The sequence below is a fragment of the Nilaparvata lugens genome, chromosome 3, assembly GCF_014356525.2.
Source record: "Nilaparvata lugens isolate BPH chromosome 3, ASM1435652v1, whole genome shotgun sequence".
In the NCBI taxonomy this organism is placed as follows: domain Eukaryota; kingdom Metazoa; phylum Arthropoda; class Insecta; order Hemiptera; family Delphacidae; genus Nilaparvata; species Nilaparvata lugens.
Genome location: NC_052506.1, coordinates 51,196,739 through 51,340,917, shown reverse-complemented (window position 1 = coordinate 51,340,917; position 144,179 = coordinate 51,196,739). Strand labels below are relative to the sequence as shown.

Genomic DNA, 144,179 nt, shown 5'->3' with positions numbered 1-144,179 from the left:
ACTTGTAAAGTAAATGTTAGCAAATAGATAGTTGGTGATAAACAAATGAAAAAATTGCAAAATTTTTGAATTTATTATTTTAATTGAGTCATAAATTATAATGAACCTTGTCTCTGCAACCAAAATTCAGTTTACATATTTCAAAAAGTCAGAAATAGAGTTACAGTAGGTCTTTTCGATTTTCACTTCTACAAAAGTCTCTACAAAAATATTATACAAACCATAAAAATAATATGGTGCTTGGAGCAACTTGAAAGTTTTAAAATTATTTTCAGTTGAAATATTTATTGTTGCATAAATTTCTACATATAAAATGACAAATGGATAACAGGTTACTATGGATGAAAGCAGCTCTAGAGGTGAAGAAAATTTTATATTGAACTACAGTATTTCTCTTGACTTTCCAATGCTGAAATTGAAATGTAGAAATACAAATGTAGAAATTACAATGTAGAAATTACATTTTCTACTCATTATTATCAATCCATGGACGATTCAATTTTCATGGGAAATGTTCTTAAAATCATTCAAACTGATAAAATGTAATAGTCATGTGAGACTAATCTCTGAACTATACTAAATCAATACTTTATAACTAGTAGTTCTGTGAACAGTAGACCTCACACAGTTTTCTCATCCACAACTATCTTATGTCACCTGTTCTAGTTGATTCAGTTGAATCACAATTCACAGTTGAATAATAATTTACTCTTAAAAACTGTTATTTGTTTTCTCCAAGATCAAAAACTCACTTATGTTAATAAACTCAGTTCACTTTTGAATTTGTCTCCCATAATTTATCCAGTTCCGTGATAATCTTTCCATCTGTTAATAATATTTCTCAACTATTTTAAATTAATTTTTTTCAATCAAGAATATTATAATTTCTTCAGCATTATTTAGTTCATTCAATCATTTTTTTATTTTATTTTCAATTACCTTTTAAATTTGTTTTTCAAATGTGAGAATATTGATACTGATGGGCACGCATCATAAAAAATATTGAAACCCTACCTTATAGAAATAGACATGACCAGACATCTGTGTAGTGTGTAATGCATTCAATGAATAATCCACTTGTCAGCTGATTGATTATGAATAATTCTATAGCCTGATTGATCCTATCTTCAAAGAAAATAGTGATATCATTATATATAGTGATATCAGAGTATGGAGGAATTCCTTTTCTTTTCATATTATCCTTAAAATGCAAAATTTCAAAAAAACTTTTGTATACATCAACGCACAGTTGAAAAATGAATATTCCTGCCAAATTTCATCGAATTCTATCAATGCGTTTGACCAATCGCGTTACATACAGACAGACAAAAGAAAATAAAAGTTAAAACATAGACCTCACTACGTTCGGAAAAAAAACTATACTACAATCTATACTAAACATTATATATGCATCAAAATGCTTTCAATGCACTCTTATAAGGTTATACCATGGGGTTTGCTGTTATTTAGATCGGGTTGAATCATCAGGAATTTGAAAAAAGGTTACATGATAATAATGCTAAGCTAATTACATATTCTACTCATTATCAATCCATGGACGATTCAATTTCCATGGGAAATGTTCTTAACATCATTCAAACTAATAAAATGTAATAGTGATATGAGACTGATCTCTGAACTATACTAAATCAATACTTTATAAAAAAAACTGTACACTACAATCTATACTAAACATTATATATGCCTCAAAATTCTCAGTTTAGCCTGAGCAGTTTTTTTAACTTCACTTGAGACCCACTTGCACTGTTTGTGCACAAGTACTCTGAACAGGTGCTGTAGAATGAATTTTCCCCGTTCGGCACATTGTGGGCAAGTGAGTGATTCAACTGATACAACTTTTTTTGTTTCATTGATCAGTTTTTTCAAAACGTTTCTTTTGTGAGCTATTTTTTTAAATATTCTTTTGAAAACTTTCAATGCCTGCTCGACTACTGACATAATTCTCACTGAAGGAGCTACCAATCCACTCATCTCAGTAACATTGATGTTTGAAAATGTTCTGTTCAATATCAGCAGTTCCTTTTTGTTAGTGAGTTGGGTCTCACTGTTGCACATTATTTCATGGCAGTCACTACATTTGAATTTTCTTCTGTAGCTCTGAACGATGTAACCTGCAAAATATGCAGCAGAGCATTGTTCCAGAGTGACTACATTAAAATCATCCGATGTCAATGTGGGTTCCTCTTCATTCTCTTCTGCCTCTGATGAAACTGACGATGTGTCAGAGGTCTGCATCATTGGAACTTTCTCCTCTTCCCATTCTTCACCCAAATCTAGGAGGATATCTTGATCAGGGTTATATGAAGTGGTTTTGGGAGGCTCCAATAATTGTTGAATGGTGAGAATTCTCATTGTTGCTCGGAGCATCCTGACAGATGGATTTCTATTCCACCCACCTCTTTGCCTCACTGCAGAAAAAAAATTCTCAAGAGGGTCCTGATTGAGTCTTGCAGTGAGTAGATATTGACAGTTCTCAGTTGATAGCAATTCGCTATATGCATTGAAGTTCAATAGAAAACCATCAAAGCAAGGAGGTCTTGGGACAGTTGCATCTTTTTTCTTCAGTCTCGTGAATATCTCTTTTGATTTTGTGAATATCTCCGAAATGTGCATATTGTTTCTATCCAGTGCACATGCATCTGGATTTTTTGAATACTTTGTCCTGCTATTCATAGCATCAAAAGTTGCGTTCATCTGACTCAGGAACTTGGCTGTTGATAAAGCTGAGCTGCTCCTTAATTGCCCAGTACCATGGACAGTCTTCAAAGCAGCTGCTGTTGTGTGACTGAATATCTGTACAGCAAGTGGCACAGACATCTTTTGAAAAGGGTCAGGCCAAATGTGTGCAGGTGTTAGTTGTGGGGCTGCTCTTGTACTCCCACTCTGGCTATCAATTTTAAAGAGCTCTCTCACATCACGAAATGAAATAATCTCATCTCTAATTGAAAAATCATGACTCATGAGATTATTTCTCAAAGATTTCACAAGATGAGGTGCATCAAAAAAAGCCACAATTTTGTGACCACGATTTGTTAGGAAGAAGGGGGTTTCAATAGTGATGCCTAATGTCTTATAAGCTCTCACATTGGTTGTAGACTGATCACAAACCGTTGCACGCACATCCAGGCCAGCATCTATCAAATTGTTGATACAGTCATTAATAATGATTTTTGTCTGATTTCCCATAAGTCCTTTCTTGGAAACAAAATAACCAATGGGTAGTTTCCACTGATAATATAGACCCCTCACCATGAAAACAGTGGCTTCTTTGGCCAGTTCCTTGTCACGGCCAAGGTTGCCAATATCTTCATATCCTTCAATAAGATCGTAGGTGGTTGAATATTCAAGGCACTGCTTGATTGCCATTTCATCAAACAATAAAACACATGACTTTTCCATTGGATTCATACTTTGTACTTTCACTTTAATTTTTTCAAACAATGTTTTGTTGAACCCTGTCTGGAAACATTTCTTTGTTGACAACCATTGCCTAATGGTTCTTTCAGCTGGCAGGATAAATAGGTTGCGCAAATACCGATATGCTGATGGAGAACGAAGGTACAGGGAAGCTGAAAATTTCTTCTCTTTCTTGGTCCAAGGCATTCTCCTTTGATGACTCTGCATTTTGAAGAATAAGGCAGCTTCTTCAGATTTAAATTTCATACCAAAATTTTCATGTGACACTGATAACTGATGTCGAAGTCTGGAGATTTTTGCTCTTTTGGTTGCCAAATTCCTAGTCTGTGATTTGATTCTCTTCAAAAGTTTCTGTTTGACAGGAGATTGAAATAAACACTTTTTCGCCCTTGTGAGTGATGGTCTCTCAGGAGAAGCACTAGAAATCCATTCAGATGTTGGTACCTTCTCCACACTGAAAGTAGCTGATGTAGTGTCAATTGGAGATGAACATTGGTGTACAATAGATGGTGATTCTTCCACTATCGGTGATAAAAATTCTATATTCGACTTGGCTGAATATTTTCTGGGTGACTCTGAAGTTCGTTTGACTCGAGGAGATGGAGAATGATACAAGGTGCTTGCTGATGTGGATGCAGATGTAGATGCTAATGTGGAAGTTGATGTAGATGCTATTGTAGATGTTGCTGAGAATGACACTTCTTCATTATCTGGTGGGTGATACTGGATTGGAAGAGCAGAGTGCATGAGTCGACCACTTGGGAGGATATCATGTGCATGGAAGTGATCTTCACAAAGCATGTTTTTCCTCAGAGAAGAAGGTGATAAGCCAATCAGACTGGGATTTCCTGGAACATAAAGTTTGATATTGTACCTAAGTTCTATATTTTTAATATGCTCTTATGTAAACAGATTATATTGTAACAATACACTGTATTAGTACACCGTGAAAATGTTTAAAATGATAGTCATGGTCTCAAATGAACAAAAGTAAAATCTATATCTCCAGTCGCAATGTTATCCAGTCGACAAAAAAAGATAATGACTAACGGTAAATCAGATAAGGCAGATATCAGGTACAGCAATTGTTAGCCATAATATAAAAATTACGCCAACATTTGACCATATATATTTTCTGCATTGAAGAGGTAAGTGGATAATGATGATTCAATTATTGTTCACACCTGTATTTGAATTTCTATTATCTATGATATTTCCACTCTCTTATCACATCTGACATAAAGGATTGGTGAAAATTATGGAAAAAGCTTTATATTCTTTTTATAAGGAAAATTCTATGATAGGTCTGATTGGAGATCCCATTTTAATTAAAATGTAACTAATTCTCTTCATAGTCCGGGCGCAAATGTCATTCTGTGGTCATTTTTGGGTAACAGCCGTGGAAGATGTCTTAATTTCTTCGTTAGATCTAGCATAAAAAGGATTGTGATGATGATAAGTCGAAATCACAAGCAAACACCTCGAAAACAAGATGGCCGCCAAAATTTTCAGGGTTTTGCTATATCGCTTTTATTTCAATAACCGTTCAAGAAATTCAACCGTTTTTTTAGACGAAAATATTTTTAAAATCTTACTCTACAATTTTTGTTTCATAAAATTTTCCTCTAAAACGCATATTTTTTAGTTAGGCTACAACCTTCAAAAACCAAAAAAAATTTTTTCCTAAATGTTTTCAAATTTCATTCCATTATAACTTTTATTGTATAAGAGATACAGAGAAATTTTAAATCATACATAAAATTTAGAGCATTTTTAGAACATTTCAAGTACTGTTTGCAGCGGAAAACACGCTTTTTCCACCAAATGCCAATCCCAACAATTAGAAAAACGGTGTAACTCATAACTCCTTGAAGTTACAGACTTGGGAATGGTATCAATCTCTTTGTTTTGATGTGTAGAAAGAGATTATCCATGATGGCAATCTCAAAAATGCTTGCCATCATAAAAAACAAGATGGCGGCAAAAAATGTAGATTTTCATGAAATCGTCTGCAATTCTAATAATGTCGAGGATATCGGATCAATTCAGCCATCTCAAAGCTCCAAAATAATCATACTACAATATCCGAAAGTCTTATCCAATTCCAACAACTTTTACTAGGTGAATATAACTTCAAACTCTTGAAATGAGATTTTTAGCTGCCATTTAATTGCGCCATGGTTTTCTAATTATTGGGATTGGCATTTGGTGTAAAAAACCTGTTTTCCGCTGCAAGCAGTACTTTTCTATCTTTTTCCGATTACACTTCAGCCGTGGAATATGGACTTACAGCCTCCAACCAGATATCATTTTAAAGCTTTCGAAATATTCTAAAACACTGTACTAATAACACTAGTGTATGTCTACTGCGAATACATTTAAGGGTGGAAAGTGAAATATTGTCCCCGAAAAATGTATGTTTCAAGTTTTTTAAGTTGAATAAATCATGAAAAGAGTGGTCGAAATGAGACAATTCATTCGAACATCATAAATGATAAACACTTAATTCTAAACACTTTAGTGATAAAACCAATCTGACATTTCTTACAATAATTGAATAGCAAGTGATATAAAAATGTATCTTGAATTTTCCAATGATGTCGAATATTTTCGTTGTTTCCAACATCAATATTCTTATTCAGCTTGTTGTAACAAAGAGATTGAGACCATTTGCAAGTCTCTATCTTGAAGTAGTCATGAAAAATCGATTTTATAGTTCTAGCTTGTTACCTCATGCATATATGAAAAAACGCACCAGATATCATGTAGGGTTTTGGAGGTTGTAACTAAAAAATATGCGTTTATAGGAAAATTTTATGAAACAAAAATTGTAGAGTAAGATTTTAAAAATATTTTCGTCTAAAAAAACGGTTGAATTTCTTGAACGGTTATTGAAATAAAAGCGATATAGTAAAACCCTGAAAATTTTGGCGGCCATCTTGTTTTCGAGGTGTTTGCTTGTGATTTTGACTTATCATCATCACGATCCTCATAATGTAGACCTAATGAAGAAATTGAGGCATCTTCCACGGCTGTTACCCAAAAATGACCACGGAGTGCCTTATTCATGACATTTGCTCCCGGACTATCATTTGTATCATTAAATGTGAATAACTTTGATACTGTTGGATATTTATATGGTGCTTGCAATTCATATTGTAGTATTGATTGTTTGAATGCATAAGAGAAGTGTAGAACCAATTTCTGCATACAAAATTTCCTAAATACAGTATGGCCCAAAAACATCAATTTTCTGTTAATTTTCCAGTTTTCAGCTATTTCTACCAAAACCAGTCATTGGGCAGAAAAATTCGCCCTCACCTTTTTTGTAGATGATTGAATTCTTAATAAAATGCAATAATTTGAAATTCTTTATCTTCAATGAATACTAGGTTACAATTTTTTTTAAATGAGTAAAATTTTAAGAAAAATCAATTTTGACGAATTTCAGTATTTAGTCAACTAATATCTTCCGATTGTCAGAATTTGAATGTATAATTCAAAATCCTGCGCTGTATCACATAGAATTCCAGGTACACCTGATAAGAATGCTCCATGTATTTTGAAAAAATTATGTATCATGAGTCAAATTCGTTTAAGAAATGAAAATTTATTGTTGAGTATACTCCAACCCATATTTCCAAACATAAGAAAATGGTCCATTTTTATAGTGCCTATTCAAAGCTGCGTATCTTGTGGAATGCTTCCAATAAAATCTCTAAATCTTGAAAAGATGTAAAAAAGTTTCTCCTCTTCTCACTCCAATGAACAATTCTTTGGTTTCAATACCATTCGAAAGTTACAGCCAATTAAAAAAAAGCAATTTTAGTTATTCATTTTTTCGTGATTTTACTGTTAATCAAGAGTCTCTCAAACGAGTCGGATACAATATAATAGAAACGTCTGAGAAGAAGTGGAAGAAGAAGAAGAAGAAGAAGAAGAAGAAGAAGAAGAAGAAGAAGAAGAAGAAGAAGAAAAAGAAAAAGAAGAAGAAGAAGAAAAATGAAAATGAAACGAAACTTTCATCCAAAATGAAACGAAACTTTAAAAGTAGGGATGTCACAATAATTCAATTGAAAATAAATGATAAAAAAAGTTTTAACATCATCTTACCTGCTCTTGTGATCCAAGCATCGCTGTTTTCTTTGGGAAATCTGTGCATTTTGATTCCTCTATTCTTGAATCGGCTTTTGGTACAGTTTTTATATGAACAACGAGTATTTGGCATGATAACTAACTATGAATTATTCACAATCTAACTATATTATATTAAAAACTTAATATTAAATTTAAAAGTTAATCATTTAAAAAATGTTGAACCTTCATTTTAGTTTCAATCACTGATACATCAAACAATCAATTCAATCTTTATACAGAGACCTCATTCACTCACGAAACCTTTCCACTTTGAAGAACGACTGAGAAATGCTCTCACAGAATTCTTTTCCGTTTTTGAAAGTCACGTTTGCAGGCAGATTTTGGCCGAGGGTGGAAATTATGAATAGAAATACTTCACGGTCATTTCCATTCTCTGTGTTGATTCACCCTCCTCTGGCCAAAAACAAAATAATGGACTGGGAGTGTCTTGAAACGTGTGTAGCTAGTTTTACTAGAGGGAATTATAAAGTTGGTTTCATTTTAATTCTCAGCTAGTTCTACTAGGGGGAATTATAAAGTTGGTACCTCCATGAAGATCCAAGAAATTAGAATTATAGATTTGATGAAAAATGTACAATCCTCTGCCATTATTATGTGGTTAAGTGGTAGAGTGGACATTAATGTCCTAATTTCGTCACGTAATCAAATAAAAAAGTTATTCTATTACTATCCACATAACAAAACAAGATTTGCAAAAATAATAAATTGCAAATTTTATAAAGAAACAGCACTAAAATATAATTAATTCCATGCTACTTTGCAGCTTACACAGAAGTTACAATTTAATATAATTCTTGACTGTAAATTGAGAATAGAACAGGATAAAGGATTGATTACAAAGATTAACTGGATGTGATTAGACACCTAATAATAGTATATTATAATTATGGTCGCACTACAATATGTGGCCTTCTTTCCACCAAACTTTGTAATCAATACATTTTTCATAACCACGTACAACTCATTAAAATTAACAATGCTATGTAAATAAGATTCGTGAAAGAGAACGAGTGACTACTCTCTCTGATCCTGTCAGTGTCAGATCGTGTCTGATCGAGAGTGACTGTCTGACTATCGATAGTATCATTCCTTAATAGCCCCTTCAGTTGAACGCTGTCCAACTACACTTGGACAGTTGCCAAGCACAATAAATTTATATATTATTATGAATAGGGAGCAAGAATAACCAAACGCCTTTTGTTTTTAAGACTGTGATGAGTCAATACGGCAACACTGTAAATCATATATCTATGTATCGAGCGCATATATTCATCAGTTGGTTGTGGAACCGATTCAAGCGACTCTGGTTGCAAACGGTGGAACTATGCCATTGCCAGGGACTGATATCGGTTTCTGAGAACGGTTCAGCACAAAGCCCGCAGTTTACTGAATTTTGAAATTCGCGCTCTTCACTTTCGGACAAATGTTGCATCGGAATTTCACGTTTCATATCCTCATACAAAATTTCGCCAAGATCTGTAATTTCCTGAAGAAATTTCTCCATGATTTTTTCGTCTAAACTACTCGATCTATGGAGTACAGGCCGTATGCAATTTCTCCGTTTACATCTATAACAACGAAACAATACCCGCAAGGAATATGCCGCACCGTTTTCTTTGTGTAACTACGAGTAACTTCATCAGAATCGGAATCATCATCATCATCATTATCAATATTCACAACGTATGTTTCTAAATCCACGTAAATGGTGTACTTTTTCTTCAACGTCGCGCCTAGTTTCTTGAATTTAATTGTCTCTCCGCGTTTAGGATATGAAACGCACTGAGATTCAAACTTGGAACAAAGTTCCATATGTTTCAACAAATTTGCTTTACCATCACAATTTTTAGTTTTGTTTGATATGAACCGGTGGAAACAAAAATTACAAACATGTACTTGACTGTGGGATCTTGAAAGGTGGGAGAGAAGATGAGATAGCCCGTTTTTCCCGTTCGCGGTATTTACTAAACAATAATGAGTTTTTCCTGCATCGCCTTTTAACATTAAAAGATTAATTTGGTGTTTACGAGTGCGGAAGATGCTTGTACGGTAGGGGAAAAACTTTTTGTTGTCATACGCGATGACGTGAATTGCAATGTCCGGATTGAGTATTTCGAATTTCTTAATATCGCGTGTCGTCACCGGGAAATTTACACCTCGCATATTAAGTGTGTGAGCAAACTTGCTCAAATACTTTACAGTCAAGTCCGAGTTCCTTGGCTTCTGATGGAAATACGCGAGCACTGACCATAAAAAGCATTTTTCGTCAGAGAGATTTTTGACATTTATAATACATTTTTTGTTTTTCAAAAACTGGGGTGTTTGAATGAAACTGGATGTGTATATAGGATTAAATTTAATCATGTTCACATCCAGTGATTCAATTTTCTTTAGCACCCATCCACTCCCATGTCTTAAGAAATTTTCGAAAGACATGAGGATTTTTCTCACAGCTAACATGAAATGCTCATTAAAATCTTCATAGTTCTCAAGCACGTTTAGCGCTATGTTGGAGTAACTATGTAGATTTATTAGAGATGAAACAGACTCATCAACCTTGTCATCCAGCACCACTAATTTATACAATAAAACGTTTAAAACTATGTACCACTTTACATTTCCATCATACCGTGCCGCATGCTCCCTAATTATCTCGAAAACTCGAGTTTTCGACCTCTCAAGCACATTCTCAATGTCAATATCCTCGTCATCGAGGGTGATGCGATGGCGGACTGCGCTTGAATTGATGCCACGAAGTCTGCGTTCCCTCGACATGATACTGAAAAAACAAAAGAATAATGATCAGGATGGCATAGGCAATAGTGTGTGTGTGTGTAAAGGAGTACAATTCACAATCAGTTGTGAATTAGCATTCACGATGTTATCACAAGGACAGATAATGTTGCATGAAAGATTGAGATTATTAACATTTGATAAAAGATGGTTGAAATCTTCTCCGCATTTGTCCGCAGAAAACATGGCGAAAGAGGGATTTATATTCTCATCTGCACCAGACATTGTGCGATGTGTATTTTGTTCAATTTATTTGGGAAAATGGGAAGAAAGTGACATACCAGCAATAGAACATGCAAGGTACAGCCCGAACTGTAGAAGGAAAGGAAATATAACAATTGAAGAGGAGAATTACGATAATAATATTCTACGAGAATATGAAGAAAGATATTCAACTTTTAATTGTGTAGAAGATTCATCCGTTCAAGGAGAGTATTTTGAAAAGCATCATCATCTACATTGTGACTTTTGTAAATCATTATCCAATAAAGCAGAGTATTTTGCGAGAAATGGTTATTTCTTACATAAAAATCCATTCTATCTGCAATGTGTCTATTGCAAATATATTATCGAAAATCCATTTGAAAAAGTAATACATTTACCGTTTTGTTTATATGAAGAGTGTGAGAAAGAAGAGCGGGGCTTGGATGTTCCGGATATACCGTATCGTAAAGATGAAGTAAAATCACATGCATGCAGTATATTGTAGAAGGTTTTTCCTCCTCTGAGGACAAGAACTGTCCTCGGAGGAGCTCTGAGGACAAGAACTGTCCTCGGAGGAGAAAAACTGTGCTCGGAGGAGAAAAACTGTCCTCGGAGCACAATTTTCCTCCTCAGAGGATAAAATCGAAGTAAAAATGTACTTACATGTACTGGTTGATGCTGCGTGAATCTCCTCGAGTGTAGAGGTGTAGATAGCGGCCTATGGTACAGGTGTAGATAGCGGGCTATGGTATGATTGATTCCTCTCAGGTGTAGATACCGCCTTTGACTCCTTTCAGATTGATTCCTCTCAGGTGTGTTAGCTCCTCGACTCGGTTCAGGTATCGTCTCAACTCAGGTAGCTCCTCGCCTATGATTTTCTCGATGCAGGTAAGTTTCCCTCACGAGAGCACAACTGCTTATGAGACCGAGTTGAGAGGTGAGAAAATGCTGTGAAAACAATGAAATATTTAATAACTGTAACCAAATATATAAGTAGAGTACTATAAAGTACAATAAATTATCGCTAGAGTGTGCTTTTCATAATAATAATAATAAGCTAGAGCAAGGTAATCTGTTAGTAGTGATCTTGTCTTTGCTGATACAACATCAAGCTACTGTACTGAGATGGATAATGTGTTTGGTGTGGCATCAGTAGAGTCTGAGTTAAAGTCTTCAGATTTGTGCGTTCAATTCATTATAGATAGACATTTTAATCAATTAAGTGAATACCATTCTGTTCCTTTAGAAAAAATGAGATATCAATATAAATTAAGTGAACTCTTGGACATGCACCTAGATATATTGCAGCGATTAGCAGAAAAAGGATGGACAAATCTACAATATTTAACTTTTGTGAGAGATTATGAAAAATTAGGAGTTTGGCATAGTGATAACTATAATCATATTCTTGTTTGTGATTTATATGGTACATCATATGATAAATTCTGGGGGAATGGCGATATCCCAGGCTCATGGAAATGTGAGTGTGCAATCCTTACACAGTCTATCAATAGAATTAAGAAGGTTATAATAGAAAACAATGCTCATTTAACAAAAGAACAATTAAATGAACTTATCTGGAATTTTTATGAGATTCTTCAGATGAGACAGGCTTAGAACAAGATTGATAGCATATTATGTTTAATTTCAGATTGGAGATGGATTCAATTTCATTTGATAAGAACTATTTTTCGAATAAAATCGATGAAAAATATAGATGTTGTTATTTCGAACTTATTGACAAACAATATTAGAATTGAATAATTTCGGAAAAGAAGGACTAACGTTTGAGGAATATTTAACATTTATAAAACCTGGTAAAAGTGAAGAACAGAAGTCAGAACATATAAGCGTATGTTATATTATAAATAAGAATATAGTTGATAGACATCGAAGATGTGAATTAAATGAAATGCATCAACTTTGCTACTGGTTGGTTAAATATTAAAATGCGTTATCTCATTGATGATAGAAAACACTGACAAGATAAGATTCATGTTTGAAAAATGAGGTCCTCTTACTTCCATGTTGAAGGATCTAACATGGAGAACAATATTGTCCTCGGAGAAGAGGAAAATTTAAGTAAAAATGAACTTACATGTGTTGATTTGACGAAATGAAATAATCGGATATGCTTCTCTCAGCTCCTCGACTCGGTTCAGCTAGTACGTGTAGACAAGTGCACTCAATCACTCTCCACTATGCAAGCTGCATTGAGTGATAAGAAATTAAAATGTGTTTTTATAGCTTGATGTATGCACGCACAAGCTGACATCACTCGGTCACTCACTCAGTCAAGGCCGGGCAACGCCCCCCCCGACCTTCACAAGGCCGGCTGCCTTCCTTGTTGATAATAGCAAAAAGGAAAGTGGGCGTCGTAGCACGCGATGTACTAAGGCATAGCTGCCGAGGAGGATGATGGATTCACTTAAACTGGCAGTAGCATACGACCGATCAAAGGGGAGAACGGCATGATTTCTCTCCTTTACTCGCCATTCGTAATGCAGAGATTGCTGCGTGGAGAGAAGCATAAATGGTTTCACTAGTACAGTATATGAATGACGGATTAAAAAGGAACTCACGACTGATTTCTCTTTCACATGGCTTTTGCAATAGAGGAAAAGCGGCAACGTGCCAGGGGGCCCGAGTTGGGTGCAAGCCAGTCTGCTGCTTGTGTGAGAGAGAGAGAGTCATTTGGTTCTAATCGTCGAACTGATAAGACGAGAAAATGACTGCTTATATTTTTGACTGCACAAGTTTTAATGAATTCTCAATTGATGCAGACCAGCAAGTCAATTGGGGATTTGACCATTTTCCTTTCGATTGGTTTAGAGTAACAAATGTAACATTTCCCGATAATCGTGAAATTCCCTTGAAATTATAGATATTGATAGTGAGGGGACTTTAAGGAAATTATCAAATTGCCAAATGAGTATTCTCTAGTGCTAAACAAGCATAAGCTTAAAAGTTTTCTTTCTCGCTCGTGGGAACTAAATGTCAGTGGAAATAGAATTTTCCTAAGAGAACTGTACCGATATTGATGATGATGATGATGATTTGTCCACACCAAGTGATATAGGTCTGAGGATATCTATAGCCATTTTTGGAATGCTTGTTCATACTAAATTTACTATAGATATTCTCGGAGAACACACTTACCAAAAAAGTAACGCCTGCGGTTTGTACAGCACATAGAAAATTTCAATATAAATTTGTGAAATTTTTCTTAACTGTCGGGTGGAAAGCAAACCAATTGTATTAATTTGCAATCAATTTAATTTTACAGTATAAAGATGTAACAGATTCACTCAGTATAAAGATGTAGAAATATGGATTCACTTTAACTGGCAGTATAGGAAGGCGGGATTAAAAAGGAACTCACTACTGATTTCTCTTTCACATGGCTTTCGTAATAGAGGAAAAGCAGTAGATATGGTGCGAGTAAGCGAGAATAGGAGATAACGCATGGGGCCATCTGTTTTTTGCATAAAAAAGCCCGTCTGATCTCCCAATTTATAGCTATCAGCATACCTAATATGAGATAGTATAAGTCCATGGTAAGCAGTTAACAGTAGTTTTTTATCATTCAGCCTAGCAAGCTGTCGCAGGACAAATACCCCAGATGATATCTTATTACATATCCTCTCAATGTAAGGATGCCATGTTAATTTCCTGTCCAATAAAATTCCCAAGAATGCTACTTTCTCTTCTTGGTTTAATCATTTTCCTCTACAACACATTTATTTCTCTATCCTCTACTGAATTATATTTACTTTTGAATTGTAGGAATTGACATTTCTTACTATTATTGTTAATTGCCTTTGCTTCAAGAATTGGACAATTGACTGTACTCCAGTAAAAGCATTTATTTCTAGACTATCTAATAAATAATTGTTAAAAGTAAGCGATGTGTCATCAGCAAACAACAGAGCTCTGTGATCTTTTAACTCTTTTGGTAATTGGTTCACATACATCAGAAACAGTAAGGGACCCAGAATTGCCTTGAGGTACTCCAGCCTGGACCTCCAGTTTTGAGATTTAATTTTTACTATTTCATTCCCATCCACCTTGGAAAGCTCAACACACTGGTTTCTACCTATGAGATATGATTCAAACCATTTTAGTTATATACCATTTACACCTACAGTTTTTAGTATTTCCAATAATATTCTATGGTTCACACAATCAAAAGCTTTGGATAAATCAAGAAATATTGCGGCTGCCTTCTCACCTGAATTTATTATATATTAGTCTTTCAACAAGGGATACTATTGCAGTCTTAGTAGATTCCCTTTCTGGAACCCATGCTGTTCATCACATATGAAATTAATTTCTCCAGGTGCATCATAACCTATTTAAAACTACTCTTTCAAAAATTTTATTTATCACATTTAGAATACTAATGGGTCTATAATTTTCAACTCTTTCAGAATCACCGCTCTTGAAAATTGGCAAAATTTTTCCTTGTTTCAGATCATCAGGGAAAATACCCTGCTCTAGTGAAGTATTAAGGAGATGCATAAAGGGTCCAGTAGTTCATTTTCACATTCTTTTAAAATTTTGCTTGAGACCCCATCCAATCCTACTGTTTTTTTGTTATTCAAATTTTTTATTATTCTTGACAACTCATCTCTTGATAATGGATGAAATTTAAATACCTTTTCAATTGGCTCAGCATTTAATGTAGTTGTATTATAAGTATTAGTGTTCAGTGACTTTTGGAGATTATATGCAACCTGTTGATAATATTTATTGAAAAAGTTACAAATGTCTATACTATCATCCATATAATTTCCATGTTCATCGATTATCCTAGGGACATTAGTAACTGTATCTTTTTGAGCTGCTCTCCTATTTCTATTAATTACCTCCCAAACAGCAGAGTTAAAATTGGTACTAGTTGTTAATATTTCAGCTGTTTTCTTACACTTAGCTTTCCTCACTTCTTTTGCATAGTTTTTCTTTAGACATTTGTATTTGACCTCACTCGGAACATCCCTCACTAATTTAAATTCCTCATAAGCTTCCCTAACAATATTTCTTTGAGTAAGAATATCTTCAGTTATCCATTCATCTACTTTGTTTAATTTACTTTTTACTTTGACTTTTTTATCGGACAGCATACACTAATGTGAAATCTTAGAGTATCAATGAATTGCTTATATTTGTAATTTAGGTTACAACTGTTATAAACACTACTCCAATTTTCTTGAAGCAGTCCTGCTTCAAACAATTTATATTTCCTAGCTCATATTGCTGAATTTCTTTCACAAAAGTTTTTTTTCTGCTTGGATTCTGGCCCTGCAACTTAACATCTAAAATTTGATAGTTATGATCTGATAGATCTGAGCTACCTAACCTGACATTACACCTTCTATATTTGTGAGGATATTATCAATAATTGTCTGTGAAGTTCGAGTTACTTGTATATTCATGGACCTTAATTTCTAAATTATTCATATTAATAATATCTCTAATATCCTCTGTCATTTTATCCTGCCTGGCAAAATCAGTATTGAAATCTCCTACTACTATAAATTTGTGAAACGAGCGGTTGTAATTTCCAAAAGTGTATAGAGCAGCTCACAAAATTTTTGCCAGTCTCCATTTGGTGACCTATAGATACCTAACACTGCTACCTCGAATCGATCATCAATTTTAACCTTAGTCCTGTCACCTCTAAATCCATCTCAACAGAAAATCTCTTAACAAAATCCAGTTCATAAGTTTGGGTATGTTTAGCATTGCTAGTGAATATACATACACCACCACTTCTATGAGCTATTCTACAAAATTCTGATCTCAGTGAATAGCCTGGAATCTAACTGATTTATTTCCTTTATTTTTAAGCCATGCTCTGTGAAAATAACAATGTCAGGATCCTCCTGTTTAAGAAATACTTCTAATCTGTCAATTTTGTTGCGAAGATACTGAATATTTTGATGATAAATACTAAAAACCTTACCATCTTGTGCTACTCTATCTCTAGCATTTGTAGCTATTTCCCTTTCCTGTTTTGAGCCAATTTACTAAAAAATCGTTATTTGTTTTTTTGACTGTTTTTAAACCAGAGGATTGCAAACGGCTTTCAATCAGCTCTGCCAATCTATTACAAAAGATTACTTTGCCAGATCGATTTAGATGCAACCCATGATTAGTGAAGTTATGTCTTTTCAGCCTTTCATTTAGAAAACAAATCCCCAGTTGTTTAGAATTCTTATTTTAGGCTGTTGATTGTATTATGGATTGATTTGTTTGTCGATTGATTGCTTCATTTAATTCTGGCTATCAAACCTATTAGGAATAGTATTTATTATTAAGTTTGTTTTTTTGCTGAGTGGCACAATTTCCTTGATTTTTTCTGTTACTTGAGGAAGATGATTCAAGTTAGGTTCATTTATATTATTGAGCCACCCAGTACAATTAGATAGTCATTTTCATCAAAGTCTTTAGCTTGTTCCCTAGCTGACTCTACAACTGCATTAATTGATGCACTTGGCTTGAAAAAACATTGGACATCAAATTTATTTTTTAATCTTTTATCAAGGAGATCACTGCAATCACGTCCATGACTGGACGTCAGTAGCAGAACTCTCCCTTTCCTATCTTTATTCCCTCAGCTATATTTTTGGTTGCTGTCTTCAAAACCTCACTGTACGTTTTATTTCAACCATTTTCAGAGCATTTCCCATCATTTAGGTTAGATTCTATTTTTTTGCATTTGGACGGAGGTTCTATCATACATTTAGTATTATCAAATTTAGATTTTAGTTTCTTTATTTCCTCCGACATTAGACTACATTGATTTTTTAGATTTAGTATTTCTTTTTTATGGTCTTCATCTGTAATTTTATAATCAGTTCCAAAGATTAATTTCTTCTACATCCCTAACCTTTCTTCCTCAGACGTTTTTAGAGGTACTTCTAATTGGTTTTTTAAATTAGTGTGGCTACTTTGTAGTTGAGCAACTTTTTCGGCTAAAGTAGTTAGAAGAACTGGGGTTTTTGGTTTTGGCGTTTTTGAATTTTGGTTTTGGGAACGCGTAAGTACTCCCGCTATGTTAGAGGTAGGTAGAGGTAGGTAGAGCAGTTTATAAAAGAACACAAGTCGAGATATTTCATCTGTAGAACAGCTGTTTTAACGACTTTTATAAAAATCATCGAATTTCAAAATTTACACAAAGGAAAAAGTACTCTGAAAACAATTATATATACACATATACAAAAGTCTTATCGTAGTTTCAAATATGAGCAAGGAAAGTTGTGTGAGTGTACCACACCAGATTTTGCGCTTTGGCTTGCATGTAGAAACCACAAAATTATATATACATAATATATATTATATATATATATATATATATATATAAATTAAAACAGGAGACATAAGACATAAATAGATTGAAAACACTTAAAAACCTACATTAGAAATGGGGGAAATTTTAGGAAACTGAGTTTCCTTCCTCAACCGAGCAGTGAGTGGGTACAGCTTGAAATCAAATGGTCGTGACCACAGAGTATGCACGGAGAGTCAATTGTAGCAGCAGAGACCACAGATTACGCAGTGCAGACGGATGGAGAGAAAAAGGGTACTGATTCAGGGGACATTATGAGGTATTTAGGGGGCAGTTGCAAATAGGATAGTCAAGTCAAGGACTTTGACTTTGAAGCATTGGTCAAAGTTCTTGTTGTGCTCAGGGCCATGGGTAGGGATGGGTAGGGAAGTATAATTTTTAAAGGAAGCCCTGTGATTCCTTTTGTGTGTGATCTGGAGGTTTAGGGCAGTGGTGGTTTCACCTATGTAGAAGGCAGGACAGAAGTTGCAGGGAAGGAGGTAGATGCAACTTTGGAGATGTAATTACTGGATTGTTGGATTTGGTGGGTGTAGTTGGTGATAGGACTGGTAAAGGAGATGGAAGAATCAGTGATAGGACAGGTTTTACAGCGGAGGCGTTTGCAAGGTAGGGTACCAGGTGGAGTTGGGATTTCATCAGAGGTGAGTGATTTGTTTTTACTGAAAATTTTCTTGAGGTTGGGAGGTTGCTTATAAATGAGGGTGGGTGGTTGCTGGAAAAGGTGTTTGGTAGAGGGATTGGAGAAGACAACATGGAACAGATCTTTAAGGACAGGTTTGAGGTTTTCAATTCCAGGGAAGTAGGTGGTACAGTGCTTTGGAGTTTGTGGGATTTGGGAATTTTTTGGAATTGGATTAGTGTCAGTTTTGGAGGAGATTTATTTCTGTAACAACTGTTCAGGATAGTTACATTTCAGGAGGGATTGGTGGAGTTTTTTGAGGTACTGGTCAAGATGGTGGGGATCACTGCAATTTTTTTGGCCTCGGATTGAGAGGGAACGTGGGAGGGATCTTTTGATGTGGTAGGGATGGCAACTCTCAAAGTGTAGGAATGTTGAGTGTGGGTGGATTTGGTGAAAGTATGGTGGATAAGGTATTGGAGTTGGAAAGGATTACATTGACATCTAGGAAGTTGATGGAGGATTCAGAAATATTCCAGGTGAATATAGTTTCAAATATGTTGTCGCCAATCGTCATTACGTTATTCCCTAAATTATTCTCATTTAGAATGAGGCTTACAGTTCAATGAGCAAGGAAAGTTGTGTGACTGTACCACACCAGATTTTTATGGTGAATTACTGTGCTATAGTGAGGTCCAGGTTATAATGGCAGTGTAGGAAGATAGAAGAAAAGGGTTGCCAGATCTCAGCCTTGCCACCCAAACAGTTGATACTGGTATATCTCTGATAAATTTAACTGTTCATTATTGCTGAAAAAAGTTAATCATATTTTATTTGTCAAGAAAATATATTTTTTAAAGATGTAATAATAAATTTTCATGATTGAGATGAAATATTTGTCAATTATTTGAATTTCTACATTGTTGATAAACGATGTGGCAACATCGCAAAGCGTGAAAGAGCCATCTGCTTTGTTGAATGATAGACAAGGATAGCAACACCATAGCAAATCACACACTGCCATTATAACGTGGACCTCACTGTAGTATATTATTTACTACAATGAAAAAGTATTCTAAATGATTGGGAAGAAAATTAAAGCGGCTATTAGTTTTTTTCTCCATAAAATCTGATCAATGCATTTCAAAGACAGTTCAAATGAACTTTATTTAGCCATACATGTAGATGATGGAATTTTGATGAGCAAGGAAGAAACTAAAATGAATAATCTATTGGAAAAATTAATGAAAAATTTTGAAATGACAGTAAATGAGAATCCAGCTAGTTATTTAGGTTTGGAAATAAGACAAAACAAAGAAGTCATTTTTGTAACACAGACAAGCTATTCTAAGAATTTCTTAAAAACTTTTGATGGATTTTTGATCCATTTTATAGACCTATGTTTTCGAAATTGTCGGCCTAGCGGCTACCGAAGAACAGAAAGATGATCATGATTCAAGATATTGAGATTATGATATGAATATGATTCATCATATTGAGATAATATGATTTAGCATCTAAAGTTACCAGCTGTAATAAACACGTCACCCTATGATAAATTGTGTAGGCTACTGGTATTACACTGGTAATTTGAAGTTGAAGTGTCGTTGATTGGTACCAGCTGTAGATAATGGTTCCTTAGAAGACCTATACAAATAATTATTATCACTCCTCTATCATTGAGTAACCGGAAAATGTTGGAAAAAAAATATACACCTCATGGAAGAGAGTTGTTCATATTGCATCCATTAATGGCAGAATAATTCACAATTTTTTTTAAATTTATCTTAGCTTTATTCATCCTAAAATGAAAGATGGAAAGAATATGTATTCCTGGTGATCCATCGTACATCACATGTTTCATGGACCATCTATTGACAATCAACAACTATGAAAACATTGAATTCATCTTTGAAACATGATTTATCAGTTTCTATTTTTTAATTCAACACTTTACTGTAGATATTACTACCAATTGATTGAGAAGAATATGTTTTGGGAATAATGAATGCTGCATGACTAAGCACATAGGAAGTTCGTATTCAGATGTAAATGAAAATATTGATTGTCAGATAAATTTCATGATTCACCAAATAAAGTAAAGTGTGACATGAGATACATTGACTTTTTGGCGGTACGAGGTTCGCCAGGTAAGCTAGTTGTAAATAAAGCTCTATTATTAATAGTCAACACTGAAAAAAGACAGGATCAATCACCAGGAGTACTATAAATTCTATGAAGGACCAGTAAGCCATTAATTTTGAGTAGTTCAATCACTTCCATTATGGACACTGGCTACATTATGGACAATCAATACCTATGAAATTTATTAGCTACAAAATAAAAAACTTTGATTGAAGTGACCCTGAATACTATACAATATGAATAACCATTTAGATCAAATATAAGAAATTACTCACATCTCTCATCAACTCGTACTTTTTGTTCACAAAATATTAACATAAAAATATAAGTTATATTGAATGAACTCACGGCTAGTACTCAAGTTTGTCTGTTTCTTGCCGTGCTACAAGTAAATGTAGGTTTATGTTTGACATCTCGTTTTTGTAATCTTGTTGTCTATTAAGAAATTTTCCAATGCAATTTTTGTTTGCAATAAAATTTGAATTTGAAAAAAGAATTATCAACCAACTCCTAACCAAAGAAAATGTCTGTGCTCTGTTCTAATTGGAATGTATGAGACTCCATATACAGCTGATAGAACAAACCGAACTGGCCAAGCATACAACAATGGAACAAGCATGTGGCAAGCTCGTGCTTTTGATCCACAGAAAATTAAATTTGATCAGCTGATTGATAAATTATTTTAAGCTTTCCAATGATTACAACATATTTTAGAGTATCATGTGTCAATTATCTCAGTTCCATATGGCATTCACCTTACCATGTTCATAACCTTACTGAATAGTATCCTTTTTCATCCTTTGAAACCCTTAGAGGCAAAATATCTCAAAATCCATTCTTAGTATGCATCTAGCATGTTTGAAAAATATTTGTGCAGAGTTTTATTTATTTATTTATTTATAAGGTTAGCAAAAAAATGCAAGAATCGGAAAAGAAAAAACAGGCTATTGCCTAAAACTTCTTCATTTCCTAATTTAGTTTTAAATTGTCCAAATATTATAGGTTATGTCCATTCAATTTTCTACAACAAATCACAATCTAAAATATAAATTAGAATAAAACAAACAATTTTAAATTTGGATGGATTAATAATAAAAGTTTCTTAAAAACATGAAACAAACTATGAATTCACAAAATAAAGAATAAAAACACTTAATTTTGAGCTCGAAAATATCACATTCACCATAGCTATATAACAGCTGTAAATTAGTTTTAAGTCTGTAGGCCAATTAGTTTGAGCTGTAGTGTGATTTTACATGAAAATTTTCAAAAAATGCCCTCTCCTGGACCTCTCTCTGCTCCTGGTTGGAGTTTTTCTGCATAGATATAATTTTTTTTTGTAGCTGAACAAAAAAGTTCCTCATGACTTTGCTGTGCAATGAGCGGTTGAAAAGTACAACATTTTTGGGGGCCCCTAGCTCCCTCAGGGGGGAAAATTTCTGAAAATCCTTTCTTAGTGGATGTTTTGAGGCTATCATAAACAATTGTGCAAAATTTCAAGTTTGAAGGCTCAGTAGTTTGGGCTATGGTGTGATTTCAGTCTGTCGGGGCTTAGACTTTTATAGATATAGAGATTTATCAATTAGCTTCAAATTTCTAAGACGTTCTCTTTGAACCTTTTCACAGGTCAAGTTCCTTGGACAACGAAATTGACTCACTACTTCGTCCTTTTTCAAGATATAAAAATAACATTGAAATATTGCATAATAAATTTTTTTTGTGATTTAGTGTGCTGAAGAATTCATTGCATGCAATTACTACTGACAGTTTTTCCATTTATTGATTCATAAACATCAGCTTTATATGCCTTTATTCCTAAATCTGCATTCTTTACCCATAATATGGGATTGATGGCATCAAAAACATAAAATACAATACACAAAACAAAAACATACATAAGGCATGTTTAGCAAGACAGCATTTCCGACAAATCATCACTCATATATCCACTAACACTGTAGTACGCCTTGCTTTTCAAGTGTTTGGATACAACTCTCTCGAATGCTCTTAAATCTGACTGTTCCACTCCTGTGGGCAGCCTATTGAAGTATGGCAATACCGAACTCCTGAAGCACACCTGTGATCTCTGAAGGCATACTCTGGGAATATCAATCAGCTCTCGATGTCTGGTGTTATGCTCATGCACATCAGTCCAAGTCAACATGTACTGCTGGTTCTTCTTGATATACATCAGACAGAGAAGTAGGAAGTGGCAGATCACTGCTAGAATACCAAGTCTAACAGAAAGGGGCTTGCAGTGTGCACGAGCTTTTTTGCACGAGCATTTTTGCAGCTTCAGTATGTCCACAACCTTCGCTGAATGACTCCACATGAGTAGGCCATAGGAAACGTAACAGTGGGAGAGCGTGTGATACACCATGACTAAATAGGCCTCAGTCACATGACCCCTCAGCTTCAGCAGCAGAAAACAAATTCTGGACAGTCTCGTGGTTACATGCTGAATATGGCTTGCTCAGTTGAGTTTATTGTCCAGAACAAAACCCAGCAGCTTGACAGGGTCTTGATCACCAGGAAGGTTTCTTGACAAGCTGCAGATGACATGCTGGGTCTTGTTTGAATTCAACTGGAATCGGTTTGCCAGGAACCATGAAGTTGAAGACTGCAGATGTTCAGCTGACATCTCCAACACCTGCTGAAGGTCACAGCCAGATGACATCAATGATCCACAAACAAGAGCGTTGAACCATCACTGTTGAGGTCGTTTATCATAATTATAAATAGGATCGGTCCCAGGATTGATCCCTGAGGTACACCGTGGCTCACAGGGAGTGGACAGGAAGAAGCTCCACCCAGAGACACCACCTGCTGCCTTCCAGCTAGATAGGACTCCAGAATGGATAGTGCTGAGTCCACTACATCATAGTAGTGCAGTTTCTCAATCAGGATACAATGGTCAACACAATCGAAGGCTCTGTTCAGGTCACACAAGGTCAGCTCCAGAGACTCTCCATTCTCAAACACCTGTCCAATACGTTCAGCCACTCTATTTACTGCATCCACATTAGACCTCCCTCTTCAAAAACCGAACTGCATACTCGAGAGAAGGTTTTGTCTTTCAAAGAAGTTCTCAAGCTGGGGCTTGATGACTGCTTCAACCACCTCCCCAAACACTGGAGTCACTGGAATTGGCCTGAAGCTGTGGTCCCCCTTTTTGTAGACAGGAACGGGTTTTGAGGTCTTCAGGGAATCTGGAAAAACACCAGTTCTCAGGCAGTTGTTGACAGCTGCTGCCAGGGGATCTGAAATAGAATCAATCACCTCCCGAAGCATATAAGCAGACATGCTGTAGATATTAGGACTCCTGGATGGTTTGAAAGACCGGATTATCCTCCTATTATCTTCTCAATTATTGGAGTGACTGGACAGAAGACAGAAAGACGAGCGTGCATGGGTGGTACTCGTGCAGCCAGAAGCTCAACTGGATCCTCAGAAACAACAGGCAATGCACTCACTATGTCTTTCACTGACTATATAAAGAAACTGTTGAAAGAGTCAGGACTTGCAAAGTCAAGTTGTCTCCTCGGCATTGATCTATGTGAGTTTATCACATCCCATGCAGCCTTGCAACAATTTGGTGCACTCTCAATTTTAGATGCTGTTACCAACTTTCTAGCTTGTTCAATACTTTTTTTGTAGATGGATTTGGCTCAATGGTATCTTTCTCTGTCATTGTCATTGCCATGCTCACATCTATCTTTAGGGCAAGCATGATTCCCTTAAGTCTGGCAAGATCATCAGTGTACCACTCAAGATGACTTTTCACATGGCCTGGGGTTTTTTTGGTCCTTGATTGCAATGTGGCTTGACAATTTCCGGAAGAAAGTTGTTAAACTTCTCCCGGAAATACTGGAAAAATGTTCCAAACAGGTCATTTGTGTCATGGAGCACAGCCTCCCAGGGGTGCTGGCCAGTGCATATCTAAAAAGGGTCAGAGCAGCATCATGTATAGGTATTTTTTTCTGAAATTATAGTTGGCATGCCAAGAAGGTGGTACATCATTCACCACAGAAGAGCTGCAATTTTGGAAAGCTGTTACCAGGGCAGAGTGGTCATCACCATGAAGCTCAATCACTTGAGTGCTGCAAATGCCTGGCTGAAAGCTCACAGCAACATTATCCAAGCAGGCTGCTCCCCTGGTGGGCTCGGTACAAGTGATGTAAAGGCCATAACTTCTCATAAGATCCATAACATATCTTGCTTTTGTGTCATCACCAATAAAATTCAGATTAAAGTCCCCAGCTATTACAATCCTATAGTTGGATTGTCTATTCAATAAAACAAGCAAACATTCAAATAAGTCACAGAAACTGTCGAAGTTACCACTAGGAGAGTGATACAATGAAACACATATAATATGGTAAGCAGGCACTATCACAGCCACTACTTCCAAGTCAAGTTCTTTACACAGTGCAGACACATCAATCACTGTAAAATCAATATTTTTCTGAATGTAAAGAGCATAGCCCCCACATCTGGTCACAGTTCTACAAAAAATCGATGCAAGTGTAAGGTCAGAGATATGTGAGTAAAAATCTGCCTCACCCACAGTCAGAAAATGTTCACAAACACATAATATGTCAAGCTCATATTTTTAAACAAACATTGAAAGTGGACCCTGCTTGGATCTAACACTCTGGGCATTCCAGTGACCAAGAGCAAGGACAATCTTGTCAACACTATTGTCAGATTCAAAATTTACACTCTCTGTGATCTTTGTCTCCCTAAAAAAACACGAGAGTTCTTCACAACTTGCTTATTTGAGACAAAAAATCTACGTATCAGAGCACCAGAAATCAGCATTTAGCAGTCTCACTATAAATTCAACAGGCACCTCAATCTTGAATGATTTGTAATTATCAAATTTAGTACGAAGTTATACACACTCTATTTGTTTAATATTCCTATCACTCAGAAATTTCTTCACTGTATCACATGATTCAGAACATTCAATTCTAGAAAAAATATATATATAGCTGAGGCTATTCGGAAGCTATCACACAGACAGTCCTTGATGGGCTGATACATGATCTCAATAACTGATACAGGTTAAGATATCAATGTGCGATTTTCGCTATTCATTTTCTCTTGGAACTCTGTATCGAAATCATGTTTCACATGACCACTCCTTCCTTTCAAATAGGATCCCTAATAAAACCACTGTCAAATTATTCTTGCAAGAGAAATATTTAGCTGTTTCCATGATTTTCATCAACTCTGTATAATTGAAAGTTTCATGTCTCAAATATTACAATGAAACAGTTCATAAGCGAGCTCTCCAACCCAGGGGGTCATTAGTTTACACTTATTTTACACCATCATTGGAACACCTGTCTACTTCTTATTCAAGCAGTTACATTTTTCCAATTCTGATTTATTCAGATAAGATACGCTTAGAAGTGTTTTAATTTTTTTTTCTTAAATAAAGTTACATTGTATAAGAATACTTTACCTATATCCTATGAATTCTATCAATTCAATTCCAGTATTTTTATTGCTATTTTTGTAATCAATAAAATAATATACAATTTCAACTCTTGTTCTATTTTAGGTTCTCTTCACATTAGATACAGCCCAACAGCTGTTATAACAGCAAAAGAAAAACATGTACAATATGATTGGCATTCAGCCGATTTTCACTACAGCTAGGTACTATTACGATATAAATACTGTATGAGTGTATGTGGTTGCCTATATTACTAGTTTATGAAAGGCCTATATCAGTATCAGTAATGTTAAAAATTAGAAGTAACAAGGATTGTTAATCTGATTTGATGAATAAGGGGACTTCTGAGTTTTGAACACCAAGTTTTGAGTGACCAATGCAAGCACTTCTTTGCTCGCCTTGGTGTACTGACCGTCATCAGCCATTAGCCTAATACATACTCCTGTGCTTGGTGTTTGTCAAGAGGATACTGCATACTCTGGCTGTTCGGAGTAACATTCACTACCATAACAACAGGCACCATGCACTGTTGAATGTCCACAGGAGACGCCTCCACTATTTGCACGCCAGTTATAGGACTTCTGCTCTGCGTGTGTAGCAGTTGCATGAGGCCGCCTTCAAGATAACCGTCAGAAAGTTCCTGTGTGGCAAGACATAGGGTACTCACCTCATACTTCCATCCTTCGTCATAACCAGGATTTGGATTGACTGGATCTGTAGTGCAGTTGACTTGGTCATTGTCGTAGGGGTTGACGTAGTTACGTCAAAATATAGCATACCTTTACTTAATCAAAATGTTATTAGAAGTTGTTGCTGTTTGATCATTGTCATCTTAATAGTTGTTTTTATGTTAGTTTCATGGCACCATCAATCCTACAAGTGTGGGTAATAAATGAAGCAGAAGGAATTAACAGCTACTGACACTGTACTAAAGGATGTTTTTCAGTCACATTCAGTACCTACGTCAGTTTGATATGACGTCCAGTACATGTCAGAGAAATCCTTCTGCTCTAGATACAGTCACTTCATGTGATAAAGCTGGGCTAGATGCACACTGCTAGTGCCAGCCAATATTTGAGCTTGGGTATCAATACATTTGGCCTGTACTCTACTGGATATCAGGAAAACATCTACATATTAAAGAAGAAAAGAATTGCATTACTAATCTCGAGTAAGGCAGTAAAGGAAAACTTGTATCTACCCCGTTACAAGTGAAATATAGTTCAACTGTCATGAATAGGATGTTCTGACACGATTCTGTCATGTTTGTTCGTGCCTTCCTATATCCTGTAGGATTTTATTAGGATAGCCTGTAATTAATAAGCATTGTAAACCATGTTTTAATTAATTAATTAGTATGCTTATTTGACACAATATATCAAGAGAGGACAAGGCTATTGATTATTGTGTTGAATATTAACGATAATACTTTTTCTCAAAATATCATAACAAATGAAATATAGGTAATTTAAAGTACGTAATTAAAACTTGCAGGAACACTTGGACAAGCAGTTAGAAGCTCTGTCAGCCAGAAAAAGCTATCTCGAAACAAAGATTAGAGGTATCACAAAAGCTCTTCCGAATCTTCAGATAGTTCACTCGGATTCTGAACAATTATCTGAAATGATATCATTCACTTGTACTTTGGCTGAAAATGTCAGTGCCAAAGTTCGTCAGCTGGATGTCGCTAGAGTAAGTTCCTGAGTAAGCAAATTTTTGTGGTGTAATGAACTACATAAGAATACATTTTATTCAACTTTTATTAAAATTCAGTTCACACAGCTTACATAATTCTTTTCAGAATTAAATTCTCTACTATTTTTATTGCGAAAAATTATCTGTTTAATGGTCATTAAAGAAAGTTATTGGGCATCAAACGTAGAAGTCTGTGTTTTTCTACTTTTGCATATTTCAACTTTTTCATCAAAAACTACTCACACTACAGCTTCCAGACTAGTTTTATTGAATTTTTCAATATATTTTTACATATGAATCCAGCGTAAGTTTCTCAAAAACTAGTCCCCAAACAATTCAGCATCGGTGTATTTCACCAGAGGAACTGAATTCCGGGCGAAAACTTTAACTCTGTATAGCTCGCTAATGAAGCGTTTATGGATATATGTTTATTAAAAATTTTTTCTTATTTCTACCTCTTCTATCACGTATTAAATTATTTTACCATAATTAAGAATCACCCTTTATAAATAGAACTAATAACTTCCTCTACTGCAAACATCACCCAAAGAACTAAATAGCAGAACGAAATTTGATGAATGAAACTGTCGAATAATTGCGCCCAGACCGGGAATCGAACCCGGTACCTCTCCCTTGCCGGGGGAGCGGCTTTACCTTTTGGACAGTTTCATTCATCAAATTTTTATCCGCTATTCAGTTATTTGGGCAATATTTGCAGTAGCAGAAGTCCTTAGTTCTACTTATATAGCATAATTGGATATTTGAAATAGGTGTTATTGTTATAATAATGTTCCAGCAGTTGGTTGAACTGCAATTTCCAATAAAATCTTCCATAAATTATTATTTAACTGACATTTGAGTCCATGTATTGAACCATTAATACATTTCTAATTATCCTATTTTTCTAATATTGTTTTGTAATGTTTGGTTTTAAGGAAATAAATTAATGGTGTATTTATTGAATTAGAGTCGGGTGTCAGAATGCCAGCAACGCGTGCATGACCTTCTCGATGTGCAGCTGTGCAGTGACGGAGTGCAGACTGCTCTGTCCAGCGACGATTATGAGAAAGCGGCTGCCCACGTCCATCGCTTCCTCACCATGGACCAGAGTCTATTGCAACAGACTGCCGATGATGTACAACAAGGTTTCATAAACATTCTTATAAATATTCCTTCTCTACTTTGATCATTGTAATAAATGCACTCCAATTCTGTATTATGTTATCAATTCATTAAGAAAATTCAAATTAAATTTATTGTTTATATTACTTGTAATATCAACAGAACAGCTAATTCGGCTATATACAATCATGAAAATCATCAGTTTAAGAATAGCGGTTTTCTCAAGTCATAGTAATTAAACTGCTACTGTGTTATTTATGTTCTGGATAATTCTGATTTGCATAAAGTTGCGTACAGACTTACGCTCTGCTCCGCAAACGAACGTTACACGAGCAGATCGCAAGATGATCGCAGGTCGCGCAAGAAAAGAACGCGAACAGAGCGCGAGCTTGGAAAGTTTGTGGGGCGAACCAAGCAATAGCTGCGCATGCGCGGTCAATGTTTTTGTTGGATCAGTGAAGTTGAGATATCTGTGTTAAAATATTAAATTACCAACATTCATAATTAATTATTAAATTATAAAAATGGAATAATATAACATTTTCATTCAAAATTGATCCATCTAGAAAAAACTCATCTCAGTTATCTAGGAGATTTAAGAGTTACTTTTTAATTCTGGCGGATGTTCAAATGTTGAAAACTATTAGAAAGGTACGGTGTAAGGGCTTATTTATTACTTAGTGAGTCAGTTTTTCTTAATTCAATGCAATGTTTTGTTTTTAGTTTATAATAAATTCCGTGAATACCTGTCAATAACCATTGAATTATCCATACAATAATTTCTTTCAATTACTTTGTTTTACGTTTATATATATATTTTTTTTAGATTGTTCTGCGGTCACTAACTCGTTGTCTTTACTCCAAGAGGCAGCCGGCCAATTGAGAGACATTGTCACCATCAAGTTCACTGAAGCAGTCCGTAAATCAGATGCGGCTTCAGTTGAACGATTTTTCAAAATTTTCCCTCTCATCAATATGCATGATTATGGATTGGAAAAGTATTCAGCGTATCTTGCAGCTAAGGTGAGATGATACCGAAGCTCAAAATAGTGATTTATTACTTAATTAGTGGATCCATATGAAAGTTTCACATGTGCTGAGTGGATATTTTAGGTTAGATCATCAATATTGCCCCTACCTTTTGATCGTGATTGTACATCGAAATACAACTCTCTCCGAATTAAATGGGATCTATGAATAATGTGAGGGCTTTTCAAACTCTGTTTCCGTAGCCATTCAGATGAAACCATTTATCAGAGTTGAAAACGATTAAACACCCGTACCCGAACGCTATTAAAAATTATACATGAAAACCATTGACTGTAACAAAGTCTTTTTCTCCTGATCAGGTTCTTGAAGCTCTAAAGCTCTTGGAACTTTGTATCGGAGGACCTTCCAGCTTTTTTACATGCTACGCATCTCACTAAAGGTAATTTGCTGCCAACACAAACTTTGCCACCCACAATTAATCTAAATTTCTCGCCGCAATATGATTTGAAAATTAGAGTTGCGTAGTAATTGGATACTCGATATTATCTTCTATGGGTCTATATCACTAAAATTTGTTGAAATTTTCTTTGTTAACGAATCGAATGTGAAGGCTCTTCTGAAATATTCAATCCTTCAGATATAATAATATTAATCAGTGTATTTGTAAATTCTCATTTTCATTCATTATTTTCGTTCATACTTTTTCAGTTGGATGAAGCATCAGCGAAAAGTATGAAGTCGACTCTGGAAACGCCTTCCAATGATAAGCGTGCCTGTGTTGTATTCGCTGATATGCTGACAGTTCTATTCGAAACAATTGCACGTTTGTTCGAGATTCATCAACCTCTCATAGAAACATATTATGGTAAATGATCTTATCAGTTTTTTTCATTTTTGTCATAGATTTTTGTTTTGTTTTGAACTACTTAGTTTGGATTCGATTCATACTTTCAAATAATTCATTCATTCATTTTATTTATACAATAATACATAATAGAAATGATAGGGAGAGAAAAAATAAGGTAACCTTGTGCTATTCCACTCTCAAATTTAGATAACACATAGTCCGAAATAGGTTAAATCTCGTAGTTCTTCAATTCACAAAATGTTCAGTCCTCAAGTATTTTCACAAAGTAGATTTTCGAATTTAGATGCTTCAAAACTAAACATAGAAGAAATATTTCACATTATTATAACTAAAATAGGAAATATTCACATATTAAAAATATAATTTTGAAGAATTACCGGAAAACAAACTTAATTGTTCCCTTAATCTAATTTTTCTTCCATTCAAACTTTCAAAGTAACTCATCTATCAAAGAACTTACTAGCCTACAACCTTTTCATAAACGGAAATTGCCAGAAGAATTATCTTATAGAGATTCAATACAAATTTGAACTAATCTCAGTTATATTAGATATTAATTAGAGTATCATTATAATTGTGAAAATGCAGAGTGATTCGCATTGAATGTCCTAATTTCAAGTGATTATATTTATTTTTAAAACCGGTGCACACAAATCAATTTTACATCAAGTTACTCACAGAAGCATAACATTCATGATGCTGTTTTATGAGTGTTCTATGTGCCATCCTTTTGAGACTCGGATATCTCAAAAAAGTAGGGTCTGAAAGCATGCATGCTCAAGAAAGTAGGGTTTGTGGAAAAGCACAAAAAACGTTCATTATGGCGAATCTCATTCTTAGCGATGAGGCGACGCTTCATTTAAGCGGTCAAGTCAATCGACATAATTTTCGTATATGGGGAACCGAAAACCCTCATCAAACAGTGGATCATGAACGAGATTCGCCCAAGTTAACTTTTTTTGTGAATTCTCGCAAACTGTGGTGTATGGACCCTAAGTTTTAGTAGATGTCGTCCGAGCCTTAAAAGAAGGATCGAACCTCATACACCATCATAAACTTGATACTTCTGTAAGTAATTTGATATAGAATTGGTTTTTGTGCACACTTTTTTTAAATAAATATAATTGATTGAAGTGGGATATTAAAAGTGGACAGAAGGAGTGGTCGAAATTTTATGCTATAATGTTTCAGGTTTTTTCAATATTGAAGAGTTTATTTTGTTTTACCGTTTCCAAACTTTTAATTAGAAATTGAATTCCTAGCAACTTTTTGTAAGTGGATAATCGTGGATGTGGACACATGTTTGTTGCACATAACTTGAATTCCCACAATTTATTCGACCAAATTTAGGGAATGAAGCTGTTTATGACTAACGACTACGTTTTCTCTTCTATAATGCGAGTTAATGCTTTATTAAATTTAGTCCTAATTAGTAACGAATAGTTAGTGCAAGGTAAAGGAATGAATAAATTGGGAATATATTTTTTGTTATGTGTTTTCACAGGCCCAGGACGTCTACTCAAAGTGTCTTCAATCATCCAACAAGAATGTGATAAGCAAAGCAAATTAATCTTGAACGAATTCAACAAGCAGAGGTCAATGGATAGAAAAATTGCATTGATCAACGAAGTTGAAAGACTCGGAAATTCCAGCAGTTCCAATGCATTGAATGCAAACAGACTTGATCCGAAAGACATTGATCTTCTTCTCAGCGAAATATCAATTATGCACTCACGTTATCAGCTTTATGTGAGATTTCTCCAACGTCGCATTTCTGTAAGAATTTTCTCAAATCGTTGATTGTTGAAACTACGAGATTAAATCGATATCTCTCACAGAATTTAAATATTGCTTGTCGACTGTTCTCAATGTATTGCAGGGGAGAAATAAGTTTACTCAGGCAGTTGCAAGAATTCGAAAAATAAAAGCCGTTTGATCGTGAAAGATTCAGTACACTTATTCATGTCCGTTGCTTACAGCATTTTTAAAAGTTAGGGACATGTTAAATAATAGTGAATTGTAATATAATTGCTATTACAATGAAGCGTTGCAGTTGAAAACTTTGAGCGATTGAAAGTTGAAAGCAATTAAATTTTTTTAGCAGTTTTGAAATACTTGTTAAGCTCGGGACACACATAACCGCACCGAGCCCGTGCCGAGGTACGGCCGAGCTACGTCCGCGACACGGTGATGATGGTAGGAGAACACACATATCCGTGCGACAGCCGAGCGGCAGCAGTGTCTCAGTTCTGTAGTGCTAATGTGGTCTGATTTCTGAATGTGTTAAACTATTGTTAATAATATAACACTATTAAAGCTTGTTACATCCAATTCAAATTTATATCTTTCAATTTCTGTAGACACAGAAGATGAGAATCATAGTGTTGGAATATATTATTTCGGTGCATAACAATACGACAAACAGTCATGTATCGTAAGTATATATCAGCAATAAAATTGTTATCTTCTGCCTTATGTATCTAAACGTAATTAGTTTTAAATTCAAAATTCAAGACACAGTCATTCTTATTTCACAGTCAAACTCCTTATTTTATACTTTTGCTGTTTATTTTATCATTTATTTATATTATGTCTATTATACCTTTGGCTTAACTTATTATTTGGTTATACTTTTACTTTTGGTTTAACTTGTTTTTCCGTTCAACCATATTTCTCATAACTTTGATCGTACAAAATTGGAAAATTCCGTATCTCTTCAATCAGTTTTTCACTCTCCATTTTACACGAGGCCGCACCGTCTCCGTCAAAAAGTAAACTGAACTAGACGGTGACGGCGCGGGCACGGCTCGGGCAACGTGTTTGTTGGTGACGGTGCTGACGCGGTGCGGTAGTATGTGTCCCCACACAGAGCTCGGGCTCGGTGCGGATATGTGTGTCCCGGCCATTATACCTTTTAAATACGTTTTTTTTTTGTAATAATTTTACTCCATAAAATAATAAATTTGACTTCTCTCCAAAGTACGAAGGAATTATCAGTATAATAGAGTACCTACTCATCTACCTCTCATTACTTTAAAAATTACACTTTAATGCGTTGATGACTCCTTAAATATACTAGATTGTTTTTTTCTCATACATTTTCATATGTTTGTGTCTACAGAATGATTTAGAAATTGGCATAAAAGATACCGCTAGCCGAGCCGTGCATCTGAGTGATATGGAAGCTCTTATACAGAACAGTGATTTGTGTCGAAGAATGCAAACGCTTCTCGGTCATTATCTATTATTGGAACGTTACTACATGGAAAATAGTGTCATAAAGGCTGTTTCAATCGATACAATTGACAAAGGATCTCAAACTTCAAGCATGGTTGATGATGTTTTTTTCATTGTGAGGAAATGTATAAGGTTAGGATACTGGCTTTGATCAACTATGATAATACTATAGTGAGGTCCACGTTATAATGGCAGTGTTTGATTAGCAATGGTATTGCTATCCTTGTCAATCATTCAACAAAGCGGATAGCGCTATCTCTCTCGCTTTGCTCTGTTGCCAGATCGGATTTTAACAATATATTTAATCAACAGAATTTTTCATCTTAATTATGAAAATTCATTATGGAATTATTAAAAAATATGATTCCTTGCTTAATAAAATATAATTGATTAATTTAAACGAGAATGAACAATTAATATTGCATATTAATCCTGTATCAGCTACCGTCAAGAAGGCATTGACAAGACAGTGAGGATCGGCAAATGTTATTCTCCTATCTTTCTCCTCTGCCATTCTAACGTGGACCTCACTACAGCTAACCAAACTATTATCATCTTAGTTCTTCAACATACTTCAAGCTATAGGGTTGCAACTGAAATCTTAATATTAGACAAACGTATAATATGCAAAAATTTTTTGTTTATTAACATTATCGTTTGTTTAAGTTATATCACATTTTCTTAGAACATTTATTACTTCAAATACTAGATACCTACCACGTTATTATTTCCCATGTCAGAAGTAGTTCATGTTGTGACTACCAGTAAGTGAAAGAAAGGTGTGCTAGAGTGGAAGCTACTTCTATATTAAAAATGAACTATTTTATTAATTCTTTATTCATTTATACAATAAGTACATTATCAAAATTTTTAAATGCCACTGTATGACAAATTGGTTGAAATGAACAAGCTGAAGACTGTTTGTCCAACTTGTCCAATGTCCAACTTAAATACACTAGAGCCTAAGTGAAGTTACTTTGTCTCCAATCTTTATTGTAAGTCCGTCCAAGAAGTATCCGGTTTTTGTTCTATCTGTGGAACAGAAATTTAAAAGCTCAAACAGGTTTCCTAGACTTAATTCGATCTTTACAAAATGCCATGAACATATTCAAGTATCATTCATAAGTTTCAGCGAAAATATATTCTCTTTTCAAAAACGGCCGTAAAAGTCTTTCAATTTCAAAATTCAATCCGAGAAACTGAGAAGACATTTTTTAGAATGATTTTTCCTTTTTTAATATCTTACAAAATTCAGGCGAATGCTAAAAAATAGAAATTATTGTCATGAAGATTTGTATTGATACTAATTTAAAAAGGAAACACACGACACAGATAGATTAAAAACACCTTTCAACTTTCTTGACTGCGTAGTGAGTGTATATTAATAAATTAAGCTTTAATATAATAAAGATGCAACTTATCAACTTTGCAATCTATCGTACATTCCTTCAAAAGATAATATCAAAAATATTTATTTTGAATATGCAATTAAAAATATTTAGTGTAGAGTTAATTTAAAAATGATTAATTTTGGCAGGAGAGCTGGTACAAGTGGAAGTATTGACGGCGTGTGTGCAGTGATCAACAATGCGTGTGGGGCACTTGAAACAGAGATGTGTTCAGCGCTTAGAAATCAATTGAAACTCGGTTTTCCGTCCGGCTACCTGGATCTCACCCAAGCCTACAACGTGATGCTCCAAGGTAGACTACAAACATCCGATTCCGAACAAGCAAGAAACACATTTTTGGTGAGCATCAACTCAATCAACTACAACTTAGTCAGTTGAAGTTCCTTTTCTATTGTTTAAGTCTACCACATGTGTCAATCAAGTTCAAATTATAAAATTTTTCAAAATTCGATAAAACCCAATGAAATCTGTGCAGGAAGCTCTGAATGATGTTCAATTCATAAATACATTTAAACTTAGTCCAGTTGAACTCACTGTACTACTTCTCCTTTGTTACAAGCTTTTCACAGTGGTAATGAAATTTAAGCTCTATAAGTAATTAGAATCTTCAAAATTTGATTAAATATAATGACAGCTGTGCAACAAGTCCTGAATAATGTTTAATTCATAAATTAATTTTTGAATAATCTAATGTTTTATTGTACTACCTAGTTTAAATTCTCATTTTCCAAGCATTTAACAAGGATGGCACAATTATTGTTCGTTTGTGATGCACACAAGATGCAATCACGCAAGTAGGAACAGCTGTGTTCGATATGAATTTCTCGATGGCTTTTATTGCTGACTAGCAGGTAACCCGTGCTTCGCAAGGGTCTATTTTAAAACTTGACGTAATGAAATCCAGAAGAATTTAAAATAGGCCTATAAGAATCCTCGGTTGATTAAGAATTTATAAGCAGCATTTCAAGTAAATCAGTCCAGTAGTTCAGAACTGATGATGCGTCAAACATAATTTTCCTATAGTACTTTACACCTGTATACGTGTATAATCCAGTTCTTTAATATAATAAAATTTTTTAATTCCGACCATATGATTTGGTGATTTTTTATGAAATCGTATGTACTATTAATGAAGTTTGAACATTAATTCTGAAAAATCTAGAAGGAAAATTGAAATTTGGGCTTCCAGGTGCACGAGATTGATATTCTTAGAATCTATGTTCAAAATTAGGAGATCTAAATCATTCCCGTTTTTCCGGTATGCAATCCACAATTTGACATGTTTTGATGCGAACAAACGAACACACGAACAAACACAACCCTACTCTCTCTTATTATATAGATGTGCCCACATAATTTTTTGTCTGTACATGGAAAGTGAGTGGATGGGTTAATAAGATGATTATCCATGCATGCTCGATTCGAACTTCAGGTTTAATAGAACTTGTGTTTCGATTCAGTTTAAGTTCAAGTTTGATAAGCTTAATGTACTATACAAATTAATTTGAACAATTATTATCATCATCACTAAAAATAATGTTATTTGATCATCGTTCTACATCAAGCATACGGTTCTCACATCACTAAACATAAGATTCATTGATAATAATTTTGTTGCAATTAGGCTTTTTTATTTGCTTGTGGCGAAACTCCAAACCGTAGAAACCATATTTAAATTTTAAATATCTCAATAATTTCTGGTCATAAAGCTTCAACGATTTTCACACATATTTTTGAACTTCAAACCTGATCAGTCATCTAGTTTCAGTTCATTGGAAATACAAAACACATATTATCAATTTTTATTGAATATATCTAGCACCAAATCACCTTCTCTAAGCTGAGGCATCACGTCACCACAGTGAAATGTGTTTGCAGATCTACCTGAACAACGCTGACGTGTGCTCTGAGTGTGTGACCACGCTGTGCCGCAGCCTCAGCCACGAGCTGCCCTGCTCAAGTGAGCACGAGCGCGCCAAGCTGGATAGCTGTCTGGGGGGGCTGAGTGTGGTCACCGCCGCCCTAGGCGCCATCGTCGACTACGGCCTGCAGCAGCTGCAGGTGTCCGCCATCAAGCCCCGCATCGGGCCCTGGGTCGACACCTTCTTCACGCTCTCGCACAATCTCACTCAGGTAAGCTGCATTCATCAACACAATTACATCATCTATAATCTATAATATTAATAAAAATCGAGCCTCAAATTTTGACATTCAATAACTTTTTATGTGTGCACCAAATTTGATGATTTTTTTAGTTTTTTGTTTTATGTTCAGAACCAGGTTAATGGCCTAGCAAATTTATAATCCGAATTCAGGGCTCTTCCAACGGTCCTTCAAAGTTTACTTCCTAGTATTAACCGAGCAATTTCTGTATATGGTTATCTGGTTATGTATGTCTAACGGATCTCGAAAACGGCTCTAACGATTTTCACGAAATTTGAAACATAGTAGGTTTATGATATAAAAATTCGATTGCACTAGGCCTCATCCCCGGGAAAACTCGCTGAAGGACATGAAAAGGATAATAATTATTCATCCTTAGAAAAACAGATGATAATTTCGTCGTCTATCGATAACAGGAGATGTGAGTGCCTGTGTGGAAGAGAGACAGAATTATGTTCAGCTGTTCAACTATTTGCAATCAATCAGCTTATTCACGAGAACTAGAAGTAATCTAGAAATTTTAATCGATTTGATCAAAATAATCTGGTTTGTTGACATGACATGGTATATCATTCTAAATAAGAGTATATCATAATTTTCAAAGTTAATTATTATTTTACAGTTTTAAGTGATTAGAGTGTTATTTTGTTATTTATTTTGGTTTGTAAACACTCAAAACTTTTCTGTTTTTAAATGTTTGGACTGAAAATTGAACCTGAATTCAAGTTTATGGAACATAAACTACTTTTTGGAATATTATTTTATAGTATATAAATCAAAATTCGGGGAAGAAACTGTTTTTGGCTGTGCCTGTTAGTCCTTCTCCAATCATTTTAAAGAATTATTGTGTTCTGTTTATCAATAAGTAAATAACGAGCGAAGCTCGGTGACCCGATATTTGTAATCCTTAAGGTGCGTACAGACTTTCGCTCTGCTCCGCAACCGAACGTCACTCCGGCAGAGCGGTTGATGATCGACCGGGGAGCAAGAGTGGTTCGACCGGAGAACGCGAGAAGATCTAACATCTTCCGTAACGTTCATGATGGGTGCGGGGGCGGAGCGACTGTGGTTCGATGGAGGAACGAGGGTGGTAAGAGGGCGGAGCGTGCTCGGTGCGGGTTGGAGGCGCGTTTATGTGTACGCAGCTTTATGAGAGAAAATTTGTGAGCTGGCCACACACAGAAATAAAAATCAGCTGTTATAATCATTGCGTCATCCAACAGCCGTCGGTAGATAGTACTGTAGACAAGAGTGTGTGCTGCTCCATAAATTTTATTCTAAACGCCCCAACTAAAAATAAAATGACTGTTCTATGTGTAACCATCCAGCAGTGCGGCCTCAGGTTAAAGACATTGCTTTGTTTCGAATAATTGTGCTGTCTTCGGTGTTTAGAATTAATTGATTTTTAGTAAATTATTTTTTTTGGTGTTGGATATTTATCTATATAACTGGAATCCATTAAAATGAATAATTGGAATAATATGAATAATAGCATCTAAAGTTACTAGTACTAGCTGTACAGTAAGCTAAATCAAGCTAAACATTAGTGTTTTCATCATAAATATCGGGGCACCGAGCTTCGCTCGTTATTCATTTATTGATAAACAGAACAAAATTGGGGAAGGACTTGGGCCCGCCGCAAAGTAGACCCACGCTAATCCACGAAAAGCAACCCACGCCGTGGGATGTTTTATGAACCATTGCTATATAATTATTCATGATAAATCAGCTGACAAGTGAATTATTCATTGCATGTATTAAACAGATGTGTGGAGAAGCCTAGCAATGGTTTACAAAACATCCCACGGCGTGGGTTGCTTTTCGTTGATTAGCGTGGGTCTACTTTGCGGCGGGCCCAAGAGGCACAGCCCAAAACAGTTTCTTCCCAGAATTTTAATTTATACACTATAAATAGTCCAAAAACGCGAAAAGTAAATGCGTGTGTGGGAGAGAGGCAGAATTATTTTCAGCTGTTGAATCAATCAGCTTATCTCTCTAGAAATATTATTTAGAAATTTTAATCGACTCAATCAAAATAATCATATTTGTTGACATGACATGGTATATCATTCTAAATTAGAATATATCATAATTTTCAAAGTTAATCATTATTTTACAGTTTTAAGTGATTAGTGAGTGTTATTTTGTTATTCAATTTGGTTTGCAAACAATCTAAATTAGAACTTTTCTGTTTTCAAATGTTTCGACTGAAAATTGGTCCTGAATTTGAGAGTATGGAACATAACATATTTTTTGAACTATTTATAGTGTATGAATAAAAATTCGGGGAGGAAACAGCTATGGGCTGTGCCTGTTAGTCCTTCCCCAATCATTTTAAAGAATTGTGTATTGTTTATCAATAAATGAATAACGAGCGAAGCTCGGTGCCCCGATACTAATAATTGATTGGAGTAAATGAAACCGTTTGGTTATTTTTGATAGCAATGTAGAAATATTTATTATAATATTAATATTAAATCTATCATAAAAAATGTTACTAAACAAATAATTTGGTTGGCAGAAGGTAACATCTCCGAAAGGCCAGTTACTTATTCAAATATCAGTTACTCCTCAGTTACATGCATTAGTTACAGTTATCACATATTTTAGTTAATATCGGGGGACCGAACTTCGCTCTGGAGTACAAAAGCATACAAATTCTATAACGAGAGAGGAAATTATAATATATATAGTTTATAGAATGATAAACTCTGTTTGTTACAATATTTGTTAATTTACTATTCTAATACATCTAGTATTCTACATACAAATAGCATCTAGTTACTATTTTGGACTTTTTAGAGTAAAAATTTAGCTCAGCATTCGCAACTATATGATGAAGTTTTCACTTGAGAATTACTTCTAATTCTACTATCCAAAAAAGGAATGTTATTCATACACTATGAACACTGAAAATGGTCATTGCCAATACTATGTCTCATCACTTTATAAACAAAATACCACACATGCAAAGGCCAACCAGCAGCTGTGTGCATATGCTAAAAAATGTACCATCCTGACCGTACGCATCGATGAATCAGTTTTACACATTCAGAGCTCGACCGACCGTCAGTGCGTATGCACCATCCTGACTATACATCAGTTTTTCTGACTCAAAAAATGGACGCCTTTACAGATTGTTTAATTGCAGCTTATTATCTTCGTAAACGAAAGATTAAAAGACGTAGATATCAAGTTCACCGATGGTCGCCCAAAGAGCATTTCAAACGGAATTTAGTACCATTATATACATCATTGCTTGGGGTGAAGATACATTTTTCAACTACCTCAGAATCTCCATCCGAAATTTTGATGAGTTATTTCGAGATTGTATCACCATTGGGAATACTTGCAGTCACGTAAGCTACGGATCATAAATGTAGATAATATTAATAATATATGATTTTTTCAATTAAAAATTTAGAAATGATTAAAGAAATGTATAGAAAAACTCTGAATTCAAATATGACACTATTAATTGAATTCATTCATTATGCTATTCAATCAGCTGATTGTCGGGCAGAGGTGTCAGCACATTGGTTATGTTGCGATCAGGCTACTGATCAGTACAGCTCTGAAAGCTTCTATTTGTTTCAATAGCGCGTCAGTCGACCGATGGAACGGATGCGCACGAACTCGACCGATGGTATTCGTACGCTGTATAAAATGCATGGTCCTGACCGTGCACATGCGCGTGCCGTCAGTCCTGCTCTGTACGGATACATGGAATATCTATGGAAAAGACAAGCGCGACTGACGTACGCACTGACGGTCGGTCGAACTCTGTAACCGGCCTTAGTGTTGAAGAATTAAAATGAAATTTAACTATTTGATGAATTTGGAAACATCACGAAAATATGTTTCTATTTTCAATATGATTATTATTTTTGATTAATTATAATTAATTTTACCTTTCAAACCCTCAAGGTTTCTTCATCGTTTAGGTCGTGTTTATATTTTACAGTTTGGCTTTACGTCAGCTTGTGAATTTCGGGGATGAGATATCTTGATTTTCCACAGACGCTCACTCATTTTCATACACAAAAACGACGAAAATCTCAGCAGTTTTTTCAAGGATGAATTATCCTTTAAATGTCGTTCAGCAAGTTTTCCTAGTGCAATCGAATTTTTATATCATAAACCTACTATGTTCCAAATTTCGAGAGATTCGATAGAGCCATTTTTGAGATCCAGTCACATACAGATATATAAACATGTAAACATAAAAACATAAACATATAAACAGAAATTGCTCGTTTAATAGTATAGGATAAAGCTGCGTTTACACTAAATTTATTAGCAAAATGTTTATTTCTCCGTCCTTATAGATTCTATTAGATTGAACGTAACTTATCATACACATGATGAACATATTTGTTTGTCAAGTTCCGTTCAATCTAATAGAATCTATAAGGACAGAAAAATAAACATTTTGTTTATAACTTTGATGTAAACGCAGCTTTAGTCACATATATTCAGTTACTTATTGAGACTTATTATTGATCGATCTTTTTCAATATTTAATTTACCGAGGATGGTTATAGGCCTATTTTCAATTCTTCAAGATTTTAGTTGGTCAAGTTTTTATTTGGACCCTTGCGGAGCACGAGTTACCTGCAAGATTTTAATAAAAGTTGGTATTTGAAGTTATTACTGATAAATTAATCAATGGTGTACCATTGATTTCTATCGAAACTCTCAATTCTAATTCCGACATCAGGGTTAATCGTTTCATCGTCACTCACCAATTATTTAAAAAGTTTGTGAAGCAATAAATTTTCCAGCTATTTTCCAAGGTTACGCATTCGATTTTTTTATCCTATACTATTAAACGAGCAATTTCTGTTTAAATGTTTATAATTATGTTTGTATGTCACCGGATCTCGAAAACGGCTCTAACGATTCTCACGAAATTCAGAATGTAGTAGGTTTATAATATTTTGTTTATTTTTTTTATTCAACGATACATTGCTATCTAGTCTAGGGACTAATGAGCAACTTTTTTTGTCCTATAGTACTAATAAATACTTCATACAAGAGAATCCTCCGTAGGGTCTCATATTCAAATTTTTAGGACTACAAATTCCCACAAAATCTACTATGATTATTACATAATAACAACGGAGAGGACATCAGGCGCTACTCAGAGCTTCAGTATAATGAAGAACAAACTTCATGTTCTGTGGAAACCATAACAGATGGATTTCAATGCTGGGAGATTTCATTATTTTGGCGGCTCGATTGGATGGCAGCTGGATGAATTAATATCCAGTGACTCTATTAGTAGTATTCTACTACCGTATCAATTATAGTTGGACACACGCATACAATTCTACTATTTGCGAGCTGAGCTGCGAGAGATTTCTTCGACAGTTGAGAGATGGCTCGACTTCAACCAGAAATATGGATACCTTACGATTGTCATCATATCTTTAGTACATGGTGGCTGGAGGCCTGAAGGAGCTGAATCAACTATGATGGTCAAGTCGGACATTAGCGGACGCATCTCAAGTTCCATACACCACACATCACATCGGAGGAATGCAGAGGACGTCACATACAAGGACGTCTACTAGTAGCTTACATCGACGAGGACATCAGAGGATTATCTACATAATTGAGAACTACTTTACCCTATCGTTATTCCAGAACCCCTAAAAGTAGCATTATCGAGTCAATCAAGCGCACGTCAGTTTCCGAAGTATATTATTATGTTTAATACTTTTTTTTTAAATTTTTGTTCCCCTCTTGACTACAGACTCAGGGACGAGTCTTTCAGCGGGATGGGTGATGTGTCACCTGGTCATATGGGACATTATATGAATCATATATTTATCTCATATTGATCAGGATTTTAGAGTTTTTTTAATTAAAAGTTCAATGAACAGTATTTTTGTCTTTGAACAATCTTTGTCATCGGCAGAAAGATTGTTTATTTTATTTGTCAATATTAACGTAGCTTCTTTTTGTTTCTAATAACAAACGTGCCGCCTGCGCGACAGATAAAAATATGTACTTGAAATGGCTTTTATGTTTGGCATTGACGGAGTTTATATTAATACCCAAAATTTAGCTTTTGGGGCAGAGCTCGTTCGTTAGGACTGTGAGTAAAGTCCGGCTGATCCAGTGAAGAAGGCTAGATTTCGTTTCGTTTTATAATACAGTCACAGATCGGGCCGTTTAAAAATAATTGTATTGTTAAGGGAGACGGGTTCTGAACCTAGTCATTGGTTCAGTTAATTTTTTTTCTTTTAAAATGATAACTGTAAAGTCGCGATTAAACCAGTGGATGCCAAAGGGGGAAGCCATACTCAAAAGGTAGGTGACTACTGGATAAGATCATTGTTCTTAATTTTCATAACCACAAAGATTGAATCATCGTAAGCAGCAGCGAGTTGTTTTCCCATTAAATTCAATTTTAATATTGGTTTGAATTATATATTATATATATATATATATATATATATATATATAATATATATATATATTGTAACATATTAATCTGGGTAGATAAAAAGCCCTAACAGAAACAGTAATAGGTCTGAAATAAAGTAACTGGCTAATATCGCCAAATAGATAATAACTAAGATTAGATAGCATCAGCTTGTTCTGGCTAAATGGTACAAGAACCTAAAAAGGATTTGAAGGAAGTTTATTGCTCATAAATAGATTATTATATAAAATATTTGAAGATTGAGGTTATGTACATGTATTCACGGATCGGTGACCTAGAGATCGATCAAACCGAGGAACGTAGAATCTGACCAAAACCCCTTGGCAGAGCTTTATTGCAATCAGATGGTGTGCAATATGAAAAAACACCTGTCCACGTGGCTAATTATTAGGTAGCATGGAATTAATATTAATGTATAGAATATTAACTAGCATGCAAAGAGCATAAATAAAAAACCAAATAAAAATAATTTAATGTATTCAGGAAATAAGAGTTACCAGGCGCATGAATACCGAATAAAATTTGCATGCACCAATAGTAAAACGGCAGTTAATAGGCGGCAACTGTAGGCCAGTTCAAAAATATTTCTATATATTTATATAAATGTACTAGATTTTGTGTTAAAATTTGTGTAATCTATGTTATCGATATGGCTCGAATGCAAAGAAATTATTAATCATATAATCTAAGCAATATTTTGGCATTTTTTGTAAGATCTATTTGAACCTAATGGCGGAGGACTAAGATATTTAAATTTTATGCTAATTTGAAAGTCGGAAAGAGGATCTGTAAAACTTGAGAAAGAAGAACCAGCACTCGCCAGCCAAATGCCACCATAAGAGGACCCCAAATATTTTAGAGCGAAGTACCTTACTAATGATTTTGTAAAAGTTAAAGTTAAAGTAAATTATTAAATTTCTTAAAAGACTTCGTGATGCTATTGTGAAGCAGAAGTCATTTTCATTTTTAATTAAATTTATAACCCCTTGGAGGAGACGATTCCGGCTACCATATTCCCGGACCACATGGAGTTGGATCGACATCGGCGGCTTACAAGAAGATTTTCGACACGTGAGTGATTAAATTTGAATTAGTGATGGGCGCCCTAGTGCTTCGAATTAATCTGATGATCAAAGCTAGCTCGCCGAAAGGGTTTTATTATAAATTGAGAAATTAATAAGAGTAATACTTGCGCAAGTAAAATTAGTATTAAAGGTATTTATTTGAAAGAAAAATATAGATCAATATTTTAGAAATTTCTATTAAATCAAAGAAGTACAAAATCTAGGCTATTAAAACATATGCATATAATATTTAATTTTTTGCAATACAATTTGCGATAATTTATTATAGTTCTAATTCACTAGATGAATGGCTCTACCTATTCCGTCAGGTGCCGAATCTTGCACCCTGAGATAAAAATATATATTCGATACAAATAAATCTACTAAGTACTAGAGATTTTAATATATATATATATTTGGATTATTAGTGGCTAATTTATCAAGCTGATCTTAGAGCACATATTTTTTGATTGAATTATCCAAGTCGACAAGTATTAGCAAGCGCATATCGCAGCTACATGCAACAGAATGCATATGATTTTAAGATAAAGGCACATGGTAATGATTCGTGCCATAAATCTAGAATATAAAGTTTAGCCTGTGATATTTTATTGATTTCAATTATTGTTCTATTTTTATATTATATTTTTTTTTATCGCTCTTTATATATTTTTTGCCTCGATTGATCTTTGCATTATTTGTGTAATATATGTATGAAACTTTCATGGTGTGCAATTTATTTTTTATTCCTCAACACTATAGTATAAGTATCATTTATATATATATTTATTATTTATTGAATTACAAGAGTTATAGGAGAAGCCCATATCTAGGCCTATCAAGATTTTTTAAGACTGAATACTATTAGAAAACCACGACCTAATTATATCAAATCTCATGCTTTACCGACTGATGCCAAGCAGGAGGCTAATCGTTATTTAAATATAAAGAATAACGTGACATAAAGATATGCCGTACCAACGTGGGACTGATGATGAGAGCCAAGCTCATCGAATAATTATTTGAAATTAAGTCAATAACCATATTGAAAATTATAGATAACTTATACGAGTTGTGAGGAAAACTGGCGAAGGAAATTTGTATTACTTTTTGGGGAAACAATAGCTTTAAATAGAGAGAAATTATATGTTTTAAAGAAAATTTTATATTATTAGTACTGTGAAAAATACATGTTTATAGAGAGAGATTATATTTTATAAGCCTAAACTGCTATTACTTTCTAGTCAAAAATATATTAGGTGTTTAAGCCGGTTGGAAAATAAGTCGCAGCCTGTAAACTAGCCAAGAATAAATCAACAAAACATTGGGGGCGCTAGAGCATTATAAAAAACTTAAGTATAAATACCTTGTTGTAAGAGTATCCAAACACTTTACACATCACTGTTCACTGTAAGTCCCGGTTTGTGTCTCTTTTTTAAGCATTTTCGCTTATCATTTTTATCACTGTTTAATTAGCATTTATCATATTTGACATAATGAATCACACTCCCGCAAACTCTGAAGTTTCATATATGTACGGCGGTTGCACAGATCCCACTTTGTCGACTCCAAGCACATCAAACCCCACCACGGTAGATGCCAATACGCCACGAGAAAGGGAACCAGGAAGCGTCGGGTCGATAGTCTTCGATCCACCAGGTCTGCAACCTCTATCATCCACTCGAATCGACGCCGCTGACACACCATTGAATCAACGGATAGTAGAGATCAACTTTGAAGGGGGCGAGGAGCAGCCTGCAGAACCCGCATCGCCGGAGGCCGAGTCACACCTGAGCAAACAAAGTATATTTTCAATCACAGAGTTAGATCCGCTTCAAAAGGTAATAATGGAACAAACTAGCAGTACTTTCAATATTATGTTACAAAAAACAATGGATAATATGATGCAGGAGATTAAAAAAGAGATTGCTACAGTAAAAGAGGAAAATAAACAAACAGTGGAACAGGGCATGAAAGAGACCGCAGGCGCTATAAAATCAGTAGAACAACGGTTGGATAATATTGAAACTAAAGTAGAGAATCATAGGGAAGAATTAAAAGCAATGATAACCCTACAAAAAGAAAGTCAGGATAAAGTTACGGCAGGATTATCGGAAAGGTTGGATACGGTTACATGTGAACTCAATGAAAGGATAGATAACCTAACCACACAAATCACTACACCCATTCAGGATATAACCAATAACATTAAGGCCGATTGCCACCAAGAAATCCACAAACAAATTACCGTTGCCAATCAAAACTTAACAACTACAGTTGACAAAAATATTAACAGTATTAAAGAAATACAAAACAAACAGATTAATATGTCCACAAAAATGAACCAACTGCAAGGTAGCATCAATCAAAATACTGAAACCTGTAAAGCTTTAAACGGAACTCTACTAATTCAAAAATCCACTCTGACTCAATTAAATCAAGAAATAAACGCAAATAAAATTACACATAATAGTCAATGGCAGATAACACAGGAAAAAATAATAGCATTGGAAAATCATATTCAACAACAACCTCAAGGGATTCAAACAGACAACCTCAACGTACATAGTATATTACAAGGACTAGGAAAATTTGATAATACTGATCGCCATTTGCAACCTCAACCATTCATTGATCAGATAAAATTAGTACAAACTCTTGCACCTACCTCTTGGAATTTTTGGCGTCTTCGTTTGACTAATTTATTGATTGGCGAACCCCTGATGTTCTTTCGGAGTAGAGCCCATGAATTTACATCATTGGATGAGTTTGTCGCTGTCTTCCTGGAACAGTATTGGAGCAGAAGTAAACAGTTGGACGTGCTAGCGGACATTATATCATGCGATTTCAACCCTAACTTAGACGGTGCATGTACCACTTTCGTCACTGCCCTACAGTTTAAAAATTCTCAATTGAGCGAGCCCATTAATGAATCGGCATTAGCAAGTATTATTTTAAAGAAGCTACCGTATCAAGTTAGAATGGCACTCGCCACACAACCCATTACTGATTGTAAGCAGCTGATAAATCATTTATATGGCATACAGTCTGCAATGGCAATATCAAACCACCGCTCAGACCAGAGATACGCACCAAATCAACATAATTCAAAATTTAATCAGCATAACAGCCAAAATTATGAACCGGTATCATATGATCGCTACCGATCTGCTCCTCAATTTGAACGCCGCTATGAGCACAGGCAAAATGGTAACTGGAATAATGAAAAATTTCAAAATCGCACAACCAACCACTATGCCCAGCAGAGCAATCGTAAGAATCACTATGATGGCCGTGATCGATTAAACTCACATAATAATCACACACAAAACAATTACAACAGAAATTATAAACCGCCACCTCAACAAGTAAGTACAAATTATACATTAGCACATGCAATAGGATTGAATCAACAAAAAACCCGGAACCCAGCACCCAACGACCCGCCACCAGATATACAGAAAACTACAGCTAATAAACCAGGACTATATGATACCCCCGATATAACAAGCATAAACTCAAATGAAACAAACCAAGAAAAGCAGGATATTTCAACGTCATACACCACATTCAGAAATGATTTATCGGAGACTTTGTTACAAGAAACACAAGATAACCCACCACCAGACACACAGGAGCCCATACAAGACAGCCTATCACAAAAAACCGCCGCCCAACATGCAATTAAAACCAGCCGCAAGCATCAGCCTCTATTAAGTTTCCTGTTCCCCACCGAAGAGCAACCTGCCACCGAAGAGTCACTGCTAAAAATAAACAGCCGCCAGGAGGAGACCGCCACCATACTACCTGTTTCGACCACCACCATGCATCTGCACACAGAGCCTACACCCGCGCATCATATCACCACACGGCGAACCAAGGACCCCATGGAAGAACGAGAGGACAGCATACAGGATAGAAAGAGAAACATGCACCGCAAGGCCCGGAGACGGAAGCGCCCGAGGACACCCGACCGACATCAGGACGAGGAGGACGACATTCGGGAGAAGAGCATGCACCGCAAGGCCCGGAGGCGGAAGAAACGGAGGAACCGCGCGCGCCGATGGAGGCCGCACGCACGGTTCAAACGCCCGAGGAGGATACCGGACCGGGACCAGGTTGGAGAACAGACCACCGACGGCGTGCATCCGCGGCACATACGTTTTAAAAACTATGATCGACGATGTGACCGGCAAAATGGAAGTAATAATTGGAACAAAACCGGAGCTGCTTACGAAACTACTATGGATTCATGTTGGAATAAAAACGGAACTGATAGGAAAACTATGATTGATTCGTGCATGGGCAACATAAAAGTGGACTACTTGTGGAGATTAATTAAGGATAAACGGTGTTTGAGAAGAATGGAAGAAATAAAAAGTAATATAAAGAAAATGGAAGTACCTGACTATTATATGATGAGAGATAATACTATTAAAGAGATGATAAATGTTTTGTTATGGTGTTTAATATTTGTTATGATGGCTGTGATAATATTGAAAAGTGATGCTATAATTAAGACCGTGTTATTGTTGAAAGAATTTATTAGTGTTGATTGGAAGTGTTATATTATTGAATTGTTTATTATGATGATGAAGCCTAATAATGAATTTAAGTGGGTAGTATTGAAAGAAAATAAATGGAAGACTTTGGATCAATTAAAAGAAACAATTATTAAAGGAACAAGGAGTTATTTGAAGAAAGAGTACACCAGATACAAGGGCTTTAAATTCATGAAGATAAATTATCAATTAGGACAGCCTCACCAACGAATAGCAGATAACCCAACCAGCCTACAGTATAGCTACAAGAAGAAAGCCCAAAGATACGGGAAAAATCACAACAATTCTACATGAAATATCGTCAGAATTTGAAATAAATATGATAAGAAATCAAGGAAAACATTATCATCAAACCGATTACTAACCTTCCTTAATAAATTTAATCTTGGCATAGGACCGCGTGGCAACAATCCAATGTTTTAATTCCTTCCAGCCGTTAGAAGCCTGCAATAAGAAAAAGAATAATTTTTAAATGTGTAATTAAATTAGCTACATCCACTAAAAAAGGACACAATCGGGGATAGTATGTTTAAAAATTGTAAATTACCTTTAAAGAGAAAAAAATGCAGCAGTTAGGTTAATAATTATGAAAGTCGACAGCAAATTCTGATGTAACATGTAGCCGTATGAAATGTAGAACAGCGACCAGCTGAGCAAAGCCACCTAAATCAAATATGTGACGTCTGTTGAACATATGTTTATAAAAAGAAATACTGTACCCAAAAAGTTATTTATTATTGTTATTTATTATATTTATTAATGTCGGTATATTTATTTATATGTTTTATATTTATTACTTTTAATTATGCCACGTTTGTTACCTGAAAAGACTTAAAGTGAATACCAGCTACCAAAACCAAAGAGCCATTAGCAAAAGAAAGTATTGTACCTGATGTATAGAAAATTATTTATATTAAGACCTAAGAAATACTATAAGATATAAGCCCAGAAGTTTTGTGAATCGAAATTATTGTCTAAAAGGAATCATTTATGAGAATTATGAAATGTGTGTAGTTAGGTTGGCGGCCCTGCAAGCGGCGAATTTAAAAATTACTATGTTTTAAGTGTTGTCAGGAGGAGTACGTTTAGAAGTTTATATTTATGATATTTTATGTGTGTTGAGGAGGAGAATTTGTTATTGTATTTGATAAAGGTATAAAGGAGATGCAGCAAATATGTCTGCGAACTGTGATAGAAGTATGAGAGTATAATTTATAAATAAAGTATAGTGTATATCGATGTATTGAAGGGTGGGTTTTCATTAAAAACATTGTGATTCTCAAATATTTTGAATTCAAACCCAGGGGCGCGTGTAACATATTAAATCTGGGTAGATAAAAAGCCCTAACAGAAACAGTAATAGGTCTGAAATAAAGTAACTGGCTAATATCGCCAAATAGATAATAACTAAGATTAGATAGCATCAGCTTGTTCTGGCTAAATGGTACAAGAACCTAAAAAGGATTTGAAGGAAGTTTATTGCTCATAAATAGATTATTATATAAAATATTTGAAGATTGAGGTTATGTACATGTATTCACGGATCGGTGACCTAGAGATCGATCAAACCGAGGAACGTAGAATCTGACCAAAACCCCTTGGCAGAGCTTTATTGCAATCAGATGGTGTGCAATATGAAAAAACACCTGTCCACGTGGCTAATTATTAGGTAGCATGGAATTAATATTAATGTATAGAATATTAACTAGCATGCAAAGAGCATAAATAAAAAACCAAATAAAAATAATTTAATGTATTCAGGAAATAAGAGTTACCAGGCGCATGAATACCGAATAAAATTTGCATGCACCAATAGTAAAACGGCAGTTAATAGGCGGCAACTGTAGGCCAGTTCAAAAATATTTCTATATATTTATATAAATGTACTAGATTTTGTGTTAAAATTTGTGTAATCTATGTTATCGATATGGCTCGAATGCAAAGAAATTATTAATCATATAATCTAAGCAATATTTTGGCATTTTTTGTAAGATCTATTTGAACCTAAATGGCGGAGGACCAAGATATTTAAATTTTATGCTAATTTGAAAGTCGGAAAGAGGATCTGTAAAACTTGAGAAAGAAGAACCAGCACTCGCCAGCCAAATGCCACCATAAGAGGACCCCAAATATTTTAGAGCGTAGTACCTTACTAATGATTTTGTAAAAGTTAAAGTAAATTATTAAATTTCTTAAAAGACTTCGTGATGCTATTGTGAAGCAGAAGTCATTTTCATTTTTAATTAAATTTATAACCCCTTGGAGGAGACGATTCCGGCTACCATATTCCCGGACCACATGGAGTTGGATCGACATCGGCGGCTTACAAGAAGATTTTCGACACGTGAGTGATTAAATTTGAATTAGTGATGGGCGCCCTAGTGCTTCGAATTAATCTGATGATCAAAGCTAGCTCGCCGAAAGGGTTTTATTATAAATTGAGAAATTAATAAGAGTAATACTTGCGCAAGTAAAATTAGTATTAAAGGTATTTATTTGAAAGAAAAATATAGATCAATATTTTAGAAATTTCTATTAAATCAAAGAAGTACGAAATCTAGGCTATTAAAACATATGCATATGATATTTAATTTTTTTGCAATACAATTTGCGATAATTTATTATAGCTCTAATTCACTAGATGAATGGCTCTACTTATTCCGTCAGGTGCCGAATCTTGCACCCTGAGATAAAAATATATATTCGATACAAATAAATCTACTAAGTACTAGAGATTTTAATATATATATATATTTGGATTATTAGTGGCTAATTTATCAAGCTGATCTTAAAGCACATATTTTTAATTGAATTGTCCAAGTCGACAAGTATTAGCAAGTGCATATCGCAGCTACATGCAAAAGAATGCATATGATTTCAAGATAAAGGCACATGGTAATGATTCGTGCCATAAATCTAGAATATAAAGTTTAGCCTGTGATATTTTACTGATTTCAATTATTGTTCTATTTTTATATTATATTTTTTTTTATCGCTCTTTATATATTTTTTGCCTCGACTGATCTTTGCATTATTTGTTTAATATATGTATGAACGTTCATGGTGTGCAATTTATTTTTTATTCCTCAACACTATAGTATAAGTATCATATTTATATATATATTTATTATTTATTGAATTACAAGAGTTATAGGAGAAGCCCATATCTAGGCCTATCAAGATTTTTTAAGACTGAATACTATTAGAAAACCACGACCTAATTATATAATTATATCAAATCTCATGCTTTACCGACTGATGCCAAGCAGGAGGCTAATCGTTATTTAAAATAATAATAACGTGACAATATATATATATATATATATATATATATTATATTATATATATATATATATATATATATATTATATATATATATATATTATATATATATATATATATTATATTCACCCTTTTGGAATAGAGAAAAATTAATATTTATCATTTTCAACCATGTAAACCGAAAGATACCAATTAAATAAAGTTCTAGTATTTCTGTTCTCTTCTCTTATCATAGTTCTTCCCCCCCCCCTTACATAATTGGTGAAGACACATCTTGCTTACAAATATAAATTTAAGATGTCTGTGAATTGCTTCGGAAGTATTTTCTTCAACTTATTGATTAGTCCTTCCTGCCAGACTCTATCAAAAGCTTGACTCACATCCAGAAATGCTGCAGAACAAACTTTTTCTCTTCCAACGACCTTTCTGTTATATTTACAATCCTGTGTACCTGATCAATTGTTGAATGTTTTTTTCCTGAAGCCAAATTGATGATCTGGTATCAATTTTTTCCTTTCAATAATCGGAGTCAGCCTATTCAACAATATTCTTTCAAAAAGTTTTGACATTACTGGAAGCAAAGATATTGGCCGGTATGATGAGATGTTGTGGGGCTCTTTTCCAGGTTTTGGGATCATTACCACCTCAGCTACCTTCCACATGCAAGGAACATATTTGAGTCTAAAAGCGGCGTTTATAATATTAGTTAATTTCACTATAGCTTTCCTTGGTAAATTCTTCAATACTACTCCTGTTATTGAATCAAATCCTGGTGCTTTTTTGTATTTAATTTGTTTATTTCTTTCACTTCTTCATCCAGTGTAACATGTCTAACTCTTCGCTCTCCTGAATAAAATCTTCTTCAATTTCTAGCTCATCATGATTGTGTGGTTGAAATGTGTTTACCAGATGATCAGCAAATGCTTGAATTTTTTCTGTATTGCTTCTAGCCCATGAGCCATCCTGTTTCCTAATTAGTGGTGCATGCTGAATGGGTTTTTTCAATTTCCTGGCTGCCTTCCAGAGAGATTAATCGGTGCTTTCATCTCCTGTTAGATTTCCCAGATAATGATTCATTCTTAATTTTTTGGATTTCTCTTCTGAGCTGTTGAGTTAAATGATTAAGTTGCTTTTTATCTTGTGAAGTTCGTTTGTTACCATTTTTTCCTAGCTCTCCTTTTTTCAGCTATCATTTCCTTCACTTCTGTTGGGTAGCTATTTCCTACAGTTCTTCTTCTTAGTTGTGGGGTGTTCGACCAGGCTGCCTGTTGGACGTCAATGACAAATTTTTCCAGTTCTCCATCAAACTGTTCCATGCTTCTCAATGGTACATCAAGGATTATTTTTTCTTCCAGCATCTGTTGAAATCCTTCCCAGTCTGTACGGGTATTAACAAGTGCTGGCCGTTCATTTTGTTTTTGTATTATAGTTTCAATTAGCTTTAGAAGAATTGGAGAATGGTCAGAATCAAGGTCGAAACTTTCCTCAATACTCAAGAAGTTGAAACTCACATTTTTAATTAAGAAGAAATCTATTAGGTCTGGAATTTTTTGCATATCTGAGGGCCAGTATGTTGGTTTTCCGGTAGAAATGGCCTCACAACTGTACTCCATAATAGCCTAATATAAAATTAAAAAATTATTCATTCATTATCAATTATTATATTAATATATAATATAAAAATTTGATTGTACTAGGTCTCATCCCTGGGAAAACACGTTGAGGGACATTATTATTCATCCTTGGAAAAACAGCTGATAATTTCGTCGTCTGTTGATGATGGAAGTGAGTGAGCGAGTGCATGTGTGTGGGACTGAGACAAAATTATGACTCAGCTGCTGAACTTTTATAATCATTCAATCAGTCACTTAGTGCCGGTTGCACAAAAGACGGTTAAATTTTAATCCTGCTTAATTCCAGAAGAACCAATCAGAGAAGTCATCTTTATGAAATGGTCTTCTCTGATTTGGCTCACGTGATATTAATTAAGATTAAAGTTTAACCGGCTTTTGTGCAACCGGGCCTTTGTGAGAGAAATTTTTGCATTTCTCTGGGAATTAATTTCAATCCACTGTGATTAGATAGAACATTTCTGTATGAACTATTATATTATATTATATTCTTTCGTAATAATTTTTTATGCTTTTGTACTCCAGAGCGAAGCTCGGTCTACCGATATTAAGAGTAAAATCCCCTGCATGATTTAAGTATGTGAAAGGTGTGATCTGGGGAGTACATGTGTTTTATGAAAAAAGGTAGCATAAATTAAATTACACGTCGATTTATGATATGCGTGATCAATTAATTTGTCAGTTATAATTATTCTATTGTACACGCACATGAAAGAGTAGAGTGCTGAACTGATTATTTGGTCAATAAAAGATAATAGGATGGTCTGGATTTGAGGATTGTTAGTATGGGTTATAGATTTTGAGGTGTGCATCCAGCTAAAGTTTGTCATGAGATGCATCAACTATTTGGCGGTACGAAGTTCGCCGGGCCAGCTAGTATAGATATAACTACGTATTGCCGATATTTAGTCAAATTAAACAATAATTGCAAATCCATAAATATATTTTATAGTTTTATGAATGTCTATGTTGTCAAGATTTTTCCAATCATCAAAATTCCAATAAAATTTTTGTTCTATTTCCAGGAAGAATTTTCGAATTATGAAGCAAATGAACCGTTTGTAAGGAATTTGATAGCAAATCTGAACATGCTGCTCCTGGAATTCGAAAAAGTTCTCACTAGCTCGAATTATGATGCGTTGATTGCAATTCTGGTGTCTGAAGTGACAACTCAAATGGAAAAAGTCATCATGAAGTCTGAATTCAACCGGGTGAGTAGTTCAATACGGTTTTTGAAAAATAGTTCTCTCAGATATATATACTTATATTAAGCTAAATGACTCACCAATTTGTCAACTATCTCATAAACTTAGTACTTTCTCCACGTAATTTTGCCTTACAAAAAGATTTGTTTTATGATTTATTACCATTTATGCATTTAAATGCTAGATAATTTTATTCCTATTCATCACAACAAAAAATTATTATTATTATTCATTAATTAGCATTTGAATTTGAACAAATGTAACTTCCAATTTATTTCCATCTGTATAAAAAAATAACTGTCACCCTCATAATGAAGTAATTGAATGCATTAATAAATTATCATTCATATTCTTGATTGGTGATATTGTTCAACTATATCTTGAACTTGAATTAACCTCTTAGCTGGGCTTCCAATTATAAACAATTCGTATTCAAGCTACTACCACTCAAGAAAACTTGTATTGATTATTTGCTACAGTGACATGCTAGAAAGGAAGAATAACTTCCTGTCAAATAACCTATTATACGAGTATTAATATTGGAAAATTTAAAATTGGCTTACACATGATGACCGTGTGCAATTAACATGCTGCTGTAAACTGCTAATATAAACTGATCTTATTCTCAATCAGTTCATTAAAACTACTGTTCCTGAAGTAACAGACCCAATCACTATTTAAACCTTAGTTTATACTAAATTTGGTTCGAAATGCATTTTATTGCCTTCATCCTTAGTCACTAAACGTGGTCCAACTTGAGTCTCTTATCTAAAAGTCACTAAACTCGACTTTCAACTTCTAGTAATTCATCCATTGAATAAATGAATTATTGTTTTTGAATAGAACTGAATGTCTGTACTGAAATTTCACATCGATATTACTAAATTTTTAATTATTACAAATCAAAATCAAAATAATGTTTGAGTTAGTAGCTTCCAGTTTACTACAAATTGATATTAAAATTGTAATATTCTTTGAGAAAATAGTATCTCGAAGTACTTTGATGTATAAGTGGTTGTGGCAATTCAAAGTAGTAGTATTTTTCAGTGGTAAATTTTAATAGGTCAGTTGTCTTTTTATTGCACTTGGCTTTGATTCACCAATGACCAAAAACAATGAATTGAATATCAGTCATTCACTCATTGGTGGTTTTTGTTTGTGTTTTCAGCTAGGTGGTCTTGCCCTGGACAAAGAAGTGCGCTCACTAGTGACATACCTGAGCAACGCCACTTCTTGGTCTGTTCGAGACAAGTTCGCGCGACTCACTCAGATTGCAACCGTGCTCAATTTGGAAAAAGTGTCTGAAATTTCTGATTATTGGGGACAAGACTCCACGTCGATTCCATGGAGGTTGACTCCTGGAGAAGTGAGAAAGATAATGACTTTGAGGTGATTATTAATAAATTATTGTTATTCAACTGGAAAGTACAATCATTTCTGTTGTGAAGGAAGAAATAATTTCTGTTGTGTATAGCGAATTAGAAATACACACATCGATTTGTTAAACCTATCAAGAGATAAATGCCATAAACCAATATAAGAGGTTTATTATTCCATCAATTTCCTTAAATTTAGAGCAACTTTCCAAAACAGAGGATACTTGTTATTCAGTAATTGAAAAGAGCAAAGTCTATATATTTATATCCTTCAATTTTTCCAGTGTTTTGGAACTAAAAAAACTGTAGATCCATTAATCTTTTATCATCTTTCACCCATTATGCAATAATTGCATAACAAAAATTATTTTGAAACTTCTCTAGACATCTTTCCCAGCTCATTAGGAATCATATTTTACATTCATTGTGAATAATTATTTTACATTCAGCTTTTGATCAACAGTGTATGAGATCAAAAATTTATCCCATACGACTAGTGCAATTCATTTCAATCGTATATTCAAATCATTTCAATCGATGAATAATTCAAATAAAATAGATTATACCTTTGTTTTTTCAGGACTGATTTTCGGAATGAAGAAATTAGAAGATTGAAATTTTGAATTTCTAGAAAATCTGGATTTCTGCGCAACTGACATGATGTGAGGAATTGATAGAGCGTCATGAATAACTACTGTGTGAAAGTGAGACAACACTGAATGTATTATTACACTGTATTACACTGAACGCTATTAGTGAATTAGTGTATACGGGTTCAATTATATTGAAATAGTATCTCAGTATCTTAATTAGAATTTGCATTATAATTATTACTTACTCCATCTACTTTTTCTTCTCAAGTCTATCACAATGTAAATAAGTTGACTTGATTTGTTAATATTTTTTGAAATATAATTTCAAACTTGTTAGAAATATAAAATAAATTAGTATATAAATTATAATGTTGTTGCATTTTAAATGGTTACAGTAACTTGAATCAACCTCTTTCTCCTCTAATCGTTTGTGTTCTACATTATCATGATTGATACGTAAACTAATCTATGCAAATTTATCGTTAGCACTAGAATTATTGTTATCTGTACAATGGTGTCTTATGACAAAACCTTAGAATTTGTAGAAACAACTTAGTGAAAGCCACACCAATTATTGTGTCTTATTAAAATATGTAAAGTGACAGTAAGATTTCTGATATTTAACAATGATTGAAAATATTCTTGTATTATATTGAATTCACTCCATAAAAATGTGGACATATTTGTAGCTATCCAAAGAAATTAGCCTACCTACTTTATTTGGAAATATTTAGATTCATGCTATCAAGTTTCAATTCAAAATTAGCTGACATGCTATGTTACAAACCTGAAATTAATGGAGTTTCATCAGGAATCACAGCAGGATTTCAAAGACAAATCACAGAACTAAAGATATTCTATGATATTATGACGAACAATACGATGTATGGGCTACAACTGTACTACCAATACAAGTCAACAGTCAACGAGTTTAAAGAAATCACCCTGAAGACGTAAAAGAACGTCACATAGAACAGAAATATTTGGGTTTTAAGAAGAGGAAAGAATAATGAAGCCTATTCGTCCATAATACCTGTATTTATAAAAAAACAAATAATAAAGACAGAGAAGCCTTTTTATTATCTTCATATTCAATACTCGATAATCCGATGTATTTAAGTTAGCTCAAATTCTGAAAATTACAATCATCAAATACGTTTCCAAATGTACCTTTAAAATGTGTACCCTACTCTATTCATTGTCTACTGTATAAAATGCAGACTGGTTACAAAATCATGACAATTCAGCCATAATGCTCTTTTTGTTGATCTAAAAATTATGATAGTTAATCTTGAAAATGATTAATTCTATCTTCTATGAATTTTGGACGTTTTCTGCATGCTATAATAATTGTGGATGAAACACTTTCTATTTTTATTAATTGTAGCCTTGGCCTATCAGTCTTTATCAAGTTGATTAATTGGTGAGGTACGGTGAGTACTTCTCATGAGTTTGGTTTTTATTGAATGAGCGTTAGCGAGTTCTCACTTTTGACTTTCTGAGGCCAAAGTCGTTGTCCGTCAGTAACTTCAGAAAGAATTGATCAATCAACTTCAAATATTGAACACGTATCCTTCAAACCTTTTTACTAGTCGAGTTTTTTTGACAACAAAATTGACTCACTCAAGGACTTCGTCCTTTTTCTGGATATAACAAATAACATTGAAAGTGCATACGAAAAAAATGTTGTGATTTATCATTTAGTCAGCTGAAGAATTCATTGCATGCAATTTCAACAGTTTTTCCATTCATAACATCAGATGAGGTTATTTGGAAGCTATCACACAGACAGACCTCAATGCGCTGACACATCATGATTTCAGCAGCTGGTTAATATACAACATAATTATTCACAACTTTTACATCAACAAACTGATTGATAATAATGCGGCTTCCACCATTCATTTTTCTCTTGGAACTCTGCATTGAAATAATGTATCACATGAACCCCTTCTCATTAGAAAAAAAATGAATTTGAATTCATAGGGACAAATATGTTGAAGCGACCGAGTAATTTTTAGTTTCAAATAGTATCCATTATTCTTGTAAAATAAATATTTAGCTGTTTCCATAATTTCAACCAACTCTGTATACGGTAATTAAAAGTTGTAGGTTTTAAAGATTACAATACAACAGTCTTGAGCGTGTTCTCCAACCCAGGGGTTACGGTAACTAGTTAAAAGTTAAAATAATGTTTTATTTTATTACGAGATAAACTATGGTCGGCTCTTAACAGGATCCGAACTCAGCATGGAAGATGTGCCTATGCGTTGCACAAGTGGGGAAAGGCTCCAACACATTTTTGTGAGTGTGCGCTGTGCAAACCATAAGACCCGTCATTTAGAAGAGTGTGAGATGTAGAAGAGTGCACAAGAACAGCTTATGAGGGCAGGCTGGATGACTTCCTGGTAGCTACACCAGATGCAGTGGCATATTTAAATCAACTAGATAATATATGTTTATAACTTTAATTTTTTTTTCAAATTTGCGTCTAACCTTTTTTTTAATCTTGTGACTAAGATGACTTCATTGTTTATATGTGACTTGTGTTAGATAACATAAAGATTTGTGTCGTAGGGCCATACGCTAAATAAAAAATAAATTATTATGAGAATATTACCTATAAAAATAATTCTATTGCATAATCACGTGTACTACAAAATATGGAGACTAAATTCAATAAATTTAAGCTAGATTACTAATATGATTGTCTCAATGGTAGAATGGATAAGTAGTGTACCGTGGGTAGGTAGGTAGGTAGGTAGGTAGGTTATGAAATGCTAGTAAGCTACTTGAAGCTTACTATTTTTGATGAGAAATGATTAGCAGTGACGGATCCAGGATAGGCCAAAGGGGGTGGCTAGGCGTTTAGGGGGGTGAAAGCACCGGGGGGTATGGAATACCGGGGGTCCGGGGAATTGTTAAAATTTAAGTGTAGAATGACACATTTTTAGGCCGTTTTAAACTCTTTATTGACCAGAGTTTAGAGGAAAAAACTATGGTTTGACTCAAGAATATTGACTAAAAATGAAAGGATTTTGAAGCCATATTCTGAACCTTTAATTAAATAAGAATTTTTGAACGTTGAAAGCTATTAGCTTTTCATTTCATCTACTTAAATACTTTTTTACAAAAGTAAGCTTTAAAAATAAACCTGTATGTACATTTTTAGTTATTCTATCTTATAACAAGTTTCTATAATACATTACTTATTATTCCTTATCATAAAAGTTCTAAAGCAGAAGTATTGTGCAAGTTTTAGCTGGTTTACTCTTATCCTGAATTTAAAGAGTAACAGTTCAAAATAGAGAAATAAGTTGAATATTTCAGAGGGCAGTAAAAATGTAACAAAACATATTCAAAAGAAACTTCAATGTTACAACCTTTTCAACAGTACAATGCTATGATTCTATGAATAAGTTATTTGATGGCCCAATTTAACAAACACATTCGTGTTGGTTTTGACTGACTAAAATGATGTAAGACTTTCCTTGTGAAGAGTGCAATCCCGTTCAATAGGTCTCCTTTGATTTAAAAAAACAAACTACCCATTTTATTTGGTGTAAATTGGTTACCCAGTGGGGGGGGCTATAGCCCCCCCTAACCCCTCTTTGGATCCGCCACTGAATTGATCAGTTATTGATTTTATTCATGAATAGGAATTGATCAAACATGAGAGTGGTCAGGAATATTTCATCAATCAATAAATCAGTAACAGCTTTTGTCACTTTTGTTAAAATGTTCCTGTTTACAAACTACGAGAAAGTGGTGTTTGAAAGTAATTTATCTTACCCGCCAACATGGTAACTCACAGCTGACAAGCCAATAAAAATCTAAGTTTCAAAAGCGACCAATAGAAATTCAGCTTTCCTGAATAGTAGGCTACTGCACATGCGCTGTGCTTTAAAACTGAGAATCTTGGCGGGTTTCAGTTGCAAATCGTTTTGTTTACGAATCTAGGAATTGCATGTGTTGTGTATTGTGTGGTGTAGCTCTACCATTCTAAAAAAGTTTTTACTGAAAATAAAAAATTATTGCAAGAGTTTGTTTTGATTAGCTTCATATTTGGTAAGCTATCTAAAATAATTATTCTATGATAATTCAGTAATAGGATATATTCTTTAGTATAAGACAGACGGTTGTTTATTCATAGTTTCTTTTCAACTTGGGAACTCATGATCTTTTGTTTCCATGCATGCTTGTTGAGAAGACTAAGTAATAATTCTGAGAAACCTTTTTATTTTTGATTCTATACTATATTTCAGGATGTCATATTAATAATGAATTAAAATCTTATTGTCTATAATATGCAAAGATGTTATTGATAAAATAAACCTGAATCTACAAACGTGTTGGTCAGAAAAGCTTAACTTATTTGATTCTGAATAGTGACTTGATTTTTACACTATAATTTAGTTTTTGGGCTTAAATGTTCTTGCATTCTTAATAAGGGTTCATTAAAAATTTGTTAAAATTAATAAAAAAAAACAATTTAACGTTATTTCGCTACATTCTACAAATAGATAGCCTAACAATTATTTAGGCTAAAAGTTAGTTAGGTTCTTAGGTTACAAGTTGATTCACAATAACGCATTTTGTGTTTGAACTCTGATTTGGTTAATGCTTCGGCAATATTTTAATGGTCCAGCTACACAGCTGTATGTATATGTCTTGTAATATTCATGTCAGCTTATTTTATACCTATAATTTATAAAAAATTGCCTTTTCTTGTTTCAATAGTTGATAGCAAATCGCCGATTTTGAGTGTTACAAAGGAAATAGTCCCACATGAGTCTGTGTGTGAGACGAATATCATTATACTGTGATATTTTGTGACTAAAATATAGAAGTTCAGAGGAATCAATTAATATAACCTTTACAGATTTAGAAAGAAGAGCAAAGAACAAACGGCAATACAAGAGAAGAAGAAAATGAATTATTTAGGCCTGTGGGTTAGTTAAGGAATTAGTGAGTTAGTTAGGATTCCTTACTAGAGCTTTTTATTTTATCTTAATTTTTTTATTCTATTCTTATTGGAAAATTCTCTGAGTTATTGGCACCAATTCCACGCAGCCAACCATCGATGATTCTTTCATAAGCAAGCAAACCTACCGTGGGCTCTATTATTTCTCTGGATGGTGCTTCCCTCAATAAAATGTTGGAGACGTAAAATGGGTTAGTACGATTTATTGATTTGGCAATTCTGGGGACCTGTAGCCCCACATTTGCAGAGCTTCTTGTATTGTAGGTATGTGCTACCTCGGTTACCATAAATTCCCTGCTTTTGTGCTGGAATACAAGTACTGTACATTCTTCATACATATCTGCCTGACAGTCAATAGTTGAGAATATTCAAAGAGTGCCTCGGTGGGATATTGTTTCTCCAGTTTCAAGCCGTCCTTGATTATAAGCTTTTGTATTACATTTAAAGGCTCCAGTGCAGTTCTAACTGCTCCTCCCCATGCAAAACACCATAACTCAAGATCGACTGAACATAAGCAAAATAAACTGTTTTAATTTCCTGTTTGTTCAGGATGAAGCTTATGAAAAATGTAAATCATTTTCCTGAGCCTACGCTGCAAACTGATTATGCGATTCTCATATCTCAGGTTAGAATCTATTATAACTCCTAGATAGTTGTAGCTCTTCACCCTGCCAATGATCTGACAGTTGCAGACAGTGCCATAGATATCATCACAAGAGTATAGTTCCAAGACTAGATTATCTGGAGGCTCACACCAAGGTCTGAGTGCAATAGGCAAACATTTTGTCTTACCTACATTCATAGTGGGGATGTTCTAATCAAACCACCTTCGGCTTCTTCGTTCCCATTTCAGCGTTTAAAAATGTTTCATTCCAGCTTGAACCCCTGAATATAACAGCAGTATCATCCACAAATAGGAAGAGCTCGCCTTCAATGTTCAACTTATCAATGTTATTAATGTTAACAAGGAATAAAACTGGCCCAAGGGTACTGCTCTGCACCACATCATATTCCATATCACTGACTCCACTCATTTTTTGTCCGATGGAAACCAGCTGTCTTCTATTACCAAGATAGCTATTGAACCAGGCTAAGGCCAAGTCGCTCACCCCCATAAACTTCAGTTTAGCAAAGAGTATGTCTCTGTCTACAAATCGAAAGCCTTGGCCAGGTCAACAAAAACTGATAATACCTTATGGTCTTGATTGATTGACTCCATGAATGCCTTATTAATCGCAAACAGTGCGTCCGAGGTATTCTTGCTTTTCCGGAAGCCGAATTGACGATTTGAAAGCAAGTTCTTTCTTTCAAATACCTATGAAATTGCAATTTGACACACTTTTCCAATATCTTTGATACTACACACAACAAGGAAGTGGACCTTAGTTATTCATATCACTTTTACTACTAGACTTGTGGATTGGTATAACTTTAGCAATTTTTAAATCATCAGGAAACACTCCTGTTGTCAGGCTCAGATTTATAAGGTGAGTTAATGGGATCAAGAGAATATCTATATTGTTTTTGATCAAGCTTTCATTGATCATTTCATTGATGCGGGCTGAGCCACCGCGCATATCTTTAGCAATTTTTATGAGTTGATCCTCTGTAAAAGGCTGCAGTTAATACTGTAAATTTGTACCCAAATTGTCACCCTGATTGAGTTTTTCATGTGACGGGGAGGCAACTCTGCAGCTAATTTACTTCCTACTTTGAAAAATATTCATTAAAAGCATCCACCTCTCCTACTCTTTCCTCTCCATTATCTTCAGGATTATTAAGAGAAAGGTTTATGGGAAATTGTTGTTTTTTAGCTTTACTTTCATTGTACTCGTTTATTATTTTCCAAAATGCTTTTGGGTTATTTGTGTTATCAGTTATTTCTTTTTTGTAATAATTAATTTTAGCATATTTCAGTTTCTGAGTCACAGTACTCCTAAATGAGCGGTAGTTATCAAGCAATTGCAGATTGTGGGGGCTGTTTCTAACAAGTCTACTCATTTTATCCCGTTTTCTAATTTTCATAATCAAGTCGGTAGTGATCCAAGGCTTGAGTTTTCGATGGCAAGCGTGTGGTTTAGCAGGCTTTTCAGATTTTTCCTTCAGTTGTGTGATTACTTTTGAAAATTGTGCACAACATGCGTTAAAATCCTGCTGCATTGTGATCTGATCCCATGACTGTACCCTAAGCATGGATCGAAATAAAACCTTATTGAAGTAGGTTTGGGAGGTACGCAATGGCCTAGTTTCAACTTGTGGTTGGACTATTTTGCATAGGACTGGCCAGTGGTCAGTCATATCAGATTTTAAAACCCCCGAGCTGACTGCGTTATAGTTTGAATGCTTGATAAAAATGTGATCTATGCATGTCTGAGAATAATTGGTAAAGTGTTGGTAAGTAGATGCCTACAGTGAATCCAGCTGCTTACATAATATCTAAGTACCTGTCTTTGTCATTTTGTACTCTATTATCAGGTAAAGTATCAATGGCCTAGTTTCAACTTGTGGTTGGACTATTTTGCATAGGACTGGCCAGTGGTCAGTCATATCAGATTTTAAACCCCCGAGCTGACTGCGTTATAGTTTGAATGCTTGTTAAAAATGTGATCTATGCATGTCTGAGAATAATTGGTAAAGTGTTGGTAAGTAGATGCCTACAGTGAATCCAGCTGCTTACATAATATCTAAGTACCTGTCTTTGTCATTTTGTACTCTATTATCAGGTAAAGTATCAATGTTCATGTCACCCAAAAATAAATGTGTGTTTCTATTATTAGTATCTTGATAGAGTGCTTGTAAATCATCGAGAAAAAATTCAGAGTTCATAGGTGAACTACGATATATTGAAATGATAGTGTAGTTTCTATTGAATTGAAAAAATCTTTATTCATAAACATGTAAAAATAAATATGAATAGTGTCACAGAATACTAAGGAATATAGCCTGAATACTAATTACAAACAAATTTGATACACATAAAATATTATAAAAATTCCTTTAACGAATACAGGGATAATCTTACCAAATATTTCTTTAACTTAATACCAAACCTTTTAACATCTTCTAAAATTTTCAAATCGTTTGGCAATTTTGAAAAATGACCTTCCCCCAGAAACGGTTTTCCTCTCGAATAGGTCTAATCATGTCTTTCAACAATTCTGCCATAACGGGTTAAGTAGCTGTGAGTCTGGTTTCTTATTTCTGTATTGATGACATGATGACATCATATATATATATATATATATATATATATATATATATATATATACTGCCCATACACTGTCATAATTCCAAGCTGCGAGAAAAACAATGGTACTGAATCACATCTTCCAAGCTTAAGGATTATTCTGATAGCTCTCTTTTGCTGCTTGAGTATCTTGTCTAATTTTTTTTGGTTGTACTGCCATAGATACAAAGTCCATATGCCAAATGTGCATGAATTACTGCATGGTATACCGATTTCAATGTCTGGACACTACAAACATTGGACATCTGCCTTAGAGCATAAAGACCAGGGGAAATCTTTTTTCATAACATGGCAAACATGACTATCCCATGTGAGATTACAGTCCACTAATAATCCCAAAAACTTTGTACTCTCTTTTGTTGCTAAAATTTCATTATTCAATGCCACCCCTAGGATATAGATTTTGGTTCCTACTCTGCTTTGTCATAAATGGGATAACTATTGATTTACTCGAGCTCAAAATAAGATTATAGCAATTCAGATAATTATTAATAGAGGCTATTCCAATAGCAGATGAGATTTCTACATTCTGAACTGATCTACCAGAGAATATTATATTTGCTTTTTATGTAGTTGAGAAGTTGATATTGTGGTAATTATTCATATTGAATGAAAAAGACTAAGAAATTGTCAAAAAACCACTGATTTATTGATAATTAGAAAGACCGGTTTCGGTTATTACACCATTGTCAATCTCTGATAAACTAAAACTAAATACAAGAGCAGCAGAATTTATACTAGTAGGCGAGTACTGCTATTGGTCGAGGGCATGAACGCCTGCCATTGGCCTAGCTAGACAGTCTCCTCCCCCTCAACGGTGTGACAAAATGGCGGCTTAAGCAACAGAATCGCCATGATAATAAAATTTACTTTTAGTACAAAATAAGAACCAAGAAAACAAATGTGAAAGATAATAAAACAAATATGTAAATGGAAAAACTATTGACTAATGTATGCTTACATGTTTATGATAAAACTAAATTCGTAGTGTTGTACTGGTTGAAATGAATCTGGTCATTTAAACTATTTCTAAAGCCTCTAGAATATTCAAAGATCTGCCTTTGTTATTAACATGCAGAAACTCAACATTCTCCTTAACTGTGAACTTGTGATTATTTGTTATCAAATGTTCTGCAAAGTTAGATTCCCCATTTTGTTTATTCCAATCTCTGATGTGTTCTTTAATTCTACTTTTGAAACTTCTACCAGTCTGACCCACGTAACAAGCATTACAATCATCACATTTAAGTTTGTACACCCCGCTTTTATCCCAAATATCAATTTTGTCTTTACTCCAGCTAAATAGACTATTTGAAATCGGTTTGGTCTTGAAAGCAACATAAAATCCATTCCTCTTCAATTCCCTACCTATCTTATCAGATACAAGGCCTAAATATAGGATTGTTATCCAAGTCTTCTCACAGTTTGAGCCTACAAAGCTAGAATTGATTGAAATTTGTCTATTAATTTTACTCAATAATCTGTCCACCATACTTCCTTCATACCCATTTGTGACAGCTATCTGTTTAATTTTAGTGATCTCAATATCAAAATCATGATTGCTCATAGGTATTGTTAGTGCTCTATAGACAATGCTATTGAAAAGCAGCAAGTTTGTGAGAAATAGGATGACAAGAATGAAGAGGAACGATAACATCAGTATGGGTTGGTTTTCTGAAAATAGAAAACTTGTGAAAACCAGTGATATGATCTATTCTTAAATCTAGAAAATTCAATACACAATCCTGTTCTACCTCTACAGTGAATTTTATACTCTGATGTAATCCATTCAGCCATTCAGATAGGAAAGAAAATTGTCTAGTTGTCTGTTACTTCCTTTCCATAAGCAAATAATATCATCAACATATCGAAACCAGTAAACAATTTTATCTTTGAAATGACTATTTTCAATGATTCTACTTTCTAACTTATCCATAAATAATTCAGCTAGGAGTGGTGAGAGGGGTGACCCCATTGCCAACCCCTCTCTTTGTTCAAAAAATCTATTGTTAAATTTGAAATAATTATGCTGAGTGCATAACTTCATCAATCCTATCAGTTCTTCTCTGAGTGTATGATCATTTATAGAGGCTTTCATTATTTCCTCAGCTCTTTCAAGACTTTCTCCCACCGGAATGTTAGTGAATAAATTAGTAACATCAAATGACACAAGTTTATAAGATGATAGAACAGGAATATGCTTTATATTGTTGACCAACTCCAATGAATTTTTAATACTAAACTTTGGTTGAAAACCTGTTAATGACCAAAAGGTGCTATTCAGTTTGTGAGCTAATTTGGAGCAGGGGGAATTAACAAAAGATACCACTGGTCTTATAGGAACATTAGTTTTGTGTAATTTAGGTTGACCGAAAAGTCTAGGTGGATATGGATTCATAACTGTTAGATACTTAGTTTCTTTCTTGTTAAATAATTTGGTGGTTGTGTTCAACTTATTTCTAATCAAGCTATTGATTTTGGTGGTGGGATTGGAGTTAATCTCAATAAAATTGTTATCTGCAATGAAATGGTTTACCTCACTTAGATATTTGTCCTTATCCATTATTACTGTAGTGCATCCTTTGTCAGCTTTCAAAATCATCAGGTCATTGGTTTTCATCTTCTTCTTTAAATTCTTCATGATGTCTGCCGTTTTTGTGATCTCTGGTCGAAGTTCCCTTGTCTTTTGTTGAAGAATTATGTCAGCACATCTGTTAGTTAGTATTTTGTTCTTTGAGGCTTCCCAATTGCTATCAATGCTGCATGCTAGTCGTTCGAGTTGTTGGTTATCTAAATAGCTGTGACTACTGTATTTGTTACCTCGTCCTAGTAACTCTGTCTCTGAGGATGAAAATTGGCATTTGAAAGAGGCTGAGTGGGATTTCCTAGACAACAAATGTAGGGAACAACTTTTTAGGAGATTAAGTGAGAAAACAGTCACTCAAAACAAAAAACTGCAGAAACTTCTCAAAGATCAACATCCGACACTAAATAATAGGCCTATCATTCAACATCAACACAAGTTTGCTGATAGGGTAGCTAATTTCTCACAAGTCCAATTTTCATCCTCAGAGACAGAGTTACTAGGACGAGGTAACAAATACAGTAGTCACAGCTACTTAGATAACCAGCAACTAGAACGACTAGCATGCAGCATTGATAGCAATTGGGAAGCCTCAAAGAACAAAATACTAACTATAGTTTAAATGACCAGATTCATTTCAACCAGTACAACACTACGAATTTAGTTTCATCATAAACATGTAAGCATACATTGGTCAATAGTTTTTCCATTTACATATTTGTTTTATTATCTTTCACATTTGTTTTCTTGGTTCTTATTTTGTACTAAAAGTAAATTTTATTATCATGGCGATTCTGTTGCTTAAGCCGCCATTTTGTGACACCGTTGAGGGGGAGGAGACTGTCTAGCTAGGCCAATGGCAGGCGTTCATGCCCTCGACCAATAGCAGTACTCGCCTACTAGTATAAATTCTGCTGCTCTTGTATTTAGTTTTAGTTTATCAGAGATTGACAATGGTGTAATAACCGAAACCGGTCTTTCTAATTATCAATAAATCAGTGGTTTTTTGACAATTTCTTAGTCTTTTTCATTCAATATTATATTTGCATCATCTGCATATAGACAGGCAGACGCTCTATCTTGGACCATCCTAGGCATACCTGTAACATAACACAGGAATAGTAAAGGACCTAAGATGGATCCTTGGGGAACTCCATACTTCAAGCTTCTTAGGTCGGAGCAATAGTTATTTTTATCTTTGAGACTCTTTTAAATGCTCTATTTGAATGAATTGCTGTCTGCCTCTCAAGAAAGATGAAAACCAATTCAGCTCCTTACCATGCACTCCCATAGACTCTAATTTTTCCAACAGAGAATTTGTGTCACACTGTCAAACGCACGACTTGAGTCTAAAAAGGCGCTTGATAACCTTTTCCCCCTTTGTCAATAGCATCAATCACAGAGCACAGTACTTATAAAATCCACTCCTGCAGTGATAGGTAGTAGATTTTTTAGAGTGGAAGCCATGCTGTTCTTTATCTAGTATATTATGTGTCTCTAGATAATCCATCAACTGAATATATACAACACAGTCATATATTTTCAAAAACACAGATAATAGTGCCACTGGCCTGTAACAAGCAGGATCTTTCAAATTACCTTTTTTAAAAATTGATATAACTTTGGCTGTCTTCAAATTGTTAGGAAATTGGCCTGAAATTAGAGAGGAGTTTATTATATGTAATAATGGCTTAATTATAGCTGGCAGAATATGTTTTATTAGAACTGTTATTGGTATGTCATCCAGTCCAGTCGAGAGTTTATTTTCAAAATTCATAACAATTTCCTGCAACTCAGATTCTAAATTGTTTTAAATTTGAATTTCGGAGATGGCAGGCAAATTTGAATGTTTGGGAAATATACAGGTCCATCATTATTTTCAGGAATATTTGGTATCACAAAATTGTCCACTGCTGTAGCAAAATAGCTATTTATGTATTAAGAGCGTAATGCGCGACTTTATTGCTTGTGAAAAACAGTTATCACGTGACGCAAAGTGGAGCTTGATAATTTTGCAAGAGCGATAAAGAAGCATTACACTTGAATTACATACAAAATTTTATCTACAACTGCCCAAACCTGTTAAATTAAACCTACTTATATCGGCGGAGTTACAATTACCGACTTTTTAGGTTAAGATCTGACCTTTTGGCGAGCTGCTTACCATCAGCTGAATGGCGAGCGTAAAGAAACTTTCTGCACATGCGCGAATGATTTGTGAGCGTAAAGAAAATTTACTGCGCATGCGCAGATGGCTAGCGAGCGAAAAAGTAGATTTTCCTCAGAAATAAGCTGTTTTACGAGGAGAATTGAGTATGTAAATTCTTTTTTACTTTCCTTGCCCTATTACCATAGGTAAGGAAAGTATTGCTTTCCAAAAAAAATTAAGGTACCCTAATTTCAAGTTTTCTATACGTTTCAAGGTCCCCTGAGTCCAAAAACATGATTTTTGGGTGTTGGTTTGTGTGTGTGTGTGTGTGTGTGTGTGTGTGTGTGTGTGTGTGTGTGTGTGTGTGTGTATGTGTGTATGTCTGTGAACATGATAACTCCATTCCTAATCAACCGATTGACTTGAAATTTTAAACTCAAGGTCCTTATACCATGAGGATTTGACAATAAGAAATTCAATAAAATTGAATTCAAAATGGCGGAAAAAATGGCGGATGATTACTAAAAAACCATGTTTTTCACGGTTTTCTCGAAAACTGCTCTAACGATTTTCTTCAAATTCATATCATGGATAGCTATTTATAAGCCCTATCAACTGACATGAGTCTCATTTCTGGGAAAATTGCTGGAGCTCCGTAATATTCTTGTGAAAAATGGCGGATAATTACTAAAAAAAACAAGTTTTTCACGATTTTCTCAAAATAACTTGACCGATTTTTTTTCAAATTCATACTCTGTATAGTTATTCATCAGCTCTATCAACTGGCATGAGTCTCTCTACTGGGAAACTAATGGGGGGTCCACCCATCCTTGAGAAATGGACTTTGTAACCTCCTTCTGCATGAAATAGGTAGGTAGCGCAGTTCATAAAAAGAACACATAGTCGAGATATTTCATATGTAGAACAGCTGTTTTGACGACTTTATTAACTGCCTCAGCACTAGACAATTTTTTACAACTGTACTCTTTTTCATTTCTGAATAGTTTTGGAAAGTGAATGTTAAAGTAATAAGAAAAAAGCGACATGAAAGTATTAAAATTTTCAGTAACTGGAGATTGAAAAACTTCAAACCAGTTCGAAAATAACAGCTGTTTGTAGAACATGTCTACATTATATTCACTAAGATTCCGACGCAGTTTCCTAATTGGTTTATATAAAAAACTATTCACATTCAGGATTTCGAGAAGTTGGAACTTAGTTAAAATTCAGAATGTTCAGTTTGAACTCAGTTTTCAGGCCTGCCGCCTCACCCAATTTTATTTGATTTGTTTTACCGTTCAATCCTGAGTTAAGAACGACACCGTCACTCCTATTCCACCCAGCATTAGTATTGTACACATCATAACCCTCTTATTGATTTAAATTTTTATTATTGTCAATCCATCCTCAGTCAAAGTGATGAGATCAAATTTTACCTTCAAACTCTCCAAGACTATTAAGACCTCGTCAATATTTTTACGTTAGCTTCTTATATTGAAAAACATAATTTATGCATGATCTTATGGTGATTGAAAAGTGGTTGGAACAGAACAACATTTCTCTCAACATTTCCAGAATAAATTTATTTTCTTGAATAAATATGCAGACTTCAATTCAAATTCACTAACTATCCATAGTAGTAGTTGTGGTAATTAAACTGTCAAAAATTGCCAATGTAAAAAAAAAAAACATTGAGCTGGGAAATTCATATTAATACTTAGGAGTAGCCTAGTTATAGATATCCAGGTCAAATGGAATTGCCATATTGAATATCGAAAAAATAAATTATGAAGTAAATATATATATATATGGGTCATTCTCAAATTATGGGTTATTCATAGCTCAATTTTTTTTTCATCAAATTCCACACAACTTACCACTTTTTCTTTTATCATTGTATTGTAGTATGTGCCCCTTGAGATCCCCTGGAAGCGGCACATACTTTGATTATTAGTTCATGAAATAATAATTTTTTTAATTTTTCAAGTTGTAGGGAGAGATAAGAGGTTGTAGGGAGAGAGAAAATTCAAGTATGACACACTATTGAAAACTGAACTAAGTTTATTTGAAGAATAGAAACCAAAACTATTAGTCTATCTCATTATTGAAATGTGTAAGTTATGTGATAGACAATTGCGACAATTTCAAAAAAACTAATTCTGAATAGAAATAATCGAAAATAAGAATAATGTCACTAAATCATGAGATAAAAATAATTTGTGCTGTTGTTTATCCATCACGTGTTCACTGAATATTAATGTAACATTCAAATTCTTTTTCTAGTGAAAATACATTCACGTTTTTGTAATTTCAAAAAAACTAATTCTGAATAGAAATAATCGAAAATAAGAATAATGTCACTAAATCATGAGATAAAAATAATTTGTGCTGTTGTTTATCCATCACGTGTTCACTGAATATTAATGTAGCATTCGAATTCTTTTTCTAGTGAAAATACATTCACGTTTTTGTAATTTCAAAAAAACTAATTCTGAATAGAAATAATCGAAAATAAGAATAATGTCACTAAATCATGAGATAAAAATAATTTGTGCTGTTGTTTATCCATCACGTGTTCACTGAATATTAATGTTACATTCGAATTCTTTTTCTAGTGAAAATACATTCACGTTTTTGTAATTTCATAAAAACTAATTCTGAATAGAAATAATCAAAAATAAGAATAATGTCACTAAATCATGAGATAAAAATAATTTGTGCTGTTGTTTATCCATCACGTGTTCACTGAATATTAATGTAACATTCGAATTTTTTTTCTAGTGAAAATACATTCACGTTTTTGTAATTTCAAAAAAAAACTAATTCTGAATAGAAATAATCGAAAAGAAGAATAATGTCACTAAATCATGAGATAAAAATAATTTGTGCTGTTGTTTATCCATCACGTGTTCACTGAATATTAATGTAACATTCGAATTCTTTTTCTAGTGAAAATACATTCACGTTTTTGTAATTTCAAAAAAACTAATTCTGAATAGAAATAATCGAAAATAATAATAATGTCACTAAATCATGAGATAAAAATAATTTGTGCTGTTGTTTATCCATCACGTGTTCACTGAATATTAATGTAACATTCGAATTCTTTTTCTAGTGAAAATACATTCACGTTTTTGTAGGTTGAGACAATTGCTTCGTGCTGGTATAGCACATTTTCAATCCGAACAGAGACTGAAGATTATCTCAGTCTCTGTTCGGATTGAAAATGTGCTATTCCAGCACAAGACAATTGTCTCCACCTACAGAAACGTGAGTGCATTTTCACTATAAAAAAGTATTTAATTGTTACAAAAATAATTTGATACTAAAAATAATATTTTAGAGATGGAAACGTGAGGTCTTTTACTGTTCATTGATATCAATGTTGAATGGAAATGAATTAATTATTTTCCTGTTTTTCATTATGAAATTTGGCTGAGGTAGCACTTGCACAATGTCAGCAGGATCAACCACACAGCAGTCGTTTTCTTTAACTACAAATTGGTTCTTTAGTCTCTGGTAGCTTCGTAGCCCATTCAAAACAATGGTTCCATCTTCGTTGATTTTTTCAATGCAACACACATATCGGAAATGCAGTGAATTCTTCTTAACTTTACTGTGAAATGTAGCTAGGACATAAGTTCCTGGAGTATACAAATATGATGGTTGAGCTGAAGTTGACGGTTGTTGAGCCGAGGTTGAGGGTTGAGCTGAACCTTCCAATAATTCTTGAGCGGTGCTGGAGTCTTGTTCCTGGTGATCCACACTTAGAAATGTGACTGGTTCGATGTCACAATTGATAGACATTTCCAAATGTTCATATGGCTCTTCAGATGAAAGATCATGACATCCTAGAGAATGATGGTTGCAGTTGAAACAGTTAAAGCAGCTCAAAGATCTCATAGACAACTTCTGTGAGTGGTCTTTCATGTAAACAGCTTGATGCACCCGCATAGTACCTCGAAAGGGAGGGATTGTTGATGGTAGAATGGCCTTTATCAACTCAATCTCCTTGCCATCAATTACGTGAATGTCTACCTTCCGTACATTTTCTTTTAAAACTTCCACAAAACGTTGGAAGCTGCCAATATCCTGACCCTGAGCAACAATTGCATCAGCAGTTCTCTTTAGGCACCCTCCTACTCCATCTGGAGCACCCTTACCATGTCCAGCCTCCATGTAGTTCCATGTTGCAACTGAAACACCAACCAAATGTAGACCTTGAGCAAGGAGATAATATATAGTCTTGTTCCTGTATTGGGTCGCTGGACTGTCAGTTAGAAGATGAATCACTCTCAGCCTTGGAATTACTTGCTTGATGAAACCAAAAACTGGCTGAAGATGCGCCCACACTGCAGCAGGGCCATGATCTAAGCTTTCAGAAAGAGTGCACATGGATTGAGTACTTAAATTACTATAGACATCTCTCCTGAAATAAATCTGTGATGTGTGAAGAGTGTACTGCTGTCGACTACCTCCAAAGTGAAACGCTTGGATTTCTGAAGCATATTTCATTGAATAATTCTCACTGAAATCACAGTGTATCAGAACCTCATCTTCCTTCAGTTGAGCCTTTAGAGCTCTGATTGCTCGGAATTGGTGAATTATATTCCCTTCATGGAATAAAAATTTTTTGTAGTCTTTTTCGAAAATTTCAAGAGCATCTGCAACCATAAGATTAACTCTTTCTTTCACTATGTGTCTCACAATATGTGAATTCTTCTTCTTGTCAATTATTGACTCACTTTTCACTTGCCATTTGTAGAAAGACACTAATGTGTCACTTTCAAATATTAAATATGGAATGTCAGTACTCTTGCATGTTTGGCATTTCCTCTGCAAACATTAAACATTTCCTATATCACAGCAAATGTGGCGTGCAAATTCTTTTGGGCTTGCACTTTCAATTATTTTAGCTCTGAACAAGGCTGCCATGAAGAGTTCAATATTTGCATGCACTTTGCACATACATGTATCTCTTGCAGAAACTTTGTGGGAAACTACCCAAAACGGTTTCAATTTACAAAATGAGGAATATGAAATTTTGTAGTCAATTTTGCCCAGAAACTACAAGTAAAGATTTTTCAAAGAACCCTCCAAAACTCTCTTCTGTTTCTTAAGCTTATTCCTAGTCACACAATCTTTCTTACCAGGACACAACTTTGATATTTCATAATCTTCAAAAAAAGTTACAACATCCTTTATTACCATGGCATTAATTTTCCTCAATCGATGTTTCAAATGGCTATTATTTGTTAGCATCTGCAAATTGTTGAATATCTTGGATGAAATGATACCCCGCATTTGTGAAAGTAACCTATATCTCCTCAAAACTTTACCATTTCCTGCTAAGACTTCTCCAAATCTCCTCTTTGCTCGTCTACCAGATAGGGTTTTGAAATTCTCACTCAATTGATGTTTTATTGCTTCACCAAATACCAATTTCTTACGAATCTCCTCTTTGTTACCTTGTTTTAATAGTTTTGAAGCTACTTTTCTTGGAGAGTTTGAATCACTTGAAGAATTTTTCAGCCTCCAATGTTTTTGCCGCCATTTATTTGCTTGTCTTCTTAGTGATTCATTCTCTTCTTTCAGTTTTTTGATCATCCGAGCTGACTTTGATCTTTCTTTTCTTACTTGCTTTCGTCCAGAATTTATGCGACCATCAACTGGCTGAGGTACATCAGGTTCACTGGGAGGCGGTGACGAGTCTCTCAAATGTTTTTCAAGTCTGGACTGCTGAGTCTTCTTGTCATATGCCTTCTTTGCCTTTGCCCTCCACAACTTACGTTTTGCTCGCAATTCTCTAACAGACATGTCCTTAACTAGCTTTACCTGTTTCATGGCTTTCTTTCTCTCATATTTTTTCCTTTCTTTCTCCGCTTCGATTGCTGCCAAAACTGGATCACTCCTTATCCTTTCCCGTCTCTTTAGTGCATATTCTCTCCACTTCTCTTTCGAAATCTTCTTCTTAGGCGCCATATTCCTGAAACAATAGAAAAGAAAAACTAGGTTACAACATGAGCTAAAACCACAATGATTGATTTGAATAAAGATATAGGCTATATCAAATCATTTATAAGTCTCACAAAACATAACTATACAGCATAGAGAGAAATAAAATAATTCAGATCTTTCTACATACTAATATATTACATAGTAGAAGTTAATAGTAATTTGATAGTAGACTACAGCTGATGTCATGCACATCTAATGTATCTTTTGATTTCAAACTCATCACCTAGGCCTAGCTAAATGACAACATCAATATTGGTGGAGAGCACAAATAGCAGATAAAACCACCTAACTTTATGGTGTCAGCTATACATTGTAAAAGTTATTAGCATTAGTGATATAATTTTAGTATTTTCTTACAAAAAAATTTGCAAAAGTACTGTAATTAAGCCTAATAACCATTGCCAATGCAATGAAGCTCTTATAAAATCAAGCTTTTGCTTTGTGAGGTAGTTCAGGTAATTATTTTTTGTATAGAATTATAATAGATATCAACAGAAAAAATTGTTTAAATTTAGTGTTGTAAGTAGTTGACATGTTAACACTTCCACAAAATTTGGTTTCTGATGCGCAATCAGCAATAATTTTTCATGACCACATGAGACATGTAGGCTTAATCATGCTACAAAGATTAATTACAGATTGACTAGCCTTCCAGAATCTAATAACATGTAAATAATAGTATCAGCTAACTCTAAAAGCAACAACAATGGTCTCTCCCTACAAACCATTCTCTCTCATCAAAAAGTCATCAAAAATTTTTTTCTAAACAGTAGAAGCTCCTCCCAATGAGCCACATGGATAGGGTGTTCCTGAATGCAATAGGTGCGCGCCCTCTCACTGAGTGTGGCTGGCAGTTGATCATCCTGATTTCCAGCACTGGAAAAAAATCCTTGACCCTAGAGAAACGATGGCGTGGCACATCCAAGTTGATCCTCCCTCGAGTGCTGTGAGTGTGCACTTCCTCTCTTCTTGAAAACGTAGACAGGTATTTTTTGACATGAAGTAGTGATGCTAATACGTATAGTCCATACACAGTATGAATGCCCAACCGTTGGAATATGGGCTGGCAATGAACATCAAACTTGCTAATCGTCATCACAGGGAGTGATTTCTTTTGGAGTAGGAGAATGTCCTTTGCATGAGGCGAATGTCCCCACACCAATATTCTTCATATTGGATGTGTCAGTTTAATACCGCGTGAAACAGCATCAGCAGTCGTTGGACACTCAGAAGTCTTCTCATTTTAAGAAGTAAATAGATTACTCATGACAGCTCTCGTTGCAGACGCCAACAATTTTAGGCTCAATTTGGTGTCCACGCTGAACCCAAGCAAAGAAACAGGAGCTGCACTAACATCTGCTGATCTGGCCAAAGTACACATTATCTCCTGAGCTTTGCTCCCATTCAACTTCAGCTTCTTTGCGCAGAACCAACTCTTGTCCTCTTCAAAAAGGTGATGGGCCTTCTGCTTGGCTGCCTGGGGCCCCTTGCCCTGTCCCATGATGGTGGTGTAGCCGGCAAAAAGCAGGCTGGAGTTGTTCAGGCGCAGGTCATTAATCATTATTAAGAATAACTATGGTCCAAGCACCGATCCCTGGGGTAACTTCATGTAGTACACATGCCCTACCAGAGGTAGCACCCATGATGTATACAACCTGCTGTCTGTCTCTAAGGTAATCAGCAATCATACCCCATGCTCTGCCCTGAAAGCCGTATCCGACCAACTTCCTGAGCAAGATATCGTGGGACACAATGTCGAATGCCTTTGATAGGTCACATAGGACAGGGTCAATTGATCCCTGGCCTTCAAATCCTCATTAATCCTTCCCACAATACTAAACACAGCCCAACTGATTGTATCAGATTTTCTATAACTTATAACATTCTTGAATTATTATACAGTATTTTTCAAGAGGCAATAAAGAAACTGAACAATATAGAGCTTCTTTCTATCTGTATAATATTCTGTTATGTGTTATCATTACAAGAACTTTATTTCCATGTTCTCTTCTTGGCGTGAGCTTCTCTATTTAGAGTGACTTAAATTAGTAGTGTAAGAATTAATTTTATTTGGAAAAAGGTAATTAATGTTCATTGAATAAAACCGTGTCTAAAGAAACCGTAGTTGGCTTTTATTAGGAAGGTTGACACCGTAGTGCAATGAACTTATCACTTTAAAGCTGAGACCTCATCCCTTAATAATAGATTGATTGAAATTTTCTTAGGTGGTTGCTACTTTCTGAGGTGGGTAAGGTTTGGCCCTGTATTTTCGGCGCGCTCCGTTATTAATATTCTAACTCTGAACTTGCTGGGGCCTGCTTTTGAGTGGTTGAGTCAAAAGAGCTAGATGTTTGTGAAAGAAAACTGTCACTAACTTCCTGTAAATCCATCTTCCGCAACAGAAATAATGGATTTGTCCAGTGATATTCTCCCTAATATCAATGCTTCCCATTCAATCAATGCTGGCAGCTTGAAGTGAATCTTACTACAGTGTAGCATAGAAGTAGTGCCTGCCTGTTGGTGGAACGTTCGACAAGCGATGAAAAATTTTCCATGAAAAAATTTGCGTGTCTTATTTGAACCTGTCTTTTCATCCATTTTGGCTATTAAAAAAGCAGCAGCCCCATTGTTGCTGGTGAGAATAATATTTCGTGACAAATTGTAGCTGAACTCTATCAGAATAGAAAGTTAGCAAACTTCTCACATTGCGTGATAGGAAAATCAATATTTGAGTCTGTTGTTGTCTATTGGGAGTCGTTGACATGATTTGCTGCTCGGCTATTATCAGACATCGCTGCTCTCTGGTAGGCAATTTTAGATTCATTGGTTTGACCAGGAACAAGAGTAAATTACTAAATAAGAACTAAAATACAGTGCTGTAGCAAGAAATCAATATTTCCAGAAGTTACTAACACCATTTAAATTGTTGGTAGCCTTTACATCTTGTGTAGTTTTGGGCAGACTTTCTTCATCCAGCTTTTCATGTATATTTTTGGACTTCTGTGTTCCTAGCAATTTCACAATTTCCCTCACAACTATTATCCGGATCCCCTCCACACCAAATTACAGAATTCACAGTTTGATTTTCAATTTGGAAAGTAAATCCATATTCTGTAGGTACTGATACATCCATATTCTGATATAATGATATCAGAGAATTGATTTCATTTACGATAGTCTCAATTTCATTGATTAATTTGAGAATATACTGCATAGTTATCTAATCTTACAATAGCTTAGGATGATAGACATTTATACTTGAAATAAACATTTTCTTAATATCAAATACTTTTTTGTGAAATTAACATCACCAAATTTTTATAAAATGATGAGACTAAAATCACTAATATTACATTGACTACCGTAGTAGAGATCAATTTAAAAAGATAACTTATTAAAACTACATCTACTTTCTTTTCCAATTTATCTTTCTATTTATTTTATCAACCTGAATCATAGGTTTAGAATTTAGAACAGTAAATTATTATATAGTATGAGGAAAAGCCCCAATGTTCATCACTGCAATCATTTAAATTTTTATCATTATAATAAAATCATTTTTCCAAGCACTATAAAATTTTATAATATTTGGGATAACACGTTGCATATTTTGCATACTCTTGGTATGAATTTAAAGACATTAACAAACCATCATGGAACTTCAAAAATAGTAGTTTGTCAGGTGAAAATGAAGAAAAGCATAGATTTGTAAGGAAATGTCAAGGATTGTGCAGACTGCACAATATGTACCGTACTAATGACCTTGAATGTCATTAAACCATATCAGGGTCAACCTTGACCTGGGTTGAGTGAACTACTGTGTGTCTCTGAAGTTTACTTCCTTAGATTGAATCTTGAATGCAACACCTTTTTCAGATTCACACGCATGGCATTGTTGTAATGTTGTCGAATGTATTTAGTTTGTACCGGTGATTGAATGAACAAAGTTGAGGGGGAGGAAGGACATTTAGTTAGGATGCCTAGGGGAAGACATGTTGCATTGATCCTCTCCGAAAGGCAGACTTGTCTGCTGGTTGGTGGTGGGGAGAACAGCTGGACTCTCCCTTGCCAACTACCCTCCCACCCTTCAACTGTGCCACCACCCCTCTCCTTCCTCCGCAGCGTCTGACTGAATGCAGGTGCACTTACTTTGGTCTGGCATCATTCTGATACTTTTCTCTGTCTGTTGCAGAAGTGCTTTCTGATCACTGCTCTCTCAGATACTCTCTGCATTGAAATGGCTGATGTTCGCGATGAATGTAAGTAACCTCACTTTTTCAAATTATTCATGTACAAATTGAATCTGATTATTGCAGCATAACCTTGTCTATGGTTAGTGGATATGATGTGACGTCACTGCAGCTGACTGACTCACCGGCCGGCGTCTGTTGGCTTGCTTTTTGCGCACTGTCTGCTTTGCCTCTCATTGCAGATAGTTTGCTGTCAATTGCTAATTGAATTCCATACCTCTGTCTCCCAATCAAAATACTTAACCTTATAATCACCGTTACAATTGCATTATTGCGTTAAATCGCGTTTTAGTCAACCTATGGTTGCAAATGGCTTAGTACAAAATTTGGATTATAATCCTGATATCTTTGAAATTAAATTTTTCCTTTTATTGCAGATAGTAGTGCTGTCAATTACTCATAAATTTGTGTGTATATTATAAGTTTCAACATGTACTCTATACTTATTAATCACATTTACATTTGTTGAAAAATTGCATTAAATCATGGTATCGAATGATATGAGTACAAAAATATGCTAGCTGGATAGTCAATTTGGACGATAAACCTTATTCTTGAGAATTACCCTCCTATTGAAGGCAGTATTGCAGTCAATTTTCAATTGAATTCAATGCTTGGCATGTACGATATTTCATCCAAAATACTGTAGGTACAGTATAATCACCGTTAACCCTTTGCAATTCCAAATTTCTTTAGATCGTGGTTTATAGTTGGATACTGAATGCTGAAGTTCTAGCGACGAAATTTGAATTTCTTTACATTTTTAAAAGATGAATTTTCTTTTATATTATTCTTGAGTGCAAGTTGTATTGATCAGTTTTTTCTTAATTAATATGTAATTAGACAAATAATTTAAATAATTAGACACTTGAATTCCTATGTAGATAAAAATCAATACCACTTGTATACTGGATAACAATCTGTTATTTCCACAAGATAAATATAGCATTGACAACTCCGATGCATATCATACGCAACATGGCAACATATGCCAAATCGATGGCATAACATTGATTTGGCAAAATATGATATGAACTTATTGAACGAGCATTAGTGAACTCTCACTTTTTACTTACTGAAGGCCAAAGTCGTTGTCCGTATGTTTGTATGTTCTACTATAGCTTTAGAAAAAAATTGATCAATCAGCTTCAAATTTTGAACACGTATTCTTCGCACCTTTTTACAGGTCAAGTTTTTAGGACAACAAAATTGACTTACTCCTTCGTCCTTTTTCGGGATATAACAAATAACATTGAAATTGCTTGAAAAAAGAATGTTGTGATTTATCATTTAGTCAGCTGAAGAATTCATTGCATTCAATTACAACAGTTTTTCAATTCATTCATAACATCAGCTGAGGCTATCACACAGACAGACCTTCATGCGCTGACACATGATTTCAGCTGGTTAATATACAACATAATTTACAAGTTTCACATCAACAAACTGATACCGGTTGAGTTATCAATGCGGTTTTCGCCATTCATTTTCTCTTGGAAGGGACAGAGTAATTTTTCATTTCAAATAGGATCCCCAATGAAACCTACTGTCAAATTATTTTTGTAATAGAATATTTTGCTGTTTTCATAATTTTCACCAACTCTATAATTTATTAGAAGTTGTAGGTTTCAAAGATTACAATACAACATTCTTGAGCGTGTTATCCAATCCTGGGGGTCACTATTTATAATGTCTTATTTTATTATGATAATTATAAAAAAAAATCTATTGTATAATCACGTTTTCTACAAAATATGGAAACTAAATTCCACCAATTTAAGCTAGAGTACTAATACGACTCACGAATGTCATAATGAAGCTTTGTATAAGTTTCTAGAGTTACTGTTTAAATCAATACTTTTTCTGAATGTGCAAATAAAATAAATTTCAGGCTTTTGTATTGGAAGATTTCCTTCGACTATATTTTTTCGCTGTAAGTGATGCCCATTTAAGCTCAAGGCTTATGCGGAGTTAACGAGAAGTATAATTATTGAGAGATTAATCAATGAACAATAAATTAATTTAGTCCCACTGATAGGTACAATATCCGATTATTTGATCCTGTAATCAAACTTGTAGGTACCGGTACATTTAAAAGATAAATAATAACAAAAATAATCTCCAATCTTTTTTCTCCAAGCACCGCAGTGTGATATGGAAGCCAGAAAATTCTGTAGCGTGAAGTTGATCACCCAATATTTCTTTCCATTCCTAAATAAATATAAAAATTTTGATTAAGTTTGAACCGTAAAAACTGTTTGAAATAATAATGTTATCAAGTGATATCCTGGACCCTGCAACGATTTGGATTATCTTATCTTCTACATTTTGACCTTCTTGAACTGGATAACAAAGTTTTTGATTGTTTCAGTACTGTTGAATTCACTGTTATGTCTTTTCCGTGAAGCAGCACGATAAGAGAAAAATACACTTATTTCTCTGATAACAATTTTTTGTATTAGTCACCATGTTTTTTTCCATGCAATGGTTACTCCAGAATCTTACAAAACCGCCTCTAACTGAAGCATATCATAATTTTACTTTGTGATGTTTTATCAAGAATTGGCAATTCCTTATCACCTTTTCAGTGCTTATTCAAAAATAATTCACGTCAATCAGTTATATGGCATTTCCCATTTATGGAACTGACAGAATTTTACTTTCCTTCATAGTCTGTGCTCATTGATTCATTATGGATCAATTTATCGGTCATTTTTGCATCAATGCAAAACATTTGATAAACTATCATTTCCGTCCGATTCCTACTTTGAAGATATCTCACTTCTTCTAAAAGGAAACACTGACATGGTCGCATGGTCGCATAACACTAACATGGAGTGTTACTTGCTTGGCTTTCATTTTCATTCTGTGATTGAAGTTCATAACCTTTACCATTTAAGGATTGGCAAGTAAGGTTATTTGAACATTTAATGGACTTACCTTATCTGGGAGAACATTTATGTATGGTCTTATTGTAGAGAAATCAACCCAGAAGTAACGGTTATGATGGAAAATAGCAATGTCATTTCAATTATTTTGCTTGTCTTTTTAAAAATTACACTCTAGCTGTTGCATAAAGATTTCCCATGACTAATATTTTATTCTCTCAATAAATAAGCTAATTTACAAATACAAAGTTGAAACAGAGGATTTTTATTGTGAGAAAAATATAGGCTAACATTTTAAATTAAGCCTCTTGACATGACATATTTTCATTTTCTAGAGATGAAAAATCAGTGCCAATTAGTTGATTGATTCACATTTCATTAATTCCTGTTCTTCCATTCTTCGACTGAATTAAAGACTCTAATATTCATGATAAGCCTACTTCAGAAGCCCTTGAAAAGGCCAAAAATTCACTCACTCTGACTCTGAGTAATTACACCAAGTTAATATTTCGTAGAATGTGATATAGGCCTATCATAAATTCTACTTCAAATATATATGTTACTGTATTTATATAATAAAATTACCAAATTACGGTATTTCATTCTTATCTGTTATAATTCAACAAAAATTCTTCCTAGTAATATTCTTTGTTAGTTTATCATGTATCGTATATCAAAGTGAGCATGATACTGAGACTCATATTTTTACAATATTGAGTACATACTGACATTCTGTGTAGAGCATTCAAAGTAAGCATTATCAGTCTGGTTTGGTCTGAAGTGGAATTCATAGTGCATTGCATTCTCATTGTCTGCTGCTGCTCTCAAGTTGTGAGTGTCACTTCCAAAACAAACCACATTAGCCTGATAACAAACTAATCTAATGGGTGCGGGTGAGGGTTGCCTTAACCGGGGTCATGGAAAGTGACTCCACTGTCGAAGGGGAGTTTGCTGTAACAAGCTAAAAGGCTGTTAGGGGGCGTCGGTGTAGGAGAGGGGCTTCAACCTTCACTTACAGACTGAGCACTCATCCAATGCATTTCAACCCATGGCTTTGAAACTTTTAGATATACTATACTGATGTGTATAATTTTCCCGTTTGAATAATCGGAAAATCCATTTGAAAATTCATAATTTGTGAAGGCTCTAGGGACACTCATTATTGTCCTTGAAGCACACAAGAATCCTCCAGTTAAAATTTGAAAAAAGTAAATGAAATGAAATTAAATAGTTCAATTTTGCTTCAATATCATAAATTATATTCTAATAAACCACCCAGACCCTATAAATAAATATATAGAAGACACTACCTATATATTATCTCACCAGGAGTGTATAACATGTTACCCTTAGAATTGAAACAGCTGAATAATATGGTAAGCTTCAAGGTTAAATTAAAAGTCTGGTTATTAGAAACGAATGATGTTGTTGAAGTCTTCAACAAATTAACTTGAATCCTGATAGAAATCAATTTGTTAAAATATTTTTCTTAGACTCCGAAATCTACAGTTGATTCCAATAGTGTATAATCTAAGATTCTAAGTAAAGGACTGATTCTGAATAATATTGACAACACAAAATTAGTAAGTGGTAGCCCGACCAAGCACCGTTACCACAAAATAACAATTTAAATCAAAAATTTAATATTAATGTAAATAATACATAAGTTTACCTCAGTTTATTATTATCATCTTTTCGTTCATATACAAATTATAAGTGTGTTTCTGGTTTATTTTTTATGCTGGGACTCCCATATAGGCCTTTGCCTCGGGAGTACCTAATTATTTCCTCTCAGATGTTTGTGTGTGTAGAAGTGATATTTTGTTTTTTCTTTTTTACGACATTAGCTATGTACAGCCTTTTGTATCACTCAACTATTCAGTCAGTGTAATTAATATTATTTTGTTTTTTGTTCACATTTTAATGGAAATGAAATTATTATTTATTTATTTCATAAAATCACTAGAATCAAAGAGGATAAGAATAGGATAATACATTCTATTTTATCTGCTAGATATGTAGTATCGTATTGTTTCTTCATCAAATTATACTTTTTTCACTGTCAAGTTTCATTGAATATTAAATCTGATTAGTTTTAGATTTTCTTTTTCCGATAGCACTGACCGAAGTTTAGCTATAAAACTTTGAATGTTGTCTGGTATTATTAATAAAAGTTTTGCCTTAAATAACATAAATCTAAAATGTAACTTCATATTGAAGCTCCGTTCAATGGGTGTAGTTATCTTCTCTCCTCTACTAATAATTACTGTAAAAATTACTCTATTAAACTACAGTTGTGTTGTGACTTGTGAGTGATGCTGTGGTACTTTTCTATAATGAAAACACAAATTTAAATATTGTCAAACCACTTTTCACTATTATAAATATTATTATAATATATACAGAACCTGGTTTCGTGGCTTTACCAGCCACATCTGCAGCTTTTTGTTCATAACTACTTTCTACCCAAGAGAAAATAGCTGGATACCCATTTTCTACCCATTAGTTACTGTCTAACCATTTTCTCTTGGGTAGACAGTAGTTGTAAACAAACAGCTGAAGATGTGGCTGGTAAAGCCACGAAACCAGGTTCTGTATTATTATAATAATTCATAATAATAAAATGTGGTTGACAATTTAAATTTGTGTTTTCATTACTCTATTAAAGTTGAATTAAGTCTTTGAAGTTACTTTGTCAATGTGATACGCCATGTACCGTAATGTGCATTGCAATTGTTTGTTATATGGAGCGTTACTTTTGAGTGGGATTTCTCCAAGTACTTGGAATTATCCGCCAGTCATGATTTATAGTTGTATGATTTAGAGATTGTATTGCGTTGCCCATACGTGGGTACGATTTGCGTTCTATTAGTACATTGGTAGGTGGTAATGCTTCACAATAGCCGAGTGGGGTCAGCGATCTATGTTCTCCTTATTGTCGGATGGGCTGTCTGGTAATTGTCTGCCATCTTTTGAAGCGTAAAGGAAGTAATCACTCTTCCTCCCACACCATCTCTCCTTGCTCTCTTTGTGAGTGCTTGACATGAACTACTTCGGATACAACTGTAAGTTAATTATGCAAAGACAATATAATATCCTGTGCAACAGCTACCTGCAGTTGCGCCGCAGATCACATTTGGGAGTATACTATTAGAATTAATACTATTAATACTATTAATACTATTAGTATACTATTACTGTATTGTTAATTTTCTGGTTGTGTAATTGGAGCTGCTGAATCTTATTTGGAGGCAGAATACTTTCAAGGCGGGTTTCAAGGAATGGTTTTTACATTCATCCATTCCTCCTTTCATTACTTTATTTTTTCTTACATAATGTTTCTGAATGAGTTTTCATAATTAATTATACATTAATGAATCACTCAACCAATCAAGAGAGAAACAACAAGGTAGACTCAAAGCTATTTCTCCCGAATTTAATAATTAATAAGCAAGTCCAAAAAAGGTTATGTCTTCACCATTTCACTCCGTTATTGTTCAAGTGTCTATATTCTATATTTTACAAGTATCTATATTGTATGTTATTGTATTAAAGTGTCTATAGCTTGCAGCATTATATTATACAGTTAATACATCCAATGAGTATCGAATACGGAATGCCTCCAGGTTAGTGAACTACTTCGTTGTTGTTGTAAGTAGCTTTTGAAAGATCAAAGCCAAAGACTAAGGAATTGAACCCGGATAAATTTTTATATCAATTTTCGTACATTTATCAAATTATTTGGTATATAAATAATTTATCAAATTACAAGCATTGATCAAATTATCAAATTATAAATTATATCAGCATTTATCAAATTATATGGTATTGTGGGTGTTCTTTTAGATTTCTAAGGCCTAAAAACTCAACGTTTATTATCTTCTTTTTATAAAAACTAGAGTGAGATTTACAACAAAATGGGAATGAGATGCGTTGTTTTTATTTATAAGGAACCCTTTGAAGAGAATCTCACTACAGATAAGCTGCTTGTCTTTTCTCGATAAATCTTTTTACAATTTGAAATTCCTCTCGATAATTTTCTAAAATTTACAGATTTCAGGTTGGAAACCCTCATTAGATGATCTATTGATCATTATCGCCTCGTACACCTAATTGCATTATCGAGTACCTGGCCTCTCATCTCAAATGCAAGAAAGTGGTGCAGTTTATTGGGAAAAAGTCACCAAGTGAAAGTAATGGGGTTATCGGCGTGTTCAGCACTCTTCCTTCAACATTCCTTAAAAGGGTTTTGGTTGTTGGCGAGTAGAGGAGCATCTGTTGTTGACTGTAGCGAGATTCACTAAAACGTGTCAGCATTCCTTGTAAATACTATCAATGCTTTCCATTGGACCAATGCTGGAAGTTGAGAAGTGAGGAAGAGAGTTGTGCGTGAAGTGAGTGACTCACCACGCCGCGTGTGTCAAGAGGAGTCTATGTTCCTTATTTTCCGGCGTCTCGGGTGAAAGCGCGCATTCAATCCTCAACGCTGAGTCTGAGACTGAGAGTCTCCTCTTTCACGCCTTGTCTAGCCCCTGTTTTACATTTTCCGCCTATTTCTCTCTTCTCTCTCTCTTTCTCTTCTCAACCATCTACTCCTCGATCTCTTGGACATCAATTACAATTCGTCGTGCTCTCCTTGCGGCGTTTGTTTCCCATTTTAGCGTAATCAGCTGGGTAGTCTGCACTGTTACGTCGACGTGTTTATGTAACTCTTTTCAGAAATTGTTGTGATTTTTTTCATAAATCATAAATTTAATCTGAAATCTTCTGATAAGAAAAAGGGTATAGTTTGATCATTTTCTGCAAAAGTACATCTTTGAGTTTGTGTTTATGTAACATTAATTTAGTATCGCGATTTTTATAAAGCATTCATTTAAGTCTAATAGAATCTTCTGATAAGTTGAAGGATGTAGTTGACTAGGCCTATGTATTGCTAAATTACAACTTTGAGAGATTGGATCTAAAATCAGAGCAATAGTGAATAATAGGACTAAGTAGGAAATAATAAAAATATTAATTTTATAGAGACAATTGGAATAATTTATTAACAGAAATACTGTGACTATTTATGTTGTAAATATTAATGACTGGAATTTTTAGGAAAAATAAACGTTACTGCAATGAGTTATAATATTAAGAACCCACCTAAAGCTGCATTCATATTCGTCAAAAACCTTTTCATTACCCACCCACAAGCCCAAAGCTCATGTGTGCTACACCCTCAGAAGAAATAGTACTTTTTGGGGCTTCAGCTTTATTGAAAAGTTTGACTGAATACTTTGAACGAAACCACTTAGATCGGAATCATACAATTTTAATCAGTGTTTGTTAGCCAAACACTACCTGGGTAGTACCACCAAATAATAAATTGCCATAATATATAGATTGTTTCTTGTGTGGTACTACTGCTGAACACTACTAGTAGGCTCCTTTGTCTTTGGACAGTCTTCAAACTGTCTAAATTACAAATCACAGAATCTAAATTCACATTGTCCTCTCACCCATAGAATTCTGGCTACAATATCAATTTCTAAATAAACTCCTAAAGCTGTTATCACATCAAAATTGAACCTATTCCACATATACTGTATGCTGCCATGGAAAAAAATGAAAACAGATTTTTGGAAATTCAAAGATGTGACAGATGCAAAACGTTCACTTATTTTATCTTTTATTTTCAAAAAATTGACAAATTGGTAAACTTTAGCCAGCTTTTACTAACAGTTTTCAAATTTTGAATTTGTGGTTGAATTATTTCAATTCTTTTCATCCAGTTTGATCTGGTCTGTTCTATTCAACTTGATCATACTATTTTCAGCTTGATTTGATTTTTGCATTGAGTGATAGGCCTATGTCTAGTTTGTCAAGAAGTACCTTGTTCTTTGGCGGTTGTTGACAGCTAATTTGAATGCCGGTCGCGTGCAACTTGTGTGAACTGTAATGCCATCTGGCGGACAATCAATAAATTTGAAACTGCCGTTCAGCTTTCAACTTTTGCCGTTGAGCTGCGTGCAAGTTATTGTTTCAAGTCAAGGACCCAGTTGCACAAAAGCCGGCTAAATTTTATCCGTGATTAATTTCACTAGAACCAATCAGAGAAGGCGTTTTTAATCACGATTAAAATCTAACCGGCTTCTGTGCGACCTGGAACCTGCATTGTTCAAGTTGTCCTCTCACCCATACAATCTCAATTTCTCTGCTCTCGCCGCATTCAACATTCAAAACCTCTACTGTACCTACATGTTGATGTTTTCCAGTTTCCAAATAAACATTTGCCAAATAGAGAAACTTGAAAGCCATTCCCAAGCAATAAAATTGAAACCGTTTACGAGCTCCCTCTGCTCATGAGATAAACACCCACACAGTGTTATAATTTATTCGACTTCTGCCGAGAACGTAAACTTGAAAACATGTTTCGTTTTTCCATATGAAAATCATTCCATATGGTCAATCCTTTTGAGCTTTGTACTGCTCTCAATCGTGTACAAGAAAATTTAGTAGAAGCATGAGTAAAAGGTTCTCAGAAATCATCGTCATTCAAGGATTAGGCTCTGTTGGCCTGTTCCGGCATCCATTTCTTCATCGGTCGTCCGACGCCTCTTCTCCCATCGGGTTTGTAGGGCCAAGCATTGGAAGTCTATTTGCTGGCATACGAAGTAGATGGCTGGACCAGTCTTCCCTACTCTTCTTCAATATTTGCAATAAAGACTCTACATTCAGTTCGGTTCTTATTACTTCGTTTCTTATGTAATCCAACTTAGTGTAACCTTTGACTGCTCGAAGGAACCTCATTTCGGCGGCTTGGATACGTGACTCAGTTTTTTCAGTGATACCCAGGCTTCAGAAATCATTACAACCCTAATTCCTTCTCGCAAGAATGTTATAAGTCATCTCCTAAACTTCATGAAACCTCTTTATATATCCGTAAACCGTGGTGACTTTGTCCCAATTTTGGGGAGTTGAGATTTTATTCCGCTTGCAATTAATACATATTTGAGTTGCAAGAAATCTCTTGCAATATTTTTTATCGTATTCTGCATTGTTTGAAGAGTGATTTTTATAAAAAGTTGATATTTTTCTCCACTTTAACAAATATATATTTTTTTAAATCAAGAGAAATGCAAAAATATATGGAAAAATTCATTTTCAAGAGTTGGAAAATGAAATACAATTCAAAAAATCACAAATTATTTTTGAAAAAAATATTTCAGTTTCTGCTGTCTAAAGATTTTTTTTAGCGTCGACGCATGTTAACTCCAGCTGCAGAATCGGCTAAAAATGAATATTAAGATCATATTCTTCTCAAGCAAGGTGAATATTTTGTTTAGGTAGAATACATGATATTTATCATATTTTGAATTGTATTTGCATCATATTCTGCATATCACAATTTTTACACTGGGACAAAGTCACCCCAAGTTTAACCTAAAAGTGACCTCGTTGTATTTAAATAGTAACAGAACCCTAACCAGTTCAATTATGGATAAATAAAGAAATAAAATTTTATTGTCGAAAAGCCTTTACATTGATATTATATATATATATATATATAATATATATATATATATATATATATAATATATATATATACACCAATTGAAATATAATAAAAAGGCCAAAGCGTTGTTCTCTGACTACGAAATCACAAGATGAAGCAAGGAGTATGGTTTTATGTCGATAATTCAACTGATATATCGATATTGGACAAGATATCGATTTTAGAACCTCGATAATGATCAGGGCTACGGCTATCAATGTTGAACATCGATTTCGGATAACAGAGATCGGAGATTAACTGATTTGAATATTTTTCCGCGAGGTGGGACAAAGTCACCACGGTCGACGGTACGGTAATAGACTTATATATATATATATATATATATATATATATATATATAGAGATTTTATTGTATGATGTTCTTTTCTCTTCTGTTAAATGATGTGTGATAAAATATATCATGATCAGATCATAGTCAATTGCTATAAACCGGATGATTCCTATTGTTTCAAAATTTCTGACAAATGGAAAATTTTTATTGTAAGGATTGATAAAGAATTTAATGATGCTATGAACTTACTTGGGAAACTTGATAAAGGAGTTGATGATGCTATGAATTTACTCGACAAACTTGATAGACAGATATAATCATCTTTCAATGCTATCAAACACTATAATGGGATACTAAAGTATTATCAATGGTTCTAGCAATCCTTGTCAACATATATCTCTTCCTTTAAAAAATATTCACTTGAAAAACAATTGCAGTTTGATTCTTCTATATTTCGATCATAATCATAAACTTCCCATATTTATTTTATTTATTTAATCTGCAAATGACACTAATGTAATAACATTGAAAGATGAAATAATAAGGTAGTCCTTGTGCTATTTTTCTTCCAAATTTATAAAAAAATTTATGACCCAAATCATATGTACTTTATCCAGTAAGTAAATAAATGTACGATACGGTAACCATTTTTTAATAACTTTTTCAAATGGCTTTGACATTGTAAATAATCTTATTAAAATTTCATTCATGGTATTGAATTTCATATTTGATGTAAATAATCTTATTAAAATTTCATTCATGGTATTGGATTTCATATTTGAATAAATCGTCTTCCACAAAGATAATGAATTCTCCAATCTCCAGCTGACATCTGTTGATGACATTGTAATATCAGAAGAATTATTGATGTTGGGGCTGTCTCTCTGAGTTTACAGGAAGTTCCAAAATGCAATAAATGTTTGAAAACTCTCAGCATTCTCGGGAACACCACAATATCGAGCGGACTATGTGGAAATGGAAACCATTCGATTCTGACAGCTCATTTGAATTTCATACTCAGATTCTTCCCACACTGCTTTATATACATTGCTCCAATACTCTTCAACATAATCTTACTGATCTCATCCATAGTAATTCTAATAAATTAACAATTATAGAAGTCAACTTCCAAACATTTAAGTACTGTACAGTAGTTGAAAATGTGCATATGTTGACTCAGACATTGCCAGGGATTTGAAGTTGTAGCTGAATCTATAACAGGCATGGTATTCAAGATGAAATCTCCCACAAAATATGCTAATTCAAATATATTACTGCATTACAATATCATGGTATATTTCAAAAGTTTATTATAGTATTTTTTTGGAGATTGAGCTTTCAGGTTGCGTTACTAGGAACCTTTCATTTTCACTTGCTATTATCTACCATTTACTAATTAAAGTTCTAAAACTATATTGAAAAAAAAAATATATATATAATATAAAAAACTTGAAAGAGATTATATAGAAGTAATCACAGAAATATGCTCCACTATATGCTGCATTCTAAGATACAAATATTTGTTATTATGATGTACATTAATTATTGAATAATACTTGTGAGTTACAAGCAGAATCATATAATTTATAGAATGAGGAAAAGAAAGTATGTACTATGTACAGTATATACATTTATAATCCACTGTATTTCAAATACTGGATGTTGAAATACAACCATTTTAATCAATATCTCATTGATCGAAACGAAATTTCACCTCATAATTACTTCAAATATATTATATACACATTTATAATCCACTGTATTTCAAATACTGGCTGTTGAAATACAATCATTTTAATCAATATCTTATTGATCGAAACGAAATTTCACCTCATAATTACTTGCATTCGATTTCACATTTTAAATCTTTTGTCGGTTTTGTACCTCCTACTAAAAATTTAATTCCACTGATATTCAGGTCATTCAAATTACTATCGCTAAGTTTTGAGGCCAGTAATTTTATGAACTTTCTTCATTACCCAAATTCAATGAAGTGAATATCGCTAACGATTTCTTCCAAAATGAAATTCATCAATAATAATTATTTTCGACATTCTTAATCCCACAAACATTGTAAATACAGCAATATAAATAAAATACACTAGGTCTAAGATATTAGGAGATTTCCCAACTGTATTTTCTTCGCATGGTATTCACTGACATGAAACTACTTGAAAGAAGCTTATCGATATCCCCTTTTGCAGTAATTAGAACGATAGTGAATTCCATATTTCCTAGTTTTACTTTCTCCTGCTTTATCAGGTGGTGTATCCCCTTACTCACAATAGTCGCCCTCAGTTTCGGTTTATGCAAATGTCAGAAAGTGGTGTGCTTTGCGTGCAGACCGTCTGGAGCCTACTATTATAGGTACAGCACCACGAGATGGCCTCTGATTTTCATTGTTTCAAATGCCAGCCTGGGCCTTCTCGTCGTGCGCTTCCTATAACAGTATACTATATCTGTATAGCTGCTATTGCTGTGCTAGCTATACGTTGATTCCATTATCTTCAACTTGGAACCAATTATTGAAAGAACCGCATCGATGTATTCCATGAAATTGCCATTCTGGTATTCTACTCTAATCTGTTATCGTTTATTCTGCTCTAATGATCTCACATATGCGGTTGCTATTTTTAGGGGTTGCTTCTGGAGTATTTTTATGAGCACAACTGTTTCTCACCTTACTAATGCTTTTTAAATAAGTTTATCTTCTTGTCTGAATATCAATCAGCTCTTCCATTCTCTATTCGTCTAGGAATTTCACTATACTATTTAAGCAACTATTAGTTTTGTAAATGCCAGAGTTTGACTGATTTTTATCTTGAATAGAGGTTGATTGTCTTGATTTATGTTGAGCTTCGATTGTAAAGTGTTAGTTTTATTAGACTGTAAAACTATTTATTCTATTCTCTTCTTATTTTCTATTCTATTGTTTTATTCTATTTGAAAATTTTCAGTTACGTACCTTGTAAAGAAGAAAAGTGATTAGATGAGTGATTTGTGCCGTATCAGATGAAACTATATATAGTAGTAGATAGATAGAGGCTCTCAAGTGAAAATCACTCGTAGTCCCTGGTCGTTCTTCTAGCAAGTACCACTTGCATTTTGGTGATGTGTTTATGAATAAAATTATCACTTTATCAATTCACAGTCAAATTGTTTCATGATATCTGTTGAGATCCTCTTTGAATCTTTCCTACTCTCTACCCTTTTTAATCCTTTACCTTACAATCAAAATGACTCATGTTGTAATCATATGATAATTCCAAATCCATCTTCCACGAAAATTACTCATAATAATTACTAATTAATGTTGATGAGTTGTGATCATAATGTATGAACTCTACGAAGCCATTCGTTATCCTTCAATGAAAATCACTCATCTTGTTAACATATTTAAATCCTCCAAAGCCCTACGATACCCTTGAATGGAAATTACTCATGTTGATTACAAACCCTAACATACTTAGGGAATTCGGTGTGTATAGAGTGAACATTTTTGCAAGGTCTGCTGATGGTTATCACACTGGCCAGCATTTGCCTCATTATATTATGGCATCCAAGGCACGAAGTAGGGGTGTCCAGGGAGGGGGCTGGGGAGTTAGGGAGAGCTTGGTGACGACAGTCCTAGCATATTTCACCACGTTTGCCACTCCTCGCGTCAGAACGCGTCAGCTTGAGCACGCGCGTGTCTCAGCTTCTTTCTCTTTCTCTCTCTCTGAAACTAACGTTCTCTCTCTTTCTCTCTCTCTATCCACAGCAGCAGCTCTCACCTCGGGGGAGCCGAGCACCAGCTAACTGCATTATCTTGTTTCCCCTTGGCATTCGTCACTATCTCTCTCACCCTATCACCCTCCGCATAACTCTATCTCATGTTATCGCCTTGCTCTTATTTCCTCGGCTGATGTGGTGGCTTATTCCTGTCCATTCACCCCGATGCTCAGTTTCCTCTTCAGCTGAACGTATTAGACTATCCTTATTCACCTTTCATTAATACAATTTTCACGCCTCTGTGCTTGTGGTACAGTTGCTGTAGTATGCCTTGTTAACTTTCCAGACTTTATAAGATAATTTTGTTTATTCTTTTAATATGTTGTTCTTTCCCTCATTTAAACTAGGCTACATGATGAAATGAAGAGATAAATACGATATTTTGAGTTAGCAATAAGTCAGTCGAAATAAATCACATCACTTGATGTAATTTCATTGAATTGAGGACTGTCAATAATATACTATACTGGTCTGTTTCGAAGGAATTTCTTTACTGCTGGTGTTCTATAAGATTTTGAAATTGGTAATTTTAAATTTTACACAACATCTCTCCTCCCAATGAATTTATATTCAAATTTCTTTTGATGAACGTATTTTCTCTCATTTACTGTTGCTTTATGCAGCTCACTGTAGCGAGCTTTATCTAGAGAATATGTGATCAATATAGCACGATGGTGCTGTTCCACGTTTTCAAGTATTTCAGAAGGGCTGTCATGTCAGAAATATTTTATTAGGATTTCAATAATCTTATTAATTTGTACTGATCCTAGAATTGGTTTTATCTGTTGTTTTTTAACATTACCATTGCATTTAAGGCTTCATATTGTATTAACGTTGAACGCTTTAAAGTGATGTTGTCAAACTCTTCTTGTAGTGTCAAACTTGTGATTCATGCATTGAATGTGTACGAGCTTCTAATGAAGGAGTGAGGTTGATTTGATCATGAACTAAGGAGTCTTGCTAAAGGAATAACTCATTGATATTCAACATTCACAAAACCTTTCGTGTGATATCAAGAAAGCATTTCCATGTTATCATAGAGTGAATAATTTCAATTTTCTCATCTGCACGCTCCCTTATTCCCTTGCAAAAAAAAAATACTATGACATGTGAATAGAACATTTTAGGGTCAATGCAATCGATTGTGTTATTTTTGTTCATTTAAAGATTTATTCGAGCTATGATTGTCAATAAAAATGTACGCACAATAATTTAGCAAACTTGAAAAACGGAAACATAATTAAAGTGTTTGAAATAAATATTTTTTAATCCGATCAACATTTATTCAGGTATTCCAAAATTAAGGTAGCTTGAAGCTTAAATTCTTTCAAATCTCTATCACAACCCCTTAGCAAAATTAATAGATTTATGCCATTGAAAACAACCTATGACAGATTACACTCCTAATTCTAGCTTTCATTAATATATAGTTTTTGTCTCAAAACTCGAAAAATTAATGTGTTCCTAGTAAATTCATAGAAAAATATCGTCATTCAACTACTGTCCCTGGGAATAGTTCATCAATGATTGGATGTCTATCCTAGTAATTTACTTCCGTTGAGACACGATTCGGTACATTATTCAATGAAAGAAAATCAATATTGGCCGGAATTACGAGAAAAGTCGAACAACGAACAAGGAACGCCAGAGAGGGGAATGACCCATGACGCCAGCTAACTGGCGTAAAACGGTCTCAAGTCTGGAAACATCACGTGATTCATCAGACGTCTCCGTAAGCTTTTATTCTAGCAAACGCATTTCACATGATAAATTAACCGATTCTTGCTTCCAACAGACCGACACAATGTTCAAAGATACACTGAAAAGATTGCCATTGAACTTGAAGTGAATTGTTATTGGGCTGCTAACTAATGTAGTAACAACGACAAAATTTCTTGTTTACTAAATTTGAGCTAATGAAGTAACAAGTAACTATTTTACTAAATAAAGTAACTACTTTAGTAACTATTCAGTGAAGAGCAACTGTACTTATATTTCAGAAAATTAGATTGCATTTTGACAGTCTTAATTGTATTGTACATTTACAGTATTATGGTAATATTGTAGAATCGAATCAACAGGAAGAGACATGTTCATTTTCAAACTTATGATTGTCATTCAGATTTTATCAAGTTTACCAATGAAAACTATAGTCTGAATAAAGTAAGTTGAGACTAACTAATAGCCGACCAAATACTGGTGTTACCACGTTGTGTTATATTGTTAGTCTCAAAGTCTCAATTCAATTCAAATTTCTCATTCAACCGCAGAATGCAAGCTCATGTGATTCAATACTGTGACTGTCAGCAATAGTTAAAGCAAGTTTTCACTAATGAAGCACGCTTGGGCAAGAATGAAATGTGGACAATGTCAATAAGCTTTATTGTTATATTTCAAAACATCTAATATTATGGCAAAAAAATGTTATCTCATGGTCCATTTTGGTTATTGGTCATTCATTGGTAATCCTTTTGGTTATCTATGGTCAGAATAAAACAAGCAAACGCTACTAAAGAATAGCTGTAACTTATAAAATGCAACCAATAATGCCAATATTCACAACAATGGAACTTTTCGCAACAATACATCCACTTAATTGAAGATCATGCTTGTTTGTATTCGATTTGATCTTGAAACGATCTACATGGAGATGGGGATTGTTAGCAATTCAGGAACAAGTAGACGCCACTAATGAAGAACACCACATAGCACACTGATGACATGCAACCAGTGGGGTTGAGCCGTTGATTGACTAGTGGTGTGTGATGGGGTTTTTCCGGTGTGGCAAGAGGTGGAATGGGGGGGGGGGTTCGTCGGGCGTCGAGACGCGTGTGGCGCCACCCGTGGTGAGAGCGAGATAGGGTGAGGATGAGGAGGGTATTGATCATGGGCGGTGTTGAGGGTTTAGGCCGGCTGCCGGCTGCTGACTTACTTCGCGTCAGTTGTGCGAGCGAAGCCGGTGTCTCCTCCTGATCCTGACTGCTCCTTGGAAGCGTCTCCTCCTCAGTACTCCTCAGGACTCCATCATGCTAGATCTTGTGACCAAATCAGTGCTGCAATGTTTCTGTCGCTCCTGTCAGGCGCCGATTGCCTTTGCAGGTAGCATACGGTGCCGCCGCTTGTCCACGCTTCACTTGCTTTTCACTTCCGACTGCAGACAATTTTTAGAAAATTTAATCTTATGAACTCTTTGAGAATGTGTAGGATAGTGGTACTGTGTTGACGTCTGATATGGAAACATACGAAACTTGATCCAATTGTGTCGGAATTTTGTGGAGTCTTACCTCACAAGAAACCAAACCATATCACAGATATATGTTTCGATTGATTATTTCTTCTGATCCTTTAGAACAGGGAGAAAATAGAATATACATGATTCTGATGTGGATGTCTTGATGAAATCATAAATCGTTCACTTCATTATGTGAACGTTTTGAAATGATGTTCCAGTGTTTTGATGTTTATTCTTTGGTCGGCTCTGGGACCTACGATAAATTATCTAGCAGTCGCTGTTCATCACCAGTTACAACAAACTACAGTATTGTTTTGAATGGTATTCTGTTCCCATACGTAGGCCTATAGAGATGGACTAAGCTGCTAAGGTCGTTTCTAGAGGCTTATAAGTTTGGTTTATCATTGTGTGTCGTTATCATTGATATCATTGTGGTTTATCATTGTTATATGTTTCATTTTTCACTTCAATATGATCTCTTAGGTTATAGTTACCAAATCTTCCAATTTGCAGACATGTGAAGGCCGGGTTTGGCTTCAAAAGTGTTATTAGAGTTCAATCGATCGATTTTATTCATAACCATAAAAAAATCTTAAACTTTTTTACTTATTATGAAAACTATAAATAAATGAAAATGATTTAGGGATAATGAGGTGTACTTTGGGAATGTAATTACAGTATAAACGGATTTGCACCACTGAAATAGCTGTTTTTCAATATTATTCGTAGTAAACTTACTTAATCTTGTAGAATCAATGCAATACCGTAAAATTTGTTATGCAAAAATAATCCATAACAAATTGATTTTTATTGTTCAAAAATCTCGTTTTATAAGTAGATCATAATCACTTTTTTTAATGTAGATCTGATTCATGATATCGATTAGAATATTCGTCTAGTTTAATTGATCTAAACTAAGTTCAACCCATTCTAAAATTAGACCATGATTATTGTCTAATGCATCTAAACTCTTCAAATCTCCATTGATTGATTCGAACGAGGTCCGGCTCAATCTAAAAATAGATTATGATTATTGAGTGGGAATGCATTCACTTATCGGGGGCCCTTTTTATAAATAGTGGCCAATGTGGTTGGGTGAGGTCGGTGAAATGGCAAGGTTGAAATAATGTTTAGCGCAATCACAATGGAAACGGCCGTGTGTTTTTCTCTGGGGCTGGCGAGGGTGTGTCGCGGCTAAATATACTTTCTTCTATCGATTGTGAATATTGTATAGAGGAAGTAGGTGGAAAATTCCTCAACTTCTTTTGTTCAAATAGTAAGAATCACTTTGACCAGTCAGCATTGGTTGAATGGGTCGGTTATTTATGAATGCTGACAGTATGAAATGAATCTCACTTCAGATAGTTTATCATCAACGTGACACTGCATGCATGCTCATTATGTAATGGAAACTTTCTGCCAACTCTTAACAGGTTCACGTGATACTGTTCTATTTCCTCTGCGTTATCGTAGTGATCGACTCACTTAATCTATGAAATTGGAATTTATCATCATTTATGGTCAGTAGACTAACTTGATGAAATGAAATTGAATTCATCATCATCTTTGGTAGGTCGACTCCTAGAATTCAATATACTGTATTTAAATAATTGATCATCTTTTGTCTGGAATCAATCTCACTATTATCATCTTCAATATCGGGTTTAAATTTTAGCTCATCATCTTCACATCAGTACAATAATTTGTTGCATGATAACTTTTCACATCTTGGGTTTAAGAGGATCAAGACCCTACTGAACGCTAATTTTAAACGGAAATTTGGGAGAAATGAATCCCCTACATTCCGGATTTTTGTCCAATATGACCTGGAGAAAATAAACACACGTTTCATTCGATTTGATTCACCATTCTCTCCTACACTGGAACTGGTATGGTATGGGGTGGCCTTTATCTTCTTTCTTATCAGAGTTCCATTAAATTCCATTCTTACCACAAAACGATCACTTTGGTCACATTATCAATTGCTATAACTATACATCATCTTTCACAATGGATTTTACCTGCTCTTTTTACACCTTCTGTCTCTTTTATACCAATGCGCAATGCCGTATTGAGGGTAGTCGATCACTATTTCATCTATAGTACGAGTACCGTATTGATGATTTGCCATTTTAATTCAACCGAACCAGTTTCGTACTATCACATCGATATGTTTATATTCACAGGCTACATGAACTCATCAACGTACACGTATTGAGCCTACATCTCTCAAATTTCGGATCGCATTCAAATTGCAAGTTTTATTTCTGTTTGGAACTGAATAATTACACAGGCATAGGCTGCGAGCACGTGGAATGTTATGAATTGTTAACAGACTCGCATGGCAAACAGGGGGATTGGAATTGGCGCATTTTCATATTGTCCTCACTTCTCTCGGCTCTGCAGCTGTGTGGGGATTACCTGCTGTCATTTGAATAGGATAGGGATAGGCAATAAACCAAATGCCACAAACCCGCCACACATCTCTGCATATTGATGATTTGTGTTGTGGCGTCGAATCAACCATGTCGCAGTGAAATTAATCTACTGCGATTTGAACAGATGCTGTCAACCTGTTCATATCTGTATTAATATCTGCAGTGAAATTTAAATTTTTATCCTTAATTTGAAAAAAATCCACGTTGACTTGAATTTTTTTGGCGTGATAAGAAAAACTGGTTTCAAACTTGGTTTCTAGGTTAGATATGTTACTAAATCTTTACCAAGTTGGGAAGTTAACAGAGACAGAATCATTTAAAGAGTAACTATAACTTATTTTATTAGTATTGTAATTGTTACACTTTACCACCTGTAATACTTTGTATAGGTTCTTTTTCAAAAAATAATTTTTTATACTTTTTTGGAGTACTTTTTGTGTTAATCATGAACGAATATGTTCTTGTCAGTCGTTGATCAAGATCAAATGTGTAGATTAATCGTTGGTCCTTATTATCCTTTAGATTACGACACATTTCAATTTCCATCATCATACTGAATGTCGAAAAGTCGAAGTTAAAAAGCAGCTTCTGTCCTCGATGTTGGGAAAATTATCAAGGTATCAGAAAGGAAACAAACGTTAAATTCCTAAGCTGGAAATATTCATAGTCTTTTTCTCTCTCGATTAGAATCTTTCAATTCTTCAGAATAGTTTAATTTCTAGGCTGGAAACATTGCTTTAAGTACAAATTGCCTCAATTTCAAATGGGTAAAGCCTAAAAAGTAGTGACAATCAGCGTTCAGCCATAGACCGGATCAAAGTTCAACATTTGTTAAGTTTTAAGCGGTGGAATCGCTTGTAGGGCTATCACTTCGCCCATTAAACCAAACTTTTCGTGTAATTTGCTGTGCGACTAGGCATTTTTGTTTTAGTTGAATTAAATTTTAATAGGAGCCGTTCTAATTTTCGGCTGGAGGGTGAGCTGAGGCAGTTTTATTGTTCTTGGAACTTTGAGCATTGGATGAACGAGAAGCATTGATGTTATTCATAAGGCATGCTGGCAGTTGAAAGTGAATCACGCTAGATCTTGCTTCTCTGTGCCTGCAATCGAATGGAATGGAATGAGGCGAACCGGAATCTCATTCGTTCAAGAGCCTCATCTTGTCTTCTTCACCCTGACTTGTCCTCACTCTCACTCATGTCTTCTTTGTTTATCTGCCTCTCCCATTGAAGAACTAAATCATTCTCTCTTCATCCCTCTCTTTCAACGAGTATGGAAGTGGAAAAGCGATGACGAAGGTCGTCGTCTCGGGGTTTCCTTTCCTCGTTTATTCAACTGCAGTCACTAATTGCCTTCACTTGTACCCCCTCCCCCTCCCTTCAACTACTTCACTTCTTTATTCTTTTGCCTGGAGTTGGCTAACCTCTCTCCTTTGCAAATGGCACAAAACGCCATCGTTTATTTATCTTTGTTTGCAAATGAAGCTGCAGAACTGATGGAAGGGGGGGACTCTTGAAGCAATTACTTTTTTATCTCGTATAAATTTTTCATGAGATCGTTCAATGTATAGGGTCTTTGTTTAATTGGATCGGTATGAACGTTTCAAGTTGTAGATTCTTGTTTATTTTAATTTCCTCCACTTCACAATCAAGGTCACTCGTGAAAAATTTGTTGAGTGGATTATTATCAGTCGCTGATTGAAAATCACTTGTGGAATCTGACTTTTCGATAGCTTTATCTTGATTTTCATCTCAACTGTAGAGATCACAATATTAATAATAATTTGTTGACCCATTCCTCACGAGTAATCTTTGAATTCTACATTTCAATGTGATAAATAGTATTTTGAAATTTGTTCATTTGAATTATAATAAACATTCCTACCCTTTATAACAATTACAAATATTACTTAGAATTATAAGCAGCTATAAAGCACTATCTAAATCAGGAAATAAATAACTGGTGTAGATTAGGATTAACTTGTATTTGAAATGATCATTTGATATCATCAAGAGTAGCTACTAAGGAGTAGGTGTATTAATGGTGTACTAATGGAAGTAAGAGCAAGTGAAGCCTGGTGCGGGTTTTTACGTCAACGCTCCTCTTCTCTCCCTATGTTTTCCTTTTCACTTCCATGGTTTGTCCCATTTGTAGCGAATCGACGCCCCTCCAATATGGCCAATGTGCCCATGAAGAAACCAAAGAACAAGGTCAAAACGAAACAGCCCAAGAAGGTCAAGTTCATTGGTAAGTTGGTATATTTTTGTTCATTGTTGTTGGTATTGTACTTGTGTATAGAGTTGTTCATTGTTATATTGGCGGCCAATTCAAATGTTTCAAAAATAGGACTTGCTCATTACTATAGAATTCGGACATTTTTAATGTCCTAGTACTAAATCACAAAGAAAATGTCAAATAATAAGCTCATTATGTAGGATTTTATGCAGTTAGAATTTTTTATCTTGTTATGACTATTTGTATTATAGGTTATAATGATAGGTGTAAATTCAAGTCTTGCTCTACATTTAAATGAGGAAATTTCGACTTTCGAAAGTATGATAATTTTGTCATACTGATCCTACTATTCAAGAGGTTAAATGCAATAATTTAAGTAAGTGTTCGATATCTGTACTCTGCTGAGTATTGAATAGACTAGAATTTCCTGAATGTTGCTGAAAGTAAATTGTATTGAGATTACAACATTTCATTTTATATCTCAATTTGCTCTGGATATTTAACTATACCAATTGTGTATATGATGATAGTTTACTGTGGATACAAAATGTTCTTTTTCAATGTTTGTATCCGAAGGCTATCAGAATTCCAAAATACACCAATAATATAGAACAAACTATTGAGCTATAAATGTGTATTATTTGTTATAGAAGCTTTTTCTAGAATCTCAATTGGCTGGTAATATTGAAAAATAATTACTAACATACGTTAACTAATACGTTATACGTTAAACTGAGCCAAATTCATATGTACGATAATAACAACTGCATTGATAATGTAGTAATGAGACTTGATATAAATGCATTGTCGCCGGTCTAAATGGTCGGCAGTTTATTAGAGTGGTCACGTCATTTTTGGAGACGGACAGGCGCCGCCAACTTGAGGTCGATAGGGTCGTAACAACGGCGGCAGACCTAGGTCTACCATAGACTCACTTCAAACTGTCAGCATATTAATAACATCAATGCTGACAGTTGAAAGTGCCGCCGCCTCCTATGATGCAATCAGTGTCTGAGACCGCCGGCTGTGGTGACTCATCGACCACTTGCCTCTCTGTCCTTCCACTGCCAGCCGGTATGTAGGCATTGGGGCAGCTTCAAACCTACCCCCTTCTAGACTAAAGTGGTTTGGCGATTTTCCGTTGAGGAAATGATGGAAAGTTTATCCATTCGAAACAGTCTCTAGTCCAATAGATTAGGGGGTTGGGCGGGAGGAGTGAGGGGGTTAGGGTTATGGTGAGGATGAGTTCGAAACAGCAACCCTGCAAATATTTAACATATAGAAGTGTCAATCAATAAAATATTAAATAAATTTAATAATAGAATATTATATATTAAGAAACCAAATACACTATTTAGAACAAACTACATCTGACTATATCGAAGAAGTGAAAAACCAGCCTCTCTCTAATCGAGCAATTGCCTCTTCCGGAAAAGAGGAAACTTATCGGTGGAGGTCGGCTTGCTATTAACTCCCCCGTTGACTCATTGACTACTTTCCTCTCCCCCAACCTTCGCCAGCTGCTGGTGTGGTGGTGCAGGGTTGAGAAAATTTTATGTTCTCTAGACGCCTCTGCTACTTTTGACTGTTTTATCGATTCATGTGCGTCTGTCCACTTGTTTATTGCCGAGCAAACATAGTTTTCCTCCAGTTGGTGCATGCTTTCCGTCCCTAGCTATGTTTACCCCAAAGATATCGCCCTTATTCTGGTATCAGTAATGAAGACCAATTTTCTTGGCTCAAGGACTTCGAATCTACGTGGAAGGGGACGTTGGAAATGGACTTCAAAGCTCAAAGGACCTGACTAGCAGAATTTCATAGTTCTCTTACAATTCTACATCCAAATCATATTAGAGAGTGATTTATAACTTAGCAAATGATGAATGGAATGGAGCATCCATATATTGTAAGAGTTGAATAACTGAGCGATATTGTTTGAAATTGAATTATACATTGTTACGTATCGCTCAATCAAACACCGTTTGAGAGATGCATTTCTGAGGTGGAGGAAACAGTTATAATGACATTTTTCGAATTAGTCAAAAAATAGAGTATATGTACTAGAATAATACTTTTTAATAACAGGAAACTGTTATACTCTAGTTGTCAATATTGACGTTTCCAGTTACCTCCATCAGAATGTGTGTTACACTAATCTGGCTTGGTCGATTGATGTGAAAACGTCATTTTTATAATATTAACCGGTTATTCATCTGAATCATCAACTATAAAAATACTCCACTTCTCATCTATCATAGTTTATTAGGAAAAGTGAATAATTTAACAAAATTGACCATGAAGTTTCTCAAATGTGATGTGGTTAATGGTGTATAGGTAAATAACACAAACAATAGAAGCAGAGTAGAAATAATGTGATTTATCATATTATAATATATGTGTGGGCTTGCGTGTCACCCTTTTGTGTGAGGAGTGAGGACTGCAGCACAGCAGCATATAATATCTGAAATCGATAGTTGGCTTGGTTGGCAAACACAGCCAGCTCTACCTTGAGGTGGTCAGAGTGGACCGATAATGATCAATGCACATTACCATAGCCACCTCTAATAGAAGGCCCCGGCCTACGATATTGCAACGTCGCAGTGTAGGCCTAGAATCTAATACATGATTGGTGAAAAAGATCAGCTGGTATTTTTTTTAATCTTTCTCACCAATCATGTATTAGATTCTAGGCCTACACTGCGACGTTGCAATATCGTAGGCCGGGGCCTTGTATTAGAGGTGGCTATGACATTACACATGCAGTAGACTGTAGATGTAGAGCAAGGGCGTCATTCATACTCGTCCTCAAACGATGCAGCAGTGACTATTATTGATGAGCAGTCACATAATTATAGATTGAAGAAAGTTATTTCTCAAGATTATTCTGAGAATCAATTTCACTCTTCCATACCTCTATTGATGTAATGATATGTGATTGCTCTTTCTGGGTGATACTTGCAAAATAGAACACATATTTCACATCATTATCATGATACATCATTGTATATGATTTGTGCTTGTATTTCAATGAAATAAATAAATAAATATAATATATGTTGAAAGAATTGAGATACTTAGGTATTTCACTCGGTTGTGAGTTGAAACAGGTCAAGTTCAAACAGGTCTATGAAGAAAAATTTTAAAATTCACATTCAAATTCTCAACATTTCTCAAAAATGTTTTACTGTTTATTATTTTATTAGCTCTTACATATTTGTTACAGCATTGTTTAACATTTATTAATTCTGTTGAGTTTTTATTGAATGTATTTATAGTTTGTGTAAAATAAGTTGAGACTTGGCCCTCCATCCGAAGAAATTACAGGGTTACCAATTCGTGTAAAATTGCAACTTTCTCAAATTTCCAATTCAACGTCAAAATTGGATGTAGAATATCATACCCAATATCCTAGTAGTGTTAGAAAATATCCAGGTTTGAAGGATTAAAAGGAAATTTAACTTTTATGATAAATTGGAAGCATCGCAAAAATTTGTTTTTCTTTTGAATATCACTTCTCTCAGAATCATGGGGTAATAATTTTATATCAAATTAACGGGGAGAATGTTCTCGTTGCTCTTTTTTCCAATCATTTCAAGACGCTTTTCACTGTTTTTGATTTTACTTAGACTTTCTTCATTTTTTCCCGCATAAATAGGTTTTATTGAATTAATATTATTTTTCCTTCAGTATTGCCTTGTAGTATTTTAAACAATTTTGTACTAAATTTAACTTTTGCCTTTATTTGTCACTTTACTGATGCTCAATTTGACTTTTTAGACTCAATTTGTTTGACTGGTGACAGAGGTTTATTTATTTATTCATTTTTTTATTCTTTTTATGTTATATATTTACTGTAAAGATGTTTAGGTACTTCAGGAAATTATATTTTATTTGTTTTTTCAGGTTTTATTATTATTTCTCTTTTGTTTTTTTAATATTGCTCTATTTCTGTTTGTGTGAAATTGACAAAGACTTATTCTTTTATTTTAGTTATCAAAATCAAGTGACTGTCTCGTTCATATTATTATGTACAATAGTGTAATAGTGTAGAACTTCAACCACAGCTGTTAAGCTACTGAAGTTCTTTTCTTTTTTTCCATCATGATACTGTTTATTTATAATAATTGCATTGTAAAAATATTTGTAAAAATTTCAATTTCAATGTCTTCTTACTATTGGTGCCTGGATAATTCTTATCCGACCTATAGTTATTTTTTAATTAATGTTCATGTTCGTCAATGTCGAAACATTTCAAGCCGAAAACATTAAATTTTCGACATGGTGAAAACTTTTTTGTTTCAAAAGATAAGTGGGTGCTGAAAGCGAGAAAGTTTCTCAGAAATAATATTTTTTTCAATTATCAAAAGTAGTCGGAAGATCCTATTTTGGTCTCCAAGGAATTTCAAAGTTCGGAGAGCGGCTGCATGGTATGCATTGTGGTGTACCAAATTGTATGCTAAAAGCTGGAAATTTACGAGGTATTTGACTGAATTATCTCAAACGTAAGTAGCTCATTCCTCTAGAAAGGCTGTAATGAAACACTGCTTGGATTATTCGAGGCGGGGTTGTCATTTTCACTATTTTATAATCATGTGGCTTCCAGTTGCTGAATTTTTCAGTCGTTCTGTATTTTGTTTTTGTTGATCCCAGCTATTGATAGCTTAAATGGTGGCATACCATTCAGCCGCTATCCTTGACTTTGAAACTCCTGAGAGGCCAAAATACGTTGTTCCGAGTACGTTTGACAATAATTGTAAAAATAATTTCAATTATTTCTGAGAAACTTTCTCGCTTTCACTACCTACTTATCTTTTGAAACAAAAAAGTTTCTAGCATGTCGAAAATTTCATGTTTCCTGCTCGAAATGTCTCGACATTGACGAACATAAACATTAATTAAAAAATAACTATAGGTCGGATAAAAATTATCCAGACATTAATAGAAAGGAGACATTCTCCCCGTTAATTTGATATAAAATTATTACGCATTACGACGCCCCATGATTCTGACAGAAGTGATATTCAAAAGAAAAACAAATTTTCGCGATGCTTCCAATTTTATCATAAAAGTTAAATTTCCTTTTGATCCTTCAACCCTGAAATTTTTTTAGCACTACTAGGATATCGGGTATGATATTCTACATTCAATTCTGACGTTGAATTGGAAATTTGGGAAAGTTGCAATTTTACACGATTTGGCAACCCTGTAATTTCCTGGGATGGAGGGCCAAGTCTCAACTTATTTTACACAATTATTTTATAGTAGAAGATTTTCGTGTAAATTGTTGAATTCTTAAAAATCTACCTACATTGAATTTGTTTTTGCTCGGTCACTGCGATCAGATTTCTGAACATTGCAGGGGACCTCCTTTATTAACTTATATTCTTCATTTAATGGCATTCTATTTTATAAAATATTTCATTAGTAAATGTTTCGCTCCATTATCATAAGCTCTGTCGTTGTTATTTGATGTGTAACAATGAATTATTTAATGTTGATGTTGTGTTGTTTTGCAGCGACTGAAATCAGATGCCAGGAGAAGTCGAAAGGCGGCTTGAAGTACGACGTGATCCTGGCCAACTCGACAGCCACGCCTCCGCCGAAGCGCGCCAAGTCGCCGGTCAACACATCGCTGTCCGCCGAGGAAATCGAGGAAAAGCTCAAGGCTGCACAAGAAAGGAGATTGGTAAACAATGTTGCTCAACTTTTGGCACCTGCCACAGCATTTAGATAACGATAAGAACAAACTTCTGATAATGAAGATTAATAATATCTTGAAATTCTATGTTATTCTAGTTTTGAACTGCTGGTTACATATTACTGTTGATTAATAACTGCTCATGGAAGCAAATTTTTTGTATAATTTTCAATTGAAATGTCATGAATTTGTTGTTGTGCCTCCTTTTTGAGTATGTTTCTTCAAATTATCAAAATTTACATTTAATGTACTTTACGAAATAGTAAAATATTGAAATTACATTAGTTTTGTTACAGTATTTTCATTTGTCAATATAGCGAGATTTCATCGACATTCCAAATATGAACAGTAGAAGGTGTTCTATTGATGAGATGGCTAGTGAAATGTCGAGAAATGCTGTGGAGGTGCATCTTTTGTATATTATGACTAGACATAATTCAACTGGGAGCATGCACGAAATCACTCCTCGGTTGTTCTAAAACCCATCTGAACTCCAGTTTCATTCATCTTATCCCATTATCTATGCTCAGCTTAAGCCCACGTGGGATCCATGCTCAGTAAAATGTTAACTATTTTAATAATCCAATAATGGTTTATTTTCTCATTAATTCAAACTTTTCCTTTTATTGAATATATAATTATCTTTTTCAGTCTCTCGAAGCAAACAAAATGGCTACGTTGGCTGCTAAGCTGTCGAAAATTGAAGAGGCCTCCAAGAAAAAGGATGAGCAAACCAATGTGTTCATCAACCAGACCAAGGAAGCTCTCGACCAAAAAATGGAAACTCACATAGAGAAACGAGAAGCGTACATTACTGACCTCAAGTCCAAGCTTAAGGATCATGTAAGCATTTGTTGTCGTCAGAATTCTGATATTGTTCCATTACTTACAACCTTCCATCTTGTGAACTGCACATTTCACAACAATCTCGTACTTCGGTAACCAATACACTGGTTCTCATGATAGTTCCCTTTGAAGATCCATCAACTCCCAATAGATTCTCTAATAATGTTTTATAACATTTTTTTTATTGATATTCCCTGCTAAGTATAGAAATCTAGGTTTGTTTAAATTTAATTGCTCAACTTTAGAAAGTAGATCTTAATTTATTATATTTTTTGATAGGAAATTTATTATTTGGAATTGAATTGAGAAATTGAATAATTTACAAAATATTTTTTTAGAACTTTATAAAACGAGGACAGACTATTCACCTGATATCTGATATACATAGTTCAGTCATTAGAATGTCATGAGGTGATAGAGTGGGGCTCTTTCCCATGCAATCCGTTTTGTACCACATGTCTTCTTCATCCGCTAAATCTGTACTATCTTTACTCTTATTTCGGTCCGTACACCATTCATACAAAATCAATCTCTGAAATACCATACGCTCATAATTATTCTAGAAAGAAATGTTGCACTATTTTGTTCATTTTCACAATTTTTTCTTTGTATTTATTGCGGATGATACCCACATGAGCGTTTTTATTGTGCGTCGGTATTGGGAAGTGCGAGAGTGATTTGATGAGATGTTCAAATGTCCATGCCTATTCGATGTGATTCTGCGGAATTCGAACCCGCGACCAGGTGCAACGCCTTAGTCGACTCGGCTATCCTGGCCGGCAAATAAAGCAAGAGAGTTGAATAGATCTGTTAGAGTGAATTCTTGTAAGAGAAGTTGCTCAAATTTTGATGATCGCTCAGTACATATTCCACAAATTGTTGGTCTATTCTGAAATCTGGATTTAGATATTCCAGAAATAATCTAGCCATCCATCGTCTTAACATAGAACGAAACTATTCCAATGACATAAAGGTAAGATATTAGTAGAAGTTTTCAATTACTGATTCTGCTCTATTACAGTTTTTAGTCATCCATTCTTAGTATTTTTGCAACTGTGTCTCCATTCAGCCTTAATATACATCATCACTATTGTTTTCATCTTCAAAGACGTAAGTATGGATTCATTTCATTCAAGCATTCGATTTTAATTTAACCTTTTTTATTTTGCACAAGCTTTTGTTTGATTTTTGCACGTAATTGCTTCAGTTGGAAGGAGTGGAAAAGACTAGACAATCCCTTGAACAGCAAACGCTCGAGATCGAGATGGCTGTCAAAGAGAAAATGAAGACTGCAGCGGCTCAACGAGACGAAAACATGAAGAAAATGGTTGAAAGAATCAAGGATCATGTAAGTTATCAATGCATCATTCCAAATCAAAATCTTCATCGCCACGAAACTATTCTCAAAATTGGATGAAATCGTTCAAAAAACAGTTGAATTATGAAAGCATAATATAATATTTTCAATTATATTTTAAATTGAAGTACAAACTTCACAAATGTTGTAAAATCACAGATTGATTAAAAATTGAGATACTGGCAAACCAGAGATTGATAATGGTGTAACAACCGAAACCAGTATTTTGATTTTTTAAATCTGTAGTTAGACAATATCTCAGAATTCAAGTATTATTTTATTATTGTTCAATATTAGCATGAATGCATATCTTTCAAACTAATACAATGATACATAATATTATTTATTATCTTTGTAATCTAGATAGATTTCGTACATGCTTTACTGTAGAATGTTTTATGACTTACCGAAGACAAGTGCTTACAAGAATTCATGGAATGTGCAATTCGCTTTCCAATAGCGCATTGTTATGGAATTTATCATTTTTCAATTAATTGCTTTTATCATTATCCTTATTCAATTCATAGTTTGAATGAGTTCAGAACCAACGGATAAGTGACCATTTATTTGGTGGTTAATACCATTTATCTGCTTTTCACAGAACGATTCTCAACAATAGAACCATTACGAATATTATAATTCAGCTTTGTGTTTTTTGTAAAAATCTTTCTAATTATCCAACTCTTCCCACAATGCTCATAAACTTGAATTTTGTGAAAATTATTCATGATGAAAAAAATCTTAAGCAACCTGTAAACGAACTTTGAATAATGAGTAGTTTCTAATGCCATCGCTTGTTATTTGTATTTTAAACATTAATTTCTATTCGATATAATATCAAATATTTCTAAATGAATTTTAAATTCAAATATTGTGATATTACTACCCATAACTAATTCTACGACTATTAGTTTTGTAGCTTGTTTTGCAATCTAAATTTTTGTTGAGTAGATAATTATATTATGAGTAGATATAATAGCTTTCTTTTATTCATTTTTTGTGAATGCTGATTTTTCAGTAGATTTTAATATTGCACGGCTTTTTATTTTTCATTTGGCACTTGTGATTGGCTGCTGTGCACTCAGGTTGATCTGGTCAAGAAAGTAAAAGCAAGTCAACAGGAAAAAGTGCAGGCTTTGGAAACACAAATCCAAAACAAACTGCATTTGGCGAGCACCCGTCGCACCCAACTCGAAATCGAACAACGTGAAAAACTCAAGTCTCAGGTATGCATAGTGATGTAAAATACTCGGGTATTGATGTTATACCCCTGAATACATTATTATTGTCATTGTATGATATTGTGATTGTATGGATGGCATAGTAGTCTTAGTTATAATGCATTTTTTTTCAATGACTTGATTATTATTTTTCAAATATTACTCAAAATTTGAAAATAAACAGGATTTTTTATTTTAAGAAGAAACTGGGTAAATAAGAGTAAGCTAATTCTTCATAAGTTTTATGCATGTATTTCTACTTGAAACTATACTCAATAATAATTATTGTAAGAAAATCATAACATTAAAAACAACCACAAACTTGAAAATCCTCTTGAAACTTGAAAAGCTAATTCTTCATAAGTTTCATGCATGTATTTCTACTTAAAACTATACTCAATAATAATTATTGTAAGAAAATCATAACATTAAAAACAACCACATACTTGAAAATCAAGAAAAACATTAATTTGAAAAGGCAAATAAAATTAATTCTTCGAAAAGTTTTTAAATAATGTGGAATTTCTGTGTGTCTTGGAATCATGACAGCACCACATTAAAAAAAAAAAGATGAACATGAAAATGCATCTACTGTTATTTTAAAATACCAGTTATTTAAAAATGAATAACAGTATCTATCTTTCTTTCGTCTTTTTTGGCCACATAGGACCACTTAAGTCAATCAACTAAAAACGTCATTGGTTCTGAAGCTGTCTGGTTTTTCGATCAGCCCAATATTTCTTCATTCTCTCAGATCGTTGTCGTCTTTCTGCATCAGTGATTACAATCTCCCTGTGCATTTTTGGCAAATTGAATATATGTGCATTTCAAGTAAAAGGTTTATTTTCACTTTATCAATGGCATCCTTAACTTCCAAGCCTATTCCTTGAAGATCCTGTTTTAGTTCATCAACATACTTGCCACATTTTCTCTTTTTTAAATTACGCATTACATACAAGCTGTTTCAGAAATCGATTCTCAGGCATTCGCAGAACATGGAAAAAATGAGAAATTCTTTGTTTTTTTCATTATACTGAGGATGGGCTCCACTTCCTTATAGACTGTCTCATTGGTTGCAAATCTCCAGACACCATTCTTTTGATAACTTTTATTTATGATGGTTCTTATGGACCGTCTCTCTGTTTCGCTCACCTGATCTTTCTTGTTCTCATTTCTGATTTGAAAGAGAGTTTCACACGCATAAAGCGCATCCGGACGGACTACACTATTATAGTGGCAATTTTTCTATTTTATAGAGAGACATTTTTTATTGTAAATATTCCAATTCAAATGTTGGGCTCTCTTCATTTTCATTATTCGGTTCTGCCATGTCCGGTTCTCTTTCAATCTTCAGTGAATAATTTCTCCCAAGTACTTGAAATGATCAACCACTTTTAATTCTTTATTATTAATTTTGACCTTGTTCACACAGTGAGGATCTATTGCCATAATTTCAGTTTTCTCATACGATATGTTCAAACCAATCTTCTGTGAAATTCGTTCAAGACTCTCAATCTGTGATCTAACTTCTCTCATATTCACCGACAATACGGCCAGATCATCTGCAAATCCCAGTATATTGCACTTTATTGCGTCTCGACCTACTCCTATCTTAGTACTCACTGGGTTTTCTACTTGCCAAATTTTTATTATATAGTCCAGTGCAATATTGAATAGAAGCGGGGAAAGCCCATCTCCTTGTCTCAATACAGTCTTTATTGGGAAAGGTTCAGAAAGCTCTCCTCTGAATTTAACTTTTGACTGTGTGTTTGTCAAAGTCAATCCTATCATCTTTATCAACTTTGGATGTAGACCATCTCCTTGTCTCAGTACAGTCTTTATTGAGAAAGGTTCAGAAAGCTCTCCTCTGAATTTAACTTTTGACTGTGTGTTTGTCAAAGTCAAACCTATCATCTTTATCAACTTTGGATGTAGACCATCTCCTTGTCTCAGTACAGTCTTTATTGGGAAAGGTTCAGAAAGCTCTCCTCTGAATTCAACTTTTGACTGTGTGTTTGTCAAATTCAATCCTATCATCTTTATCAACTTTGAATGTAGACCATAATACTCAAGAATCTTCAACAAAGTTGGTCTGTGAATGCAATCATACGCCTTCTTGAAATCAATAAATGTTATAAAGAGCTGTTTATTATTGATTTTAAAGTTCTCAATATTATCAACTTCAAAGCTAGAATCGGGTCCGCACAACTTCTGTACGGCCTGAATCCTTCCTGATATTCCCCTAGTTGAGGTTCCAATACACCTTTTGATCTATTCAAGATTATTGTGGAAAGAATTTTATACGTACAGTCGTCCAACAGAGTGATTCCCCTGTAATTATTAGGATCTGTCCTAATACAGTATTCATCTATTACAGTAGTTATTCAATTCAAATTTTATTTCGCCACAACAAAAATAATAATACTCAATACAAAGTTAAAAAACATATTGATTAATATTTAAATATACACGAAAAACAACTTTGTCAAAAACAAAATAACATGTTTGGCGCTGCCTGCAAAACCGAAATTTGAGTGCTGGCAGCGAGTATCGATATTAATTTTGTTGTGGCGAAATAAATTTGAATTGAATAACTACTGTAATTACTTCTTAATCACAGAGTAAGAAGATAGAGAATGAATCTGAGAAAATGAATATATAAAATATATTTGAGGTTTGGAAGAAAAATAAAAAGGTAACTGCAATAAAAGAAATATAGGATAATTAAGTGAAGGTGGCATTTACTAGTGCATTATGTGTGAATGAATTGCGAGATATTATTCACTGACTTTATCCATTCTGCTATCTTTTTAATACTAGTTTTTGCTATAAAGTTATCTGGTATGAGGTTGATCAGTCTGTTACTTATGTAAGGGAATTGTCTCCGGCATACATTCATGTCTGTTCTATTGATTTGGAAATTACCCTGCATACGGAAATCGTAAGTTCTAATTTGTGGTGTAAATTGATCTATATTTTTAATTATATATAGTATTATATTCTTAACAAATAACTGCATGGCTGTTAATGCTGGAAATTCAATGAAAAGGAGATGTGTAGGGTATCGTCTAGGTCGGCCAAGTGCTGCTTTTATTATGTGCTTTCGAATAAGATAGATTTTATTGAAATGTGTGTCTAATGCTCCACCCCATACCCTAATATCATATTGCAAAACCGACTGGGCATAAGCGTAGTATATTAACAACAGGATATCTAGATCACCCAGCCCGTTTAATCTATGAAATTCATGGATCACATGTTTCATTTTTTTGCAAGTATTATTTATGTGAGCATTCCATTTGAGTTGTGAATCCAACATTACTCCAAGGTATTTTGTCTCTTTCACTCTCTCCAGTTTTTGACAATCACAGCCTCCATCTCTCTCCCGCAAGCCTACCCACTCACCATAATTGTTATGAGTGCCGTCTGAGTAGTGGATTTTTATTCAAATTAGAAATGTATCAGTAGGGATAGCCCTTTCTGATGGAGAGAAAAGCATGTATACACTTTTATTCACATTAAGTGTCAGCGTATGATGATCAAGCCATGACTTCACTTTGGTCAGACCAGACTCAGTCTAACGCTTAGCCTCTTGCCAGCTGGATCCAGTGAAAATCAAGGCCGTATCATCTGCAAAGGAGATTGCATGACATCCGTTTATGTGGATTTTCAAGAGTTAATTGATATAGACTAGAAATAATATTGGCGAGAGCACAGTACCTCGAGGAAGACCATATTTAGACAATGTCACTTTGTTGGTTTTAAGGATCTGTACTCTTTCATGCTAGTAACCTTTAAATAAATTTAACACATTTCCCCGGAAACCTATTCTCTCCAGTTTATGCAGAAGGACACTATGAGGAATGGTATCATAGGTCTAGAAAAACTGCCAGGTTTTTTTTACTGTTTTGGAAGTTTTGAGTTATAATTCTTACCAACTCAGTCATTGCGTCTTCGGTGGATTTTCCCTCTTGGAAACCGTATTGGTTAGCAGCAATAAATTTATATTTTTTAAGGTATACCAATTTACGTTTCTCAATTATCTTCTCAAAAATTTTCGATAGATTGCTGATAAGACTGATGGGGCGGTAATTCTCGGGCCACCAGAATAATTCTGAGTAATTCTCTTTCTGTCACCAGATTTATAAAGTGGAATTATTTTTGCAATTTTGAAATGAGATGGAAAATGGCCAAATTCGAAACACTTATTAAATAACATTGACAAGGGCTTAGCTATGTACTCAGCAATATTCTTCAAGTTATCTATTACATTTTATTTACATTAATTATTTATATTTTATAGTAAATTTATATTTCAAAAATAAATAATTGAATAATTTTATAATTTAAATCAAATTCTTCACTAAATTAAAAAAAATGGACAGCATGTGAGAATGATACTTAACTGGTCAAAATCTCCCACTCTCTGAACTCTGAATAATAATCATTAATTAAACAAATTTTTCGTCATTTTCAATAAGATGTAACACCACAATAACAAAGAAAATCATAAATACCCAGTACTTAGGTATTTATGTCAATCATGCTCAGGAGTAAAATGCTATTTGGGACTGCATGAAAGACTGATAAATACATTTTATCATCATTTCACTATCCTTGTAGGATAGTTATGGCAAAAAGACAACTCAATCTTCTCCAAATTCATTATAAATTATAAATACCCACATCACTAGGTATGCACAATCTAAAATAATATATGTGTTTTTTTTTTTGTTATATCTCTACTATCAATCTATATTGTAGTCTGTAGTATTTCACTCAGTATTGCGTTAGAACTCGTAGAGAACGGACGTATAGTGGAGTAGTTTGTAATAGTGTAGTGTAGAAGTAGTGAGTCAGCAGTTTGTTCGCCATCAAAATTGGAACAAAAATATTGCATCGAATATCGGTCGTCGACCGCGGAATTCATGCAAGCAAAGCGACCTGCTTTTCGCGGCCGTTCTAAAGCTCGCGTTCGCGTTTCCGTGTGCGTGAGTGTTGATACGAGGGCTGTTTGAAAGGTATGTTTTCAAAATATGTCTAATTTAGTGAAGCCACCTTGTATTCCTACAGAAGAGCAAGGAGAACAGGAAGCCACTAACGACAGTATGGACACCAACACCATGCTAAATACATCAGAAATCCAGTGTTCACCGGATAAATATATCAAATTAAATAAACTCGAAACTTCAACCGAGCAGGTACTTTCCATCGCCTGGAAAGAGACCGATGAGAAGAGGAAGGAATTGGAGAAGAGCAACTTAGAACTGTTAAGTGCAGGATTTGGAAGCAAGATTTCTGAATATTGAGAAGAAGATTCACAGCTCACAGCCTACCAGCTCAGCAGCCGAGAATTATTCAACAAATGAGGAAGAATTGGCCAAAGAAACAGAATGGATCAGGACTCGTACTAAGCGGGCTACCAAGAAGAGGAAGCTTAGTACTCCATCGCCAGAAGTCAAAAATGTGTCTGCGAAAAGAATTCAACAGAACTTAAATTCTAAAACCACTGACGTGGAGAAGAGAGAGAAGAAAGAAATGCCACCACCCCCAATCATAGTGGATGGTATCAAGAATCTAGATGGACTCCTTAAGAGTTTGAAAAAAGTGTCGCCAGCTGACAAATTTAGAATAAAACTCTTGAGTAGAGAAACGTTCAAAATAAATGCTGTCGACTCCGAAACTTATCGGAATGTTACCAGAGAACTCATTAATGACGGATTTAACTGGCATTCCTATGAAGATAAGCAGTCGAGACTAATAAGAGTAATGATTAAAAAACTTCATCACTCTTGTAGTACAGACATGATACTGGAAGATTTGAAGACACGAGGATTGAAAGTTCTAGAAGTTGTAAATAAGCTAAAGTGGAAGACAAGAGAGCCATTAGATATGTTCATAGTCTCATTCAGCGCGGAAGAAAATATAAAAAAAGTTTTTGAACTTAAACATATACTTGGTTGCAAAGTGAAAGTGGAAGCACTGAAGAAGGCCAACCTGATACCGCAATGCAAACGATGCCAAGCATACGGTCACACACAAAAATACTGTAACAAGGAGCCTAGGTGTGTAAAGTGTGCAGGTAAACATCAAACAAAAGACTGTACAAAACCCAGTGATGCTTTACCAAAATGTATTCATTGCGGAGAAGCACATCCAGCCAGCTATCGAGGCTGCACTGTCGCAATCGAATTGCAAAAGATTAGAAACTCCAATAAAACAAAAAATATTCCAGATTTACGAAAGAACACAGTGAAGAATATTCCACCAAAAATCACAGAAAATACACAAACCCACAAACCAAACAATGAAAGCGCGGTTAAGAAATTAACTTTCGCCCAGATTGTCTCAAAAGAAAATAGACCCAAATTGGGAGAGCCAAAAGTGAAGTAGGAGATAACAATAATATTTTGCAGCTCATCTTGGCAAAACTGGATAGACAAGAACAAATAATCACCTCACTGCAGTCTAAATTCCAGAAGTTAGAACAAAGTAAACTACTGCAATTCAAATGATTCATTCACTAAAAATAATGGAATGGAACGCAAATGGATTGTTACAACGGCAACAGGAGTTGGAAGCAGTTCTAAACATAGAAAAAATAGATATATGTCTTATATCTGAGACTCATTTTACAAAGCAGTCGTTTATAAAATTCAAAGGCTATAGGATCTATCATGCTTTACATCCCAGCAATGTCGCAAGGGGTGGGAGTGCCATCATCATCAGAGACAATCTACAACATCATGAACAAGTGAAACTCGAAAGTGATAGAATACAATTGACAGGTGTAGCAGTGAAAGCAGTCAATTATCATTTTGTTGTTGCAGCTATTTACTGTCCTCCCAGATATTCCATCAGAAAAGATGAATATTTATCATTGCTTGATATGTTAGGAGACAAATTCATTCTTGGTGGAGATTTCAATGCAAAGCACGTGCATTGGGGATCGCGCTTAACAACACACAAGGGAAGACAGCTCTATGAAGCAATGAGAGAGATGAGGTGCGAAGCTCTTTCAACTGGTAAACCAACCTACTGGCCCACCGATACGAGGAAAATCCCAGATCTTATAGATTTTTTTCTGACAAAGAATATATCGGTAAATTATTTGCATTTAGAGGATAGTTTCGATCTAAATTCGGACCACTCACCCATCATTTTGACTCTCAGTGATTCAATTCTACAGAAGGAAAATGCTTGTCCTGCGCTAGTCAACAGCCACACGGATTGGGATGGTTTCCAAAAGATGCTGGATGAAAGAATAGAGTTGAACTCGCCATTAAGAAACGAAGAACAGATTGATCGGGAGTTAGAGAAGTTTGTTACTGATATCCAACAGGCAGCATGGTGTAATACTCCACAATTCAGAAGAAGAACCACTGGAAATAATTACCCTGCGGAAATCAGAGAAATGATTGTGGAAAACGAAGAGCAAGAAGGAGATGGCAGCAATCACGTTCCCCTCAAGACAAAAGAGTTTTAAACAATCTAACTCAAGAACTAAGGAGAGAGATTCAATGTATCAAGAATGAATCAATCAATAATTACTTGATAAACTTAACAGCAGAACGCAGTACAGACTACTCACTCTGGAAGGCAGCTAAAAAAATAAAAAACCCATTCATCAATCTCCTCCTCTCAGGAAGCAGAACAGACAATGGGCAAGGAGTAGTGATGAAAAGGCACAGACCTTTGCAGATCATCTTGTGAACGTTTTTAAACCAAACAACACAACTGAAGAAGACACTTTAGAAGCAGAGGAGAACATCTTACAGCCAAATCAAGAAATAATGTGTGTCACAGTAGAAGAGGTGAAAAGAGAAATAAGAAATCTGAATAACAAAAAGACCCCTGGATTCGAAATGATAACTGGCTTAGTCCTCAAGCACCTACCAAGAAAAGCAATAGTAAAATTAACACACATTTTGAATGCCTCTTTCAGACTCAAATTTGTACCAGGAATATGGAAAGTAGCAGAAGTTATAATGCTACTCAAGCCAGGTAAAGAGCCACATGAAGTATCATCATATAGGCCAATATCATTGCTACCTGTGCTTGCCAAGTTGTTTGAAAGGATTTTACTGAGTAGGCTAACACCAATAATTGAGAGACAGCACATAATTCCAAATCACCAATTTGGCTTCAGAGTGAAACACTCAACAATAGACCAAGTGCATAGGATTGTGAATGTAATAGAGAAGAGCCTTGAAGAGAAAAAAGTTTGTTCAGCAGCTTTCCTTGATATAGGGCAAGCTTTTGATAAAGTGTGGCATGAAGGTCTTCTTTTCAAACTGAAAAAAGTGCTACCAAAGCAATTTACAGATATATTAAAATCCTATCTGACTGACAGATACTTTAGAGTCAGGCATGAAAATTCATATTCTGATTTGAAGGAAATAAAAGCAGGAGTTCCTCAAGGAAGTGTTCTAGGACCATTTCTCTACCTACTCTATACCAGCGATATTCCCAGCCTTGATGAGAATACTACAGCAACATTTGCAGACGATACAGCCATATTATCAGTAGACAGTAATATTCATATTGCAACAGAAAAACTACAGAGATCCATCAACAAAATTCAAGATTGGACTAGAAAGTGGAGGATGAAACTAAATGAAGCAAAGTCGATTCACATCAACTTCACCAATAAGAAGGACCTGCCAATACCAATAACAATTAACAACCAAGTTGTGCCATATGCCAATGATGCCAAGTATCTAGGTATGACCTTGGACGCAAAGCTTCGCTGGAAGGCCCATGTCAAGAAGAAGAGAGAGGAACTTGGAATCAAATATAAGAAGCTGTATTGGCTGATCGGTAAAAACTCCAACTTACAAATCCAAAACAAAGTACTTCTGTACAAACAGATACTAAAGCCATTATGGACATATGGTATACAACTTTGGGGGTGTACCAAAGACAGCAACATCAATGTAATACAACGGTTCCAGAACAAGGTGCTGAGGAACATTGTGGATGCTCCTTGGTATGTCAGGAACAGCGATCTTCATAGAGACCTGCACGTCGACCTGGTGTCCACCGAGATCCAGAGGCATGCGGAGAGGCACGAGGGGCGACTGCACCAACACGACAACGTTGAGGCGATCCAGCTGCTAGACAATGGAGGGTTGGTGCGGAGGCTCAAAAGGAGGAAACCGTATGAGCTAGTGTAGTGCTTGTTCAATTAGTGTCCAGTGAAAGAGCAGAGCAGTGATTGAGTGAATCTAGCTTCTATAGTACAGTCATAAGTGTACATATTAATTAAACAATCAATATCAGTAAGAATATCTAATGAGATATTCGCTGTTAACATTTTAAAGTAGTATGTTAGGATAGAAAAAATTAGCTCATTAGTCTCTAGACTAGATAGCTATAGTATTGACAATAAAAAAAAATGTAGTATTTCACAACATCAGAAGTTTCCTCTTTTCTCTCATGTTGTATTCAAAAATTATTCTCTATTTATCATGGTAAATGGGGTCGTCCAAAGCCTAAATAATTTGAGTGTTTTTTCACCAAGGTGTGGAAGTTATATCAATCACAGATAGGCTACAAAATTGGGCACACTTTCCTATGGTGATTTATTGCTGCCTAAAATGACAACTTCCACGATTAATTGTGATTTAATTGTAAGAACTACCAAATGCGTAGCCATGCAAACTAATATCAGCTGTAATTCCTCTCTCAGCTACCAGCGCTCCGTGAGACAGACTGCATCGCATTTCCTGTCCTGAACCTGGATTTCAATAAGCTCAGTCTTATTATACAAATGTACTATAGATACATTTCCACTTGAACAGTGCTAGAAGCTATTGATTAGCTACTGGGATAGAATTCTCTGATGAAAACAGGAATTTTTATCTGCTAAGCTAATCCTTAAAAATATCTGTTTTATAACAGGCATCTCCATGACTGGAGATAATTTTGAATCTTGTTGTTTCCAGACCCAGTAGCCTATTTGATTTTCCAATAGTTCACTTAATAAGTTCAAGTGAATGCTGGTTTGTTCAAATGCAGGCCATGCTTATGCCCGGTACCACTAAGCTTTGTCAAGGCATTCGATCATAATCAAATCAAGCACGCTTTAAAACGAGGGCACTGGAACTAATGATTTCTATGGTTACTACAGATAATTTAAGAGTGCACTTGTTCTTGTGTATAGCGTACCCGGTTTGACCATGTTCGAATCCTTCATCCAGTTTGGTGAAACGGGCACGAGTGTAAGTCCGTCATACCCAATTTATTTAAATAGAGCAGTTCATTGTTATAAATATATTCAACATCTTTAGATATCTAGTCATTCAGCTTATTTATGTTACCAGTCTTTGTTATATTCTTTATATTTTCTGTTGGAGCGTCAATATCGTTATTTCATTTCTGAAAAGCACCTACTAGGCCTACTGAGTCACCTTTCATTACCTCATGATTCAAGTGTGGGTAGTCAGATGACTACTCGTACAAAATTTGTATGACTATATTATAATATTCTGGCATTGCCTTGTTTTACAATTTGTGTGGTTGGCTATGAATAAATTGAAGTGTCAAGTCCTTTCCATGACTGTTAGACTGAAGCAATATTTTTAACATGAGTTTGTCCCTGTTTCTCAGGTTGAATAATGCAAATCCTAAACTGCATAATTAAAAAATATACCATTATGTTTGATGTAGTGGTTCGCACACACACACCCTGTATTTTAACAAAATACTATTTTTGAAATTGATTCAGCTTAAATTGATCAATTTAATGGAAAATAAACATTGATCAATGTGATTAATTGATCAATGTATTTTTGTAGTTTTGTCTTATTTAAAGTTCAAGTTGTGTTGTAGTATTTTCTGTATTTGTAATTTTCGAAAGAGAAATGAATTTATTTATTTGTGTTTCAATGTTTGCTTAATTTCTGTTCAGGAGCGGCGCGCAGAGATGGTCCGTCAGAACAAGGAGAAGCTGAGTCAGAACGATGAGCAGCAGACAGCTGAGTCTGGCTAGACCAACTCATCACTCAACCATCAAACCAGCGATTTTTCTATCAACAATATTAGACTGTTTAAAAACATCGTGATAATCACTGGTCTGCCGCTAAGTTTTTCGTTGCCAATAGTTTAAGTTCATATTGCATTGTGGCATTATTGGAAGATCTTGTTTGTTTTCAGTTATTGTTCTCGCTGTTTATAATTATTGAAAAGTTGGCTCTGATTAGTTATGTTTTTTGACTGAAAAGCACATAAAGTTTCATTCGGTATTCTGAAACAAAATAACGGACTAGTATTGCTAATGATTCATTTGATATCAATCATTTCGAATAAATAATTATTTTTCTCATGCATTGGCAATAATTTGAATGGTATTGAAAATGTCTTTTTGTGAAACATTTCAATTGCCAATCTTCTAAAATACCAAACATTTTTCAAATTCAATGTTATTTCCAGAAATTGATCAGAAAATGAGTTCCTGAGGTACTGGATAAGAGAATAATGTTAGTAACATCAGAGCATTTACTTGAAAGTACCTTTTGTGATATAATATAAGTGAAATTTTATATTCGGTAAAAGTAGAAAATTAGTAATTATTGTGCTTGGAGTCTTTTCCAGAAGCTTATTTTTTACTTCTCATATTCAAGGTTGTCTTGCTGTCTATACCATACTTGAATAGACGTATAATCATGCGACTTTTGTCTATTCTATTTCCTTGTAATTGCTTTTCCACATCCATTTCAAATGTCCCTCATACATTGCTTCATTTAAGATCTATGTGTTATTTTTATAGTGCCTATTTTGTATATATTGTGATTCAATATGATGTATTTTTTACACTATGTATTGGGAAAAGTTTGCTACACTAATAGTGAGTGACTAAATCATTCAACATTTTTATTTTTGCTATCAAGTGTGAGGATATTCGATGTAATAACGTCCACTGCATTTTCACATTCTCAGTCAGCACAGCTATCTCCGTTTTTCATATTGTTTTAGTAGAGTTGTATTGCCAAAGAAAGATCATGCTTCTTATCATGCTAATGCAAAATATATGTTCGGACAGTCTTTCCTCAATCTTGAAACCGAGCATTACTGGATATGAGAATGTGAACATTGCGAGGACTAGGATAGTGCCATTTCTACTCATGTTTTTTTTTCAAATTATCTAAACACATTAATAAAATTGAAGGATAGTGTTTGATATGAATTGAAATCAGAATTTAAACACGAATTATCAAACAAGAAAATATGATTCCACTAGAAGAGCGTTTTGCTAGAAAATAATACAATAATATTATTATCATGTAACTACCCAACTTTTTATGTAATTTATATTGAGCTATCGATTTTTGAATGTCTATTGACTGCATCTATTTTGAAAACGTCAAGAAATTGAGATCAATTAGTACACTTTGGGAAGGAAAATGGCAAAATTTTAGTGTTTGCGTTTTAAACTTTACCAAGATTTTACCACGTAATATTAGACTATAATGGTAGTCCACCTTGATAATGGTAGATTAAGTTTCATTATTTAAAAAAGTACTTTTTCCATTGAGTTTTATTATATAAAGTCCCACTATCTACTAGTGAGAAGCACTTGATTGATTTTTTTATAAGTTGAATATTTTTCATAAAATGTTTTGGCTTATCTGTGCTTAATGCTAGAAAGATTCAATCTATAGATATAATCGAATCAAAATAAAGTTTAGTTCAAACTGCAATCTATTTTTATTCTGCAATTCCTGATACACTTGGATATTTTATGTTTATCAACTGAATTACAAGCTGATTGTAATACGGTAATTTATAATATAAAAACGTTTTCTTAATTATTAAAATTATCTATATAAATAAAAATCTGGTGTGGCGCACTCACACAACTTTCCTTGCCGTTATGAAAATTGATCACCTGACGCTAGTGTTCCCGCGCATCTCAATCGCATTTGATCGAAATTGTTCGTGTCGGATCCTTATATTGAAAGGACCTTTCCAAATTTCAAGTCATTCCGTTAATTGGGAGATGAGATATCGTGTACACACACACACACATACAGACCAATACCCAAAAACCACTTTTTTGGTCTCAGTCTCAAGGGACCTTGAAACGTATAGAAATTTGGGTACCTTAATTTTTTTTCGGAAAGCAATACTTTCCTTACCTATGGTAATAGGGCAAGGAAAGTAAAAATCGAACCTCAAATTTTGACATTCAATAACTTCTTTATGTGTGAACCGAATATGATGATTTTTTCAGTTGTGTTCGTTATGTTCAGGACCAGGTTTATGGCCTATCAAATTTAGAATCCGACTTCAGGACTCTTCCCTTCTGTCCTTCAAAGTTTGCATGTAATCCTTATGAGAGAAGATTTGTGAGCTGGCCACACACAGAAATAAAAATCAGCTGTTATAATGATTGCGTCATTGAACAGCCGTCGGTAGATAGTGGACAAGAGTGGGTGCTGCTCTATGCTGCTCCATAACCGCCCATGCATTTTATTCTAAACGCCCCGACTAAAAACAAAATAACTGTGTTGTCTGGGAACGCGACTAGGTGCCACCCCGACTACTTGACACCCCTTCTACTTGTCCCCTTTTAAAACCGGTTTTTAGGGGACAAGTAGACGTGAGCCATCCCTGTCTTCTTGTCTCCTTTCTGAGGAGGTGACAACTAGTCGGGGGGACACCCTGATGCGAGGGTGCGAGTTGTCAAGTTGTCATTTACGGTCATGACTAGTTGGCACCTCCGGTCCTGTAGGTGTCAAGTAGTAGGGGTGACAACTTGACGGCAATGGTATATTTTTACGAGAGTACAAGTAGTCGTCTATGGCCAAAATGACCAGGTGTCAAGTAGTCGGGGTGACAACTAGACGGCGACCCTCCTGACAAACTATAGCTGGATGCACACCTGATGAGGCGCGATGCGGCATTTTATTTATATAGATTATTTTCCAACTGCAAAAGAAATAATTTGCTAAAAATCAATTAATCCTGAACACCGAAGACAGCACAAATTATTCAAAAAAGCAATGTCTTTAGAGCATGTAAGTATTTAACCTGAGGCCGCACTGCTGGATGGTTACACACAGAAAAATTATTATTTTTGAATAATTTGTGCTACCTTCGGTGTTAATTAATTGATTTTTAACAAATTATTTATTTTGTAGTTGGAAAATAATCTATATAAATAAAATGCCGCATCGCGCCTCCTCAGGTGTGCATCCAGCTATAGTTTGTCAGGAGATACATCAACTATTTGGCGGTACGAAGTTCGCCGGGCCAGCTAGTAATTAATAATTCTAACATATATGAAAATAGACCTACGATCATCCTCGGTAAATGAAGAATCTATGAAAAATTAGAAAAAATTTAATCATTTCAGTAGTTTAGACGCGATAATGACGTTTTTTTTTCAATATTATTGAAACTTTCGGATTGTTTAGTGTTATTTCCGGCTCTTATCAAAATTATAATAACATTCATAGTTTATACAGAAATGTTCTATCTAATCACAGTAAATCGAGATTAATTGCTATAGGAATGCAAAAAGTTCCCTCACAAAGGCCCGGTTGCACAAAAGCCGGTTAAATTTTAATCCTAATTAATTTCACGTGAACCAAAAAGAGAAGACCATTTTAAAATGATGAATCTACTGGAATTAATCAGAATTGAAAATAACCCGGCTTTTTTGCAACCGGCACTAAGTACCTGATTGAATGATTACACAAGTTCAACAGCTGAGTCATAATTTTGACACAGTCCCACACACATGAACTCGCTCACTCACTTCCATCATCAACAGATGACGAAATAATTATTATCAGCTGTTTTTCCAAGGGTAATAACTAGTAGTTCCTTGAACAGTAGACCTCACGCAGTATTCTCATCCACAAGTACCTGATTGAAACTATAGACCTTATGAAAGGTGAAATAAAATCAGACACTGGTAGTACGGGGTCACCCTTCCTTTTTTATTCAAACATCCAGGGAATTGTTAGAAAAATTGATGAGCTTAATGTGTTTCTTCCTGATCTTAAAATTCCTCCAGTAGTGGCTCTCACTGAGCACTGGCTGTCATCCTGTGACACCAGTTTACTGAACAATCTCAAACACTATAAGCCTGCCTCTGTCTATTGTTGTTCCAATAAGGGAAGAGGAGGAGCTTGTATACTTTTAAAAAAAGGTCTGAATTACAGGATTAGAGAGGATATTGTGGGGTTGTCAATTGAAAGTGTATTTGAGTGTGCAGCGGTTGAGTTCAGTGTCTCAATGGAGGGTAGAGATAAGACAATTTTGGTAGTGTCGGTTTATAGAGCCCCAGATAGTTGTTTTGAAGATTTTTTCAATATTCATGACAAGCTCTTATGCCTGCTTAAACGAGATTATAGGAGAAAAGTTATATTTCTATGTGGTGATTATAATATTGATCTTCTTAAGAGGAACTCTAATAGCAGTACTTTCCGGAATATCACTGAATCCAGCAGTTTTTCATTTATCTTTGACAGGCCAACTAGAATAACCTCATTGTCTTCAACCTGCATTGACAATATTGTGACCAATTATAATGTGGATAGTATTCTTGCACAGATTTTTGACCCAGGATTATCACACCACGAAGCCCTAACAATAGAATTAGCCAATAATCCCAACGTTGAACACAATAATAGTTGCAGATTAGGAAGATGTATTAATGAAGAGTCCTTGAAATTATTTTGTGACACATTGAGCTCTGTGGATTGGTCCCTATGTATGACTAATGATGGTGGCGAGAAATTATTTAATACTTTTCACTCATTGTTTTACAATTGTTTCTCCAGTTGCTTCCCCCTGAGAAAGTTTAAGGTTACAGAGAATGATTCGGTGAAAAACTGGTTAACCACTGGTATCAAGATTTCGTGTAGAAGGAAAAGAGAGTTACACATTGAGAGTAAGACTAACAGACATCCTGAATTTCTGTCCTATTTTGCCAAATATAAGAAAACTTTAAAGAAGACAATACTACTAGCTAAGCAAAAAACCAATGAAATGTTCATTGCACAGTCCAACAATATTAATAGAGGCACTTGGACAATCGTCAGAAATGAACTGGGGCTATTAAATAGGGATGAGCAGAAGATAGAGTTGACTACAGCTGACTATTTTGTTGAATGTGCATCTGAAATGTCCGGCTCTGCTAGAACATGTGAGAGCAGAGAGTACCTCAAGCAAATAAATAGGCAGTATCCTCCTTTCAAGTTCAGAAGTGTCTCAATAAGTGTAGTTAGGAAAGCCATAAATAGCTTGAAAAATTCTGGCTCAACTGGGTGGGACGAGATTTCATCACGAGTGATAAAGAAGGTTAGTCCCATTATCTTGGAGCCTCTAACATTTATTATTAATAGGTGTTTGCAGGAAGGAATCTTTCCCCAAAAATTAAAGTATGCTCTGATCAAACCAATTCACAAGAAGGGAGATAGGAAGGATCTTAAAAATTATCGACCAATTGCCCTCTTAACTGTATTCTCCAAGATATTTGAGAAGATTGTGTTTGAGCAGATGATGATTCACTTAGATGAGAATAACATTTTTCATAACAAACAATTTGGATTCAGGAGGGGATTGTCAACTAAGTCTGCTATATTTGAAGTTGTATTAGATGTGTTGGATGCTCTTAATGGATCGCGGAAGGCTTTAGGGCTTTTCTGCGATTTATCCAGGGCGTTTGATATGGTGGACCATGAGCTGTTGTTGAATAAGCTTGGATTCTATGGATTTGTTGGAAGTGCAGGGAAATTTTTCGTGTCCTATTTGGAAAATAGATATCAGTCAGTTAAATTGAGTAATGGGAGTTCACTGGTATTTTCAGCATGGGAAAGAGTGAAGCAAGGTGTGCCACATGGCTCTGTGCTTGGACCGACTCTTTTCAATTTTTTTTATAAACGACCTGCCAAATAATGTAGATGGCAAGCTCATTTTATATGCTGACGATACAACGGTTCTGGTTACTGGTAGGGATGATAGCGAAGTTATGATTAGGGCTGAAACGGCTATGCATCAACTCAACAATTGGTTTGGTCAAAATGCATTGAAGTTGAATATGACTAAATCCAACTATATCAGGTTTGCCGTGACGGGACATCATGCTGAACCTTCAAACCTGAATGCTTCAAATGGGAGGGAGTGCTTGTCTGTTGAAGTGACTAGTTTTCTTGGAGTGGAATTGCAAAAAAATATGAAATGGGATAAACACTTGGAAAAACTTATAAAACAGCTCTATCATGCACTTTTTGCACTGAGAACTGTGAGGACTGCATCCACTATAAAGACAGCTCAGAAGGTGTATCATGGATATTTTTTAGCCCTAATACGCTACAGCATCTTCTTTTGGGGAATAGTAAAAATAATTTATATAAAATATTTAAGATGCAAAAGAAAGCTGTTCGTGTTTTGGAGGGCTTGCGGCCATCCAATTCATGTAGGCCCATTTTTAGAAAATACAGGTTTCTCACGGTCCCAGCATTGCACTGAATGAATGAATTTTATTTGCCAAAAACAAAATACAAAAAAGCTTTACAAAAAATAAATATAAGTATATGCTACTGCACTTAAATCAAGATACATACATTTATTTAATTGGATATAATAACGAAATGATATCCTTTACATTACAAACAATAGTTTTAAAATGAAGATTCAATTTATGATCACATGCATAAGTACAGTAGGTGAGGCAAAAACACCGGCAAAAGGAAGATTCCTTGTGCGCCAGTGTGAGTCGTAAATCAGCTTAATCAGGGATGTAATATAATTATAAACTTGAATCTAGCGTATGAAGTGTTCGAAAATATAATTTATAATATGAAGTTGATTATTGTATAAAAGTCAACGATTGGAAATAATTCAAGTTTAGCCATGCCTCTATGGCTCTTTTTCTGTGTTTATTATTTCGGAAATTATTAAGTGGAAATTCACTTTCTAGTATATTTATGAATTTACTGCTAATGTAGTAAAGTTGCCTTCTAAGAAGAGCTGAGTTGGTGTTAGGTATATATTTCATATTTTCTTATTGTATTAGGTCTAAGATTATAATTTATGTCATCGGCTAGAGGGAAATTATGCTCGTATTTGAAACTGTAATTTGTTATGCAACTAAGATATAACTGTCGTATAGTTTTAACATCAAATTCACTGAACAAAATCTTACTATCATAAGTTCTAGGTTTCTTTAAAATTGTCTTTATGATGAATTTTTGTATTAGAAAAAGGTTTTTAATATGGGTATCGAAAGTCCCACCCCAAACTATTAAACCATATCGCATTAGGGATTCTACTAGTGCCGTATATACCTGTTTGCATTCTGAGAAAGATAGCACATTTTTCAATTTATAAAATTTATAAGATAGGTATTTTAGTCTCTTACATAGGAAGTTAACATGGATGTCCCATTTGAGACACTCATCGATCCATATACCAAGATATTTGAGGTTTGATTTCCTATTAATAACAGGGCAGGAACATCTATTAATGTTTGGTTGATTTATTGAAGAACAGTTTGAATGGATTTTCAACTTATATTGATTGTTAGGTTTACCCTCTCTATTTGCTGAAAAAGCTATGTAATTGGTTTTTTCTACATTTAAACTCAAAGCATTAGAATCCATCCAGTTCTTCACAATTTTCATATCTTGCTCTGCAACAATGAAAGTATCATTCCAATTATTTTCTGAAAATATAATCACTGAATCATCAGCAAAAGATGAAATTCTCCCATTCTTAAGCTTAATATTCAGCAAATCATTTGCATAAAGAATGAAAAATATTGGTGAAAGAACAGTTCCCTGGGGCAGGCCGTAAGATGACAGTTTCTCTAAACTTTTATTGTTGTTTATTGTTAAAATTTGGAATCTATCTTCCAAGTAACTTCTTATAAACTTTAATGAATGACCTCTGAAACCATACTTCTCCAATTTGTTGCAAATTTTATCATGTGGTATGGTATCAAAAGCCTTAGATAAATCCATGAAGACTGCAAGTGGTTTTTTCTTGGAATTTAACATATCTGTTACATTGTTTACAAAATACACTAGCGCATCCTCAGTACTTTTATTAGGTTGGAAACCTAAGTCTCACTTCCTTGAGACTGTAAATTTTGTCTTCAGAAATTCAGAGAGATTTGAGGGAAATGTAGTTTGCCATGGCTATAGCACAAGAGCAAAGAGTTCAGCTGTATATCAGTACCCCGCTCACAGACTGACACTTTTGGAAAAAGGACCATATTATTCGGGACTGAAGCTCTTCAATTGTCTACCTGAAAGAATACGGTTATGTGGTAGTCATAGGCTTTTCTTGTCTTCAATTACTAATGTACTTGTGGAAGCGTGTCCCTATACAATGGAGGAATGTTGTGGTGCCTTCATACTTTGAGTTTATACAGATGGATACACTTTGCATAGAAAAAATGTTCATGACATGTTACATGCCACTTGAGCTCTGCTCAGATTTGTGGCTTCACGTAACAAATGACAATAATAATAATAATAATAATAATAATAATAATAATAATAATAATAATAATAATAATAATATGGAAATACTGCAATAGACTGGCTTCTCCACACATCTGTGTAATCACTTATCAGCTGATTTATGATAATTCTATAGTCTGATTTTTACTCTAATATTGGCGCATGACGGAGGCTCCTTTTTCCTTTTATATTATCCTTGAAATGCAAAATTTCCAAAAACCTTGTATACACGTCAACGCGCAATTAAAAAAGGAACATACCTGTCAAATTTCATGAAAATCTATTACCGCGTTTCGCCGTAAATGCGCATCATATAAACATTTAAACATTAAGAGAAATGCCAAAACGTCGACTTGAATCTTAGACCTCTCTTCGCTCGGTCAATTATCCTTTTAATGTCCTTCAGCCAGTTTTCCCAGGGATGAGACCTAGTGCAATTGAATTTTTATATTATAAACCTACTATGTTCTGAGAGAATCGTCGAGAGAATTGTGAGAGAATGTCGAGAGAATCGTTAGAGCCGTTTTTGAGATCCGGTGAAATACAAACATACTAGTAGTTCTGTGAACAGTAGACCTCGCGCAGTTATAAACCGCAGCCACCTCTTATACTGTCCATCAGAGTAAATCCTGTCTGTGTATGTCGTGTCAGCGAGATATCGGTGTGAAAACGGCTAATGGCTGTTGAGATTTGTGTATCAAAAATGCTTACATCAAAAGCTAATCTCCTTCAAGACATACTGGCAACAGGACGACCCATGTTCAAAGCAGAGAAAGTTCGAGAGACAATACTATGTTATTTTAGTTATTAATTGCATGCGTTCGTTAATGCACGCAATCAATAGTTCATTTATTTATTTATTCACAATGGAGACAACAGATTTCCCCAAATATGTCTCCTTAACAATAAAAATTGTACAGATACAAATGAAAAAAGAAAATAATCATAATAAAAATAATACGAACTCATGCAATAATAAATTATACAAACAAAAAAATACCACCCAATTCAAAAATAAAAAATACAAAGATTGCAAATACCTACTTATGGAAAAAGTAAAAATAAAACAAATTGAGAATTCAAAATTCCAAAACTTAAAAAAATTGAAGAATATAATAACAAATAATGAACAAAAAATGTATCAATAGAATAAATAACATTTATAACTGAACGACTTCCCAAACCATATGCACATCCACACTGATACACCAACTAGTTATTTGATCAGATCATGCTTACACAAGATTTAATTATCATTATAACGCTTTCCGGAATTTAGCGCGAAAAAACCAGAAGACATCTAGGCGCCCAGACAAGATGTTATAATTTCTTTGCATAAAAATTGCATTCAATGAGGCATGCAATTTATAGTCCACACCGCTATTATTTTATAGTCTAGCTGATTTATTACCAAGTTACATGAGATATTGAATTGCATGCGTCATGGCATTTATAATCCTCTCGACAGCTGATTTATGATGAATAATTCTATAGTCTGATTTTTACTCTAACATTGGCGTATGAAGAAGGCTCCTTTTTCCTTTTATATTATCCTTTAAATGAAACATTTCCAAAAACCTTGTATATAAGTCGACGCGCCATTTAAAAAGGAACTACCTGTCAAATTTCATGAAAATCTATCACCGCGTTTCGCCGTAAATACGCAACATATGAACATTTAAACATTAAGAGAAATGCCAAACCGTCGACTTGAATCTTAGACCTCACTTCGCTCGGTCAATAAACATTTAAACATACAAACAGAAATTGCTTGTTTAATAGTATTGGATAAATATAGAAATATAAACAGACATACAGAAATTGCTCGCTTAATTGACTGAGTGAAGTGAGCTCTAAGATTCAAGTCGACGGTTTGGCATTTCTAATGTTCAAATGTTTATATGTTGCTCATTTTTTACGGCGAAACGCGGTAATAGATTCTCATGAAATTTGACAGGTATGTTCCTTTTTAAATTGCGCGTCGATGTATATACAAGGTTTTTGGAAATTTTGCATTCAAAGGATAATATAGAACCCAACTGTAACATCCACACATAATTTTTACAAAAGAACAATCAACAACACTGAAATAGAATTTACAAAAACAGAAATGAAATTACTAGACAAAGGATTGAAACACAACATCAAAACAAACAATCTTAATTCATAAGCCCAATTATTCAATACCATAATAGACACAGAGACTGCAATACAAAACACTACCCTACCTGACCAAGAATAATTGAAAGAATAAGACTTTGATATTGTCAGCACCACTTTCATTTATTCAAAAATTAATTTATGTGAAAATGAATAAAAGTGGTGTTGATAATATCAACGTCTTATTCTTTCAATTATGGAGAAATACCACAACATCTCATACCATACAATCAAATCATGACCAAGAATACTTGAGACAGGACATAACAAGAAACAGAAACAATTTCAAGCCCTCAGAAAAAACCAACTTAGAACACATGATATTGAAAAGCATAAAAAACAAGCAGAAACAACACAACCTAGTCATCACTAATGCTGACAAAGGCAACATCACAGTTATAATGCATAAAACAGACAGAGACCAGAAAGTAGACAAATTCATCAATGACAATAACATAGTCAAACTCTCAACTGACCCAACTCATAAATATCAAACAAAAATAAAAGATTCCATTAACCAAACCAAGCACATAATCCCAAACAACCAGAAAAAGTTTCTCAAACAAATCAACCCACAAGCACCCAGACTCAACGCCCTCCCAAAAATACACAAACAAGATGTACCAATAAGACCATTGATCAATCACACAACAGCACCTGCCCACAAACTAGCCAAATTACTAGATACCACCATAAGAGACAACATAACTTTTCATAATCATACTGAAAAACAACATTGATCTCACCACAAAACTCCAGAAAATCCAAATACCACAAAACTCCACAATAGCTTCACTAGACATTTCAAATTTATACACCAATGTACCAATCCCCGAAACTGTAAAATTCCTTAAAACAATGCTGGAACAGAATAATACACCACCTGCACATATCAATAAAATTGTAAATCTCACTAACCTAGTCACCTCAGAGAATTACTAATGTTACAATAACCAATATTTTTCCCCCCTCAACCACATGCCAAGATTGTTGAATGGACGTGGACGTGGACGTGATTGTTGATTGTGGGGTGGACGTGTTTTCTGATGGCCCATTAAGTTTCAAGCACACAATAACGATGCTTCTGAGAGAGAATCAGAATAACTGAATTTTTAATCAGCAGCCATAATTTTCGCTGATATTTCTATCATTGTTAAATATGTCACTCTTTAAATATTATTTTTTTCTTTATTTGCACATTCAAACTCATTTTATTCTTACTTTCCCCTTATTTTCAAAGTTTTTTGCTGGCAGTTATCATTATCGCCCTCATCCTATCATTCATATGAGACTGCATGCTCTCTTATCATCTTTATTGAAAGCACCTCTCCTTCATCACTTCATATATTCATTTTCACCATCACTTTCACCATCAACTCTATCAAGGAATATTTAAGAAGTAGTTTTCTAAGTATTATTTTCTTTCTTTTTAAACGTTAGTTTTAGTATCTTTTTTTTTGTTTTGATTGAATTGTATACTGTACTTATTGTTGTGTTAAGGAAACATTTTTGGGTCATTACCTGTTGTTTCCGATGTGATATTGTGAATAATGTAATTACAGTCGAACTTATTTATAACTTATTTAATATTATTTCCAGGCAAACGGTCTCCCCATGGGGAGCCCCATTTCTTGCATTTTGGTTGAGATCTTCATCCACAACATTGAACAAAAACACATTCTCAATCAGTTTGACAGAATCATCAGCTGGTTTAGATATGTTGATGATATTTTCATTTTATACAAAGGAAACACCAGGCAAATTGAAATATTTCACTCCAAACTGAACAAAATACACATAAACTTGCACTTCACCATAGAACTGGAAAACAATAGTACAATTAATTTCTTGGACATCACCATATTTAAACAAAACCATACTTTCAAAACATTTAAAATAAGTTATACAGGAAACCTACCACAACTGATACAGTAATTCACAATACCTCCAACCACCCAACCCAACATAAACTTGCAGCTTTCCACCACATGATCAACAGACTATTGAATATCCCCATGACACAATTTGATTACAATCAAGAGCTCAACACGATCAAATTCATTGCCCAACAAAATGGATACTCATCCACTCTATTCGACTACTTACTCCACAAAATGAGAACAAAATCATCAACCAAGAATAATATGGAAAATGACCAAAAATTCATCACACTCACATACTACAACAAAAAATCACAGAAATTAGCATCATCATTTAAGAAACTCAAATACAGAATCGCCTTTAAAACAACAAATTCACTGAGAAAACATTTTCAAAATTACCAAACAAACAAACAGAGATTTGAGCAACCAGGCATCTACAAATTGAAATGTAATTATTTTAGTAAACTGTATATCAGACAGACTGGACGTGACTTTCAGACAAGATACAAAGAGCACATCAGAGCCATTAATAAACCACATAGCTACTCAAACTTTGCTGACCATATTATATCAACAGACCACACATACACCGACATCGCCACCAATCTTGAAATCCTCCATATCTCACAAAAAAGCAGAAAACTCAATGTATTGGATCAATACGAAATTTACAACCACACAAAACAGTTTCCCAACAGTCTCCTAAATGATCAAGTAAATTTCTCTTCCCACACACTCTTTGACAAAATAGTCCACAGTTCAAAATGACCGCCTCACTAAGTATCCACCAACCCAACCCCCACCACAACCTATTCCACCACCTTCATCCCTTACCACACATAGCCTTGTCATCTGAGTAAACTCCCACAGTCTGATGATGACCAACAACAGGTCGAAGATCGTCACTACAAAAGTAAGTGTATTTTCACTTCAAAAGTGTTTTTAAAATTCAAGTTTAATTGTAAAGATGATTTAAAAAAAGTTAAAAATGAGAATGCCTCTTTAAAAATGAATTCATTTCCTCTCTAAAAAACCAATTCAATTCAATTCAGTTTATTTCCAAAAAACATAATACACGAATAAGAAATACAATATACAACATATTTTGGAATCCCCCTACTAGACTATCCATCTGTGTGTAGGGGGGGAGTTCCACTTTATACATAATAAGCTTAATCTGCTCATAGAAGTAAATAATAGAGAATACACTTATATTATGGATGTATTATTAATATTCTGATTATAAAATAGATAATATATTGTGCTGATGTATATTTAAGAATGAGTATGTAGGAATATGTATGTAGGAATAAGTATACTTAATACCTTGATTGATTAAAAGAATAAATAAAGAAGAAAAAACAATATTTTTTTGAAGACCGCAGTGGCAGGGATTCCAGAAATTCTCAGAAGAGAGAATGAAAAAAAAGCATAAACCAGAAAGGCAAAACAGTCAAATCGGTTATATCAATGATAAAATAAATACCAATCAATTGTCTGGAAACCTTGAAGTCGTGTTGGTCACCAAGCATAACGAGATTGGAGTAGTTCTTCTGAAGCTTCCCAACCAATCTGGTACAGCCACCTGTCCACCCTCTTACTAAACACTACCAAACTAAATGCCTCTGCTTCCCTAATCACCCCTGGCACATTTCTGTACAAGATATGGGCCAGGTATGAAGGATTTGTCAATTCAGAGCCGTGAGTCAGCTGAGGTATCTCAAAGCTGTAATTGGATCTGTGGCGAGTTGAGTAGCTATGGTTAACTGTTTCTCCCAGAAGTTCAGTTTTGTATTTTTTGATGTGGATCAACAAGGATTTAATAAAAAGTTGTCTAACATTCAGTACGGGAAATTCGATAAACAACTGTATTGTTGGGTATCTAAAGTCTCTCTTTAAAATTGTTTTTATAATTGATCTTTGGGTGACTGCGAGAGGCTCAATGACTGAGGAGGAAGCCCCTCCCCAAGCTAGAATTCCATATAGTATTATAGATTGGACATAGGCAAAGTAAACTACTTTGCACTGATCCACACTCAGAACATTACTAAGCTCTGAAAATGTGTGAAGCAGCTTTCTGAGCCTATTCTCAGCACACTGGACATGTTGTACCCAACTCATCTTGGAATCTAAGACAACGCCCAGGTATTTGTAATGATCAACACGCTCAATCATACTACAATTACATCCAGCAGACCTGGGATTATTACAAGAATGCATCGGTAGTATTAGAGAGCCTGGATCAGCTTGATTTCTTGTAACTATTGGCATAAACTTCGTTTTTTCCACATTTACTGTAAGGCTATTGTGATCAAACCAGTTCTTTATTTTTGACAAATCAATTGAAGCACTCATGTAGGCCTCCTCCCAAGTGCTCCCAGTAGACACTAGTGCTGTGTCATCAGCAAACAGATACATCTCACCTTCAACTACTAATTTTGACAGATTGTTGATATAGATTAGGAATAGCAGTGGCCCAAGGGTGCTTCCCTGGACTACCCCATACTCAACATTCTCTTTATCACTATTTTCACCATTTATGCAAACTGATTGCTGTCGATTGTGAAAGTAACTCTTAAACCATCGGAGAGAGATATTTTTTATCCCCAATGATTCAAGTTTTTTTATAAAAATTCTCCTGTCAACTGTATCAAAGGCTTTTGCCAAGTCCAAAAAGGTTATCAGTACTTTTCTTCTTGATTTAATACTACTTGAGCTAGTCCTAGACATATTGAAAAGAGTATCAGATGTATTTTTGGACTTTTGAAAACCATACTGTGAGTTTGAGATGAGATTGTACTCGTTTAAATACTTTGTCAGTTGTATTTTTATACACTTTTCGATTATTTTAGATAATGTTGCCAACAAAGAAATAGGTCTGTAATTGGAGAATATGCCTTTGGGGCCTGATTTATAAATAGGTATTACTCTGGCTGTTTTGAGAGCGCAAGGAAAGTGTCCAACCAGAATGCTTAGATTGACTATATGTAGGATAGGATGTATTAATATGTCAATATTGTTTTTAATCACTCTAGTAGGGATTCCATCACAACCTGGAGCTGATCGCCCTTTCAAACTCTTCACTACCTCCTCCAATTCCTGCCTTGAGACCGGTTACAGCTGAAATTCAGAGTCCACAGCATGTTCATCATCTCTCACTACTGGTGCATCCTGGGTTATTATAGAATTTTCTAGGTTTGTCCCAACTTTGGCAAAAATATTGATTAAATTGGTTGGCAATTTCTTTAGTTTTTTGAGAGTCGATGACTTCACCAGGGCGGGAGAATGCACTAACGGGGAATGATTTACTATTATCTATACGACCTGAGATTTCGTTTATAACCGACCAAAATTTTCTAGGGTTACCAGTCGCTTCTTCAACCTTGTTTTTGTAATAGTTATACTTGGCTCGCTTGATTGCTGAATGTAGCATATTTCTATATTGAGTAAACTCATTTCTAAGGAGATAGTTAAATGGTTGTCTATTGAGTTTTTTTCTGAGTTTATCACGATGTCGAATAGAATTTACTAGTCCAGCAGTTATCCATGGTTTGAGTTGAGTATTTCTAGATGAAACTTTTACTTCATGTGATTTTTCGGCAATTATGTTTGTACCGATTCAATGAAAATATCTGTTGCATTGTCAACGTTGTTTTGTTCAATGACTCTATTCCAATTGTGACTAGAAAGTGTGTTCCTCACCTTTTTCCAGTCTGTTTCAATAATGACTCTATCTGTATTAGGCGGCTTATGAGTTTTTGTCGATAATATATTCAAGCAAATAGCATAGTGATCGGTAACCGAGGACTGCAGAATAACAGAAGATGCATTGAAGAAACGCGGAAGCTTGACAAAAAAAGTGGTCAATACAGGTTCCGCTGGCCGGCCGTGTAATCTTGTCAATACAGGGCACAAATCCTGCGTCACTCAAAATATCGATATAATGCTCCTCAACAGAGCCAGGGGCAACATTCAACGTATCGCAATTGAAATCACCTGCCAGAATTCGGACGACACCTGGCGATTGTTCATTGCAATATACGTTTAACGCGTTTATGAATGTAGTTAGATTAGTGCTGGGGCTGCGGTAGACAGCTAGAATTTCACATGCCGCCCCCGCCCAGGTAAAGGTGTGAGAGAGACAGGTAGCCAGACCGCCCAGTACCAGTTCATTGCAAGTGACTGGAAGTCCTTCATCGATGTAGACCACCAACCCATCGCTCTGGTTCAGACTATTGAATGATCTAAAAGAATGGTAACCTGAAATGTTAATTGGATGGCTGTCGTCGTTAAGCCATGCCTCAGTTAATATTATGCAGTTAAACTTATGCCCTAATCCCTGTAATACTGTTAAAAATTCGTCAAAGTTACGTCTATAACTACGTATGTTCTGATGAATGACCGAGAAGCCCATGCCACTGCCGTTTCCCATAGAATCTATATTACTAAATTTACCATGAAAGTCAAATATATCAGCACACTCTGTGCATCTTATTAGAGATACATCAAGTTCATCAAAAGATTCTCTTATCATCCACCTTCTAGTGCCTTATGATCAGCATCCCAACGTGACAGCCGTTATTTATAGTAACTATTATAGTAAAAATGTAACTATTTCGTTTCACTAATTTAACATGTTAAAGCAGGAGAGGAAGAAAAGCGTTACTACTATTTTTATGTTTTTCTTTCAGATGACAATAACCCATAGATGAAAAGAAAATTAAGTTGAACAAAATAGAGTGAAGGCTTGAATAGGTCAGCGGTCTGATAAAATAAAGCCCAAGCCCAGATTGCAAACTTGCCTCGGAAGCAAGTTCAAGGTGCAATGCAAGATGCATTGTACAACAGAGACTAAGTTCGACTATGTTAAATTAGTTTTAAAATATCAAAATTTAAATTTTTTAGTTTAGGCATTAGTTTTGAAGTGTAAATTGGACTTTTTGAAGTGAAAAGTGGAATATAACCTTCTTTTTGGAGACTTTTATTTGTAAAAAATTTGGGAGAATACAGTTTTGGGCTATGCCTGTTGTCTTTTCCCAATCATTTTTAATTATGATTGTGATTGTGAATAAAATAATTAAAGTAAAATGTTTACAACAACGTAAACATAATTTCAGCTATGACCTATGTTAAGATAAACAAATTTACGATGCATAAGTTTAAGACAAGTTTGGTTTATATATGTGTGGCATAGAAAAAAATAAAAAAAATATGTATAGCCTATCAGAAACTAATGGCATTACGATATTATTCATGGTTATTAATTCATCCATTTGTGGAATTTGAACCTACAATATTGGTAAAACACAGTAAGCTTAGTAATCTTAATTGAGCTGTGGTAGCACCAGTGAGGATAGAAAGAGAGAGCTACTCTCTGGGTAGCACCAATAAGTGCTTACATTGCTATTCATTCATTCACACAATGATATGATATTTGCATCCTAACTAAGCGTTTTATAATCAAGTTCAAGTCACCAACTATATAACAGCAGTGTGAGAGCGTTCAACTGCAGGCTACATATGAATATATATATATATATATAAGCTGCATATGCTGTATTTGTATTATTGAAGCTAAATTGCCTACTGGGTTCAGAATTACTTTGAGTAATTCTACTGTAGGAACGTGGGAAACTATTCATGAGAGATTGATATAAATATTCTATCTGTCTGCCATAGATAGTTGACGCTACACTTCTTGATGATAGTATAAAGAGGAATATCGACAATAATGCAATTACTATGACCTAGAATTGTGTGAATATTGTTTGAATATTACGAACATTGGAAAATTGAAGGTCCCTTATAAGATCATAATATCGTATATTTTAGTAAATTCAAGTTCGGAAAAACAAACTACGTCTGGTTCCGTATCTTCTCCAATCTACGATTCTCAGATTGCCGCTATTTAGTAGTCGCAACAACTAAGTAGAAACAACTCTCTTCATTCACAAGTAGCTTTTCTATATTAATGTACTTATAGTGTAGCCTAATAACTGGGCAATTCACTTCTATTTTGTTATAAAAAATGTCATAGAGTTGAAGATATTAAGATGATTATAGATATTAGAATATATATATATATATAATTAGACTATCAGATAAAACCAAGATATTTGAGTTCATAACTTGAAGGATGAAAAAAAACAAATAGAGTTCTTATCTTAGGTGAGAGTTTAACATAATCTAAAGTCCAGTCCCAGTTTAATTGTATAGAAATTATAATTGTTGTACTCTTCCTCAGCCCGAGGCGTCGACACTGACGTTGACCGACTCATCTGTCGTGAAGTTCTCCATCTGCTGAATAGTTTTGATCAGCGTGATTGGTGCTCCGGACTCTGCAGACTTCTTGACGTATATTCTGCAATCCCTTGTCCATGCAGCTGCAAGTTTTTTCTCGCGGACGAGACGTTTCGCGTTTCCCAGGATGAATTTGTTGGTTGGGGAAAGATGCTCGTTGACGTACACAGAGGTTGGGGGCCAGTTGATGGATAGCGAAGCAGCTGTCAGTTTCTTGCGATTGGCCCGTGCAGCTCCTATCCACGAAGACTTGTAGTCTCTAGATATGAACTTGACAATTATAGGTGGATTGGGACGTTCGTTAGTCACGCCTAAGCGGTGCACGGTTGAAATAAAGTTTATGTTGTAGTTGACATCAATAACGGCAGCGATTCTGTCCAACAAACCATATAAATCTTCACCTCGGTTGTACGGAACACCTGTAATTTCTATGTTGTCTTTTCTGCTAAACTGTTCCATATCTTTGATTTTGTCATCAAGAAGATGAACAGTCTTTTTCAGCTTGTCATTTTCTTCCCTAATTTTCAAAAACTCCGACTTATGTGATTCATTATCAGATGCAAGCAGTGCGAGAGTGTCCTGCATTTTGTTTGAATATTACGAACATTGGAAAATTGAAGGTCCCTTATAAGATCATAATATCGTATATTTTAGTAAATTCAAGTTCGGAAAAACAAACTACGTCTGGTTCCGTATCTTCTCCAATCTACGATTCTCAGATTGCCGCTATTTAGTAGTCGCAACAACTAAGTAGAAACAACTCTCTTCATTCACAAGTAGCTTTTCTATATTAATGTACTTATAGTGTAGCCTAATAACTGGGCAATTCACTTCTATTTTGTTATAAAAAATGTCATAGAGTTGAAGATATTAAGATGATTATAGATATTAGAATATATATATAATAATTAGACTATCAGATAAAACCAAGATATTTGAGTTCATAACTTGAAGGATGAAAAAAAACAAATAGAGTTCTTATCTTAGGTGAGAGTTTAACATAATCTAAAGTCCAGTCCCAGTTTAATTGTATAGAAATTATAATTGTTGTACTCTTCCTCAGCCCGAGGCGTCGACACTGACGTTGACCGACTCATCTGTCGTGAAGTTCTCCATCTGCTGAATAGTTTTGATCAGCGTGATTGGTGCTCCGGACTCTGCAGACTTCTTGACGTATATTCTGCAATCCCTTGTCCATGCAGCTGCAAGTTTTTTCTCGCGGACGAGACGTTTCGCGTTTCCCAGGATGAATTTGTTGGTTGGGGAAAGATGCTCGTTGACGTACACAGAGGTTGGGGGCCAGTTGATGGATAGCGAAGCAGCTGTCAGTTTCTTGCGATTGGCCCGTGCAGCTCCTATCCACGAAGACTTGTAGTCTCTAGATATGAACTTGACAATTATAGGTGGATTGGGACGTTCGTTAGTCACGCCTAAGCGGTGCACGGTTGAAATAAAGTTTATGTTGTAGTTGACATCAATAACGGCAGCGATTCTGTCCAACAAACCATATAAATCTTCACCTCGGTTGTACGGAACACCTGTAATTTCTATGTTGTCTTTTCTGCTAAACTGTTCCATATCTTTGATTTTGTCATCAAGAAGATGAACAGTCTTTTTCAGCTTGTCATTTTCTTCCCTAATTTTCAAAAACTCCGACTTATGTGATTCATTATCAGATGCAAGCAGTGCGAGAGTGTCCTGCATTTTGGTGATAGCGCTATTGACACCTACTAGTTCATTCTTAATGTCAGTTACATTAGTGGCCACTCCACCTATCTGCTTTTCC

At 34.6% G+C, this 144,179-nt stretch overlaps 3 protein-coding genes across 4 annotated transcripts in view; 2 read left to right on the top strand and 1 right to left on the bottom strand.

Moving 5' to 3' along the window:
* Nucleotides 1-27,645: 27,645 nt before the first annotated feature.
* LOC111054144 (conserved oligomeric Golgi complex subunit 4) lies at nucleotides 27,646-58,433 on the top strand. Its single transcript, XM_022341114.2, has 11 exons — nucleotides 27,646-27,864; nucleotides 28,835-29,012; nucleotides 29,816-30,012; nucleotides 30,688-30,844; nucleotides 32,352-32,623; nucleotides 33,969-34,216; nucleotides 35,622-35,832; nucleotides 37,372-37,626; nucleotides 55,675-55,860; nucleotides 57,023-57,243; nucleotides 57,811-58,433. The coding sequence occupies exons 1-11, from the start codon at nucleotides 27,796-27,798 to the stop codon at nucleotides 57,851-57,853; spliced, it is 2,037 nt and encodes a 678-aa protein (XP_022196806.2). The 5' UTR covers nucleotides 27,646-27,795; the 3' UTR covers nucleotides 57,854-58,433.
* Nucleotides 58,434-61,686: 3,253 nt separating this feature from the next.
* On the top strand, nucleotides 61,687-125,270 carry LOC111054145 (stathmin). 2 transcript variants are annotated; one of them, XM_022341116.2, is made up of 7 exons: nucleotides 61,687-61,891; nucleotides 80,998-81,064; nucleotides 108,965-109,134; nucleotides 109,798-109,989; nucleotides 111,200-111,340; nucleotides 112,435-112,575; nucleotides 123,482-125,270. In XM_022341116.2, exons 2-7 carry the CDS (start codon nucleotides 81,043-81,045, stop codon nucleotides 123,560-123,562), a joined length of 747 nt encoding a protein of 248 aa, XP_022196808.1. In that variant the 5' UTR covers nucleotides 61,687-61,891; nucleotides 80,998-81,042; the 3' UTR covers nucleotides 123,563-125,270. The 2 variants fall into 2 exon arrangements, with proteins under 2 accessions (XP_022196808.1, XP_022196807.1); XM_022341115.2 differs by lacking the exons at nucleotides 61,687-61,891; nucleotides 80,998-81,064 and adding exons at nucleotides 98,478-98,642; nucleotides 103,368-103,460.
* A 17,063-nt stretch (nucleotides 125,271-142,333) lies between these two features.
* LOC120350243 overlaps nucleotides 142,334-144,179 on the bottom strand; it is a 1,942-nt gene continuing 96 nt past the window's right edge. Inside the window, exons 1-2 of the mRNA XM_039422822.1 lie at nucleotides 144,098-144,179; nucleotides 142,334-142,978 (exon numbers count right to left, since the gene is read on the bottom strand). The exon at nucleotides 144,098-144,179 is cut by the window's right edge and continues 96 nt beyond it. Coding sequence (XP_039278756.1) covers nucleotides 142,334-142,978; nucleotides 144,098-144,179 — 727 coding nt within the window. The remainder of the gene's footprint in view (nucleotides 142,979-144,097) is intronic.

Excerpts from the sequence above, each read along its gene's own strand:
- LOC111054144 (XM_022341114.2), top strand. The coding sequence starts at position 27,796 with ATGATATCATTCACTTGTACTTTGGCTGAAAATGTCAGTGCCAAAGTT. Across the intron at positions 35,833-37,371 it reads AAGCAAGAAACACATTTTTG|ATCTACCTGAACAACGCTGA; the intron begins GTGAGCATCAAC and ends ATGTGTTTGCAG. Across the intron at positions 57,244-57,810 it reads AGAAAGATAATGACTTTGAG|GACTGATTTTCGGAATGAAG; the intron begins GTGATTATTAAT and ends TTGTTTTTTCAG.
- LOC111054145 (XM_022341115.2), top strand. The coding sequence starts at position 98,570 with ATGCTAGATCTTGTGACCAAATCAGTGCTGCAATGTTTCTGTCGCTCC. Across the intron at positions 98,643-103,367 it reads GGCGCCGATTGCCTTTGCAG|CGAATCGACGCCCCTCCAAT; the intron begins GTAGCATACGGT and ends TCCCATTTGTAG. Across the intron at positions 109,990-111,199 it reads AGTCCAAGCTTAAGGATCAT|TTGGAAGGAGTGGAAAAGAC; the intron begins GTAAGCATTTGT and ends TAATTGCTTCAG.